Source organism: Trifolium pratense, linkage group LG1 (assembly GCF_020283565.1).
Source record: "Trifolium pratense cultivar HEN17-A07 linkage group LG1, ARS_RC_1.1, whole genome shotgun sequence".
NCBI classification, from domain to species: Eukaryota; Viridiplantae; Streptophyta; class Magnoliopsida; order Fabales; family Fabaceae; genus Trifolium; species Trifolium pratense.
Genome location: NC_060059.1, coordinates 32,164,647 through 32,308,825, shown reverse-complemented (window position 1 = coordinate 32,308,825; position 144,179 = coordinate 32,164,647). Strand labels below are relative to the sequence as shown.

At 31.3% G+C, this 144,179-nt stretch overlaps 16 protein-coding genes and 1 pseudogene across 40 annotated transcripts; 5 read left to right on the top strand and 12 right to left on the bottom strand.

Annotated features, from left to right (window-relative positions):
* Positions 1-6,954: 6,954 nt before the first annotated feature.
* LOC123883887 lies at positions 6,955-8,550 on the bottom strand (annotated as a pseudogene).
* An 18,151-nt stretch (positions 8,551-26,701) lies between these two features.
* LOC123883556 (myosin-7-like) lies at positions 26,702-38,186 on the bottom strand. Its single transcript, XM_045932402.1, has 35 exons — positions 37,627-38,186; positions 37,396-37,538; positions 36,673-36,819; positions 36,456-36,557; positions 36,068-36,125; positions 35,881-35,982; positions 35,569-35,606; positions 35,295-35,421; positions 35,035-35,205; positions 34,811-34,942; positions 34,612-34,721; positions 34,230-34,290; positions 33,754-33,931; positions 33,429-33,634; positions 33,083-33,202; positions 32,542-32,640; positions 32,145-32,384; positions 31,739-31,843; positions 31,540-31,644; positions 31,341-31,445; positions 31,117-31,256; positions 30,917-31,025; positions 30,725-30,745; positions 30,558-30,620; positions 30,298-30,468; positions 30,033-30,167; positions 29,551-29,730; positions 29,108-29,200; positions 28,937-29,007; positions 28,742-28,841; positions 28,575-28,631; positions 28,014-28,070; positions 27,810-27,890; positions 27,648-27,727; positions 26,702-27,181 (listed from the first exon to the last, which is right to left on the bottom strand). Exons 1-35 carry the CDS (start codon positions 37,657-37,659, stop codon positions 27,061-27,063), a joined length of 3,861 nt encoding a protein of 1,286 aa, XP_045788358.1. The 5' UTR covers positions 37,660-38,186; the 3' UTR covers positions 26,702-27,060.
* A 214-nt stretch (positions 38,187-38,400) lies between these two features.
* Positions 38,401-39,177, bottom strand: LOC123883567 (myosin-6-like). The gene is made up of 3 exons (XM_045932414.1): positions 38,981-39,177; positions 38,712-38,770; positions 38,401-38,614 (listed from the first exon to the last, which is right to left on the bottom strand). The coding sequence occupies exons 1-3, from the start codon at positions 39,131-39,133 to the stop codon at positions 38,401-38,403; spliced, it is 426 nt and encodes a 141-aa protein (XP_045788370.1). The 5' UTR covers positions 39,134-39,177.
* A 15,903-nt stretch (positions 39,178-55,080) lies between these two features.
* Positions 55,081-56,884, bottom strand: LOC123883546 (uncharacterized protein At5g23160). Its single transcript, XM_045932392.1, has 2 exons — positions 56,311-56,884; positions 55,081-55,530 (listed from the first exon to the last, which is right to left on the bottom strand). The coding sequence occupies exons 1-2, from the start codon at positions 56,647-56,649 to the stop codon at positions 55,108-55,110; spliced, it is 762 nt and encodes a 253-aa protein (XP_045788348.1). The 5' UTR covers positions 56,650-56,884; the 3' UTR covers positions 55,081-55,107.
* Positions 56,885-69,554: 12,670 nt separating this feature from the next.
* Positions 69,555-71,908, bottom strand: LOC123892523 (cytochrome P450 86B1-like; the record flags this gene model as incomplete). The annotated part of the gene is made up of 2 exons (XM_045942334.1): positions 69,555-69,998; positions 70,649-71,908. Coding segments are annotated over 2 exons (1,665 nt in total), but the record flags the coding sequence as incomplete, so codon positions are not given.
* Positions 71,909-73,655: 1,747 nt separating this feature from the next.
* On the top strand, positions 73,656-78,248 carry LOC123883536. Its single transcript, XM_045932382.1, has 4 exons — positions 73,656-73,890; positions 74,764-74,858; positions 75,078-75,352; positions 77,221-78,248. The coding sequence occupies exons 1-4, from the start codon at positions 73,861-73,863 to the stop codon at positions 78,021-78,023; spliced, it is 1,203 nt and encodes a 400-aa protein (XP_045788338.1). The 5' UTR covers positions 73,656-73,860; the 3' UTR covers positions 78,024-78,248.
* A 1,948-nt stretch (positions 78,249-80,196) lies between these two features.
* Positions 80,197-88,740, top strand: LOC123883530 (abscisic acid 8'-hydroxylase 2-like). Its single transcript, XM_045932371.1, has 8 exons — positions 80,197-80,643; positions 80,956-81,274; positions 81,382-81,531; positions 82,240-82,503; positions 83,022-83,111; positions 84,292-84,477; positions 84,853-84,971; positions 88,310-88,740. Exons 1-8 carry the CDS (start codon positions 80,429-80,431, stop codon positions 88,404-88,406), a joined length of 1,440 nt encoding a protein of 479 aa, XP_045788327.1. The 5' UTR covers positions 80,197-80,428; the 3' UTR covers positions 88,407-88,740.
* Positions 88,741-91,179: 2,439 nt separating this feature from the next.
* LOC123883451 (pentatricopeptide repeat-containing protein At2g35030, mitochondrial-like) lies at positions 91,180-95,950 on the bottom strand. 15 transcript variants are annotated; one of them, XM_045932301.1, is made up of 7 exons: positions 93,847-95,942; positions 93,289-93,420; positions 93,163-93,208; positions 92,831-92,952; positions 92,566-92,626; positions 91,734-91,873; positions 91,180-91,468 (listed from the first exon to the last, which is right to left on the bottom strand). In XM_045932301.1, the coding sequence occupies exon 1, from the start codon at positions 95,795-95,797 to the stop codon at positions 93,908-93,910; it is 1,890 nt and encodes a 629-aa protein (XP_045788257.1). In that variant the 5' UTR covers positions 95,798-95,942; the 3' UTR covers positions 91,180-91,468; positions 91,734-91,873; positions 92,566-92,626; positions 92,831-92,952; positions 93,163-93,208; positions 93,289-93,420; positions 93,847-93,907. The 15 variants fall into 15 exon arrangements, with proteins under 15 accessions (XP_045788257.1, XP_045788300.1, XP_045788216.1 ...); XM_045932344.1 differs by having other exon boundaries at positions 91,701-91,873; positions 92,535-92,626; positions 93,163-93,420; positions 93,847-95,948; XM_045932260.1 differs by having other exon boundaries at positions 92,535-92,626; positions 93,163-93,420.
* Positions 95,951-98,495: 2,545 nt separating this feature from the next.
* On the bottom strand, positions 98,496-99,634 carry LOC123883441. The gene has a single exon (XM_045932248.1). The coding sequence runs from the start codon at positions 99,544-99,546 to the stop codon at positions 98,845-98,847; it is 702 nt and encodes a 233-aa protein (XP_045788204.1). The 5' UTR covers positions 99,547-99,634; the 3' UTR covers positions 98,496-98,844.
* Positions 99,635-100,643: 1,009 nt separating this feature from the next.
* LOC123883433 (nicotinamidase 2) lies at positions 100,644-103,032 on the bottom strand. Its single transcript, XM_045932238.1, has 2 exons — positions 102,647-103,032; positions 100,644-101,076 (listed from the first exon to the last, which is right to left on the bottom strand). Exons 1-2 carry the CDS (start codon positions 102,963-102,965, stop codon positions 100,769-100,771), a joined length of 627 nt encoding a protein of 208 aa, XP_045788194.1. The 5' UTR covers positions 102,966-103,032; the 3' UTR covers positions 100,644-100,768.
* Positions 103,033-104,547: 1,515 nt separating this feature from the next.
* LOC123883429 (chaperone protein dnaJ C76, chloroplastic) lies at positions 104,548-107,403 on the bottom strand. Its single transcript, XM_045932237.1, has 4 exons — positions 106,930-107,403; positions 106,269-106,525; positions 106,006-106,186; positions 104,548-105,320 (listed from the first exon to the last, which is right to left on the bottom strand). The coding sequence occupies exons 1-4, from the start codon at positions 107,326-107,328 to the stop codon at positions 104,721-104,723; spliced, it is 1,437 nt and encodes a 478-aa protein (XP_045788193.1). The 5' UTR covers positions 107,329-107,403; the 3' UTR covers positions 104,548-104,720.
* A 1,674-nt stretch (positions 107,404-109,077) lies between these two features.
* On the top strand, positions 109,078-112,249 carry LOC123892513 (lysine-specific demethylase JMJ706-like). Its single transcript, XM_045942323.1, has 9 exons — positions 109,078-109,243; positions 109,355-109,511; positions 109,609-109,828; positions 109,957-110,010; positions 110,102-110,181; positions 110,424-110,701; positions 111,185-111,580; positions 111,677-111,769; positions 111,981-112,249. Exons 1-9 carry the CDS (start codon positions 109,078-109,080, stop codon positions 112,247-112,249), a joined length of 1,713 nt encoding a protein of 570 aa, XP_045798279.1.
* Positions 112,250-113,783: 1,534 nt separating this feature from the next.
* On the bottom strand, positions 113,784-118,382 carry LOC123883375 (protein MOS2). 10 transcript variants are annotated; one of them, XM_045932194.1, is made up of 5 exons: positions 116,696-118,382; positions 115,953-116,084; positions 115,171-115,335; positions 114,915-114,976; positions 113,784-114,690 (listed from the first exon to the last, which is right to left on the bottom strand). In XM_045932194.1, the coding sequence occupies exon 1, from the start codon at positions 118,166-118,168 to the stop codon at positions 116,750-116,752; it is 1,419 nt and encodes a 472-aa protein (XP_045788150.1). In that variant the 5' UTR covers positions 118,169-118,382; the 3' UTR covers positions 113,784-114,690; positions 114,915-114,976; positions 115,171-115,335; positions 115,953-116,084; positions 116,696-116,749. The 10 variants fall into 10 exon arrangements, with proteins under 10 accessions (XP_045788150.1, XP_045788172.1, XP_045788134.1 ...); XM_045932216.1 differs by having other exon boundaries at positions 113,784-114,492; XM_045932178.1 differs by having other exon boundaries at positions 114,915-115,335.
* A 3,577-nt stretch (positions 118,383-121,959) lies between these two features.
* LOC123892508 (MADS-box protein FBP24) lies at positions 121,960-125,502 on the top strand. Its single transcript, XM_045942311.1, has 6 exons — positions 121,960-122,147; positions 124,108-124,195; positions 124,377-124,541; positions 124,854-124,895; positions 125,045-125,086; positions 125,308-125,502. Exons 1-6 carry the CDS (start codon positions 121,960-121,962, stop codon positions 125,500-125,502), a joined length of 720 nt encoding a protein of 239 aa, XP_045798267.1.
* Positions 125,503-126,870: 1,368 nt separating this feature from the next.
* LOC123883367 lies at positions 126,871-129,261 on the bottom strand. The gene is made up of 2 exons (XM_045932145.1): positions 128,912-129,261; positions 126,871-128,229 (listed from the first exon to the last, which is right to left on the bottom strand). Exons 1-2 carry the CDS (start codon positions 129,077-129,079, stop codon positions 127,321-127,323), a joined length of 1,077 nt encoding a protein of 358 aa, XP_045788101.1. The 5' UTR covers positions 129,080-129,261; the 3' UTR covers positions 126,871-127,320.
* Positions 129,262-135,828: 6,567 nt separating this feature from the next.
* LOC123883357 (UPF0481 protein At3g47200-like) lies at positions 135,829-138,631 on the top strand. The gene is made up of 2 exons (XM_045932135.1): positions 135,829-136,093; positions 137,150-138,631. Exon 2 carries the CDS (start codon positions 137,150-137,152, stop codon positions 138,530-138,532), a length of 1,383 nt encoding a protein of 460 aa, XP_045788091.1. The 5' UTR covers positions 135,829-136,093; the 3' UTR covers positions 138,533-138,631.
* A 771-nt stretch (positions 138,632-139,402) lies between these two features.
* LOC123883344 lies at positions 139,403-140,513 on the bottom strand. Of its 2 annotated transcripts, none has more exons than XM_045932115.1 (2): positions 140,348-140,513; positions 139,403-139,998 (listed from the first exon to the last, which is right to left on the bottom strand). In XM_045932115.1, exons 1-2 carry the CDS (start codon positions 140,439-140,441, stop codon positions 139,508-139,510), a joined length of 585 nt encoding a protein of 194 aa, XP_045788071.1. In that variant the 5' UTR covers positions 140,442-140,513; the 3' UTR covers positions 139,403-139,507. The 2 variants fall into 2 exon arrangements, with proteins under 2 accessions (XP_045788071.1, XP_045788080.1); XM_045932124.1 differs by having other exon boundaries at positions 139,403-139,896.
* Between the last annotated feature and the right edge of the window lie 3,666 nt (positions 140,514-144,179).

Sequence of the window (144,179 nt, the reverse complement as noted above, 5' to 3'; positions counted from 1 at the left end):
TATTAATGTTTACTTGTTTTTACTTAGTCTTGTCCATTTGATGACTAGGTCAAAAATCCCACTACTTTATAGTAAATCAAATGTATCATTCGCGCGCAACTGTAGAGATTAATCTCTTCGAGGTAACTGAGATCTATTTAAGGGGTTGACCTCTCTCAACAACGCTTCACCAAACGCATCGGCCGAGAATCGAAATCAGAACTAAATGGTTAATGAACCCAATTATCTACCACTTGTGTCACACATGGTAAAAATCCCACTACTTTAGTTTCAAAAATAATATTTCCTATTTTCATACCTTGAAATATTAGATCTTAATTTTCACATGTGACTAATTTTTTACGGTTGCTTGTTTTAGGTACAAGTTATTGTTTTAGCTAAAAGTGAATGTATATTGATACAAATTGATACATCAAAATTACGTACCCTCTTTTTTATATAATATTTTATGTTTTCGATAAATTATTATAAGTTTTTTCATTTGCATTCTAGATTTTTCAGACTATTTCACATACATTACTTTTCTATATAAGTTGTTTTCTATTATGTTTCTTGGTAAACTATTCTTAGTATTTTCATCTGTATGCTGAGTTTTCAGACTACTTCACAAACATCAAAATTACATTTTTTTTTCTACATAAATTGTTCTCTATTCTGGTTCCTGGTAAACTAGTATGAGTTTTCATCTGTGAGTTTCAGACTATTTCACATACATCAAAATTACATCTCTTTTCTATATAAACATTATTGGTGAACTATTTTGACATGTTATATATAAATTGTTCTCTATTCTGAGTTTTTTCTCTAATTATCCGTATTCTAAGTTTTTAGACTATTTCATACATCAAAATTAACATACCCTCTTTTTTTATGTAAGCTATTCACCATTCTGGGTTATGATAAACTATTCTCTATTATGAGTTCTGATAAAATATTCTCAGTTTTTAGCCTCAGCAACAACAAAAACTACAAAGAAATAATGAGTCACACCACCACAAATATTCATAGTGGTTGATTTCATAAGTCCTAATTTGTGGTGGTGTGACTCATTGTTTCTTTGTAGTTTTTGTTGTTGCTGAGGCTAAAAACTGATAATAGTTTATCAGAACTCAGAATAGAGAATAATTTAGTAGAACCCATAATAGTGAATAACTTACATAAAAAAAGAGGGTATGTTGATTTTGATGTATTAAATAGTCTGAAAACTTAGAATACAGATGATTAGAGGAAAAACTTAGAATAAAGAACAATTTATATAGAACAGGTCAAAATAGTTCACCTGGAAAGTTTATATAGAAAATAGATGTAATTTTGATGTACGTGAAATAGTCTGAAAACTCACAGCTGAAAACTCATACTAGTTTACCAGGAATCAGAATAGAGAACAATTTATGTAGAAAAGAGAATGTAATTTTGATGTTTGTGAAGTAGTCTGAAAACTCAACATACAGATGAAAACACTGAGAATAGTTTACCAAGAACCAGAATAGTAAACAACTTATATAGAAAATCGATGTATGTGAAATAGTCTGAAAAATCTAGAATGCAAATGAAAAACTCATAATAATTTATCGAAAACATAAAATATTATATAGAAAAGAGGGTATATAATTTTGATGTATCAACTTGTATCAACATACTTTCACTTTAAACTAAGCTACTAGAATTAGAGTATACTAGGGGTGCCAACCTAGTTGAGATTTCTTCTATATTTTTTGATATCATTATGCTCTTAATTCAGTTAAAAAATAACATAATAAGGTTTTATGATGAATTTAAGAGTAATTATTTAATTTTAAGAAAAATAATAATTATTTTATCATATATATTGTCCGGATAATTTTTGTATTATTTAAGAAGAAGAAAAGTTGAACAAGCTAATTACACTTTTTTTTTTTGTGATTTCAACATATAATTCCAGTAAGATTGTTATGTTACAAAAATATGATAATGATTTTACCTAACCGATAGAAACAAAGTATACATGGACCAAAAATGGTGTTAAATAGAGCTATTGCAATATTACTTTCTTTCAAGAAAAAAATATTTCTTTCATTCTTCGAATAACCCATAAAGGTACCCAAATAAAAATAATAGTTTGTAGTTTGGTAGTAGATTTTAGGCTTAATTGCATACTGTAGTCCCTTACGTTTATTTTAGGTTTTAATTTGATCTCTTATGTTTAAAAAGTTTCAAGTTGGTCCCTTATGTTATTGATCTCAACATAAGTTCGTCATTTTCGCTAAATTTTGAGTTAATTTTTTCCAATCTTTTGTTAAATTTTGAGTTAATTTCTTCTAAATGGAGTGTCCGGGGTTCAAACTTCGGCCCCTGCATGTATCCTTTAACAATTGAGATAAGTTAATGTGGACCGATAATAATCAATTTAATTATATTATTTTATTTTCTTCCTATTTATTATTTATAGATTCAATACGATGAAAATGACAGTTCTTTGAATTTGCATGAACCATGTGCACATGATTGTTATGTGAGTCTATACATGTATGAATACATTAAAGAAATCATTGTTGAGTCGACAAGTGTAGAAGGCTGCGGAGGACAGGAGTGTTACGGAACTGTCATGGTATTTATGCAAACAATTTCTTACGATGATTTCCCTTTACAAAACCATCATAGGTTTGAACCCGATATTCATAAACTCAATTATGTATTAATTGGGCCATAATTTCATTCAGAATCGTCGTAGTCATCATCATCAAGTATAGATTGCACTAGCCTCTAAATCATATAAAAGTTGAACTTTGACTATCCAAATTCTTCGGTCAGATTGCTTTCAACGGAGGTACCTTTGTTCGGGAGCAGCTTCACCATTACTGTGATCGGGGTAGCCCGAAATGGCAACTTTATGGCTCGGAGGAAGTGAATCCACTCTTTTCTGACGCAACGGACCAGATTCTCTCGGGCTTAGAAATCGGTTCGACCGTATCCGAGCATGAAGATTGGATTGATTACCTGAGATCAAATCCTACAACCCTATATGAGCTTTTTAAGGGGTATAAAATATCTAGAGAGTATGAAACTATCAACGCCAGGCAGAATTTTAACTTTAATCGAACAAGGTCCATCGTATTTAGTTAAACTCTCCTCATCTGGCAAATATAGATTGAGGATAAATATTGAAGAGTCTTCTAAGGGTCTGTTTGGTAAAAATAAGCTATAAGCTAGCTGATAACTGATAAGCTAGCTGATAGCTGAAAAGCTAGCTTATAGCTGATAGCTGATAGCTGATAAGCTAGCTGATAGCTGAAAAGCTAGCTTATAGCTGATAGCTGAAAAGCTAGCTTATTGAAATTAAAGTGTTTGGTAAAATTAACTTTTAAAGTGATTATTAAATATAAAATTACATAATTGATAGTGGGTAGTTTATTTTTTAGAGTGGGTAGTTATTAAATTAAAGGGTAAAAATGGAATAAAGTGTAAAAAACTATAAGCTATAAGCTCAAATGCTACTTGAAATAGCATCTGAAAAAAAGTTATAAGCTAGTACAAAAAACTTGTTACCAAACACCTCTTATTTTTTGAAACAAGCTTATAAGCTCATACAATAAGCTATAAGCTAGCTTATTTATGTTACCAAACACACCCTAAGTTGGTATTCGAAGATTTTAAATTTTGACTCTGGTTGAATTTGGATAGCAGGGTTGGTATATTCAGGGACGACCCAAGCATAAGGCCAGTCCAAGAAAATTTCTCATCCCACTACCCACTTTCTCACCACACCCTTGGAAATTCCATTTTTGCCCTTGGTCACAAAATTTGGAACGCGTTTTCCGAATTTTTTTAGTTCAAATTTGGAAAAAATTCGGAAAACACATTGCAAAGTTGTTTTTGAAGGCAAAAAAATTCGGAAAACGCGTTCTGAATTTTTTGACCAAGGACAAAAATGGAATTTCCAGGAGTGTGGTGAAAAAATGAGTAGGTGGGATGAGAAATTTTCCCAGTCCAAGCCCTAAGGTGTAGTAAAAAACCCATATTTTTTAAAGTTCATTAGACCTCAAAATTATTTTACTTTTTATATTTTATATATAGGCCTCATGTACAAAAATACAAAAATCGAAAAAGGAAGTATGTAGCTCAGTTGACTCAAACAGATGTGTTCGAGGCACTTTTTTTTTTTTTGAAGAAGCTAAATTAGCCCACCCAAATTGGTGTGTTCGAGGCACTGAATCAGCAAAAGTGGTTAATTTTTTCTTATTTAAGTTTACTTGTAATTTTTTGGTTTTTTGGAGGCCATGACTTTTATTTTATTATGAAAAAAAAGCAATGCTGTTAAACTTATGCAATAACATATAAAATAAAGTGCAAGGTTTGTTTGTCCCCGAGCTTAGCTCAGTTAATTGAGACATCGCACTATATATATTTATTGTTATCTTTTTCAATATTTTTTTTATATATATTTGAAAAACTAAAGTTTTTTTTTTTTTTTAAAAAAGAAAGTTTGTTCTTTTTTATACGATAGGAAAATTTGTTGCTTCCTTGTTATATTTAGATTTAAACAAAGTTTGTTACCTATAATAATGGTTCATTGAAACTAACAATGGATTGTTATGAGAGAAACAATTTTTTTTTAATAACAATAAATTTATTTGAAAAAGTGCAAAAAAAAAAAATGAATTTATTGGTGAATTTAGATGAGGGTATAATAGGAAGATGAAGTGCAAAAATCCACTTTATTAATTTGGTGTTATCATTCTAACCGGACACTTATACGAAAACGAGTATAATATAATTTTTTTTATGACTATAAGAAATAAAACAGAAAGGCATGTTGAATTCAATTTACAACATAAATTATTTTAAATTATTTTTCTCGAGATATATTTATCAAATAAAATAAATTTGATAAATAATGTGACATAATCTAGGATGAATTAAAAGAATTAATTCTGTTAATAACCATCCTATTTTACCAAATTAATAACCACCTATTTTACCAAGCCATCTTAATTTCCACTCCAATTGACTTTCCACCCACTTACCCATTTCCTACGTACTTCTGCATTACATCACTTGGAAAAAACTATGATATTGAACACTATGTGGAGTGAACCCCACTCAAAAAACTATGATAATAAGAAATAATTTTAACTTTTGAATATAAACTGGTACTAGCTAGAAATACATACAAATAGAAGAAAAACAAAAACAGACATACAAATTCAAAAAAACAAAATAAGACTTCATCACCTCATTCACGAGGAGACCCGATTTCTCCCGAAGAGAAGAAAAGATCAACCACATGGGAAACAAATACCAAGGGGCCTCCAACAAATCAGGATCATCGAGCTCCACAACACAATAAAATTCTAATGGTTCTAACACAAAATATGGTACTGCGCCTTCCCCCATTCATAAAAGGAACGGGGATGCCGAAATTTTTACCGATAAACCATTTCTAAGCTGTAAATTTCACCCTATCCATCATATAATCAACGGAAAAAATTCTATCATAAAAGATTACATCGTTTGGCCTATTTTTTTTAGTAATATTATATTTTTAACCGGATTAGTAAGCTTTTAAAACTTCATGGAGCTTTATATTTATTTATTTTTGTATATCTCGTACCCAATTGCTGACTCCTATAGTCCTATATCTTATGAAATTTTCAATGTTACCATTGTAAGTTTTCAACCCATTTTTCTATTTTTTTGAATGAAAAATATGTTCCAAATAATTATGTAACCAACATCAGCATCAACATTTATATGACATTACTCCCTCCGTCTCACAAAGTTGACTGCATCAAGCATGTCAATGCATAAGTTTGACGATTGATATTTTTAATCGTATAATATAAAAATTATAAAATTATGATTTTGAAAATACTCATCGAGATAAATCCAATAACATCTTATATGTTAATATTTGTTTTTATTTATTAGTAGTAAAATAGGGTTAAAATAAGATATATAAATAGTGTATATAGTTAAAATGACTCACTCATTTTAGGACGGAGGAAATATCTTTTATGTATATGTCCTTCTCTTAGAACATCGATTCTACAAATAGTAATTGTCGACACTGCTACACCTTAATTTTTCAACTACACATAAATATGACACTACCTTTTCTAGTATACATCAGGCTTTATCCCTCCTTCAATTATATACAAAAATAGTAATATTCTTCAATTTCATCCGTCTTTATCCCTCCTTCAACATTGACGTCTGAACATTAAGTTCATCACCAAACATTAAGTTGAACTAAATTATGTAGTCTAATTAAGACATTTTTGATGCAATAGAAAGAAACAACAACGAAATAACTAAATTAACTTCGGGGGAAGGAGTTGGGCATTGCCTCCAAGAAATCATGTCTCCTTTCAATCCTGCTCCATATTTAGCTAACCAGTCTGCACAACTATTAATTACCTTCCCTCAAGGAATGATGGAAAGATAAGAGCCAAGGATAATCAATGAACTTCTTGATGATGTCAATAACAGGTGCGTAAAGGTGAGTTGTAGGAACTCCATCTTGAATAAAATTCAAAGTCGATTAAGACATTGAGTTCAAGTGATTAATTTGCTCCTCTTATAACTAATAATCATTTCATAAGAACCGAAGTTCAATTCTTAGTTGAAACAATTTTTTGTCGGGTTTTACTTACCTCGCTGCCGAACTTTGATTTCACTTCATGTTAATATTTTATCTTCATAATCAATGACAAACTTTTATCGATATTCTTGAATAACAAGTTAAACTTATAATATTTGTATTTCTTTATTTTCTATTCGCACCAAAAAACTGATTCGTAAATTAAGTGGCTTTTCTTTGCAAATTACTAACTTTGCATAGCAATTGTTAGTATTAGCTGAAAAATGATTCTTTCACTATTATTATAATATGGTGTTATTATTATGGAGATGTTTATATCTATTTATTTTCTAGAAAAGAAAAATTTATTAAAAGGATCAAGGTTAAACACAAGATGCAAAGACAAGATCATCATTATTTAAGGGCATATTACAAAGTCATGTTTAATCTATATCAATCATATCTTTTATTGACTTTGATCTTCAAGCCATGATCCATGCGAAGAGCAATAGAAACTTTTGGAGCTATAGAGTGACCTTCCACAACATGTATGCGAAACTTCCATAAAATAGAAATTGCAACCATTTTCATTTCAACAAAGCTAATATCTTTCCCAAGACAACTTCTTGTACCAGCATTGAATGCAATGAACTTGTAAGATGGTACGTGTTTAATTTGTCCTCTATCTGATATCTATCTCTTCGGCTTAAATTCCAGATAATCTTCTCCCCATATTTGTTCTGTTCTTCCCATTGCATACAAATTAAGAGTATATTAACTTTGTATTTGGCTTAACATGGTCTCCACTATGAAGTTTATCCGATTTGATTGCACATTTGTGTGAAATGCTAGAGGAGGAAAAAGCCTTAAGGCTTCACTTATAGCTCTATGAAGGTAAACTAGCTTATCAAGAACTTCTACACTGAAATTAGTGATTAAGTTCTCCCCTTGTGTTAAACAATTATCTCTAATCTCTTCAATAATTTTAGCTTCTACGATAGGATGAATTGAAACAAGCCAAAAGAACCAACTGAGACCAGAACTAATTGTTCCATTTCCTTCAATTAAAAGATTGACGGCGGTGTCTTGAATATACCTGGTAAAGTTTTCCCCCTTTTCTGATCCTTCCTTCATTAGGTCCTTTAACAAGCAAGAATGACTTTTGGAATATAGTGCCTGAATGAACAATATCATATCCTCAAGCACAGAAATAGCTTTTACATAAGCAATTTCTGATAAGTGGTTAAAGTTGTAAGGAAGGCACTTAGGATCAAATCCAAACAAAGAAGTGCAAGTAGTATCAAAGGTGAACCTTTCAAGAATATATTGTAAGCCAAGTACCTGTACTCCTTTGGATGCTTGATCAAGAAATGGTAATAAGCAATTCTGTAGCTTATTTTGAATGATTTGTTGGAGGAATATCTCAAAGATTTTGTTTTTGAGCAATGAATGAAGTAGTGTCCTTTCGTGCTTCCATTCATTGGAATCCAAATTGAAAATACCAACACCAAGAAGTTCAAAAATCTCATGGAAATCAGACCCTTTTCCATAGTTTGTGAAATTCTTGCTAGTGATGTGGTGCACATTCATGGGATCACTAGTGAGGATAACGTTGGCAATGTTTGTGAACCAAGGTCCTTTAAACTGAAAAGTTCCTCAATGATGTTTCAAAACACAGGCTGCATAATCATGAATATTGGATTGATTATGCAAAACTGATGGTAGCATGCCAATTATTGGCCAATTTGGTACAAGTGCATTTTTTGCTGTGTTTCCATATATTGTAGAATATGATGAAAAAAATGGCAACAAATATTGTAATATAGTGAAACGTGATCATTGTACTTAGAGTGAAAGTAAAATTCAAGAACAGGAGATGAGTGATCAATTGTAATTGCAATTGTAGAATATCCTGCAGAAAAGGAGATGAGTGATATATATAATGAAGAAGAGGAGATGAGTGATCAATTCTTGGAGTACAACTGGATTTTAATTCAAATTGAATGTAGGTATGTGTGTATCTAAATATACACACATATACATAGAGTCTTCAAGCATGAAGAAAAATACCCCTCTATGTATATGTGTGTATATTTAGATACACACATACCTACATTCAATTTGAATTAAAATCCAGTTGTACTCCAAGAATTGATCACTCATCTCCTCTTCTTCATTATATATATCACTCATCTCCTTTTCTGCAGTATATTCTACAATTGCAATTACAATTGATCACTCATCTCCTGTTCTTGAATTTTACTTTCACTCTAAGTACAATGATCATGTTTCACTATATATATTACAATATTTGTTGCCATTTTTTTCATCATATTGAAGAAAAATACCCCTCTATGGTGGTTGATTTGATGATTTCTAATTTGTGGTGGTTTGACTCATTGTGCCTTTGTAGTTTTTGTTGTTGATGATGCTAAAAATTGAGAATAGTTTATCAGAACTCAGAATAGAGAACGGTTTATCAAAACCAAGAACAGTGAATAACTTATATAAAAAAAGAGGGTATGTAAATTTTGATGTATGAAATAATCTAAAAACTTAGAATACAGATGATTAAAGAAAAAACTCAGAATAGAGAACAATTTATATAGAATAGCTCAGAAGAGTTCACTAGGAAAGTTTATACAGAAAAGAGATGTAATTTTGATGTATGTGAAATAGTCTGAAAACTCACAGCTGAAAACTCATACTAGTTTATCACGAACCAGAATAGAAAACAGTTTATATAGAAAAGAGAATGTAATTTTGATGTTTGTGAAGTGAAGTAGTCTGAAAACTCAGCATACAGATGAAAAAACTAAGAATATAGTTTACCAAGAAACAAAATAGAGAACACTTTATATAGAAAAATGATGCATATGAAATAGTCAGAAAAATCTAGAATTCAAATGAAAAAACTAATAATAATTTATTAGGAACATAAAATATTATATAAAAAAAAGGATATATAATTTTGATGTATCAATTTGTATCAACATACATTCACTTTGAGCTAAAATAGTAACTTGTAACTAAAACAATATTTCTCTCCTTCTTTGAATAACCTTTTGTTAATAATTTGAGAAAGAAAATGCAGATGAATGAGAGTTGTTTTAATTTTGATTGAATAATGAAAATGACAGTTCTTTGAATTTGCATGAACCATGTGCAGATGATTGTTATGTGAGTCTATACATGCATGAATATATACATTAAAAAAATCATTGTTGAGTTTTCATGCATAAACATATAGTATTCAATGTAATTAAGAGTCTGATTCTTTGATAGCAATTAATCTGATCCTTGGAATGGCTGCAACAAAGATCATCATGTGCAAGATTTTAAATTGCAGTTGCGGTCGTCGATGCGGTAACGGTTGCCGTTGTTGCGAATGTGTCCATTGCGCTTGTTGTAACGCGCGGCGTGAAATCATTTTGAAATTTCACAAGCTATATAAAATAAAACTACTATGTAACTACACTATCTACCATTGCATAGTCTTAGTTTATTCCATAAACACTAATTTGAATATTCTTAAAATACACTATTGAGATATTGTTAAAAGTAAGATTTTTCATTAGATTTGACATAAATTAGAATTTACAGTTCATAAATTTTATTTCTTGGTGAGAAAATTTGAACGAACATCGCCAAAAACTTCTGATGCGGCTCTTCTGATGCGGTTACGATGCGGCCGTACACGTGAATTAAGATCACACCGCAATTGCGGTGCGATGCAGATGCGGAGGCTACCACATCAACAATATTCGGCCGCAATTGCGGATACGAACCGCAATTTAAAACCTTGATCACGTGTGCCAATTACAAATGCATGCATGCATGCTGCTTTGCGTTTTATTAGTGAAGTGATTTGGAAACAGTGTTATGGAGGTGATAGCAATCAGTCATGAAATGAATGCTTAAACATTAGGTACAACAAATTAAAAAGCTACTAACAAGTCCCTGAAATTACCATAGATACTTAATGGGTTTACATAAAATTATTTATTGCACGAGTTTACATTTGTGCAGGGAGAAAGAAGAGTGTTTTCATGATTCAATGTTTAAAAAATTTGTGAATGGTGTATTAACTATTAAGTATCTATGGTAATTTTAGGGACACACTACATGATCATTGATGCTTATAAAAATTTAAGTGTCATTGTAAGCAAAAGATATGATGTTTGAAATTGTACCCTTAAATTCTCACTCCCTTGAGATTTATCGGAGATATAGTTGGAATTCGATTTTCTAATGTAACTACGTCACACAATTACAGTTCTGGAGTGGGATGGGTAGCTCAACTGGTTAAGCTAGTTGAGTTAAGAGATAAGGAGTTGGAGGACCGGAGTTCAAGTCTTGACAAGAAGAAAAACTAACATTTGTAATATACTAACAATTTGCTTTTAAAAAAAATACAATTACAGTTCTCAATCGTCATATCTAAATAGACCATTGAGATAATTCCATGTAAGTAATTTAGACTGTCCAATCACAAATCAACAACCTGAATTATTACCTCGTGAAACTGCATGAATATTGGACTGTAGAGTCACATCACATGAGTTGCCAATATAAGATGAATGGTTATGAGATACTAATGGTGAATGATGTAGAGTCACATCACATAGGTTGTCAATATAAGATGAATGATTATGAGAAACTAATGGTGAATGAAGCATCACAGCAGCTGAACTACATCAATGAAGCCTTAGATAAATTCAATGGCTCATATACGGATCAATAATTTTAGGACAATAACCCAACAACCAATAAGAATAAATTATATAAGTAAATTTATAACTAGCTTTTATTCAAATTTTACCTCACATTCATATGACTTGTTTTATTTGATGGTTGCATAAATACATTTAAATTATCGAGAAATAATGTTAAAAAATAAAATTCATTATATTTCTTAATTAATCTCATGTGCTAAAGTTTCTAAAGTTTCTTATATTTTGAGGCAGATATATATATTATGTGCGTCATCGCAAATAATATGTGTGAAATGATAACATCTAACATCAATTGATCAATTGATGTGAGCTGAATCGTAAGGCATCTCATATATCAAACATCAATGTAAATAACATCATGTAGATGTGATAATTTAACCATATACGAAACATTATTTAATCCAATTAATATAAGAGCCATTGGATTGATCTGATGGCTTCATTGATGCATTTCACCTGCTGTGATGTTTCATTCACCATTAGTATCTCATAACCATTTATCTTATGGCAACCCATGTGATGTGACTCTATAGTCTATAGTCCACTATTTATGCAATTTTTGTAAATCGGAAATACACGTAATGCAAGATGATTGATCACTTTCAATATGAAACATCAAAATTAACCGGCTATGCTTTGCAGATTAGTATTCTAAAAAGACACTTAAGGAACATAGTAGTAATAAATAGTCTATTAATCACAAACATAATAATAATAATAATAATAATAATAATAATAATAATAATAATAATAATAATAATAATAATAATAGTCTATTTGATTTGGTTCAATTTTGACAATTTTTTTCTTAAGAAATTCAAACCAATCCAATAAAAAATGTGTTGGTTTGGTTTGATCGAATTGATATTTTAAAAAATTTATATTAAAAATTATTATTTTTTTAAAAAAAGCTATACTATTAAATAAGCACATTGGCTATAATAAAGATTAATATTTCTTCCGTTCCTTTTAAGTGTTATTTGACTGCGGATTTAATATTTCTATTTAACAATTATTTTGGTATTTTAAGGGTACGATTTGTCAATTATACTCTTTTTACAACATTTGTAAAAAAATATTTCTTTCCTTCTTCGAATAACCTTCACTTTCAGCTAAAATAGTAACTTGTAACTAAAACAATATTTCTCTCCTTCTTTGAATAACCTTTTGTTAATAATTTGAGGAAGAAAATGCAGATGAATGAGAGTTGTTTTAATTTTGATTGAATAATGAAAATGACAGTTCTTTGAATTTGCATGAACCATGTGCAGATGATTGTTATGTGAGTCTATACATGCATGAATATATACATTAAAAAAATCATTGTTGAGTTGACAGGTGTAACTGGCTGCGGAGGACAGGAGTGTTACAGAACTGTGTCATGGTGGTTTCCTTGCTGCTTTCTCTGCTAAAATGGGATCAGTTTCATGCATAAACATATAGTATTCAATGTAATTAAGAGTCTGATTCTTTGATAGCAATTAATCTGATCCTTGGAATGGCTGCAACAAAGATCATCATGTGCAAGGTTTTAAATTGCAGTTGCGGTCGTCGATGCGGTAACGGTTGCCGCCGTTGTTGCGAATATGTCCATTGCGCTTGTTGTAACGCGCGGCGTGAAATCATTTTGAAATTTCACAAGCTATATAAAATAAAACTACTATGTAACTACACTATCTACCATTGCATAGTCTTAGTTTATTCCATAAACACTAATTTGAATATTCTTAAAATACACTATTGAGATATTGTTAAAAGTAAGATTTTTCATTAGATTTGACATAAATTAGAATTTACAGTTCATAAATTTTATTTCTTGGTGAGAAAATTTGAACGAACATCGCCAAAAACTTCTGATGCGGCTCTTCTGATGCGGTTACGATGCGGCCGTACACGTGAATTAAGATCACACCGCAATTGCGGTGCGATGCAGATGCGGAGGCTACCACATCAACAATATTCGGCCGCAATTGCGGATACGAACCGCAATTTAAAACCTTGATCACGTGTGCCAATTACAAATGCATGCATGCATGCTGCTTTGCGTTTTATTAGTGAAGTGATTTGGAAACAGTGTTATGGAGGTGATAGCAATCAGTCATGAAATGAATGCTTAAACATTAGGTACAACAAATTAAAAAGCTACTAACAAGTCCCTGAAATTACCATAGATACTTAATGGGTTTACATAAAATTATTTATTGCACGAGTTTACATTTGTGCAGGGAGAAAGAAGAGTGTTTTCATGATTCAATGTTTAAAAAATTTGTGAATGGTGTATTAACTATTAAGTATCTATGGTAATTTTAGGGACACACTACATGATCATTGATGCTTATAAAAATTTAAGTGTCATTGTAAGCAAAAGATATGATGTTTGAAATTGTACCCTTAAATTCTCACTCCCTTGAGATTTATCGGAGATATAGTTGGAATTCGATTTTCTAATGTAACTACGTCACACAATTACAGTTCTGGAGTGGGATGGGTAGCTCAACTGGTTAAGCTAGTTGAGTTAAGAGATAAGGAGTTGGAGGACCGGAGTTCAAGTCTTGACAAGAAGAAAAACTAACATTTGTAATATACTAACAATTTGCTTTTAAAAAAAATACAATTACAGTTCTCAATCGTCATATCTAAATAGACCATTGAGATAATTCCATGTAAGTAATTTAGACTGTCCAATCACAAATCAACAACCTGAATTATTACCTCGTGAAACTGCATGAATATTGGACTGTAGAGTCACATCACATGAGTTGCCAATATAAGATGAATGGTTATGAGATACTAATGGTGAATGATGTAGAGTCACATCACATAGGTTGTCAATATAAGATGAATGATTATGAGAAACTAATGGTGAATGAAGCATCACAGCAGCTGAACTACATCAATGAAGCCTTAGATAAATTCAATGGCTCATATACGGATCAATAATTTTAGGACAATAACCCAACAACCAATAAGAATAAATTATATAAGTAAATTTATAACTAGCTTTTATTCAAATTTTACCTCACATTCATATGACTTGTTTTATTTGATGGTTGCATAAATACATTTAAATTATCGAGAAATAATGTTAAAAAATAAAATTCATTATATTTCTTAATTAATCTCATGTGCTAAAGTTTCTAAAGTTTCTTATATTTTGAGGCAGATATATATATTATGTGCGTCATCGCAAATAATATGTGTGAAATGATAACATCTAACATCAATTGATCAATTGATGTGAGCTGAATCGTAAGGCATCTCATATATATCAAACATCAATGTAAATAACATCATGTAGATGTGATAATTTAACCATATACGAAACATTATTTAATCCAATTAATATAAGAGCCATTGGATTGATCTGATGGCTTCATTGATGCATTTCACCTGCTGTGATGTTTCATTCACCATTAGTATCTCATAACCATTTATCTTATGGCAACCCATGTGATGTGACTCTATAGTCTATAGTCCACTATTTATGCAATTTTTGTAAATCGGAAATACACGTAATGCAAGATGATTGATCACTTTCAATATGAAACATCAAAATTAACCGGCTATGCTTTGCAGATTAGTATTCTAAAAAGACACTTAAGGAACATAGTAGTAATAAATAGTCTATTAATCACAAACATAATAATAATAATAATAATAATAATAATAATAATAATAATAATAATAATAGTCTATTTGATTTGGTTCAATTTTGACAATTTTTTTCTTAAGAAATTCAAACCAATCCAATAAAAAATGTGTTGGTTTGGTTTGATCGAATTGATATTTTAAAAAATTTATATTAAAAATTATTATTTTTTTAAAAAAAGCTATACTATTAAATAAGCACATTGGCTATAATAAAGATTAATATTTCTTCCGTTCCTTTTAAGTGTTATTTGACTGCGGATTTAATATTTCTATTTAACAATTATTTTGGTATTTTAAGGGTACGATTTGTCAATTATACTCTTTTTACAACATTTGTAAAAAAATATTTCTTTCCTTCTTCGAATAACCTTCACTTTCAGCTAAAATAGTAACTTGTAACTAAAACAATATTTCTCTCCTTCTTTGAATAACCTTTTGTTAATAATTTGAGGAAGAAAATGCAGATGAATGAGAGTTGTTTTAATTTTGATTGAATAATGAAAATGACAGTTCTTTGAATTTGCATGAACCATGTGCAGATGATTGTTATGTGAGTCTATACATGCATGAATATATACATTAAAAAAATCATTGTTGAGTTGACAGGTGTAACTGGCTGCGGAGGACAGGAGTGTTACAGAACTGTGTCATGGTGGTTTCCTTGCTGCTTTCTCTGCTAAAATGGGATCAGTTTCATGCATAAACATATAGTATTCAATGTAATTAAGAGTCTGATTCTTTGATAGCAATTAATCTGATCCTTGGAATGGCTGCAACAAAGATCATCATGTGCAAGGTTTTAAATTGCAGTTGCGGTCGTCGATGCGGTAACGGTTGCCGCCGTTGTTGCGAATATGTCCATTGCGCTTGTTGTAACGCGCGGCGTGAAATCATTTTGAAATTTCACAAGCTATATAAAATAAAACTACTATGTAACTACACTATCTACCATTGCATAGTCTTAGTTTATTCCATAAACACTAATTTGAATATTCTTAAAATACACTATTGAGATATTGTTAAAAGTAAGATTTTTCATTAGATTTGACATAAATTAGAATTTACAGTTCATAAATTTTATTTCTTGGTGAGAAAATTTGAACGAACATCGCCAAAAACTTCTGATGCGGCTCTTCTGATGCGGTTACGATGCGGCCGTACACGTGAATTAAGATCACACCGCAATTGCGGTGCGATGCAGATGCGGAGGCTACCACATCAACAATATTCGGCCGCAATTGCGGATACGAACCGCAATTTAAAACCTTGATCACGTGTGCCAATTACAAATGCATGCATGCATGCTGCTTTGCGTTTTATTAGTGAAGTGATTTGGAAACAGTGTTATGGAGGTGATAGCAATCAGTCATGAAATGAATGCTTAAACATTAGGTACAACAAATTAAAAAGCTACTAACAAGTCCCTGAAATTACCATAGATACTTAATGGGTTTACATAAAATTATTTATTGCACGAGTTTACATTTGTGCAGGGAGAAAGAAGAGTGTTTTCATGATTCAATGTTTAAAAAATTTGTGAATGGTGTATTAACTATTAAGTATCTATGGTAATTTTAGGGACACACTACATGATCATTGATGCTTATAAAAATTTAAGTGTCATTGTAAGCAAAAGATATGATGTTTGAAATTGTACCCTTAAATTCTCACTCCCTTGAGATTTATCGGAGATATAGTTGGAATTCGATTTTCTAATGTAACTACGTCACACAATTACAGTTCTGGAGTGGGATGGGTAGCTCAACTGGTTAAGCTAGTTGAGTTAAGAGATAAGGAGTTGGAGGACCGGAGTTCAAGTCTTGACAAGAAGAAAAACTAACATTTGTAATATACTAACAATTTGCTTTTAAAAAAAATACAATTACAGTTCTCAATCGTCATATCTAAATAGACCATTGAGATAATTCCATGTAAGTAATTTAGACTGTCCAATCACAAATCAACAACCTGAATTATTACCTCGTGAAACTGCATGAATATTGGACTGTAGAGTCACATCACATGAGTTGCCAATATAAGATGAATGGTTATGAGATACTAATGGTGAATGATGTAGAGTCACATCACATAGGTTGTCAATATAAGATGAATGATTATGAGAAACTAATGGTGAATGAAGCATCACAGCAGCTGAACTACATCAATGAAGCCTTAGATAAATTCAATGGCTCATATACGGATCAATAATTTTAGGACAATAACCCAACAACCAATAAGAATAAATTATATAAGTAAATTTATAACTAGCTTTTATTCAAATTTTACCTCACATTCATATGACTTGTTTTATTTGATGGTTGCATAAATACATTTAAATTATCGAGAAATAATGTTAAAAAATAAAATTCATTATATTTCTTAATTAATCTCATGTGCTAAAGTTTCTAAAGTTTCTTATATTTTGAGGCAGATATATATATTATGTGCGTCATCGCAAATAATATGTGTGAAATGATAACATCTAACATCAATTGATCAATTGATGTGAGCTGAATCGTAAGGCATCTCATATATCAAACATCAATGTAAATAACATCATGTAGATGTGATAATTTAACCATATACGAAACATTATTTAATCCAATTAATATAAGAGCCATTGGATTGATCTGATGGCTTCATTGATGCATTTCACCTGCTGTGATGTTTCATTCACCATTAGTATCTCATAACCATTTATCTTATGGCAACCCATGTGATGTGACTCTATAGTCTATAGTCCACTATTTATGCAATTTTTGTAAATCGGAAATACACGTAATGCAAGATGATTGATCACTTTCAATATGAAACATCAAAATTAACCGGCTATGCTTTGCAGATTAGTATTCTAAAAAGACACTTAAGGAACATAGTAGTAATAAATAGTCTATTAATCACAAACATAATAATAATAATAATAATAATAATAATAATAATAATAATAATAATAATAATAATAATAATAATAATAATAGTCTATTTGATTTGGTTCAATTTTGACAATTTTTTTCTTAAGAAATTCAAACCAATCCAATAAAAAATGTGTTGGTTTGGTTTGATCGAATTGATATTTTAAAAAATTTATATTAAAAATTATTATTTTTTTAAAAAAAGCTATACTATTAAATAAGCACATTGGCTATAATAAAGATTAATATTTCTTCCGTTCCTTTTAAGTGTTATTTGACTGCGGATTTAATATTTCTATTTAACAATTATTTTGGTATTTTAAGGGTACGATTTGTCAATTATACTCTTTTTACAACATTTGTAAAAAAATATTTCTTTCCTTCTTCGAATAACCTTCACTTTCAGCTAAAATAGTAACTTGTAACTAAAACAATATTTCTCTCCTTCTTTGAATAACCTTTTGTTAATAATTTGAGGAAGAAAATGCAGATGAATGAGAGTTGTTTTAATTTTGATTGAATAATGAAAATGACAGTTCTTTGAATTTGCATGAACCATGTGCAGATGATTGTTATGTGAGTCTATACATGCATGAATATATACATTAAAAAAATCATTGTTGAGTTGACAGGTGTAACTGGCTGCGGAGGACAGGAGTGTTACAGAACTGTGTCATGGTGGTTTCCTTGCTGCTTTCTCTGCTAAAATGGGATCAGTTTCATGCATAAACATATAGTATTCAATGTAATTAAGAGTCTGATTCTTTGATAGCAATTAATCTGATCCTTGGAATGGCTGCAACAAAGATCATCATGTGCAAGGTTTTAAATTGCAGTTGCGGTCGTCGATGCGGTAACGGTTGCCGCCGTTGTTGCGAATATGTCCATTGCGCTTGTTGTAACGCGCGGCGTGAAATCATTTTGAAATTTCACAAGCTATATAAAATAAAACTACTATGTAACTACACTATCTACCATTGCATAGTCTTAGTTTATTCCATAAACACTAATTTGAATATTCTTAAAATACACTATTGAGATATTGTTAAAAGTAAGATTTTTCATTAGATTTGACATAAATTAGAATTTACAGTTCATAAATTTTATTTCTTGGTGAGAAAATTTGAACGAACATCGCCAAAAACTTCTGATGCGGCTCTTCTGATGCGGTTACGATGCGGCCGTACACGTGAATTAAGATCACACCGCAATTGCGGTGCGATGCAGATGCGGAGGCTACCACATCAACAATATTCGGCCGCAATTGCGGATACGAACCGCAATTTAAAACCTTGATCACGTGTGCCAATTACAAATGCATGCATGCATGCTGCTTTGCGTTTTATTAGTGAAGTGATTTGGAAACAGTGTTATGGAGGTGATAGCAATCAGTCATGAAATGAATGCTTAAACATTAGGTACAACAAATTAAAAAGCTACTAACAAGTCCCTGAAATTACCATAGATACTTAATGGGTTTACATAAAATTATTTATTGCACGAGTTTACATTTGTGCAGGGAGAAAGAAGAGTGTTTTCATGATTCAATGTTTAAAAAATTTGTGAATGGTGTATTAACTATTAAGTATCTATGGTAATTTTAGGGACACACTACATGATCATTGATGCTTATAAAAATTTAAGTGTCATTGTAAGCAAAAGATATGATGTTTGAAATTGTACCCTTAAATTCTCACTCCCTTGAGATTTATCGGAGATATAGTTGGAATTCGATTTTCTAATGTAACTACGTCACACAATTACAGTTCTGGAGTGGGATGGGTAGCTCAACTGGTTAAGCTAGTTGAGTTAAGAGATAAGGAGTTGGAGGACCGGAGTTCAAGTCTTGACAAGAAGAAAAACTAACATTTGTAATATACTAACAATTTGCTTTTAAAAAAAATACAATTACAGTTCTCAATCGTCATATCTAAATAGACCATTGAGATAATTCCATGTAAGTAATTTAGACTGTCCAATCACAAATCAACAACCTGAATTATTACCTCGTGAAACTGCATGAATATTGGACTGTAGAGTCACATCACATGAGTTGCCAATATAAGATGAATGGTTATGAGATACTAATGGTGAATGATGTAGAGTCACATCACATAGGTTGTCAATATAAGATGAATGATTATGAGAAACTAATGGTGAATGAAGCATCACAGCAGCTGAACTACATCAATGAAGCCTTAGATAAATTCAATGGCTCATATACGGATCAATAATTTTAGGACAATAACCCAACAACCAATAAGAATAAATTATATAAGTAAATTTATAACTAGCTTTTATTCAAATTTTACCTCACATTCATATGACTTGTTTTATTTGATGGTTGCATAAATACATTTAAATTATCGAGAAATAATGTTAAAAAATAAAATTCATTATATTTCTTAATTAATCTCATGTGCTAAAGTTTCTAAAGTTTCTTATATTTTGAGGCAGATATATATATTATGTGCGTCATCGCAAATAATATGTGTGAAATGATAACATCTAACATCAATTGATCAATTGATGTGAGCTGAATCGTAAGGCATCTCATATATCAAACATCAATGTAAATAACATCATGTAGATGTGATAATTTAACCATATACGAAACATTATTTAATCCAATTAATATAAGAGCCATTGGATTGATCTGATGGCTTCATTGATGCATTTCACCTGCTGTGATGTTTCATTCACCATTAGTATCTCATAACCAATTATCTTATGGCAACCCATGTGATGTGACTCTATAGTCTATAGTCCACTATTTATGCAATTTTTGTAAATCGGAAATACACGTAATGCAAGATGATTGATCACTTTCAATATGAAACATCAAAATTAACCGGCTATGCTTTGCAGATTAGTATTCTAAAAAGACACTTAAGGAACATAGTAGTAATAAATAGTCTATTAATCACAAACATAATAATAATAATAATAATAATAATAATAATAATAATAATAATAATAATAATAATAGTCTATTTGATTTGGTTCAATTTTGACAATTTTTTTCTTAAGAAATTCAAACCAATCCAATAAAAAATGTGTTGGTTTGGTTTGATCGAATTGATATTTTAAAAAATTTATATTAAAAATTATTATTTTTTTAAAAAAAGCTATACTATTAAATAAGCACATTGGCTATAATAAAGATTAATATTTCTTCCGTTCCTTTTAAGTGTTATTTGACTGCGGATTTAATATTTCTATTTAACAATTATTTTGGTATTTTAAGGGTACGATTTGTCAATTATACTCTTTTTACAACATTTGTAAAAAAATATTTCTTTCCTTCTTCGAATAACCTTCACTTTCAGCTAAAATAGTAACTTGTAACTAAAACAATATTTCTCTCCTTCTTTGAATAACCTTTTGTTAATAATTTGAGGAAGAAAATGCAGATGAATGAGAGTTGTTTTAATTTTGATTGAATAATGAAAATGACAGTTCTTTGAATTTGCATGAACCATGTGCAGATGATTGTTATGTGAGTCTATACATGCATGAATATATACATTAAAAAAATCATTGTTGAGTTGACAGGTGTAACTGGCTGCGGAGGACAGGAGTGTTACAGAACTGTGTCATGGTGGTTTCCTTGCTGCTTTCTCTGCTAAAATGGGATCAGTTTCATGCATAAACATATAGTATTCAATGTAATTAAGAGTCTGATTCTTTGATAGCAATTAATCTGATCCTTGGAATGGCTGCAACAAAGATCATCATGTGCAAGGTTTTAAATTGCAGTTGCGGTCGTCGATGCGGTAACGGTTGCCGCCGTTGTTGCGAATATGTCCATTGCGCTTGTTGTAACGCGCGGCGTGAAATCATTTTGAAATTTCACAAGCTATATAAAATAAAACTACTATGTAACTACACTATCTACCATTGCATAGTCTTAGTTTATTCCATAAACACTAATTTGAATATTCTTAAAATACACTATTGAGATATTGTTAAAAGTAAGATTTTTCATTAGATTTGACATAAATTAGAATTTACAGTTCATAAATTTTATTTCTTGGTGAGAAAATTTGAACGAACATCGCCAAAAACTTCTGATGCGGCTCTTCTGATGCGGTTACGATGCGGCCGTACACGTGAATTAAGATCACACCGCAATTGCGGTGCGATGCAGATGCGGAGGCTACCACATCAACAATATTCGGCCGCAATTGCGGATACGAACCGCAATTTAAAACCTTGATCACGTGTGCCAATTACAAATGCATGCATGCATGCTGCTTTGCGTTTTATTAGTGAAGTGATTTGGAAACAGTGTTATGGAGGTGATAGCAATCAGTCATGAAATGAATGCTTAAACATTAGGTACAACAAATTAAAAAGCTACTAACAAGTCCCTGAAATTACCATAGATACTTAATGGGTTTACATAAAATTATTTATTGCACGAGTTTACATTTGTGCAGGGAGAAAGAAGAGTGTTTTCATGATTCAATGTTTAAAAAATTTGTGAATGGTGTATTAACTATTAAGTATCTATGGTAATTTTAGGGACACACTACATGATCATTGATGCTTATAAAAATTTAAGTGTCATTGTAAGCAAAAGATATGATGTTTGAAATTGTACCCTTAAATTCTCACTCCCTTGAGATTTATCGGAGATATAGTTGGAATTCGATTTTCTAATGTAACTACGTCACACAATTACAGTTCTGGAGTGGGATGGGTAGCTCAACTGGTTAAGCTAGTTGAGTTAAGAGATAAGGAGTTGGAGGACCGGAGTTCAAGTCTTGACAAGAAGAAAAACTAACATTTGTAATATACTAACAATTTGCTTTTAAAAAAAATACAATTACAGTTCTCAATCGTCATATCTAAATAGACCATTGAGATAATTCCATGTAAGTAATTTAGACTGTCCAATCACAAATCAACAACCTGAATTATTACCTCGTGAAACTGCATGAATATTGGACTGTAGAGTCACATCACATGAGTTGCCAATATAAGATGAATGGTTATGAGATACTAATGGTGAATGATGTAGAGTCACATCACATAGGTTGTCAATATAAGATGAATGATTATGAGAAACTAATGGTGAATGAAGCATCACAGCAGCTGAACTACATCAATGAAGCCTTAGATAAATTCAATGGCTCATATACGGATCAATAATTTTAGGACAATAACCCAACAACCAATAAGAATAAATTATATAAGTAAATTTATAACTAGCTTTTATTCAAATTTTACCTCACATTCATATGACTTGTTTTATTTGATGGTTGCATAAATACATTTAAATTATCGAGAAATAATGTTAAAAAATAAAATTCATTATATTTCTTAATTAATCTCATGTGCTAAAGTTTCTAAAGTTTCTTATATTTTGAGGCAGATATATATATTATGTGCGTCATCGCAAATAATATGTGTGAAATGATAACATCTAACATCAATTGATCAATTGATGTGAGCTGAATCGTAAGGCATCTCATATATCAAACATCAATGTAAATAACATCATGTAGATGTGATAATTTAACCATATACGAAACATTATTTAATCCAATTAATATAAGAGCCATTGGATTGATCTGATGGCTTCATTGATGCATTTCACCTGCTGTGATGTTTCATTCACCATTAGTATCTCATAACCAATTATCTTATGGCAACCCATGTGATGTGACTCTATAGTCTATAGTCCACTATTTATGCAATTTTTGTAAATCGGAAATACACGTAATGCAAGATGATTGATCACTTTCAATATGAAACATCAAAATTAACCGGCTATGCTTTGCAGATTAGTATTCTAAAAAGACACTTAAGGAACATAGTAGTAATAAATAGTCTATTAATCACAAACATAATAATAATAATAATAATAATAATAATAATAATAATAATAATAATAATAATAATAATAATAATAATAATAATAATAATAGTCTATTTGATTTGGTTCAATTTTGACAATTTTTTTCTTAAGAAATTCAAACCAATCCAATAAAAAATGTGTTGGTTTGGTTTGATCGAATTGATATTTTAAAAAATTTATATTAAAAATTATTATTTTTTTAAAAAAAGCTATACTATTAAATAAGCACATTGGCTATAATAAAGATTAATATTTCTTCCGTTCCTTTTAAGTGTTATTTGACTGCGGATTTAATATTTCTATTTAACAATTATTTTGGTATTTTAAGGGTACGATTTGTCAATTATACTCTTTTTACAACATTTGTAAAAAAATATTTCTTTCCTTCTTCGAATAACCTTCACTTTCAGCTAAAATAGTAACTTGTAACTAAAACAATATTTCTCTCCTTCTTTGAATAACCTTTTGTTAATAATTTGAGGAAGAAAATGCAGATGAATGAGAGTTGTTTTAATTTTGATTGAATAATGAAAATGACAGTTCTTTGAATTTGCATGAACCATGTGCAGATGATTGTTATGTGAGTCTATACATGCATGAATATATACATTAAAAAAATCATTGTTGAGTTGACAGGTGTAACTGGCTGCGGAGGACAGGAGTGTTACAGAACTGTGTCATGGTGGTTTCCTTGCTGCTTTCTCTGCTAAAATGGGATCAGTTTCATGCATAAACATATAGTATTCAATGTAATTAAGAGTCTGATTCTTTGATAGCAATTAATCTGATCCTTGGAATGGCTGCAACAAAGATCATCATGTGCAAGGTTTTAAATTGCAGTTGCGGTCGTCGATGCGGTAACGGTTGCCGCCGTTGTTGCGAATATGTCCATTGCGCTTGCTGTAACGCGCGGCGTGAAATCATTTTGAAATTTCACAAGCTATATAAAATAAAACTACTATGTAACTACATTATCTACCATTGCATAGTCTTAGTTTATTCCATAAACACTAATTTGAATATTCTTAAAATACACTATTGAGATATTGTTAAAAGTAAGATTTTCATTAGATTTGACACAAATTAGAATTTGAAGTTCATAAATTTTATTTTTTGGTGAGAAAATTTGAACGAACATCGCCAAAAACTTCTGATTCGACTTCTGATGCGGTTACGATGTGGCCGTACACGTGAATTAAGATCACACCGCAATTATGGTGTGATGCAAATGCGGAGGCTACCGCATCAACTATTGCGGCCGCAATTGCGGATACGGACCGCAATTTAAAACCTTGATCATGTGTGCCAATTACAAATGCATGCATGCATGCTGCTTTGCGTTTTATTAGTGAAGTGATTTGGAAACAGTGTTATGGAGGTGATAACAATTAGTCAAGAAATGAATCCTTAACCATTAGATACAACAAATTAAAAAGCTACTAACAAGTCCCTGAAATTACCATAGATACTTAATGAGTTTACATAAAATTATTATTGCACGAGTTTACATTTGTGCAGGGAGAAAGAAGAGTGTTTTCATGATTCAATGTTTAAAAGATTTGTGAATGGTGTATTAACTATTAAGTATCTATGGTAATTTTAGGGACACATTACATGATCATTGATGCTTATAGAAATTTAAGTGTCATTGTAATCAATATAATGTTTAAGCAAAAGATATGATGTTTGAAATTGTACCCTTGAATTCTCACTCCCTTTGAGATTTATCGAACATATAGTCGGAATTCGATTTTCTAATGTAACTGCGTCACACAATTACAGTTCTGGGGTGGGATAGGTAGCTCAACTGGTTAAGCTAGTTGAGTTAAGAGATATGGAGTTGGAAGTCCAGAGTTCAAGTTTTGGTAAGAAGAAAAACTAACATTTGTAATATAATAACAATTTGCTTATAAAAAAAACACAATTACAGTTCTCAATCGTCAGATCTAAATAGACCATTGAGATAATTCCTTGTAAGTAATTTAGACTGTCCAATCACAAATCAACAACCTAAATTATTACCGCGTGAAATTGCATGATTAGTGGACTGTAGAGTCACATCACATGGGTTGCCAATATAAGATGAATGGTTATGAGATACTAATGGTGAATGATGTAGAGTCACATCACATAGATTGTCAATATAAGATGAATGGTTATGAGAAACTAATGGTGAATGAAGTATCACAGTAGTTAAACCGCATCAATGAAGCCTTAGATAAATTCAATGGCTTGTATACAGATCAATAATTTTAGGCCATTTACCCAACAACCAATAAGAATAAATTATATAAGTAGATTTATATGTAGTATTTATAACTAGCTTTTAATCAAATTTTACCTCACATTCATATGACTTGTTTTATTTTATGGTTGCATAAATACCTCTAAATTATCGAAAAATAATGTAAAAAACATAAAATTCATTATATTTCTTAATTAATCTCATGTGCTAAAGTTTATAAAGTTTCTTATATTTTGAGGCAGATATATATTATGTGCATCACCGCAGATAATATGTGTGAAATGACGGTTCTTTGAATTTGCATGAACCATGTGCAGATGATTGTTATGTGAGTCTATACATGCATGAATATATACATTAAAGAAATCATTGTTGAGTCGACAGGTGTAACTGGCTGCAGAGGACAGGAGTGTTACTTTAACAATCGTTTTGGTATTTTAAGGGTACAATTTGTCAATTATACATTTTTTTACAACATTTGTTTATGGTGTATTATAAAAGAAATAATAAGATATACATGCACTAATTAATATCTTTCTTTTAGCTTCCTTACTCAAAAAAAACAAAAAAAAATTCTAGTTGTTTTGTTCATTTATCATATCTCATCACTGATTTTTTTTTACAGCTCTCTTTGATTTAAATTTTAACAAACTATGTCTCAAAATATCTTATTTTTAGCATTATATGATTCAATGAACTTATGGATAGCATCAATACATTGGAATTGGAATAATAATTGAAAAACCTTAAAAGGTAATATTACAAAGGATAATGCCATTACATACATGGCCAATTTTCACCATAGCATCAACAACAATCTATGGGATCAATTCCTATCATTTTTTTACAAATGTTACTTTTGTTCCCTCTTACTAATACAAAAAATTTGTGCCCCAAGTGAACATCCATATAAGATAATCTAATGAAATTAGAGGTCAAAATAAAATATTAAACAAAGAATTATGAAACCTACCCTGCCCTTTTGCTATCATATAACCAATATAAATATGGATGCCACTGAAAAATAAAGAAGAAAAAAACATAGGGAGTGTGTGGATTTACATCATGGTGATTAATCAGCTGAATTATGATTAACTATAATCATGTAAAAATTGGAAGTTTGCACTCTCAAGTAGTTCTGCAGGTGGTTTTATTTTTGGAACTGTCTTATCTATATTTGTATGAGAAATCTCTTCAACAATAATAGGAACACTGCATTTCAAAACAATGAAAGATGAAAATTTCAGTTAGCAATTAAAATAAGGTGGATTCTAGGATATGGAAGTGTCTCGTATGGTCTACGTGGGCTGATGCTTGAAAATTGTTCAAAATTCTAACGACCGATGTCACTCTCCATAATTAGAACTCATGGTATTACCTGTCCTCACATCTGAGACACTAACCAAATCGGTGTAGTTTTGGCAAAACGAAAAGGAAAACGGATATTAATGTCTAAAAACTCGAATTGTATATGTTCTCTCATGTTTTTGTTGAACAAGTCGCTGTCTCGGCCATAAGAAAGTGGAAGACTCTAAAACTTTTAGTTAAAGGTGGTGATGTTGGGTGTCGTAAAAGCTTTGAACGATTTTTCAGTATCGGTTCATCGCAGACCACATGTGACACTTGCGTTGAAGGTTATGTATTGTGTATGCATTTATATGTATGACACGAAGTTTACCTTGAATTGTCTTCTAATAAGAAGGATTTGTCATCATCAGCTACATCATCTGTCATTAGAAGCTTTAATCTAGTAGTGACCTGCAAAATATATAATAAAATAATTAAATATTCAGAGGAAAAAGAGATTTTGATTTTTGCTTTTATTATTTCTGCAACTTACATCACTTGATACACTTTTGGTATTGTCATTTTCATCCAAGAATAGTGTACATATTCTATAAAGCTGTTGAGAACTCAGCACCTGAATTCAGCATATGTAGATGTTAGAGAAACATTATACAAACTTGTTATGTATAGTATATTGAATGTAACAGGTTAATGTATTCAAGATGCGAATCTTTCCTCGTTAGAGGAAAATACTTACAGGGCAGATGTCATTTGTAAGATCATCATAGGATAGTTCATCCTTCTTTTCAGAAACCTGGAGAAATAATTGCAACCAAATTAAGATGAGAAAGAAACACGTGCTCGAGGATAATTAAGATTTCGTGCTCTTGTGCGGATCTTGAGAAAAAAATATGAAAAACAGAAGTGTGGAAATTCAGCCACGTGTCATTATGGTGAAGACTTTCTTAGACCAAACTCTTTATCGTATCCAGATCAATACTTTAAAATCTGAACCGAGTCAGACAATTCAACTGATTTAATCGTGAACTGACACTGTGTACGATTTGTTTATTTGAATGGTTTGACTGCGGTTTTGTCTCAAATTGAGCGGTTTAAAACAGTTGAACATGATTAGGATGTCTTGCCAGTTCGATATTCAGTTCGATTTTTTAAAACATTGATCCAGAGTGAGACACCAACGGAGAAAGAAAAATATGACGAAAAAAAGCCGAACAAAAAAATAATAGGAACATCACTGATCATGGTATGATATCTATCTATAAAGAATAATAGTTTACAGAAGAAGTGATAGGCATACCATGAATCTAACTGCTTGTTTTGAATGGTTGAGTTCATCCAAAGATGTGCCAGCATACTGCAACAAAAACAGTTATTTGTTAAATAAAAACTAAATCATTGTTTCACATAATGCATTTGAGTTCATTACACTTATGCAAGTTAGAAAAGTGTGAAGATATTATATACCTCTTCGGTTACTTCATTACACCATTGTTCTAGTTCAGCTAACCCTGATTTTACGTATTCTCCATTGTTGAGTGTGCAACATTCTTTATGCAATATAAGGCTGGAGAAATATATAATTCCCAACTCACAAGTCAACCTTGATGCTTAAAGTAAAAATTTTCGCATAAAAGAGAACAAATGAAACAAAGCACTTACCTGTTAAAGATTTCTGCGTTGATGTATTGAAAAGTCTGATTAAATACCTTTTGAATTAGAACGGGAGGCACCTGAGACAAAACACAAAGAAAAAGGGTTTGCTCTATAACTTTATAACAAAGAAAAGGATGTAATGATACTGGTCCAATGCATTATCAAACTTTCACATACATAATTTTCTTTCAAAACATTGAGAAATTTATTAAGGCATTCAGTAATGTCATGCCATGAACCAGTTGGTTGGCTGTTGCTGTCTTTGGGATCCTGAAATCATAAAATAAGATGTAAGTGGAATAAGCGTAACGAGTAATAAAACTAACACAGTCAACAAGACATAGATGCAGGAGACATATGTAGCCAACCATGAAAATCTAAAAGTGTTCAAGTTCAACCAGATATGTGGTTTTTACCCTTATATTCTATATCACCTCATTGCGATGCTCACCTCTTGGAAGTTAATTACTTTGAATTTCATAAACATGACGACAAAATTATTGGTAAAATATAAACCAAATTAGAGCATGAAGTATGACAGTACAGCTAAGAAAAAGTATCATAACTCAACCTATGGTTACTATTACTAGCATATATTTTGCTCCACATTGCTATCATACCTTGATGCAAGAAGAAAGCAGAGGGGAGAATTCTTTCTTCATATTTTCTCGAACAATTCCATATATCTTTTCTACATAAGCTGCAAGTTGTTGCTTGAACAGCAAAGCTGGATACTTTGCATCAACTTGTTGCACTACATCAAATGCACCACCGGAAAGACTATTGGATGAGCGGAAACCCTGAGAAACAACATTGTATTTCATATTTGAGTTTAATGTCATTATATGTAACTGTAATCATTGATTACAATTTGAGGCAAACATCATTAATTAGTATTATTATGATGGACACCATACCATATTTTTTTCAACAATAATCACACATGAGTTTAAGGCATCCAATTAATATCGAATGCATGAATTATGATTAATACTGTTAAAGGAAAACATATTTTATCCCTTTTAAGCTGACACAAAAATTACATAGTATAATCAGATAGGTATAAGTTACCAAAAATACATAGTATAATTAAACTTAGCACCTGTGTCATCCTCCCGAAAAACCCTGTTGGAGTGGGTGGTTTTCGTGCTGGTACTCTTAGACATCGTTGCAGGTGGAAAAACAAAGCAGATGTATTCGAGAGCCAATAAGCCATACAATTGTTATTATCCTGATCCTGAAAAAATGTTGCATGTAATACCATGTAAGACCTTATGAAAGTGAGCACAGAGAATCTAAGGACACAATGTTGATATACTTTGATCTCTAACAAGGATGAAAAATAGTTTGAGTAAACAGCAAGTTACCTCTATTGCAGAACCAATAAGCTGAATAAGACGATCAAATATACTTGTCTTTTCTGCTTCAAACGATTTCCAATGTAGTAAACAGTTATAAAGGGTAAATGCTGCAACAGGTTTCCCTTCACAGAATCCAAGATCTTTTGTCACACATTTGAAAAGAAGCTCTACACTTTCCTACACACAAACAAAGCAACAAAAGGATAAAGTATATAAAAATGTGAGTTAAATATATTGAAAATAAGAATTGTTCTGCTAGAGAATACTTGATGTCTCTCCATATGAGATCTCCTCACAGTTTCTGTTGAATTAAGTGTTTTTACTGGTGCCTGTAGAAAATAAACTTTTCTTCAAAACCATGACAAAAGAATAGGCGAAAACTTTTTTTTTCTTCTGTTGATAAATACAAAAAATTATATAATTTATTTATTACCTGTTGACCATTTTCCAAAGGCTGTAGTAGCAAGAGGAAAAAAAGAAATTAATGAAAGTCTCAATTAAAAAATGAATAATAATATAATTGAGGATAATTAAAAAAATATCAATCAAAAGTAAGTTGTGGAAGTTATGAATAGTAAGATAAGAGTATCAACAGCCTTTTAAGAAACAATGTTTTTATATTTACCGGAATTGCGGCTACTTTGTCAGTCATTCTCTGAGATGTTGAACTCAACAGCGCTTGCTTCCGAAAAATTTGATTCTCAGATTCCAAATCAGAAAATTTTTCTTCAAGCCTGTTGTAACAATGATAATATACAAAACCAATTAAAAATATGCATTTTAATGCAATCTTGCAATAGCATACTCAAAAGCTGTTATACGAACTTCTGCAATTTTGTCTTTAGCTCAATCATCTTTGATTCTGTCTCTATAATTTGATTCATGCGGTCCTCGCTTTGCCGGCTACATTCTTCATATTTCTTCTCTGTCTCATCAACTTTCTGTTCCAATGATTTAACCTGATCCTGAAAAGTGTCAGAAGTGATAATAATTACCGATATTATACAAACCAAGAAAAGTAAATTTCAAACACTTGACATGATTTATACCTTAAGATGTTCTTTATCTTCTGTAAGCTTACTAATCACTTCATTCTCAGTAAAATGGGCAGGAATCTGGTCTTTAGTTTTCTCTTCCAATGAACTAACAAGCTCCTGTAAAGCACCGAAAGTAACAATTATTTTGGCTACCGTGACACATCTCGATGCATAAATGATAACTTTTCCAAACATTTTATGTAATGCTTACCTTGAGTTTTTCATTTTCTTCAGTAAGCTTATTAATCGCTTCATTGTCAGTAACATTATCAGGAAGCTCCAGTTTAGTTTTCTTTTCCATTGAATTAACAAGGTCCTGCAAAGCACCAGAAGTAACAATAATTTTGCATAATATGCCACATATCGATGCATAAATGATAAATTTTCCAAACATTTTATGTAATGCATACCTTGAGTTGTCCATTTTCTTCAGCAAGCTTATTAATCACTTCATTGTCAGTAAGATTATCAGGAATCTCCAGTTTAGTTTTCTTTTCCATTGAATTAACAAGCTCCTGCAATGCACCAAAAGTAACAAAAGTTTTGCATAATATGGAACAGCTTGAGCTTGTAGTCACAATCAGACACATAGTCGGCACATCTGTGACTGTTGGATTGAGACTGGACTTGATGCCAATTTCTTTTTTTTTTTTTAAAAAAATCTAAAAGAGAGCTTGAAATTTGGACTGTCTGATCTCGACTAACAGCCACCGGTGTGCTAACTGCGTTAATGTGTGGGATTATTGAAAACAGGCAATCGAAATTCTGACACAGCCAGAGCCATACATGTTCGAAAACTTTCTTTGTAATGCTTACCTTGAGTTTTTCATTCTCTGCAGTAAGCTTATTTATCAATTCGCTGTCAGCAACATTATTTTCATTTTCATGTATAGTTGGTGTTTGCTCAGCTACTTTCTTCGCAGCCTCACATTCCTGAGTGAGTTTCGTTTTAGTTTCTTCGAATTCCTGAGTGAGTTTTGTTTTAGTTTCTTCGAACCGAATCTCCATCTCTTCCAAAGCATGTTGTAATTTTTCATTTTCCTGTGTCTTGGCTTCCTCAATATCACAATCAACCAAAACAGTTAGAATGTCAGTAAAATAATACAATCAAAACAATACTTTTAGAGGTAAAAGAACCAAATTGGCACTATTATACTTGAGGAACTGAATTTCATACTTAAGCATTTTCATTTACTAAGAATAGATCAATTACCCTCATTCTCTTCTCTGATTCTAGAGTCGAAATTAGTTCCTCAACTTGCTTTTCTAGATTTTGTTTCGCGGCTTCTAGGGCCTTGGATTCCTTAGCAGCCTGCAGAAATTTAAAATTTAAATATTTTGAAGAATGAAAACAAACAACAGAAGATGATAAAATTTACATTTACGAAACATATTGCACTGCAAATTGAAGCGAAAAAATAACACTTTTCGTGAAACCATTTTCACACATACATTTCGTTATTAGTTAGTTTAACTGGTCTACTGCACGAGATGTTATGAAAATTGAATTTTAAAAGAATTATTCTATCTAAAATCAAGCAGAACATTAGTAATGATATAAGGAATTTTTCCAAAACTTGAAAGGGAAAAAAGTCAAATAATACTAACATTCGCTACAAGTAACACCTTTAATATCTAAACTAAAAATTAAAAAAGCTCAAGAACATTAGTTACTTCTGAAATAAAGAAAAAGCCAGAAGCATGTTTATGTAGGAAGCATTAAGAAAAGTAAACAAGAGGAGAAGAGGAAATACCATTCTAAGCTTCCGAAGTTCTCGTCGTGCTCTTGTTCGCCTCCACGAACATTGTACTGCAATTGTTGCTCTCTTTAGCCTTTTGTAATAAGTCCGAGCTCGATGACATCTGTATCGACCCTATGATTGGAAAAAATATCATTAATATAAGCATACTTTATGCACAACAATTCACCAAATATCATATGACATGAATATATTGTGGCTTCTATAAATAATGAAGCTTATTAAGGAAGGGAAACAAAATGCTCAAATTTTCATTGAGACATCTAATTAGCAAAACGGGTGAATAAAATGGAAGATTGTAGTCCTCTTTAATTGTGAAGAAAATGCCGACCTATCATACCTGAATTTTAATTGCAGCTTTTGTCCGCCTCCTGAATCTAAGTTCATTTCTAGCAGCCATCCCTCGCATGCCGGTTTGAATACAAATAGCTCTAGCATAGGTAGTTTTATAAGCACTTCTCGAAAGATACATGCGGCATTGTTTCTGAATTATCAAAGAGGCAGCCTCTCTTCTCATGCGTTCGTAACAAAGTCTTGCAAGTTGTCCTATGTTAAATTCATAACATATGTATAACTAAATGATTTAGAAAATGTATAATCAAATTATTGATACACAGTAGTGAACAACTATAAACAGTCATATAAAGGATTCACATAGTTGATACCTCTAACAGCCCTTTGTACTTGTGTGGCAGAGAATCGCATTAATTTGTACTTTTTCTCACAAATATACGTGCGAGCTTTTTTCTGAATAACGATTGCAGATCTTCCTAGGACCTCAGCACGGCATGCATCTAGTTCTGCCATTTGACCTGCCCTCAAAAACACTTTTGTCTTTCCAACCTGTAACAATCAGAAGTTCAGCAAGAGTGTTTTTACTTTCTTTTTAAGAATCTCATATCTAACAATCATACTAGTACATAAGAGTAAACACTATTAGTATTGTGGTGTTACTTAAATCAATGAAAAAGTAAAAAAATAAAATAATCCAAACAACATTTTATTTGAATCTATATTTTCATACAAAACATGTTAGAAAGAAGTTAGCATTAGCATCATCATCTAAGATTCATGCCACCGGCTAGAAAAAAAATGCTATAAATGAGATTAACATAAATTCCAGGATGAGATGAATTAGTACCTGATAACCTTTAAGATTTGCTTTATCTAGAAGCATCTTGCAAGCAGTCATCTCATCAGGGCTGCAGATAGATATAGTTACAGTTAGAATATTAGAAAATATCTTATAATGCTAATACCTTTATATTATATTATAGTACTTAGATATTATTATGATTTTTCTTCAAACTTACCTATTTATTTAGGATTTCGAGTCTTATATTACTTTTAAATCAAGTTACTATCAAGCTAGTATAAAAGATGTTCATGCTTTGATTAGTTTTCTTCTCTTTTTATCTAAAATCTCATAACTTCAAAAGTTATTATAAACTGTTTTCAAATATCGCAGAATTACATTCATCTATATGACCAAAAAAGAAAACAAAGAAAGGGGATAAAAATACCATGATTTTAACCCCTTAGGGTCCAATATAGTAAACCGCTGAACAAATTCATCGAACGTCTTTCTAGTTGGATATCCAGCACAACTTATCCTAATTGCCTCCATTACACCCTGTACATGGCATCCACAAAGTTTAAAGTCACTTCACAACAAGACTCTCGTCATATTAGAGAACAAGGCTAAAACGGCATTTAACTCACTCCACATCGAAGCTGCTGCAACACATCGTTGTTCTCGAATATCCCTGGTTTAAGAAGATTATTTGGCTTTACGCAACGAATGTAGTGTGGCTCAGTGGCATTCAATGTTTCAAGCAAAGATTGCAGTTGTTGCTTCATAACACAAACATTGAGAATAAAAAAGATCAATAGTTATATACAAGACTTATAATTTGAAATTATGTACATGTCCAAATAAAAGAGACCTTAAACTGAGTGGCTATGGATGAGAATTTCGTTGATTTCATAGTTTCCTCAGGTAAAGGTGGGAAAAGTCCTGAAACAAAAGGGCAATTGGAAGCACTGAGCAGCGCAGCATGCTCAGGAACAACATAGTCTTTGTTTTTATCAAGGAATAGGTCGGTTTGATAAGTGACCTGAAATTGAAAATCATCATATATACTAAGCTTTTTAACTTCATATTTGATGGTTGATAACTGTGTAAAATAAAACACAGTTCACTTACATCACCGGCATAGTGATTGATTGTGAAACCAGTTCGCGACAACTTTGGCTTGCTGAAGCGTTTATTGCTACTAAGTGTTTGATATAGCTTTTCAGCAAATGTTTCGTGCGTTGATCTTGGAAACATACTACAAAGAATAAGCAGGACCATATATAAAAGAATGACTATAAAAGAATGTTATTGCTCAAAGTAAATAAATGCACGTGCTGACGTCACTTTACTTAATACACAAGCCATTCCATATATAATTGAATCATTATCATTTAATACATACCAGGCCTCATCGAGAAGAGCAATAACACCACCAGGTTTCTGAAGGTATAAACAAAGATCAATTAGAAATGAAAGATAGAAAATAACAGGTGAAGTTATATTATAGAGTTCAAACATACATGAAGTTATATGTACAAGCTAGCAATTTACTTATATTTTGTATTTATATGATGCTAAGAGTATTTGTATGGATCATAGTTTCGAGAAAAAAGGGCATCACTAAAATGTAATGTGATAATTTATTATAGTACAATGATATGGCAAACTGATAACTTTCCTAAAATGAAAAAATGCATGATAGGGTAAGTTGCACCTTCTCAATAAGATCAAGAACATCTTGATTATCAACGAACTCGATATAACTCCAATCAATCTCCTCCTTTGTATATTCCTCTTGCTCCATTTTGAAGACATGCTGCATAATGAAATAATGAAATGTTTAGAAATTGTTTACCATATAATGGTATTCTACAAAGATGTAGATAGTAAAAGAATCAGACCTGGTTGAAATGTTGCTGTAACTTCTCATTTGTCAAGTTGATACAAAATTGCTCGAAACTGATCAGGAACGTGAAATGTTACATAGTAGAGTTCGAAAAGTTAGTAACTGTTGGAACAACAATCCTGGTTCAAAAAGTAAGCAGATACGAAAAAGGGAAAAACAACACGCGAGATTTGATCAGAGTTTGGCCAATTGTGCCTACGTCTCTGACTTCAGAGTGGCAGTAGTACCTTTCTCTTATTCAAGTTTAGGGTTTACAGATTACAACTTGTGTTTAAATACTATAGTCCAGTTCATATGAAAAACCAAAATACTTTAAGAATCCATCTCATAAACCTTTTCATGAAATTTCGATATAAAAACTAGGCAAAAGGGTGGTTAAGAACCTGTTTGTCTTGAAACTCTCAAATCCGTATATATCTAGAACGCCAATTAAGCTCTTTGAATTTGCATCTTGACCAATAGAGTTGTTAATCTTGTCCACAATCCTGGATCAACAAATGTTTTCATCAATTGAATTAGATTAGCCAATGCAAATTAAAATGAATTTTTATAACAATATATAAACTAATTTACATTTTTCATAAACTTCACATGAATTACCAGTCAAAAAGTCTTGAATAAACTATTTTAGCCAATGCATCTCTACTTAGAGCTGCAGAGTCTGGATCAAGACATTTTGTTATCGTATCACCACGAGTCACCATAACTCGTTTGCAAAATGAATCTTCAAGGGACTTTTCATCACACCTACCATAAAAAAATAAATATCAAGATCACAAACTTGAATATTAGTGTGCCTTTAGTTTGCGGTGGTGAAACTTGATTTTCAATGAGCCGATTTTGTAAAATTGACTTTGATTAAAAGTGAGTTGAATGTTAAGTGACTTATGTTTAGATGCATTCTTATAAAAGTGATTTTTATCAATTCATGTTGTTTGAATAGTTTAGATCAAAATTGCAAAAAGTTAGAATCAATTCAACTTCAATGTGAAAGCTACAAATAGTTGCTTCAACTTAGAATTGATTATGGAACCAAAATTGCTTCTCACTGATCAAACTTGAGATACAATCTCTGTACCACAAATATTTATGATCAAAAGCGTGTCTCACACGTGTCAGTGTCATGATCTATGAAGCATGGACACTCGTCAGATTAGGCCTGTCCTGTGTCGGACACATCTCAGTGTCGTCTGACACTGACACGGCACCGACACTTATGGTTACAATGAATTATGTTATTTTTTCAAATTATTATCAGTGTCGACGTGTCAGTATCGAATATGATAACAATGTACGTTCATAGGATACAACAAATTAACTTACATCAAAAGTTCAGCTGCAGTTTTCAAATGGAAATAAGATTTATCGTCCTTAGGTTTAGAGGAATCCGTCCCTTCATCCATTGCTTTAACAAATTCAATATTTCCTAAATGAAGTACAGCGGCTACTGTTCGAAATATAGCTTCCTGATGATAAGAGAAATTCTTGTAACAATGAATGAAAAAGGATAATTTATTTAATAGAATAACTATTTAATTAATTATGAAAATGTACCTGTTCATCATTGCTGATTCCAACAACATCCATCGCTCTTCTAGTTGCAAGATACTCCTTAGAATCATCCAATGCATCCAATTCAAAGCAATTTGATTGATTAAGGTAATGAAAGCTTCTTGGATTTCCCAATTTGAACCTATCAACATCCTATAAATCGAAAATTTGATGAGTTTAGAGTAATTACTCTTTTGGTATAGGCTTGAAGATTGCACACAAGGTGTTTGTTGAAATGTCACAATGAGTTCTGTTATGTTAGTTTTGAGCTCAACATGTTTCTATTGCATTGATATATTGATATTAATACTCCCTCCAGCGATATTTTATAACCGAAAATTCACTTTTTAGATTAATCGAATAACTGATGTATCTGGCCTATATTGATGTATCTGGACTATATAGATACATCAGTTGTTTAATGAATCTGAAAACTTGACTTTTGCTTATAAATGTGGCCGGAGTAGTATGCTTGTAAGTAGATATTATTTGTTGAGAATGCGTGGTTTCTTGTTTGTTTGAGCTTGTATAAGTTCATATAAAGAGGCTTGCTTTTAAGGTGTTTCAAGGTTTAATTTAGTATGTACATAGATGTGTATGTAACATGTGCTTAATTTTAATTTGTGGAAGTTTTTTATTTTCAGAAGTGATTTTAAAACTTGAGAGTTTGGTAAACGTGATTCCAAATTATGGAGCTTGATGCTATAAAGGTTAGTAAATAGTTCGCACCCTTGACCCAGGATCCTAGATATGCCACTGTAAGTAATGGTTTTATGATCAACTTTGTGCAAGCAACTTGTATCCATAATAAAGGTAGAAATCATTGTGTACCTCTTGTGGTGCAGCACAAAGCATATAAAAACAATGATAGTTTCTCTCAGGATCAGAAACTTGACAAACACGTGATCGTTCCAGCAAATAAGTTCTGATAGCAGCTCCTGAAATTCTCCCCTTTTGATCAAACTGAATCTCCACAAACTTACCAAAACGACTGAAATTATATACTATGTAAGCTTAGGACAGACTTTAATACAATTAAGAGAAAGAATGATATGTTAGAGATTACAAAGATTATAAAAAATTAATACCTTGAATTATTATTCCTAACAGTCTTTGCATTCCCAAATGCTTCTAAAACAGGATTGGACTGCATAAGCACACGTGATTAGCAGAATGAGTAATAATAACATCTAAAATTAACTTCTTTAAGCATAATGTAGCACCGACACAGACACCAACACATGTGATTACATCCAGTCACTTTCGTTTTCTTAAATTATTATCTGTGTTTACATGTCAGTGTCGTGTCCGGTGGTAGTGTCTGTGATAGTGCTCGATAGATATTTAGTTTTCTTACCTCTAGAACTTGTTGCTCCACAGACCTTCCCTCAGTTGCTGCTCTCCCTCCTAAATAGGCAAGATAATGCATAAGCATCTTTGTACTTTCTGTTTTACCAGCTCCACTTTCTCCACTAACCAAAATAGCTTGGCTTCTTTCTTCATTTATCATCTTCCTGCATACATTTATCTCTTTTGGTCATTGCAATCACATCTTATTCATAATGTTGTATCATTTGTAATGAGTTTTGGATGTTAACCAAAGCTCTAGGTGATGGATTATAAAGAAAAACTATTGAATGTTGCAAACTCCATCTTGCAGATGGATTATAAAGAAAAAATTTCAGAGTAGAAGTAACATTATCTATCAACTATTATATCATTCTAGCTTGTAGACTGACACGTCTGTCTGCTTTTTTCAGTCAAAGTAATAGAAGTACAAAATATTATGCCATTAGAAGGAAAATGAACTAGACAAAAACTTGATATCTTCTTTATATATAGAATAGGCATGGCACTTTTATAGTCAAAATTGATATTTCAACTTCATTTATTTTTGGGTAAAGTAGTGTTTACCCCCTGTAATGATAGCGAATTTTCCCCCTGTAATATATTTTTTTCCAATTACCCCCTGTAATGTCAAGATTCCGTCCTATTAGCCCCTCATGGAATATGTTGTCTTAATATTCCTCATAAATGATGACATTGCATACTTCCTGAGGGGGGTAAACCAAAATCGCTAACATTACAGGGGGCAAAAGGACAAAATCTTAAGCCAACATATTCATTGAGGGGCTAAAAGGACATAATCTTGACATTACAGGGGGTAATCGGAAAAAAAATACTACAGGGGTTAAACTAAAATTCGCTAACATTACACGGGGTAAACACTATTTAACCCTTTATTTTTCATTGAACTATATAACTATTATGATCCTAAATGAAAGAATAGTTGAAATTGATGACCAAGTGAGAAAAAACTGGGAGCAGCAACAAGATACCTATATGCATAACCTGCAATTGCAAAAGGATGTGGACTCTGCTCACCAAAAGCCGCACCTTTATACTTTGCCATTGTCTCATGTGCATATAAATGAGGTAACCTTTGAAAAGGGTTCACTGCTATCAATATGTTTCCTGTGTATGTCTTCATGCAAAACAGCATCACCAAAAGTTAAGTCTTTATCACAAGAATTGTAGGTGTAATGCAGAAAACACAAAACAGTAGTGTGATCTTACATATATTTCATTGATACTATAACGAATTTGTAAATTTTGAAGTACACCCGGTTCATGCAGATATGCAAGTCTTGTCATATCTTCCACGCCCTCAGTTGGAAATTCAGGATCTTTTGGATAGATATTAGCTGATTTGCTAACAACCTGCAATACCAATATAAAAATATTTAAGTTTGATGTTAACGGCAGAAACTACGGAACTCTGCCATATACACAGATATCAAACACAACATTGATACTGACGAATAGGTTTGTTATAGTTAGTTAAGAAGTTGTTAGTTACGAAGTTAGTTAATGGGTGTGTTGTGAGCTATGAAACACATACATTCTTCAAATTAGGCGTGTCCGGATGTCAGATACCTGTCGGTGTCAAATGATTACATTGATAGTATCTTGTTTCTACAATTTCCTTTTTTTAGTTTAGTGTCATAATCTCATGGTGTGAGTGAGGTAATATAACTCTAATTAAGTTATAATGGTGAGGCTTATATAAAGAAATTTCTTGCTAAGTTTTGAGCTAAACTATAATATTCCTTGTAGAAAAAGTTTCCATGAATCAAAGAGTTAACCACCATATATCAAGAGTTACTTTTAACTTATCCAGCTCAAATTTAGAATCTAGACAAAATAATGTTATATACACAAAATCTAGTGTGGCTCATTTCTATACACAGATGAAAATTGTAAATAGTTAAGAAACATTCAAGCTAAGGATATACATATAGATTCCAGGAGACTAACCTTTGTTCCTGATTCATTGCTAATGGTGATCTCTTGAGCTTTAGATTCAAGAATTTCTCCCGCTATCCAAGCTACATCAGGGTCCTCAACCCAAACATGAGATCCAACAAAAAAATTGAGTTGAGCAGTCTGTTATTCAAAAAAGGAAATTACTAAATTAGTGCCTCTATCATCACAATAGAACCTTTTTTTTTAGGTTATATTGGCATCATTAGAATCAATTGCTTACATGCATAATGAGACTTTTCTCTCAAATTACAAGGGTTAATCATAAAAACAATACTATAATAATTTCATTTTAATGATCCAAGTTTAACAAGTGTGCTTTTTCACATTTTTTTCTAATTATTATTTTAAAAAATCCAATAGTGCAACTATGTAGACTAATAGAAAAACATCGCACGAAATTTCAAAATGATTTCAGAAGGATCTTAGACACTTTCACGATATTGATTTCAGATGCATTAAGACTAAATCTATTTGGTAGAGTTGGTAACACGACTCTTCCTCTGGAAAGGAACCTGCATTTGATTCTTAGAGTTGATCATGTTGATAGAGTTGCTAACTTAAGAATTAGTCTCATAGCGAGTCCAAATGACCTAAGTTGTGGGAATACGTTGTGGCGTCTACTAGGTGTCAAGGAGCCTAATTACAGAAGAAAAAAAAAATCTGCCCCAAATTGTTCAAGATTAATGTACCCTTAGATTTGGCCAAGCTATGAACTCCAAAATAAAGCACTTGGCACCTAGGAATTTCAACCTATTCCAAAACTAAAACCAATTTGGAGAAAAGCTTCTAAGACAAACTTGCACACACTAAAGAATTCACAAAGTGAATTAAGCACTTCTTATTTAACACAAAGCCAAACCTAATTAAATAAAGAGCATAAAATGATCAAAAGTAATACTATATGAAGATAAATTAAAGACATTATATAATTACCATTGTTAAATGAAATACTATGCACCCAAATCAGCTGCTCAAACCTGAAATTGCATCATCTTAATCTACCAACCAACTTGGAATATTCAATCTCCAAGTTTTCTTTGTTAAACTCAATCAATTAATCTCCAAGCTTAAATAATGTGCAACAAGTAATTTTCTTAGCTAATAATAGCTTCTTAGTCTCTTAACTAAAAGAAACTTGCTAACAATGTTGGAAGATAAATGTGAAAATTATACGAGTCGCCGCGGGAAAATGTTGTTGCAGAAAGAGGCTTCACATAATCTCACACAAGAAGAATAATTTCCAACCTTATGCTAAACCCCTCCTCTGCAACTATCCCCTGAATTATTTCCTTCCTTGTTTATTTCAAGGGCACAATAGTAATCTTCTTCTTGTTCTTCTTTGTATGTTCTCCAACAATGAATGTGTTATAACATGATAACATGATACATTACTATTGACATGGTCATGTTCATGTGTCACTCAACCATTCCATGCAAACCCTTATGTTGATATCCAAAATCTTCATGATCATGATGAAATAACATTTCTTGATAATATGAAATTCTTAAAACATCATGGCTTGTCTTGTCTTGTTGATGATCCTATGATGATGATGAATGAATTCCAAAAGAACAAAATGTAGGAAAAAAAATATCAAAATTTTCACCTTTGTTTCAATAAAAAAAATCCAGCCTCCATCATCATTCATGAATGATCCCAGTATGGTAGTTTTTTAACCATTGAATTGAATCTGAATTTTTTTTATGGAATTTTGTTTTGTTTATTTATTTTTTTCAGAATTTAATGGTTTAGAAAATGTCACTTTTTTTTTACTAGTATTGTATTGGTGCAATGGTGGCACGTTAGTTAACAAATGTGATACCCGTATTCAAGGAAAAACCGGAGATTCAACTAAAGTTTCTGACGTGCTTAAATCTACACTCTTTTCTATTTTTATGCTTATTTTTCTAGTAATTCTTTTGACAAAATGTGTGCTATTGTATTGATTATTATTATTTGTAAGAAATATGTAATAGGTAACGATTTAATTGATATGCACCGACGGTGTAAAATAATTTTATACTGTCAACCAATATCAACCATGTTTTCCGTCACATCACTCCACTTCACCCCACTTTCTTGACATGACATGGCAAAATGGTGGTTATTTATTGGACGATCGTGCAAAACTATTTTACACCGTCGGTGCATATCAATTAAAATCATATATATATATATATATATATATATAATATATGAGATGACATTATATTGGGCCTGTTTTTTCAGATTTTTCACAAAAAAAAAATTATTTTTTTCAAAAAATAATCTATTTTTTTATCTTACTTGTGTTTGTTTCAGCTTTTTTCAAAAATTATTTTAGTAAATAAATCATTTTTTTCATCAAAATGGGAATATATTTTCAATACCTTTTATCAAAATTCAATTTTTTTATCACTCATCGGGCCTGTTTGTTTAAACTTTAAAAAAATTAATTTTTTTTGAAAAAAATCTAGAGATTTTTTTGTAGAGATTTTGAAGAAAATCTAAAGCTATTTTTCGTTTGTTTACAATCACAAAAATTTATTTTTTTAGAAAATGATTATAAAAAAAATCATTTTTTTAATAAAATGATTTTTGAAATTTTTTGAAACAAACACAAGTAAAATAAAAAAAAGTGATTTTTTTTTTAAAAAAAAATCTGAAACAAACGAGCCCATCATCCCTCACCATCTTAAAAAAAATAAATTTTTATGATTGTAAACAAACGGAAAATAGCTTTAGATTTTCTTTAAAATATCTACAAAAAGAATTTCTAACCTTTTTTTTTTAAGCTGAAACAAACAGACTAATTATTTAGTCAAATCAAAGTGATATAATTCATATTAGATTTTTGATTAAGGATATGATAAATCTACATGAGAGAAGAGAAAAACAAAAAAGAAAAAAGAGATTACTCCCTAGTAAACACTACTCCCCCGGCATCATCGGAGAGCGGACATAACAACTCATGAGAAGGTGTATCAATCTTCACCAACAAAGAGGTAGACATAGCGCCCATCTTCGCCATAACATCAGCACACGCATTCCCTTCACGAAGGGTGTGATTAATCACCACATCTCACTCATTAGCAAGCAACTTACGTATACTATGGATGTCGTTAGGAAAATGGTGATGAATTGATACTCCATCGCGAATTAAATTCACAGACTACATCGAGCCAGAGAAGCAAATCACCTTCCGGTACCCACTCTCCCAATAGAGTTGTAATCCATGAAATATATGGCCATAATCTATGTATGGGCCTATTTGTTTCAGCTTTAAAAAAATGAATTTTTTCTTTGTATGTTTGAAAAAAGATTTTCTAAAACTGATTTTCAAAATATTACAAGTTTTTTTTATATTTGTTTTTTCTAAATTCAAACACCAATTTTGACATCATATAACATAAACACACATTATTGAAGATAACAAAATAGTCAAAATAACAATTTTTTGAAAAAGTTGTATTTCAAAAATGATTTTTATGAAAATCTATTTGAAATAGCTTCAAAATAAATGATTTTTCAAAATTTTGATATCCAAAAAAAGTTTCAATAAAATGATCAAATACCTAAAATAACATTTTAAAAATAACTATTCAAACCAAATTTTCATTTGAAGCTTTTATAAAAAAATTGTTTGTAAATTTTTTTTTTCTCAAAATTATGTAACAATACAAAAATCTATTTTGAAAAATTCTATAACAAACATGCCCATAATTACCATGAAAAATATTGTACAGACACTTTAAAGATTATTTTTTATTTTTATGACGAGTAAAAAAAGAAAAAAGAAATGTAGTCACCTCTTCATGAAATTAGACATGTGACTCTAGTGTGACTCTAGTGTGGATAGAGCCGAAAGATGAGGAACTACTCTTCAAATAGGTTGAGATTTATATTAAATGCGAGTTAAGTTCTACATTAATATTGAAAGAAGTAAGGGGGAAAATATTTTTCAATTATTATTTAGTTTGAAAAATAAATTAGAATCATATTCAAAGAGTAAAAATGAAAGTTTAAGGATTTTGAGAACAACATTGAGTATCACTTTTTTTTTTTTTCCTTTTTTTTGTTAAGTAGTTTAGTGGTTAAAAATTTCACTCTTAAGGTGGATAAATAGGATAATCGGGGTTCGAACTCCAATCCCTGCATATAGTATAATGTAATAAGCTAAGCTCACGGAACACCATGAAGTGTCACTTTTTAATGGATATAACTACTTTCATTATTTAGATATGCTTTAAGTCCAATTAAAAAAGATAAATTTAACTTTTATGAATATCAAATTGGGGTCAAAGTCAGCTCCTTAATTATGTATATTTATAGAAACTACAAAATCATTTATCAATGAAAATTTATGTTTTTTTTATATGAATCAGATATTTTTTGCATATAAGTTCAGAGAGATTAAGTTTTCGAGTCGGATTTTCCTTCAAAAAAAAAAAAAAGGTTTTTGAGTCGGATAAAACCATAATGAATGAGAAAGCTCTCCCTAAAAACTTAACACTATTGCAATACAAACCCAAAACTTCTACTTAAATTGGAAGAGATCTTTTGTGTAAGCTTCTACTATTGCATCAAGTGCTCTTGGATAATTCAAGACTTCTTTGATTATGTGTTGGTTTTAAGTTTTTAAATAGTACTTTATTAATCAATTTTAATTTGACAACCCTTTTTAAGATTTTTTTTTTAGAAGTATTTTGTAATCCCTTTTTTAAAACTATTTTAAAGATGAGAAAATGAAAAAACTTTTGTTTTCCTAATATGTTTAATTTGAAAGCTAAACAACTGAAAAATTATGTGATACATATACATTCTCTTTTAGAGGGTTAGAAACACACTTTCTAACGTATACATTCCAATACATACTTTTTTATTTGTTGAAATTTATATAAATATCACGAAATTTATATGGAACCCACTTAATTTAGCAAAGAATGTGTCGGTATCTGTGTTATTAGAAGAAAATGTGTTCATATAGTATTAATTGTTCTTTATAGAATAAGGATAATTGCAGGCGAATCTTCCAAATTTTGTTCGCTGAATTTTTCTTGAGTGTTGTTCAATTCGATTCTTGTGCTATACGTACATCATATTTTTTGTCAACCTTAATTAAAAGACGCATATGCTTAGTGTCGATTCTCAAATAATATGAGACTTTTTGGTATAGATTAATAGTCCTTACTCCTTAGTCGAGACTAAAGAGCTCAAGTTGTCCCTTGTGTGTGGCATAGGCTCTTCCTACATAAGACGTAATGTTCCAAACACAAGTCTATGTACACTAAAGAAAATGACTTAAAAAAATGCGAGGGCTTAGGCGAACTTGTAGATAATGGGATACTTGTCAATATTGAAAGTATATCCAATTTAGACGAGCACCAAAATTGCAAAGAGGCGTCCAAAGATCCCAAAACATCGCATTATAGTACATGAGGCGTTTCCACTAATTTGGATTTTCTGTAGTCAAATAGAACACACATTATACTGTCAGGATAATATGGGTCTTATGATCTTGATCAAATGATTCAGGAAAAAGATATATTATTTCTAGTGTTGGAGTAAGCCCTAAGAGCCAATCTATTTTCATAGTATTTGCTTTAGGAGTTTGAATATAAATATGGCATTTCTTTATTATATTTGTAAGGTTGCAAAATAATGAAGTCCCTAGAATAGAAAGTCCGTTTAATAATTAAGTGTGACTTAATCATGAGATAAACATAAGGACACTATTCTTAAAGTATCCGTAGTCGAGCTTTAAGGTAAAGGGGATAACCTTAAAGCATAAAGACTATTATGAAGATAGACTGATGATCACATATCATGGATCATGGGATAAGGAGTTATCAAGTCTTGACGTAGGTATAAATATTAGGAGTAATATTTATACTGGATTGACCCGCTATGAGAGTACTACATGCAAAGTTATGCAAAGTGTCATAAGTTACTCTCATGGTGATAATGGTGTAAACCGCCCTTAGACCTGAAACCACTTTGTACCCTAGATGTGGAGTCAAGTACTTTGTTGCTGATCTAACGTTGTCCGTAACAGGATAACCATAAAGGCAGTTGATGGGTACTTCACAAAGCATGCTGAGGGACAGTAGTGACGTAGATGGAATTTGCCAATCCTGCATAACAGGATAAATGTCATGGGCCCAATATTGAACTGGACAAAGATGACACCAAGTATGTTTTGTGTTCAATATAGACATAAAGGGCAAAGGGGTAATTATACACACTGATATTATCACAAGAGGTTATGTTTAGATCACATGTTAATTTCTCGTAACTTGAGTAGCAGTGATGTGTTGCTAGATACCGCTCACTGTTTATTGTAATAAATAGTGATTTATTATAATTGTCAATGTTACGGAAACCTACAGGGTCACACACATAAGAACAATCTAGTGAGATTGGAACACCGTAAGGTACGGTGCACCTTGGAGAAATAAGGAAATATGATAAGGGTATTATGGTAATTAAAATGAGCATTACATCATATGGTATGATGTAGCAAGAAGGGGGTGCAAATATGTACTAGACATATTTACATGAGAATGGCGCCCACTATAGCCCATTTAGTTAAAAGGGCTTTAGTGTAATTTTGCCATGGCAAGTGGTTCTATAAATAGAACCCTTGTGGTAAGGAGAAATAGTTACACACTTTTGTTACTCATTCTCATGAGCCTTTGTTCTCTCATCTCTTGAGAAACCCTAATCACCTTTCTAGAGTTTTTGTGAAAAACCCTAATCCTTATTTTGTGCCTCCTTTCTCCTAACCCTTCAAACCATTGGAGCTAGCACTCCATTGAAGGTTGTTGTTCGTGTGGACTGGCTAGAGGCGTTATACCTTTAACGCTTGTGATCAAATTCGTTGGTGACTTGGTGGTGACCTTGTTCGTGACGGTTCGAGGTTCTTGTTCGTGACCTTGTTCGTGATTCGAAGTGTTCGATAGCCGTTCGTGATTTAAAGGAAGTTTTCGAACCAAAAGGTAAAACTCTAAACACAATTCATGACCATTCGTAAGGATCACAAAAGGAAAATTTTAAAATTCCGCTGCTTTTATCGTATCAATTTTCCTTCAGTGGTATCAGAGCCACTTACGAAACCATGAATTGATGTTTGTTTAAATTCATGAATTCAGTTTTAATATGATTAAAACAGTTAATAAAAGATTAAAATCGAGTAATTAAAATTTGACGGTTGTTTGTGTATAAATTGGATGATTAACATTGAAACGGCTCCGGAATCCGACACTTGTATGGTGGAGCATGCGATATGTTGATTGTCCTAAGGTTACACGAACAAGAACGGTCAATACTTACATGTGATGTAAGTTTTGTGTATGAATTGGGTAATTAACATTGAAACGGCTTCGGAATCCGACACTTGTATGGTGAAGCATGCGATATGTTAATTGTCCTAAGGTTACACAATAAAGAACGGCCATAAACTTATATATGATATAAGTAACCGTAATGCCAAATGGTGTATGTGATATACCGTTAGTAATTTCGTTAAAATTATTATGAAAGTTATTCAATTAAAGCGAGCCGTGTTCATTTGTTTCGGAATCCGACATTTGTATGGTGAAACAATGACATGTTGATCAATTGGATTGAATTTGGTCATAAGGAATTTTGACGGCATGAAAGGGTTGCACAAATGTTGTGTCATTAAAATTAGGATTTGCAAAACGTATCAAGTGTTGATGCGAAAAGTAGATGATAAATATATTTAATTTTGAAATCGTTTCAAAATTCTAGAAATATCTTTTAAAATTGTTTTAAAAGATAATATCATCAATTTTGGAAATATTTTATTCAAAAGGGTTTTGATTAAATAATTTTCCATATTTGACAAATATATTTAATTATGAAATCGTTTCAAATCTCTAGAAATATCTTTTAAAATTGTTTTAAAAGATAATATTACCAATTTTGGAAATATTTTATTCAAAAGGGTTTTGATTAAATAATTTTCATATTTGGAGAATTGTCAAAAGATTTAATTCTACTTTAAAATAATGTTATTTATTTTAGCAAATTTTGATTCGAAATATTTAATTGTGAATTAAATATTTGAATCAAACTTACCTGATTTTATCAATCGCCGGATTTAATTAATTATGAGACTTTAATAATAATAAAGTTTGTTTGTTATTATTATATTTGATGATCGGTTATGGCCTTAGTTTATTTATTTTATTGCATTTGGTTTTTAAATACGGCCTGCGTGTCGTGCCTTATCTCTATTCTCTATCTTCTCTTCTCATCCACTCCCTCGTATGTAAAACGAGTATTCTTTTATATTATTATGTAATATTATGAAGAAGAAGAACAATGGAGGTCAACCTTGGAGATCATGCTTGGAGAAGTATAGATCGTTTTAGGTTAGATTAGGTTCTCTCATTGGCTTGGGAGAACAAATGCGCTATGGGCCATAATTGTTTCATTTTATTTATTTATGTATGTTGATGCATGTGAGTGACGATTTATATGATAAATAAGCCGGTGAGATCAAATTAAATAAAAGCCCTCAAAGGAATTTATATTAAGTTTGATTGCTTTCCAACAAATAGCGCCCTTCAAGATCAATATCGATCAATGTAGGTTTTGCCAACGCGAAGTGCATTGTCAATATTGATAAGTTGCGGTGAGGTAATTTATTTATCCGATCGCTATTTAATGGGTCTAACTTAACTAAAGAAAATATAATAAGATTATATGACTTTAGAAGCAAGTATTGGGTTATTCCATGTGATGGATTAGAATAAGTGTTATTCACCCAATAGAAAGGATATGAGAGTTGTATGAGATACAATTGGAAAGGAGTTTCCTACCTAAATAACTAAGTTTTGTGTAATCAGCCCAACGCTGACTTAAAACGAAGTGAAATATGGATCTCATTCTCACTAGAAAATCTTCCAACGGGATTTTCCGAATCAAATGATGAGGGTCATTTGTTTTGAGTAAAATAGTGGGAGCGTATTTAATTAAAGACCAAATTAAATATGATTTAGTCATAATATCTTACATATCTTTGTAATTAGAATTTCGAAATACAATACATATTAAGTTGTCCTTATGAAGGACAAGATTTTCAGAAAGGAGTTTCTGTATTGGTACAAATTGAGAATTGTTCTCAAATGCAAGAAAACTATAAGTCTTGAACTATAAACTGTGAACAACCTACCATAACTAGATTGGAAAAGGGATACTTGTTAGAAGCATCAAGTTGACGTCTAGATATAGAATATATAATAAATGATGTGATCATTTAATCTCAAGAAAGATCCTTTTGAAAGAACTTTAGAGTATGATAAATTTCTCAATGGATCAAAAAGTTGGTCATAGGATCAATCTAACAAATTATAATGGAATAGATATAGACAAAATTGTTTTGAATATCTACCGGAATTTGTTGAGTTGAATGAGAATTAATTTGCACTATCAAAGATTTGAGATATAATATAAATAAGATTTATATTCCTCTTATTTGAATAGTACAAAATGGTTGTCAAAGTAGAACGGCTATGGTTAGACCATTAAATAAAAATGACGTAAATAGTTCTTGGAAGAGTCAAACCAAAAGTATGAAGTGAGACTTCAATAATGCACATATTGTTATAGAAAGTCAAAATTTCTATTTCTACATCAAAAGTATATGATACAAGATGTTGAATCTCAATTTTTCGAAAATAGAGATGCTTAAAGAATTAGAACATTGGCTATAATTTTAAGTCAACCCATATCTAGAATGAAAATTGTTTCATTGATAATGAGAGCTTATGCAATGACTTAAAATCGAGTTTGAAATGGAACACAATAATTGTTATTGAATTCCATCTAGTAATAGAAGTAGCAATTGTATATCTTGTATTGACAATATATGAATTGTAGCCTTAAATGTTAAGACAAGTAATGGTCCTATCATTTAAGCAAAGTTTTCTATACTATTACTCCAAGTCAAGTAATGGACTAGGGTTCCATGGTCTTGATAGGGTTATCTATAACAATCGTGATAAGAGCCAAATATGATTTGGACCTTAAATATATCAAGAGCATTGTTGTTTAGTACAAATATTCGATGTGTCAATAAAATAACGCATGACCTATTTGAACAATATACATGAGATGTATGTCGACCACTAAACATATTTTGTATATTGAGTTTATTTTACTTCATTAACATTGATGATTAAAATCATTAGATGTTGGTAGGTGTATGACACCAATTAGAAATCTTTGAATTTGTCAAAGAAATTCAACAATGAAGAAAATAGAACTCGACAAAAGTATTTAAGTTATATCAGTAAATACTTAATTAAAAGACTATAATAACTATTTTATCACATCATGTTTGACATGATTTAAGGATAGTTTAATTATATATTGACTCTTTCTATAAATCTCTTTACTTATAATTAATCTTCACCCACAATTAGTTCCCTTTTAAAATGATCATAAAGACACCATATGCGATATGGAGGTAAGAGTACCAAGTTTGTCTTTATGAGAATTTTGGATTAAAATTTATTAGATAAATCTAATTCCAAATGAATGAATGAATAAGTGGAAATATCCTAAAGAAAGGGATATTGGTCCTATATCACTCTTAAGGACAAAAGGTTGTTTTGTTGCTAAGTTTGAAACATTCCTCTAGTGGGAGTGTGTCTCTAAAAGAGACAGTGGGAGTGATATAGAACTTGAATAAATTCAAGTACCACAAAACATATTTATTTAAAAGGGAATGCAAACCGGTTCCTCAAGGTTGTTGAAGAACCATTGTTTTAAAGTTGCACAAATCCAAGATAAGTCTAACATATCACATATGGCTACAAGGTATGGTTTTATCATGACTCAGCAATGTGATATGATTCTCATGGAAGATGAGTCTTTGACTTTCTAAAAAGGTCGTAAGACGATCTAGATTATGAGAAGTGGCTAAATGCCATGAAATCTCATACAGAATCCATATACACTAACCTTATGTAGATAATGGTTATGTCTTCAAGATGAGTAAGACTCATACGATGAAAGTGAGTATTCTTTTTGAACACTGATATGGATGGTATTAAGAATACCTTATAGTATTTGATTGCTTCTGCTAAATGTTGTACTACATGTTTTGGTAGATGGATAACAAAGTTGCATTCCTTAATTGGAATGACCTCATATATATGCGTTGGACATATACGTAAGGGTTTTGTTGATCCAAATGATGCTAGAAAGGTATATAACTTGTAGCTATCTAATTTTGATTAGATAGAGTTCTCAGAAAATTAAATTATTGTTTGTTCCTTTTATGAAGTTTTATGAAAACAAATTAACAAGGACAAACCTATCTAACTTTGATTAGATCGAATAAATTTGAATATTTGTTCCTTTTGAAAGTTTTGTGGAAAACAAATGAAGGACAAATATAAATCTTGTGCATACAAAGTTTTAGTGGGAGTGATAATATCTGATATCATATTAATCATCAAGACATTTTTCTTATACATGTGAGACATGACTAGGAAAATAACTCTTGATGAAACACTTAGGCAAGAATCCCTAAAGAGTTAGGAATAACCTATGTACCAAAATTGAAATTAGTGTTTGACACTAACTTACCTTCAAGAATATCCCTAAGGACCTTAAAGGAACTAAGGCCTATTTCTTGAAATAGATAGGTATGGGAAGGATCATTGTAAGGAAGTTATAATAAAGGAAGTTTCCATACCAATGTATTGTATATCATGGCTGAATACAAGCATTGAAAGCTATAAGATAAGCTTCGTAATATGTTTGTTTCAGTTAAATAAGTTGAGTATTTAAGATTGGATCGTTTGGCTCATGATTGAGCTAAAGATATGTTTCCGGTGTTACAAGTCACATTAATCACATTAGTGATGGTAATAGTTTAATCTTGCAAGAACACTTGAAAATAGATCTCACCGACGATTCATGAATATACTTAGACACTTATATATTTCGATAGAGATCGAAATAGAACGTTGGAAGATACGTAAGATACCAACATAGGAAATAGTTCCTTATCCACTAACAAAGCCTCTTGCGCAGTTGAAGCGTGATGGGCATACTAAGTCTATAGGTATTAAGAGAAACCTAGATTGGCTTTAGTGCTAGTGGGAGATTGTTGGAGTAAGCCCTAAGAGCCAATCTATTTTCATAGTATTTGCTTTAGGAGTTTGAATATAAATATGGCATTTCTTTATTATATTTGTAAGGTTGCAAAATAATGAAGTCCCTAGAATAGAAAGTCCGTTTAATAATTAAGTGTGACTTAATCATGAGATAAACATAAGGACACTATTCTTAAAGTATCCGTAGTCGAGCTTTAAGGTAAAGGGGATAACCTTAAAGCATAAAGACTATTATGAAGATAGACTGATGATCACATCTCATGGATCATGGGATAAGGAGTTATCAAGTCTTGACGTAGGTATAAATATTAGGAGTAATATTTATACTGGATTGACCCGCTATGAGAGTACTACATGCAAAGTTATGCAAAGTGTCATAAGTTACTCTCATGGTGATAATGGTGTAAACCGCCCTTAGACCTGAAACCACTTTGTACCCTAGATGTGGAGTCAAGTACTTTGTTGCTGATCTAACGTTGTCCGTAACAGGATAACCATAAAGGCAGTTGATGGGTACTTCACAAAGCATGCTGAGGGACAGTAGTGACGTAGATGGAATTTGCCAATCCTGCATAACAGGATAAATGTCATGGGCCCAATATTGAACTGGACAAAGATGACACCAAGTATGTTTTGTGTTCAATATAGACATAAAGGGCAAAGGGGTAATTATACACACTGATATTATCACAAGAGGTTATGTTTAGATCACATGTTAATTTCTCGTAACTTGAGTAGCAGTGATGTGTTGCTAGATACCGCTCACTGTTTATTGTAATAAATAGTGATTTATTATAATTGTCAATGTTACGGAAACCTACAGGGTCACACACATAAGAACAATCTAGTGAGATTGGAACACCGTAAGGTACGGTGCACCTTGGAGAAATAAGGAAATATGATAAGGGTATTATGGTAATTAAAATGAGCATTACATCATATGGTATGATGTAGCAAGAAGGGGGTGCAAATATGTACTAGACATATTTACATGAGAATGGCGCCCACTATAGCCCATTTAGTTAAAAGGGCTTTAGTGTAATTTTGCCATGGCAAGTGGTTCTATAAATAGAACCCTTGTGGTAAGGAGAAATAGTTACACACTTTTGTTACTCATTCTCATGAGCCTTTGTTCTCTCCTCTCTTGAGAAACCCTAATCACCTTTCTAGAGTTTTTGTGAAAAACCCTAATCCTTATTTTGTGCCTCCTTTCTCCTAACCCTTCAAACCATTGGAGCTAGCACTCCATTGAAGGTTGTTGTTCGTGTGGACTGGCTAGAGGCGTTATACCTTTAACGCTTGTGATCAAATTCGTTGGTGACTTGGTGGTGACCTTGTTCGTGACGGTTCGAGGTTCTTGTTCGTGACCTTGTTCGTGATTCGAAGTGTTCGATAGCCGTTCGTGATTTAAAGGAAGTTTTCGAACCAAAAGGTAAAACTCTAAACACAATTCATGACCATTCGTAAGGATCACAAAAGGAAAATTTTAAAATTCCGCTGCTTTTATCGTATCAATTTTCCTTCATCTAGATCTTCATATCAAAATCGAATGATCTCCAATGCCTGAATGTATAACTTTGAATTTTTACCGATATCGACTACAGAGAAATCCACTCTCTTCTCCCCTTACATCCTTAAGTGTCTCGATATCATAAATATATAGTACATAAAAGCCGAGATACGTAAGTCCCAACACGAACAATACCTCAAAAAATAATTTGATATATTTAAGATCTTTCCACACATAAAAACCAAAATAACATATATAAGAAACTATTCTACCATAAATTCATTAATTTACAATTTTTTTTTTGTCATATATATATATATATAATAGTACATATTATTATATACTACTAAATTAGACAAAATTGGAAGCAGCCACCAAAAGACGACATGATCAAATCAAACAACCCACCTACTGACCTACCTTAAACAAAATCACAAGAATAATCTATTTTCTTTTTTCTTTGAACAAAACAACACAAGAAATAGTATTCACATATCATCGATCATATGTTATTTATTATTATTACCTCGATTATTTCTTCCAAGAAGTCCTTCCATAATCACTTTTTTCTTATACTCCTCCGAATCTAAATCCACAACATTCTTTGACTTCATTTTGGCATCAATATCATCATGATCATCAACATCAACAACTACAACACTATTTCTAAAACGTGGTATAAAATACAACCAAGCTGAAGTACATAGAATAGCACAAAATCGACCCCAAAATATCATTATCACTAAGGTAACAACTAGTACGGACATTCCAATTATAGGATCGTACGAATGTTTTCGTGCGTTTTTGTTTGTCGTATGATTTTGCATTGCCGATGATAGCCTCCGTTCTTGTCGTTTTAGTCGTGTTGGAGTAGTTCTAATTATTTGATCTTCTGTAATGTTGTTATTTGTACTTATTGGACCATGCCTTGTCTGAACCAAACATTAACAAACAAATGAAAAAATATTAAAAATATAATTTAAATAATAAATGTACCAAAAATCTGATTTAATAAAAAATATTAAACGAAGATATTTCAAATTCAAGTTAAATGTAATTAAAAAATATTTATTTTGTACGAAAAAAATTATTTTGAACATAAAATACTGTTATTTTTTAAAAAAATGGGTCTCTTTTGTCTTGCAAGATTCAAATGGAAGTTAAATGTAATTAAAAAATATTTATTTTGTACGAAAAAAATTATTTTGAACATAAAATACTGTTATTTTTTAAAAAAACAGGTCTCTTCTGTCTTGCAAGATTCAAATGGAAAACAAACTCTTCCTAAGTATTTTGAACCAAAACAATATATACTTATTGAAGATGAATAAATATGTTGTTTTTCTTAATATTTTTTTGAAATTGATTTTTAAAAAAATTAAAAAAGTTCTTTTTTAGAGGAAATTTAAAAATGTTTTTGGTAGAAAAAACTTTTATTAGACTTAGACAACTAATTATAGAAAGATAAATTATGAATTTAAGACATACATTTAAGAAGGGGCATTAGAGTTTAATTATCTCTCCCACTTTGTTAAATTTAATAATAATGAGTCAAATTTATTACTTCAAGTGTACTAATTGTTACATGAATTTGCAAACATGTTGAGGATATTTTTTTTTAATTATTAATCAAACCATCACGATTAACAAATATTCTTCTATATAATAATCATGAATTTGTTGAGGATGGTGATTATAGAAGAGATACATACCTGGGTGGGTGAGTAATACGGTGTGGCGGGGTGCGGCGGACACGGTTGAGGTAACGGTGGAGGATTGGTTGGTGGAGTTTTAGATTTTTTATGAAGAGTTGATGATAACTTTGACCGAGACTTTGAATAAGCTTTAACTTGAGAAAATGAAGCTTCAAGCGGCACCGTTTTGGACGTTGACTTCATTTTTATTCGAATCCTTCTCCATGAAAACCAACTACTTCTTTTTTCCTTTGAAATATAATTAGATTCTTTAACACTTGTTGAATCATCATTTGATCCAAAACAACATAGGAAAATAGATGTTTTTGATTTTGATGAGGTTTTGGTTTTGGCCATGGAAATTTGTTTAAAGAAGGTTAGAGAGAGATTAACAATATATTATAGTGCTAGCTAGCTAAGAGAGGAATGAGAGATTTTATGAACATGATTATTATTATTATTATTATGAGAATTTGTTAAGGTGGATTTTTGAGACCGGGATTATGAATGGTTTAATTTAGTCCTTGATATGATGGTGATGAAAGCATCTATGATTATAATATTTGAGGAGTAGGGTATGGGAAATTGTATTAATTTTTTTTATATATAGAATGTGGATTTAATTGTTTTGATACATAGTATTGTGGTTTATGGAAGACTTTGGACTTTGTCATGATTTTAGTCAAATCTACTATACACGTTTACACCTTCCTCACGTTATTTCATTTTTCTCTATTTGTAACTTATTCTACACTTTCTCTTCAATTTTCAATATGGTTTGCTTTTTTCATTAGGTACTACTATATGCTAATTAATTTACGTGCATGCCTCGTCGTGATGAACAAGAACAACAACGAGCTAATTAAGGCTCCTAAAAATAAGTACCGGACAAAATAATATATATAGAATAAATTTAAAAGTATTGAATAATGTTTTATCTTGTACAATGTTTTTTTTTTTTGTTGAAAATTTTGTACAATGTTTAATTAGTGGATAAAAGATTATTTTGATATTTTAAAAATTTCGTATTTTTTTTAATGGCAAATATATTATTAGAAAATTTGTACTTGAGTTAAATAAGTTGTTATATGTAATTTTGTCCAGTTCAATATATTTGTCAAATATTAGAAACAATTTTAAAATTGAAGACAATACAACTAGAGTTGTCTTCAGTCTCTAAAACGCAACCTAAAAAAAGATTTTGACGTACACCACATATATATTAACTCAAAATATTAAGGCATTAAAAATATGAGTCACCTTGTGTATCTTTCATATTCTACTTTTTAATAACCAATGTGAGACTAATCAATTATACTTGATCATTAATTAACAATGATATGACCAACAATAAATTGCTTCAAGTGGTAAGTGTCTTGGTCCTCTTAAGGATGTGGTTAGGGGTTCGATTCCTAACGTATGGAGAAAATTCGGTTGGGAAGGGACAACCCAGCTTGTGTGCCCCATAGGTTCCCCGACGAAGATTACTCATCGCTAACGGTGGTGGAAACTTCATACCAATATCATTGTAATAAAAAAAATTATTAACAATGATATGAAATATTAAAAAAAAAAACTTATAAGAAATAAAAAAGATAATTGCATTCTTTAAACCACCATTCATTTATGAGAATAAAATGTTAGATTTTGAATTAATTGAAGAAATTTAAAACAATATTATTAAAATAAAATTAGTTAAAATAAACTTATGTAATTATGAAATAGTGAGAAATTAATGAAAGAACGTATAGGGTCATCAATACTCACATCACATCACAAGGAAAAAGAATTCACATTTTTTTTTTGACAAAAAAAATTCAGTCACATTAATGCAAGGCTATGAGAAAGTGGAAATGTTTTTGTTTATATGTGTATAACAAATTTTTAGTATATGGTTGACATTAGTATATAGTAAGGAGTGAATATTTTTTTTTTTTTTTGACAGGAGTGAATATTTGAATTTGAATTTGAATTGAGGACTTCAAACCAAATATTTACTTATTATTATAAAGTGCATGTGATTTGTGTGCATCGATGGATGATATATATTCAAATATAGTCAGCTCTTAAGTGTACATATTTTATTAATGATGGAGCTCCTTATTCTGTATGAAGAAAACTAATAAGATGCAATCTTTTAAGGAAAAATAAAGGTATCATTACCAACACATGTTGATTCAACAATAGGTTTGGAATTGATATTCATAATCTTTTGTGGGGCCAATTTTATTGTTGGCATAAGAATCTTCTTGAAGAGTGAATTGTAAATCCTTCTATTGCTGAATTTTGAAATTTCGAGCCGCTAAGTTATTTGACAAAAAAAAAATTCATCATGCTAAATTTTCTGAACTCAATTCACTTGTATCATTTGTAATTAGTATAATGCACAAATATGGCATTAAAAGTAATTAATTGCACAATGGATCTTCTTTAGCTCTCTCTTACATTGTTCTTTTTTTTTTTTTTAGAAATAATTACCAACACATGTTGATTCAACAATAGGTTTGGAAAGCCATGGGCTTGAACGACGCCATTGATTGGATTGAAAGGATGGAGGAACATCAAGTAGTTTTTGAGATGGATTCGCAGATCATCGTGAACGCAGTTAGGGACAAGAAAGAAATTAGGAAGAACTGGGGTAGCATAGTGCTGCGATGCATTAAGTTCCTAAAGGACAACCCAAATTCTGATTTGGTTTGGGTGAACCGCAAAGCCAACCGGGTCGCCCATGAAATAGCTAAGTGGGCTGAACATGAGCCCAATAGTGAATGGAATAATTGTGTTCCTATGTGTATTTGGCCTTTAATCCAAAAAGATAAAGGCTTTGTATCTCTTGCTTAGTTTCTTCAATAATAGTTTCTTTCCTTCAAAAAAAAAAAAAAACAATAGGTTTGGAATTGATATTCATAATCTTTTGTGGGGCCATTTTTTATTGTTGGCATAAGAATCTTCTTGAAGAGTGATTTGTAAATACTTCTATCACTGAATTTTGAAATTTCTAGCCGCTACGTTTTTTTTTTTTGGTACATAAAGAGGGCAACAAGCCCAAATAAAGAAAAAAAAAACTACGAAATTAGACGAATATTTCTAGGCATGCAAGTCCTTGAAATGTCATCAAACAAGATACTCTGCAGCTCCCTTGGTGGGGCCTCTAAAACAATGGGAAAAAAGGAATCATTTGTTAGAGTATATGAAACTAACCAATCAGCACATCTGTTGCCTTCTCGCAAGGTATGGTTAACCTGAACATGCCAAGAAAGAGTAATAAGATCTCGGATTAATGGGGCTACTCCCGTTCTAGCCGCTAAGTTATCTGACAAAAAACAATTCATCATACTAAATTTTTTGAACTCAATCCACTTGTATTTTTAATTAAAGAAAATTATATATAACTATGCAAAATCTCTAATTTTTTCATTTGTAATTAGTTTTATATAATGCACAAATATGGCATTAAGAGTAATTAATTGCACAATGGATCTTCTCTAGCTCTCTCTTACACTGTTCTTTTTTCTTTGTAGAATCCACGACTGAGTTAGAAAAAAGAGAATAAATTGAATGAAAAGTGCAGGAGAGGATCCAACTCCACATCATTTTCATCTGCCCGTTGTAGTGTTGATTAATTATTTTTGTCTTTGCTTAGCTTGTTGTTCTTTCTTTTCTTTTGCAATGAGTTTGAGTAACTTGTACTCATTTTCTCAATTATTAATATAATTATTTTTCCAATAAACATAAAAAAGAAAAAGGAGTTGTGCTATTTGGTACAAAAGGATTGAGGCACAAATTGCACGAAGATGTGGATATTGAGTTTTCGAACATGGAATAACTCACATTTTCGTTTTTAAAATGGCTATGTCAATGCGAGTTTCAATAATTTCAAAATATTTAAAAATTAAAGGTATAAAATTAAAACAAAATTGAAAATTCTACAAATCCTTCTATCCACACATGGTTCTAGTACGTAGCCACAAGAAAATGGATATGTTTCGTAATCCAAATACTTGTAACGAGTAAGTTCCTCTTTTTGTCTTTGAAAGTGTCACGAGCCGTCAAAATAGTTCATAAATTAATTAAAAACTTTTTAAAATGTTACTTATGTTAATTAGTTAGTTAAGTTTCCGTCCATTTGTCAAAGTAAACTATCCTTAAGTAAGGTGCAATTTTAAATTAAGTCACCCGTAAGATAAAGGTCATTCTCATTGTTTAAGATCAAGTGGAAAAGGCCTTATATGAGATAACCTAACTAACTTACAATACAAGCAAGTAGTTACTTAACACTAAAACACATTAACAAACTTAATCCTAACAAATCTTCTCCTAAATTGAACTCTACTAATACACAATAAATTCACACTAGCAAGATAATAAAAAACAAGGAGTATGCTAACTCTCCGTCTTTGAGTTGTTGAAGAGCATGGAGTGATGCAGGGACGGATTTAAGGGGTGGCAAGGGTGGGCTTCGGCCCCTCCCTCCCACCTTCAATGGTGTATATATTATATCTTTAAAGTTGTTTTTTATATATGATTATTATTAATTTGTATGTATATTTATAGTGTAAATTAATTCCGATAAATAAATCAGTGTAAAATAATTTTATATCGGTATAATTTGATCCTTATTCATATAAATTAAAATTAAATTTTATGTAATATTTCTTATAAAAAAATGTTCAGCCCCCTATTCGACTAGTTTCTGGATCCATCCCAGTCATGTAGCTAGGCACAAATTTTCTTGCTCAATAACGACATATATACATTGTTTAAATTAAATAAAAGCTTTGAATTGAAACATTCGTTTTGTGTGTTATGATAAGGAAGGAAAGACGAGTCTATCAGCGAAACTTCTTAATTTTGGTTAGTTATGTAAATATATTATTTTAATTATTTTAATGTTAATTAATATTTCTTTTAGTCAATTTTTTTTCCTAATCATTATAATTAGGGTTTTGGCGATCTTCATAAACAAAGTAATTTGACTCAAGTGATTAATAAACTTATTCGAGAACAAATTGTTTGAGAGAATTCAGATGTAAACAATTTTTAACTAATTATTATTCGAGTGAACAGAAGAACATCAAATTTTTTCATACAAGTTATACTATCTTCAAAGACAATTTTCTCGAACTAAAAAAAAATCTAGTTAAATTTTGATGTGACCAAAATAATACTCCTATTGAAATATAAATCTTGTCATCTAAATTTAATTAGTATCCGTGAACTCAGTTTACGTTTAAAGTTTTTCAAGCAACACATCTATATTGTCTAATTATAATGAGGGACGGGTTAAGTTAAATCAAATAACGTTTTTTGTTTCTTCTTAATTAATATTGTTTTTGTCAACTTGAAACACTTTGTTTAATGGCCAAACGTGCCCGTTTGTATGATCCGTGTAACATATATAAATTGTAAACGAAGATTTATTATAAAAGAATATTGGAACAAATGAAGAAGTGATAGTGTATAGTTGGTTTTTAGAAGTTAAAAGACAATATACTTGGTTTTTGGAAGTTATTAAAGAAGAGTTTGAATTTTTAAAAAATTGTTAAGGGTATTTTGGGATTTTTGAAAAAAGGCTACAGCAAAACACAATGTTTTGCCTTTATTATAGGTGTGTGTATATATATATATATATATATATATATATATATATATATATAGTAAATAATTGCTTCAAAAAAAATATATAGTAAATAATTACACATGAACCAAAGGTAAATGGACAACAAGCTGCGCAGCTAAACTTTTCTGTATAGCAAAACCTAATCTTTGAAATTTAAACATAGTGAACTGAGTTTACATACGATTCTCGAATGTAGGCGAACGCCACATGACTTTAGATAACATTTTTAAAACAACATATAAAATTTCATTTTAAGGGTATTTTAGTCACTTTAAGACTGTAATCAATTTTTTAGGGCGTGACTAGAAAAATTGTTATCTTCTAAATGGACAAGGCCATATAGTAAACAATTTAAATTAATTTTTGGTAGGTCAAACAATTAAATTATTATCAGTCTAAGGACAACTTATTTTGAAGGAGAATATTAATATTCATGTTAAGGAAGCAAAAATAGAAATTATTAAATTTTAATTTGTGCATTTTAACTTTTGAAATATTAAATTTCTTGTATCATTAAATGTTGGTTTAAACCCAATACAAAATGAGCGCTAATAGAAGACTTCTTTTTTAAAATTTGTCAATCAATAGTGCAGGCATGTGTGGAACACAGAGGAAGAGTTGTTCTAAAGTTGAGTTAAGACAGCAAGCAAATTTTATCAGAAATCAACATAAGACCCTATTTTGAAACTTGGAAAGCAATGAAGCAAATTTTTGGTTCATTGAAAGTTTAATACCATGAGATAAGAATGACAAAAAAAGCCACTTAGTTTGGTCTAGTGGTAACAGGTTTGGGTAGTATATTATAGATTTTGGGTTCGATCCTAACTCATTATAAAAAAAATGACAAAAAGAAAATGACAATTTTTTTTTAAAAAAATCTGACTGTTGCTGAGGTATTCAATCCATTGGTTTGGAATTAAGTGAATCTCTATTTTGCAAAAGGATTAGAACAGGAAACCCCACCTGCTTCCACCAAAAAGTGTGTAATAAGTTGACAAATTGCACCGCGTGAGATGATCATTTTGGTATGGATGGAGCAGTAGATAAATCCATAAAAAAAAATTGATGATATGGTGAATTTTATATATTATGCTATATTTTTTTTATATAATTCTGATTTTATTTTCAAATTAATATATTATACACACCGTTGTCTAGTTTAATTAATTAATGTGTTTTATTGTCTTGTGGGCTTATCTCACTGATAGGGATATTGCATTATATATGTAGGAGTTGAGGTTCGAACTCTGAATCTCACTTATTCACTTTAAAGACGGAATTTTTAGTCACTAGACTAATTATTTGAAAAGAAAAAAGAAGAAGTGCTCATATTTTATAATGTCTTTGTCCCGATATATAAGATCTCTTTCATAAATGCACAAGAATTAAGAAAAGTAGTTTTTGAATTAAACTTGTCAATCATGTACCTTCCCTTTCTAAAATTACCCTTCAATTATTAAGAGAGAGAAATAGCGATATTTTACTTTTCTTCATTTAATTAGGGATATTTTTGTAAAAAATTAATTAATACACCTTAAACTTAAACTTTGAAAGGGGTCTTATCAAATGGGACAACAAACTTTTAATAAACGATCTTATTCTTATATATTGTTAAGGACAAGGCGGCTGCTATATTTGGAAAAAAAAGCTCCTCAATGAATTAGAACATTCGTTTTGATAAGGAAAAGGCGGCTGCTATATATAGGTGAAGCTTCTTGCGGTTAGTTATAGGAGAAAATTTATATTAAGTACTATACATTCTTTTGGTCATGTTCTTCACTTGAAATTTGATACATCAATATCTTATTTAATTTAAGTGGAGAACAATTTGTTAAAAACTAACACGAAAAAAAATTGTTGATGTATCAATTTTTAAGTGGATAACAGGACAAAAAAATATATCGTACTTGACATAAGTTTTCTCTTTAGTTATTATGCCAAAACATTATTAAATTCTAACGATAATAATTAAACTATTATAATCCTTAGTGTCAAATTTGGACAACAATTAAACCAGGAATAGACTCCTTAATTAAGGCTTGATTACGATAGATAGAGATAAAAAAATTAAAAGAATATAAAATTGTATTGAGTGTACAAGTTTTGCGAAAATCTGGTTGTGATGAGGCATTCAAATATGTAAGGTACGATATATAAAACACTTGCCACCAAAATCAATTGGTCTAAACGGTAAAAAATTTGGTCAGCATGTTGTTAAGAGTTTGATTTTTGTCTCATATATATTTATCGAAAAAATTCGGTTAGAAAGGAAGAATTCATTTTATATATTTTATAGTTTTTTTTTTTTATAGAAATTAATAATTTTTAAAAAAAAATTAATCATTACTAACGATAGTGAAAACTTTGTACTGATATCATAGTTAAAAAGAACTTTGTACTATATCATTGTATAAATCTCTATCTTACCAAACTTTAAAATATAAGATCCTATATTTGTTTGTTTTCATCATTAAAATATTATTAGTACGTAACGCATGAGATCAATATGAATGGATTGAGCATATAAATCAATATTATATGAGTGGTTAATTTGGATGAATCAATCTTATAGTAGTATATATCACTAATCGAAAGAAGAAGAAAATTGTGTCGTGGAAACTTATTTAAAATTTTGCTTAAGTAATTATAACACTTGTGAAAATATATTCTTGGTCACTAAGTAAGGTGGCTTTAAAAATAAAAAATAAAAAGTAAGGTGGCTTTTGACCAAGAGAATTGTTGGAAAACAAGTATACACTTTGTGTTATTGAAGAAGAAGAAAATTTAGAGAGAAAGAAAAGGAGATTTTATTGATTAGAGAATATGAGAAAAGTTATTTACGCACTTGTTCTAACTCCTACTTATAGAAAATAAAAAACAGGTGGTTAACTTGATAAACAAGTAACCAATTAACCAACTATACTAACTAACAAGTTAGTGTAAGAATTAACAACTTAGAGATCAATATATTATATGAAACTAGAACATCGACCCGTGCGGTGCACGAGTCTGATTAGCTGTAAGATATATAATGATTAAATAAGATATGATAATTCCAATAATGTAAGGTATATGAAAAAAGTTGAGTAACATTAAACGATAGTTCAACAATAATTTTGGATAAATATTCATACAAAGAAAATTATGTTAGATTACAGAAGACTTCCATATAGACCACATTCGAAGTCTTAGTCGTATCTTCATCGTCGTCACCGATGATCAATATTTTTAATCATTTTCTAGAAGTAACTCTTGAAATTGCAACATACAACTGATCATGTGAAAACACTAGCGACGGAAGATATATCCCAACATGCTTTAAAGATTGTCTCTGACTCTTATTAATAGTCCTCAAAAGAAATCATTATAGGAAATTGTCTCCATTGAAATTTAAAAGGAATTCTCACATCAGATGGTGTCAGAGAAAATCTAGGTATGAAAACATGATCACCGATATTACTTCCTGAAATAATTTTTCCTTCAAGACAACGTTTTCCCAATCTCGTAATAATAAGTCTTGTTCTATTGCATAATCTTAATTTTTGATTCAAATTCCTTAATAGCATAACTGGAACTCCAACTTTAAGTCTCAACTTGTGATTTGGAAGTCCCGACGTAGAAATCATGTTCAAAAATTCGGGAGTATGAACATCATCCACTGTTTTACCGTCTACATTTTGTATGAGTGGAGTATCATAACTCAAATATGTTTTTTCTACACTAGGAATTAAATCCAACATATAATTATTTATTGTGTCGACTATTGAATTTTTAGGAGCTAGTATAGCCCTATTTTTGAAATATGTTATATCGTTCATGTTTTGTAAAAGTTGGGGATAAGTGCTTTCAACGATAGAAGCAAGAGGATCACCTGAATTTGGAATCAATAAATCTGATGGAATGTCAAGTTCTAAATCATCGTCGTTGTCATCTTCAATTTCTCCATCGCCAACACCCAAAACTCATTCAAAAAACAATTTTCTTTGATCCGGATAGGTTAGGATACATTATTAGCAAAAGAAACAAATGTGAATTAGTGATAACCAACAATCATGTAGCCCATATCGGAAACACTGATATGTTAGACAAGGTCTTCCTTTGCCTGATCACTTGCTCCAGTCTTTGAGGTCTTTGATGGGTAAAACCACAAATGAGCTTACTGTTGTTTTTCTATGTGTGACGGCAAAGGGGACCTAACCAACCTTATATATAAAAAATTTCAACTCTAGTATCACCCATCATGGACCCTAGAGGTTGGGCCTACACTTTGTTTCTACACAAATCAGAATTCATGTTCAAACCCATTATTCTTGATCACAATTATCGGGCTTAAGCATCATCAAATGGATCACAACAACATCAACCCGTTTTTATTAAAATTAAAACCCGCAATTGATTGCAGCCCACAAAATATTAGAAAATATTCCAACATTCTCGCACTTGGGCAAAATCAATTGTGTATATTTAATTTAAAGAAAACAATTTGAAAACGACTCTCGGGTTGATAACATATTTTAACGTGGCCACAATGATCCTAAGATGCAACATCTAATTAAGACTCCATCCAACAAAAGCTAAATGATATTGGATCATAGCGGTAGTTATATCCTTATTGATACAACACCTTCCATAGTCACAAATACCACCAAACTCCGTTGACTAGTCATTCGTGTAGAATGTAGCGAGAAAATGATACGTCTGTGATCAAACAACCATTCTATCATTTTCTTCGTCAGTCCTCAATTTCTCTCAAATGCCTTAAAGTCAAAGAAATTTTATGGTCCATAAGATACCACAAGTCCAAGCTCCCAAATGATGTTGACTACTGCAGTATAATGATCTAATCAACATCGAGCTCTAATATTTTAGACATAATTTCTCTCAAATGCCTCAAAGCCAAAGAAATTACATGGTTCTTAAGATACCATAATGCCTCAGCTCCAAAATAGTGTTGATCACCGGCATAGTGATCCCGACAACACTGAGCTATAACATTTTTAGGTTAAAATCATGAGAATCCATGATTTAAAATTATATATGATTCGCCCATTAATCACCAAATGTATAGTGATTTCTCAAAATTATTTCAAATCCCAGAAACCAAGAATATGATATTATATGTTGTTTTTAGTAGTACTTTAGGTAGTTTTAATAGCAATTGAAGCCCAAAAGCAAGCAAATACCCGGAAAAGTGAAGTTACTTGGCCTAGAAGCAAAAAAAGTGGGAAAAAACAGCAAAAAAGGCCAAAAATGTAATAAAGCAGCGCAACTATCGTACCCACGATGAATCTTGGCGTGGCGCGATGAGAAGGCGGTTAAATTGAAAAAAATCTGCAGCAAATCTATTCCATCGTACCACGATGACTTGTCATCGTGGCACGATGATGTCTTGAAAAGCACGCAGAAAATCCTGAAGAAATCTTCCATCGTACTATGATATGATCCATCGTGGCCACGATGAGGCGAAAATACACGCCATCGTGGCCACGATGAACGCGAAGAAAAAGCTCAAACCCAGCTGAAAAACTATAAATAGAGCCTTCCTCCTTCATTATTATTCATTCCAGAATATTCAGAGACATTGAATATTCACTCTAGAGTTAGGAGAACTCTAAGGAGGAGGCAAGGAGGCTAAGGAACTCCAAGGCCAACTAGGTTCTTTTCTTTCTGTCTTTGTAATTTATTTTTCCTAGGTTAGGTGGAGTCGAGGAACTCCCTTACGAATGCTTGGTTTTGTATTTTGTACAATTTGGGTATTTATTCAATTGTTGTCTGATTGCAAACTCTTTTATTGTCCGGTTTTATATTTATTTTAATACTGATCACATTAGAATAAAATCTAAGGACCTAGTGGATATCGCATAGGAAACAAAGCTAGTAATCCTGAACGAAGGACGGTATGCTAAGGCCAACATGAGACCATTAAATTCAGTATCTGAGGTCTTAGTATAGGATTAGAAAAGAACGATAATTTCTACCTAGGAAGAGTTATAACTAGTTAGAGACACACGTGACGGCTTATGACACATGGATCTACTAAGGTAATAATACCAACGTTTTTAACAAAAAAGTGGAACCTGGGGCGATGAAACTTAAATAGAGTAAGGGTAACCACTAATTAGGCTCTGCACCGTTTGTAATAGAAATAGGAATTGATATTGCTTATAACCTATTTTCAATAGTCTAATTCTTCATAGAGGGAAACAAGGGAATAACCACCAAGCAGACGTAAGAGAGAGATCCGACCACACTTAACCACCTCGTGTGGTCACACACACACAATTTATTTTTTTGTCATTTAATTTCAGTCTTTACTTTCCTGTCATTTATTATTACCCGCAAAGATACCTTTCAAACAAACAAAGCGAAGACAACTATCTATATTCCTAAGCGAAACTAGTAATTTTGACACAATCCCTGTGAAGAACGATAAACTTATCACTTTATTACTTGGTAGCGATTCTGTGCACTTGCAGAACCACCGTCAGTAAACAAGTGGAGGGTTGGTGAGTCACAACAGGAATGGCTTTATTACCTCCTCACATCATTTTCATTTTCCACCTTCCACGAATCAGGTAAAAAATAAAACAATTAATGGAACAAATACGCTCCCTGTGTGAATCGATCATGCTACCAAACAGAATTTACAAGCACGCGTAGCAAAATGGGCAGCGAGAAGCAGAGGCCTAAAATATAAATAGTTAATTTTTTTAGCCCTAACCTTTTTTGAAAAAAAATAAAAAATTTCAGGGCCTAAAGTAAGGGCTCGGGCCGCTTTATGCATGGGTTCCATCCCTGTAATTTGTGCAGGTTTTGATTTTTGTTCCTGTTATTTGTGCGGATTTTATTTTTTTTGTACAAACGTGCGAATTTTAGTTTTAGCCTCTGTAATTTGTGTCAATTTTGTTTTTTGTTCCTGTAATTTGTCAAATCAACGTTATATGGACATGTGTCAGTGGTCCACTCAGCAGATTTTGGCGACGTCGCCGTTTTTGTGTAACATGGTTACATTAAAGACTAAACCAAAGTAATTTGAAATTACAGAGGTAAAATGAAAGTTTTTTTTTTTATAAGTACTAAAACTCAAATTCACGAAGGACCAAAATCACATTTTACCATAGAATCTAGCCTAGAATCTAATATAGTCTAAATTTATCAGCCACATATATAATCTAATATGACTAGTAATTAGTAAATATGCAGCAGAAAAGATTTGGATGTGGAGGATATGCGTGTTCACGTATTGTGTGCTTTATTTATTTTTTTTATGTAAAGTAGATGTTTCTTTGGGAAGAAGAGTTTCTATTTGTTTAGTAAAAAAAAGTCTTTTATTTGTTTTAAAGGGAAATTAAAAATTTATATTCAAAATTTCACAAAAAGAAAGTGGTATAATGAAGAAAAAAAAAAGGTGCACGCTAATTAATAGCTTAACATGATATACACTAAATTTTGTACCATTTTATTTTTACTATGTGGTACTAACTACTAAGTTTCGACCACAAATTAGTAGTGATTAATCTCCTTCCGAGAACCTATGAAACACATAAAGTGAATTCTATTATTTACACTGAATTTTCTTCATACATAAAAGTTATAAGTTATAGATCAAATTTCTGACCACTTGTTTTAAAAAGCGAAGACTCTTACCATTTTAATCAATTCCTTGTAACTAAATTCATATCTAACTAAACTTCAAATATTTACCAATCTCTTCATCACAACGCCTATGAAGATTAACTTTCAATCCATGCTTCATGTAAAGTGTCAATGAAAGCTTAGGAACAATAGGGTGATTCTCAACAACCTTAACATGGTAATGAAATATAATGCTAGCTGCAACATATTTCATTTGATAGTATGCAAAATCTTTGCCTAAACATAATCTTGGTCCTCCATTAAAAGCAGTGAATTTGTATGCAGATTCACTCATGAAATTACCTTCTTTAGTTAACCATCTTTCTGGCTTGTACTCCAAGCAATCTTTTCCCCATATGCTTTCCATTCTTCCCATTGAATATATTGCATATATCACTTTTGTTCCTTTTTTTAGTTCTGTTCCATCTGGGAATGTATCATCTTCTACCACCTAAACAAAAATTTAATATGAGTTTCAATCAACAATTGAAAGTTTAATTCTATGATCATGTTAAGTATTAGGAAAAGGTTGACAAAAGATTTTCCAATCATGGATTAAACTTGAATTCTTTGTTTTTTTAAAAAAAAAACTCAGTATCAGGCCCAATGACCGACTAATCTGGAAGACCAGTCTCACCGTCCACTAGCACGGAGATCACTTGAAGCCAGGGTAAAGCCCCCTATATGGACGACTAAACTTGAATTCTACCAAACACTAATTTTGGTCGCAGACTCCCAATATTGAAATTATTACAAAAATCTTGTCAAGTGTGTCTTCTATTAGTAATTTTTATGGTCTGAAATGAGTAATAGAAGTCGTGTCTGAGTATCAAACTAACTAACGAAAGATAGATTCGAAGAACAAAACTGAGTAATATGAAAGTCGTATTTAAGTTTGTCTATGCAATTTATATATACAATAAAATTAGGGTCTTGCTAAGGGCACATGTTAAGAATCCAAAAGTAGAAATATTCTCTTAAATTTTGTGTAATTAATTTGTGATCAAGTTTAAAAAGTGAATTAGATGCATGAATTTTGATAAAATATTTCCTTTTTTTAATCACAAATCAGCTTTTTCCATAAAATTAAACTGTTATTACCTCCTTATGGTCCATAGGCACAGAAGGATACAATCTAAGAGCTTCTGAAAGAGCAGCATGCAAATAATCCATTTTCTTAATCTCCTCAGGCATGAATCTCAAACAATTATTATCAAATTCTTCCTTCTTAATCTCCTCTCTCTCACTCACAACCCTACAAATCTCTTCTAATATTCTCTCCTCCACTTCATGATTCTGATCAATCAACCAGAAAAACCAGCTTAAAGCAACAGAAGAAGTATCCCTTCCAGCTAATATAAAATTCACACATATATCCCTCAAGAACTTATCTGAATAAGCCATTCCATTCTCATCTTTAAGCCTCATAAACACAGTTAACAAATCCGATTTTCGCGTATCATCATCGTCATCATGTTCATTTTCCAAAGATAGTTCTTTCTTTCTTTCCCTTATAACATTCTCAGCAAATTCATCAACTTTTTGTATTGATTTCTTTAACTTTCTTTCCATACCTAAGTTAAGAAACCTCATAGTTTTCCATACACAAGCCAGCGACGGAAATCGAAGCAAAATAGCTTCTGTTGCATCTTCAAAAGCTGCTGCAAAAGGTATTACAGGTAAATTAGGTTGTAAACAACCAGGATCAACACCAAAAGCAATCATACAAACATTATCAAAAGTTAATCTCAACAAAATATCTTGAAGATCGATCGAAACCGATTTCTTCAAAGATGAATCTAAGACAGGTATGAGCCTATTATTCACAAGCTCAAACAATGACTCAATTGTTAATTTCCTAAACTTTGTTGAATGAAACTCGATACTCGCTGTTTTTCTTTGTTTCTGCCATGTTTCATTATCTACAGCGAAAATACCGTCTCCGAGTAAATCAGAAACTGTGTCTTTAACAAAGTTTCCTTTAGGGAAATTAGTGAACCTTGTTTTGAGAAGATGTTCTACATTTTGCGGTTCCGAGGTTACTACCAAGTTGAGACCAGTGAACCATGGTCCTTTGAATCTAAAGGTTCCATTTTGTTGTATAAGTATATTAGTTAGTCTTTCATACATATTACTGGTTTTGAGTCCAATGAGTAATGCAGGTAGCATTCCAAAGATAGGCCAATTGATTAGGCCATGTTGTTTCTTGGATCGCAAGGAATGAAGGATTATGAAAACTATGGATGCAATAATAATCTCATTGAGTTGAATATTTTTTAAAAGTAAGAGGATGTGAGAAAACAAGTTTAATGTGGTTAAAGACATGTTTGAAGTGTAGAATGAAGATGATGTGAGGTTGAAATTGAAATAGTAGTTTTGGTCATGATATTGGAATGATCATAGGGAATGTGAAAATCCATGAATTAGGGAATGTGGAAATGCATGAATTGAATATGTTATTTGTTGGAGTGGTTTTTGTGTTTCAAACTTCCCTTGTGTTTCAAGGAATATAGATTTATTTGACTCATCACATTTAAATCACATTTCCTTATTCTTTCAAATGCTTGCTTCATATGTCACTAACTATGAATCAATTGTTAATTAAAATGTAACATTACTAAAACTCATTATTAGTGATAATTCATATTTTCCATCATTCATAAACTAATGAACGTCCTTCTGCACAAGCACAGTGCTTATATAGTGCCACATAGATAGCATGACTATTGTTATTTATTTTTTTCTTTCAAATGACCATTGCTATATATTAATATAAAGTGGGGTCAAGTGCGACCTATTTTAGAGTGTATGATGGGTTGTATGAATATTTAGAATATTTAGAATAAATGTGAAATAATATAAAATCTCAAGTGGGTCCCATTTAAAGAACACAAGTGAGTTTGATGGATGTGTGTGCTCTTAAGAGACATGTATCAGATATGCTTTAAGACCATTTACGATGGTGTTGAGTTTGGGTGTTGAATGATTAGAGAGGTATGTTGAAAATGTGTGTTGAATGAGGTGGAGGAGAGAGGTGCGGAAAAAATTCAACATAGTTGAATGTTGAAAGGAGGGACATGTGGCGTTTTGATCGGCTGTCTGAATTTTTATCACATTAATACTTTGTATTCAATTATTTCATTGCAAATTAATTTTTTATTTTTTTACCAAAATTCATGATTTTTTTTTTGTCTATAAATAGAAACTTGGTTCATTTGATTTGGACACAGGAAAAAAAACAAGTTTTTCACTATCTTAATCTTATTACTTATCTTTCTATTAGTGTTTATTTTGAAGTTTTAGTTTTTTTTTAGTGAAATGGATCCCAATAATCATTTCAACAACCAAAATTATTCTAATTATCCCAACAATTATCAAAATCCCAACAATTATTTAAATAAATTTTGTTTTTATTACAAAAAAACAAAAAAATAAATTGTTAAGTGTTTATTATTTCAATTTAATTTTAATCGATAATTGTAATTTTATGTAATCATAAAAAAAAAAATTAAATTTAAATAAGAATATGAAATAAAAAGTAGTGAGGTAGAGTGTTGAATGAAAAACCATCGGAGAGGATAAATGTTGAATGAGTGTTGAATTATTAGGTGGAAGAAAGAGAAAATGATGTGGAGTGTTGGGAATTAAAAAAGTTTGTGTTGAATGTTAAAACCATTGTAAATGGTCTAAATGGGATAGAAACTGACGCCTCAACATGTCACGTGTGTTTAACGTGTTATTTTAAGATTTCTTTAAATAACATCGTCGTTTTAAGGAACCGGGTTGTGGATCCGACCCGAGAGTTGCAGTTGTGCGGAACAGGAATAGAAACGGCAGACGCGCACAATACCACCGCTCTCACGATTTTTTTTAAACCAAAGGTATATCGGCGCACAACTGCGGAGACTAATTCCTCGAGGTAACTGAGATCCAACAAATGCTTCTCCATACGCACTGGCGGGGATCGAACCCAAGACCAAATGGTTAAGGGACCCAAGTATCACCGCTCTCACAATTTTCATAATAATATAAAAAAGATGAATTAAAAAATTGAAAGAAAAAAATTAAATAATTAAGGGTATATAATAATAGAAAGCAAAAAAAAAAAGAGTATTAACATCGTTTGGCATGTAAGAAAAGAAAGGGTGCGTATAAGAAAACAAAAGGTGCAAAAAGTAACAGGCCGCTCGTGGATTCGACAGTCTCACAGCTGCCGCCTTTGCCATCCACTAATAATCAATTATATTTCTTCATTTCACTGAGATTTGATTGATTTTTCAGAACCAAAATCACATACTTTTCAGTTCTATGCTATGGCATCTTTGTTCAACAAATGTCGAGAGGTAATTAATTAATTAATAATAATATCCTTATTTTTATTACATTATTATAATCATTTTAATCACATATATCATTGCATTTTGCATTTTATTTTATTATATTTATACAATAATGAAGAAAAATGTTCTTACATTTTCTCAAGATTATGCAAAAATATGTATAACTGAATATTGTTGTCTAAATTAATTGTCTATTCTAGTGTTCAGTCTAGAATTACCAGAACTAAGTAAAGTCTGGTCAATGGGATTGAATTTGAGTACTACCGAAATGATTCGGCCTTAATTGAGCTGTGTGAACTAATTGCATCCAATCATTTGTATAAATTAGGGTCTGTTTGGATTGACTTATTTGAGTTTTGTGAGACTGTTTGAGTTGAGAGAGGTTATGGAATCAGCTTATGATATGTGTATAAACTGTTTTCAAGTTATTACTATATATGCTCTCTTGGGGAATTACTGAAAACATCTTACAGTTTATATGAAAATAATATGACTTTATTTTATCTTTTGTTATAGCAATTAGCAATAGATTGTATGTAAGGATTTATATGATAAGCGTTTATGTATAAGCGCTTAATTAAGCTGTTTCTCGAAACATGACTTGAATGTTTCTTTAAAACAAAACAGAATATGGAGAAAAAAAACAGACCAATTAGAAAGTTTAATTGCTATGGCTCATATCAATGTAGTTTGTATATTAACTTCTAGCACAGAGGAGTATGGTTCTCAATAGATAAAGTCTAATGTTCATTCCGCTGTTTCATATGGATTTTAAGAATATCAATGTTGTGAAAGGAAGGACTCTATATCTGATTGAATTTGTGCAATGTTAAAATGACCCAAAATTTATTAACGTTGCTCTGAGTTTGTTTTCAGGCTGTGAAAACCCTAGCAAAACGCCCTTCTTTGACTAAGGATCCGAGGCAACTGCAATTTGAAGCTGACATTAACCGCTTGTTTCTTTATTCGAGGTTAGTGGTTTTCTGTTATTTGCATTAACATTTAAACAAAGGTGGAATTTGTTAGGTAAAAATTCAAATTTAATATGCTAGATGTTTAGTGTTAAGATTATGCAGACGAGTTGTTGTTTTAATTTGATGCTTTTTTGGTTTCAAATTTGTTCTGCATGTGATGATTTTCCTTTGTAACATCTCCAATTATTTTGCTCATGCTAAGACTTAAATATCCAGTTATAATCGATTGGGAAAGAGTGCGGAAGAATCAGATGTTGAAAAGATTATTGAAAATTCAAGTAAAACCTCTTATGCTGATCAAGTGACACAAGTGCAAGAAAATGTCCATTCACAAATTAAGACGTTTTGTACATTCATGGATGAAATTCTTCTTCCAAATGAAAAGACAGTGAATGATCCTCTTGGATTATCTCAACAAGCAAGTGTTTTGCCTCGCCGAAGTGGGCTTAGTTTGGCTGTGGGTAAGAGCAGTTCATCCTCTGATAAATCTGGTGAGTTTCCGCGCTTTCTTTTGGTGGCCTTTCGCAATCTTCTTATTTCATGAAACTTTTCTTGTTATCAATAAATACTGTCTCTTAGAATTTAGCCTGTGCATCACTCAACCTCACAAAATTGGCTTGTAAGTTGATGACTGCCCAAGTTTTATAAGCAATACTTAGACCATAATCTAGGCAATGTAGGATGTTGCCTAGGTACGGCTACGGTACCCGATACGGGTGCGGGTACTGGTACGGGATATGGCATTTTGAAAAAATTTAAGGTACGGGTACGTTAATACAGAATATCAAAATAATTATATTTTGAGTGAATTTGTCCACCACCTCAACTATTTTCATCAAAAGCAAGATAAATAATTAATATGTAGTAAAAAATTAAAACATTTTATGCTATTTTTAAACCACCTGCACATTTTTGCCGTATCCACCACCCCGAATCAATCAAATAAAATGGATTTTGATTTGTAAGTACCCAGCGAGTACCATGCAAGTATCCGGTACTGGTGCGTACCCGGTACGGGTACTTCACCATTTTAGAAGTACCCATGCTTCACAAGGACTACAGCCACCCCCTCACACCGACCACAATGAAGGTATTGGAGGCTGCAGCGAAGGCAACCCAAATGCCGTGATTAGGTTCTAAGGCCGGACAGCAGATAAGGTGGAATTTTCAACATTTTCATTTGGAACCCCAAATTTTTGGGTTCCTGTTTTACTTAGAATGTGAGTAGAAAAAACAAAAGGAATTAGCTGTTAACAAAGTGCAATTGTGCCTGTTTTAAGCTGACATATTTGACCCTTCGAGAAGTAACATGTTCTCAAACTCAAACTTCTATATCTTTTCATAATCAAAATATCCTCTTCTTTGGTGCGAGTGATTCATGTTTTAATACGTGCCATTCATAACCAGGGTAGAACCAACTCATTTACTCTATTTGGATTATACTTTGTCTTCTAGATTCTAGGATCAAAAGTCCATGTATAATTTCTCCATTATAATGAGCATATGGCATGCACTTATTAGTGCTTTCCCGATAAGTAATGTCCATATTTATAAAATATGCATCATTTGACATATCAGCTTGTTTTTAACCCAATATATCATTTAATAGTAGCTTAGCTATGAAGCACCGACACAAACACGATATTGATACCGGTAATAATTTAAAAAGGGGAAGTGATTGAATAAAACCATGTGTCATTGTTGTGTTGGATCTCCATAGCAGCTTAGTTATTTTTGTTTGGTTCTCTTCTTTTAGATTCTATGTTGTTAATATCAGATAGCGGCGCGTAGCGCCGACCCTAAAAAATGCTATAGCGGGTAGTGCTATAGCAATATAGCGGCCATGTACAAATTAAACATAAATTCCAACAACATACATGAATACTAAAATATAGAAAAATACACAAAATTAAAAGGACTTTCTTAATAATTATACTAAATATTGTCATTTACCATCAAAGTAGGTTCTAAATAAAGACTAAAATACCCCTCACTTTATGATTTATTTCCAAATTAAGGGTTTTTATAAATTTTTTCCCTCCAAAACACAAAAGCAGCCAAATAGCGCTACCGATCCGCTACGCCACCGCTATTATCCTGCAAATAGTGGCCGCTATTTCCGCTTCTCTAAATAGCCGAAAGCGGCCTTATAGCATAGCGGAGAGGTGGTCTGACGCCACGCTTTAGCGCCGCTATTAACATCATAGTTTAGATTTACAAGGTTACATAAAATAGCCTATTCTAGTAACACCTTTCCTTTGTTTATTTATCTATTTATTTAAAGTTTCATATTATTGGGAAATTTCCTCCTTTCTGCCTGTTCACTGTAGCCGTTGTCATTGATATGCTTTTGGAGCAGCTGGTCCTCAGACAAGAGCATTAAGCCAAGCTGAAGTTTCTCAGAAATTAAAAGATCAACTTGGCTACACACTCAACATTAAACCTTCTCAAATATCTCACAAGGATGCTGGCCGGGGTCTTTTCTTAGATGGCGCTGTGGATGTTGGTTCTGTGGTGGCATTTTACCCTGGTGTGGTATACTCTCCAGCTTATTATCGTTATATTCCAGGGTATCCAAAGGTTGCTGCACAGAACCCGTATTTGATTACAAGATATGATGGGAATGTAATCAATGCGCAGCCTTGGGGTTCTGGCGGCGACAAGAGAGAACTGTGGAATGGTAGAAATGTTGGAGAACTCAAATCTGATATGAAAGTAACCGAAAAAGGTTCAGACAAGATCCGGAAAGTGCTGAATAAGCCTTTAGAACAAAAAGGAGACATCAGTGAAGTAATCGAGCGAAGAAATCCGTTAGCATTAGCTCATTTTGCGAATCACCCTGCAAAAGGGGTACTACCAAATGTTATGATTTGCCCTTACGAATTTCCGTTGACCGAAAACAACATGAGAGTTTACATCCCAAATATATTATTTGGAAATGCAGAAGTGAAAATGAGGAGATTTGGCAGTTTTTGGTTTAAATCTGGTGTGTCGAAGAATAATGGATCAGATGTTCCAACTCTGAAATCTCTTGTTTTAGTAGCTACTAGGGCAATTCAAGACGAGGAACTCCTCCTGAACTATAGGCTGAGCAACACAAAACGGAGACCAGAATGGTATGCTCCAGTTGATGAAGAAGAGGATAAGAGAAGATGGAGCTAGCCAATCCATCATTGACTATAGAAAACGCCACCGTTGTTTTGTCTCATAGAAAGCTGATTTGTGATCTTTATTTGGAATTATTTCTCTTACATAGTAAGATTTTGACGCCTTTCTAGACCTTAGAATCCCAAGTTCAATTGGATTGAATAATGATTAATAACAATGAAAGGTGTGTGTGTGTGTGTGATTATGTTAACATGCATGGAATCAGTTTTATTTTTGCTATATACTAAATTTAGTAGCAGTAACTCGTGCAACACAGTTCCGAAAAGAATCGGTGCAAAATTTTGAAGAATGGCGGAAAAGTGAGGTATAAAATTGATGACGAGTTTGACAAAATAACTGTATGCTACTATGATTTCAACAAAAGTTACACTTCAATGCTTAAGTAAAATCATGATACCAGTGCAATTATCAAACTCGCTGTCAATCTAAACATACACTCAAATTAATTTGATAATGGCACAATTAACCTTCTCCCTAGTCATGCCATCCTTGTCTCTTCACAAGGGTTGGTCATCCTCAATTCATTACTCTGTATCAGTACCACCTTCTATTAGTTTCTTTTGTGGCCTTGTGTTTGCACTTTGCTGTGGACATGGGACAAACCAAGGCCATTCTTCAAATAATTTTTTATTTATAAAAGAGAAAAGTACCAAGTCATATGACATCCTGTAGATTGTGGGATTGGTCTTTGAATTAGGCGGTTTTTAAGTCAGATATCAATTTTTAAGAAAAGGTAAAGTCATATCTTTAATTTTTTAACTTAATTTTAGTTAACACTTTAATTTTTTTAACAACATTTTTTCATATTTAGATATGAATTTCAAGCTTTAAATTTATAATTAATATTTTTATCATTTTTAAATTTATAGTTGAGCTAACTAAATATAAATATTAGCCCATAATAAGAGTCCGTTTGAATTAGCTTATTTTTGAGCTTATGCAAACAACTTATGTATTTTTTATATATTATTATAAGTTTATTAATGTAGTTTATGATAAAATAGCTTATAAAAATACAATTTTCACTAGTGTAAACTTATAAAATATTATAAAATTTAATTTATATTGCATAAACTATTTGCATAAGGTCAAAAATAAGCTAATCTAAACATGCACTAAAGACCAAACCCTCTGATACGAGAGTGGACTCTATCATGTAAGAGTCCCTTCGTAAAATCTTGGCCTTCAAATAAAATATTTAAAAATATATAAAAAAAAAAGTGAATAATACACCGGAGGAATCCATTCCCCTCTAATATCATTAAATTAAAGGCTTAAATGCAGTTTTGGCCCCCCAAGTTTCACAATTGTTTGGTTTTGGCCCCCCACGTTTCGATTGCTTGATTTTAACCCCATAAGTTTCACAATTGCTTGATTTTAGCCCTCCAAGTTTCAATTGCTCGATTTTGGCCCCCAAGTTTACCCTCTTTTGCATTTGCTAGCCCCCCGTCGAATATTTTGATTAAAAATTGGTTATGTGGCATTTTAAAATTAAATAAGTATTTAAAAATAAATAAATAAATTACAAATTGTTTTTCAAAAACTAAATTATAAAATATATTTTTTATTATATGTAGTTTATAAAATAATTTTGTTATATAAAAAAGTAAAAAAAACATTTTATATGAACTATTTTTTAAAAACTTTGTAAACTTTTTTTAAATAAAAAATAATTATTAAACATTTTATTAAAAAAACAATTTTTAATACATTTTTATAAAAGCAAATATTATTATTTTTTTGATTTTTTTATTTAAAACATATTTTTAATTTTTTTAAAAATGTCACATAAGCAATTTTTAGTCAAAAAAAGTCAATGGGGGGCTAGTAAATGCAAAAGGGGTAAATTTGGGGGGCCAAAATCAAGCAATTGAAACTTGGAGTGCTAAAATCAAGCAATTGTGAAACTTAGGGGATTAAAAACAATTGAAATGTGAGGGGACCAAAATCAAGCAATTATGAAACTTGAGGGACCAAAACTGCTTAAATAGTGAATCTTATAATGACTTGACACTAGTGGTCTCTATCATTTTCTATATTTATCTAACAACTATACTTAAATCTTGACAATTTACTAGATCAAATAGCATACATACATGTGCTTATTCCAAAGTTTTTGGTGGCATGACGCATGTCCCTTCTGCCACTATAAAACAATTTCTTCCTAAGCACAGCTCTAACACACCATATATCCTATTCCTCATAAATTAAATTAAACAAACCGACACCCCTTTTAATTTATTTTCACTATACAATATATATATACATCACTATCTACACAAATTTCTACAACATATTCATCACTATCTACTCCAATTCTCATTCATATTTTCCCTCTATAAATAGCTAACAAAACCGCCATCTCTCACATTATTTTGTGCCTTCAACCACTATATACCATGCAACTTTTCACATTACTTACTAAACTCCCCTTCAATATATTGCTCCTCCTTTTTTGTTTTTTTATTCTACTTCCTTTACTTCAATGGTGGAAACACCATAGAATCAAAGACAAATGTTTACCCCCCGGTTCAATGGGTTGGCCTTACTTTGGAGAAACCCTCAAACTCTACACACAAAATCCAAATTCCTTCTTCTCCACAAGGCAGAAAAGGTATACAAAAATTAGCACGTCAACATAATACTAACATTTGTCATTTAAAAAATAATGTCTCTTTCATTTCATGTACTAAAAAATTACACAACAAAATTATTGTATTGTTATCTACCTGATTTTAAGTTGCGGTTACAGTTATACCGCAAATTGTGGTAAAATATGTCTGATGCAGTCAAAATTGCAGTTACGAATGTTGCTATAGAGAATTCAAAATCCTTTATATTGTGGGCGTGCGACGCGATATGTAACATATTTGAAATTGATTTTTTAATATTGTTTGATGATGTTGAATTTATGGAACATATATAGGTATGGAGATATATTCAAGACACACATACTAGGTTGTCCTTGTGTGATGATATCAAGTCCTGAGGCAGCTAGAACAGTGCTTGTAACACAAGCACATCTTTTCAAACCAACATACCCTCCAAGCAAAGAGAAAATGATAGGACCAGAAGCTTTATTCTTTCAACAAGGTGCTTATCATTCCATGCTCAAGAAGCTAGTTCAAGCCTCTTTTTTACCTTCAACAATTAAAAACTCTGTCTCTCATGTGGACCAAATTGTACAAAAATTGATTCCAACTTGGGCTAATAGGACAATCAATACCTTGGAAGAGATGAAAAAGGTTCATTACATTACAATTTTACACATTCAAAATTATTACATTATTTTTTAAAATTGATTGATATGTATAAAGAAATTTTGTTGTTTTGGTTTTTTATATTTATATAGTATGCTTTTGAAGTGGCTGCAAATTCAGCCTTTGGAGAAATAATGGAGATGGAAATGGAAGAAATAAGAGAGTTGTATAGTTGCTTGGTGAAGGGCTATAACTCTTATCCTTTACATATTCCAGGAACTTCCTATTGGAAGGCAATGAAGGTAAGTTAAATTAATTTCCTTGTTTTATATAGTTTGCTTAATCTCATAATAAGATGCATGATTATGTAATTCATGATTAATTATTTATGTTCAACTATACATCAATGTTTTAAAAACTAGATAAGGGATTGAATAGTTAAGAACAATAAGTCATGGTTTAATTGGTTCAATTGGTTAACTATGGTTGAACAGAGGAGAGAATTTGATTCATGGTTTAACTGATTTAATCGGTTCAACTATTTTTAAAATAAAAGAGTTTTAAAATAAAAAAGAGAACGGGAGAATTTTTTATTTTTTTTTTATAATTAAAGCGGTGTTAATAATTATTTTATGACTGTATCGGGTGAGATTTGAACTCTCTACATGTGATTAACCTCTTACTATTTAGGTAGCACTCACAAGTGTAATTACATTTGAACTTGAATAAACCTTGGTTGAATTGCGGTTTGACCAGTTCAACCCGGTTTGATCCGATTCAACCACACTGCAATGTAATTGTCATCAAATCAACCCGGTTTGATCTGATTCAATTACACTACAATGTAACCGATCAAACCAATTGATGAACTTGTCTAGCCGGTTAGTTTAACTAGTAAAATCGGCTTGTTTAGTCGGATTTTTAAAACAATGTTATATATATTAATTATGTTTAAAAGATTTATTTTGGTAGCAAAATGGTTAATTATATGTTAATTATTGATGAAATAGGCTAGGAAGGTATTGAATGAGAGTATAAAGAGGATAATAGAAAGAAGAAAGGAGAGCAGGAATTATGGTGGTGGGTTGTTGGGAATTCTGTTGAGAGGCAGAGGTGATGACAAGAAGAAGATGTATCAACAACAATTGACTGATTCTCAGGTTGCTGATAATCTGATTGGTGTAATCTTTGCTGCACATGACACAACAGCTAGTGTTCTAACATGGGTTCTAAAGTACTTGCATGACAATCTCAATCTCTTGGAAACTGTCACAGTAAGTAAAACAATATTCCCTCTTTTTCTTTTTTATTTTTGGGATATTTTTAATGTGAATTTTTTTTGTACATATCTTATTTGTATATATATATATTGGTATAGTAGTAAGGTGAATAATACTGATAAGTTCATAAATAGTATTTGTTAATTTTTGAACCTATCAGAATTATCCATTTCAGTGGTGTTTGTTAAACTGAATGTTTATTAAACTGAATGTTACGGTCATTATATATATCGTTTGTTTTTCTGCACCATATTTTGATTTGCCTCTTTTTCGATCCAGAATTCCCAACAAATCATGTGTAAAATTATCTTACGCATATATTTAATAATTTGTTGCCACACCATATATCATTTTATGTGTTGTGTTTAAAATTACCCGTTCTCTTATATTTAATTGATGTATGCGTAAAAGAACTTTATAATAAAAAAATTTAGAAATTAAACTCTGTTAATTTTCTTTTGGTACAAACTCTTTCTTAATTTATATGGCTGATTAATTTTTATTTTCTTCAGAAAGAACATGAAGCAATAAGAAACAAACTTGTTAAGGAAAATCGTGGCCTTACATGGGAGGATACCAGGCAGATGCCCTTCACTAGCAGGGTAAAATAATCATTTGTTAATGTATATTGTTTTCAAAGTTTTATCATACTTTTGAGGGATTTTGTCCGTTATGTGTTTTTTCTTAAAAGGACAAAATCACAAGGAAGAAAATATAAAGGACAAAATCCTTAGGAAAAAAAATGTCCAAAATTGTACAATTGTAATTATCTTTAAGAAAATGAAAAGAAAAAAAAACAATTGAAGTGACAAGATTTTTTTTGTCAAGTAATTAAAGAGACACTGACGATCATTTTTAAATTATTATTTTTTAAAAAATAACTTAATACTACAAAATTATAAGATTAAACTTTTACCACTAATTATATTAAACTATTGTAGTAATTCTTATGAGAGAAAATTAAAGTTTAATTAAACTTTTATTTTTTGGAAGCAAATATATAAGTTGATTTCTTGGTCTTTTCAGATGACAAATGTAATGTCCATGAGTTTTATCCACTAAAAAGTTATCCTTGACATTGACCAATACCATATGTTCCTATAATAGAAAAAATTAACATTGACCAATTAGATGTTAAACTAAATATACGAAAATAACTTTGATGCAAGAAAAGAAAAAAAGAATTCACTTTTTGTTTTGTTTTAAAGTAACATTATCCAACCAAGACATTAGGTTTAATTATCCGAATTCAATTTTTGATGAAAACAATTTTTTTCACACTTTACTTACCTCTCAATTTTCGAAAAATCAAAAGGTTAATATAAAAAAAGGAAAATGCTAAAGGGGCACTGGTTAAAGATATAAATATGAAAATTTTATCTCGTAAATTGTACATTCGTTTTAATATGTAAAAAATTATTCTCTCTTATCATTAACTTTATCATTGGTTTCCTTTTTTAATATGTTTAACTAGTGCCCCGACCCCCGGGGACACTTTTTAACATATCCATAAAAAAAAAACATTATCCACTTGAACTAATCTACCATTGGGTCAAAAATAATCGGTTGAGTGTTTATATACGTTCCAATTTAGTTGACAATATTAATATTGTTAGGTTGAATATTTTTACTCAAAAATTTCAGAGTTTAAATAATATTTTTTACTTTATTTATGAAAAAGAACAAAAAAGAGAAAAAGAAGAGTGCATTAATTAATTTCTTTCCCAAGAGACATTAAGAAGGGTTATAATCAAGTAAAATGGGGTTAATATATGTATTCAGGTAATCCAAGAGACATTAAGAAGTGCAAGCATACTATCATTCACATTTAGAGAAGCAGTAAGAGATGTGGAGCTAGAAGGTTACACCATTCCAAAAGGTTGGAAAGTGCTTCCACTTTTTAGAACCATTCATCATTCACCTCATTTCTTCCCTCAACCAGACAAATTTGATCCTTCAAGATTCGAGGTAATAACTATGAATATCCCCTACCTCAATACTCATCTTATCTATTTTCATGTAGCTAAAAATAATCCTTAAAAAAAAACAATGTAGCTAAAAATAAATATTAACACAAGGTTATAGATCAATGGTTAAATTATTCTGTCGTATTTTGTCCCTTTCATTTTCTATGATCTCAATCTTTCCCTAGGTGGCTTAGCTAGGTGATTTATTTATTTTTTCAAATCTTACTAGTATCATGTGCACGTGATTTACATTTGTACCCTAGCACATTAATTCAATTTTATCCTTTTTTTATTGAAACTATATATTAATTCAAATTCAAATATTGTTGGTACCATTAAGACTTTGGGGGTTGACTTAGTTTATGTGATGGTTTAGGTTCCACCTCGACCAAATACATATATGCCATTTGGAAATGGAGTCCACTCTTGTCCAGGTAGTGAGCTGGCCAAGCTTGAAGTTCTTGTCCTCCTTCACCATCTCACCCTTTCATACAGGTAATTTTTATTTTATTTATTACTAAATGTCAATTTTACTTTTTAATGTACAATTAAATATTTCTAAGTTTGATATTTAGTTAATATTATGTATTTTTTGTTCTCTCTGTTGTTTCTGTTGTAGTACTCCTTGTACTACCTTGTGCCTCTTAATAAAATTTTGTAATTAAAAAAAAGGTTAATATTATGTATAGTATTTCCAAAATATTATAATGGTGAAATTTAATGTCACAGTAAATTTAACTCAGTTGGTAACGACAACATATTTTATATGTAGAAGTTGAAGTTTGAACTTTAGACACTCGTTATTCATCTTAAAAAGATGAAATTTTAGCGACTAATCTACTTGACAAAAATAATAGATATTGGTTTCATTTTTAACATCTCCAGTTTTTGTGACAATTCAACTTCTTTATTAGATGAAACTTAAGAGGGTAAGATTAATTAATATACTATATAGTTTTTTTTTTTGAAGGATAATATACTATATAGTTGTCACAATCCGAAAACAAAATCTCAGAGCTTAGACTAGATTAGAGGACAATTAATCCCTTTTGGATTGATCATACAATACAATTAGTATATATTGATATCTTGCATGACCTTTTTACAAAATTAGTTAATTTGTCTCCTAATGCGGAATTAGTAAGTATATTAGAACTATATTTATTGATAATGGTGGTCCTATAATTATGTATAGGTGTTCCTTAAGATGTGGAAGTGGTCCTTGAAGTAGAATGAATATATAGAGTATCTTTAAATTTTATTTTTAAATTTTAATTAGCTATATAAAAAGTGAGTAGAGTAGGGTCCTTATTCCTTAAAACTATTGCACATGTAGTAATTTGTTAAGGTCTTGTTTCCCTTGCAAAATAAATAGACCAAAGTATGAATGTGTATTAGAAAAAAAGGTTAGGTGAAGAGACTAACTAAATATATGTTCACTTATATATCAACCTACAAAACTAACTTGTAGAATAAAAAATTTCTCACTTATAAATATATCTTCAAGTTATTTTACAACTGATATGAAACTTATCCATTCAAGATTAATTGTCCTTTAGTTGAAAAACAAAGCAAACTTGGCCCATAACCACTTAAAACCTCACACTAGTAGGACCTATCAATCATAAATGGGGCCATATTTAGACAAAGTAGATGAGCTTTTTCATTTTCAGAATGGTACAAAGTACAAACTATAAATAAACTTAGTAGTATGGTTTTGTTGATGAATATTTTTAGAGAAATGAACAAATAGACAATAACCATTGTGACTTAAAATATTATAATAAATCAGAAGAAATAGACAATAACCATTGAATGTTGAAAATATACAGATCTTGGAGAATCTGAATTCAAATGTGGATCTCGAAAATGAAAATGTCGATTAGAAACTTTATGCTTAACCCGTTTCGTTGTTTATACTTTCTCAAGTTGGTGTTTTTGTTAAATTTTTAAGTTGGTTTATGCTCAGAGAGATGATGAAGCTGCAGCATCCCAAATAGTGCTTGTCAACCCAAAATCAAGCATCGCTTAGTTAAAATCAACACCTTTTTAATTCTCTCATATTTCTATGTGTTAGAGTTTCAAAATTTGGGTTCTAATGAAAAATGAGGAGGACGGACAAGAGATATATATGGGGGGTTTTCTGGGAAACCAGGAAAGAGAAAGGATGGTGTTAGATTTGATTTGGGTGTGAGAAAAAAATCTAGTGTTGACAAACTACAGTAATACTGTGTTCCTTATTTAATCTAATGGTCAAAAATTAACTTATAAAGTTGTGCATCCATGCACAAATTTAACAATTTGTGCATTGTAAATGCCACCTATAAGTTTGATGTCTGACTCTTGTTTATGAAAAAAATTCAATTGGATGGGAGAATGCATAATGTATTAATGTGTTCCAATAAATTCTTTGGTCATAGCTAAATGCCGGAAAAAACTTTGTACCTATAAACATGATAATAAATTAATAATAATAAGGGCAATGATAATACATATATGTGATATAACAAATTAGAGTTTTGTTATTGGTATTCATATTAAAAAAAAAAAGGACATATTAGTTACAAATTAAAAAATATACAAATGTTGTCAAAAAATAAAATACAAATGTTTTATCTATAAGTGGTTAAATCATACATTGATTATGAATGAGATAAATGTTGAATATATAAAAGAGATGTTTTTTTTTAACGGTTAAATTTTATTAAAAACACAACTGAGCGCAAGACGAGTACGGTCCGTAAAATCAAGTCATACAAAAACTCCTCACAAAGGAAGAATTCCAACAACACCAATGTCAAGCTCTAAACCCGTAAAACCATTCGTTGAGAACCACTAAAACAACATTTTTTTTTGTTTACAATGTTGGCAATAAAGATCGAACATATGACTTATAAACAACCTAGGACCCAAATCCATCACCACTAGACCAAATTTAATGGCTTATAAACAACCACCTAAAATAGCAACAAACAACAACCCCAAAAGTCAAATAGAAACAAATGCATCAAAAAATCATCCCCCGTCCATTCTACTCTAACCTCATCCGAAACAAATGCATTAAAAAACTATCTTCCCTAAACTAACTCCTAAAATACCAAAAATATTTACTAGAGTCCGGCAAATATCCGAGTTGACCGGACTATAGATCCGTCCATGACTATATATAGTTGTCGGTTATTTCTCACTACGCTCCCGCATACTTCCGAACATATTCAAGTATTTAAAATCATTATAGCTAGATTTTAATTTCTACATCTATTTGAATCACAATAAAATAGTCGACACAAATTTGGAACCAAAAAATGAAAGGAATGCTTATGGAAGCAAGACAAACTCTATGATGTTAGTATATAGTCGACACCACACGTACCTCTGCACAATCACACACCACACTATATTTCACCATGTCCTTACCACACAACTTAATTTGTCACACAAGGATAATTTTTTCACGTCTCTTACTAAATAAAATAAAATAAAATAAAATAAAAAAGAGAAGAAAAAGAAAACCTCTATATTTATCATGAGGCAAAACCCTCTATCCTCAAACTATTAATTTTAGCCTTTTATTTTCGATTCAAAACTATTAAGTTTAAAAATTATTGTTTAATTCATTAATTAATGTTTTTTTTTTCAATTGTATATCCTTTAGTTGGAGATAAAAGTTAGAAATCTAAAATTACCATGAAGAATTTAAATGAATATTTAAAAATTTAATTCTTCATTTTAAAGCATTTACATTACCAAATTTTTACTCCCCTTGTCTAAAATCAATGTGTTGCTAAAAATGTCAAATTTGTACTTATCCTAGTTTTGATGGTGTTGTTTAGGTGGGAAGTTGTGGGAAATGGAGATGGAATTCAATATGGCCCTTTTCCTGTGCCAAAACATGGATTACCAGTAAAGATAACTTTGAAGAAGAATTAGATATATTATTCACATAAATTTGGGAATTTTAGACTGTTGTGGAGAGTTCAGAAAATGAAAGCAAAGTGGGGTCATGCAATTTGTAGCAAGGCAGTGTAATCAGTGATTTAATTTTTTTTTTCTAAGTATTTTTTTTTATGTAGAGATTCTTTTCTCATTTATAGGTCTTATGAGACAAAAGTAGCTTCCTTGCATGGGCCATGTATGTGTAACAAACATGTGTCTCTGCAGAAAAAAATTGTATAAATCTCATCCAAAAAAATTGTACAAATACATTTTTTATTTAAAATTGTATAAATAATGTTAATGTGATTTCATTTTCTCAATTGGTTCATATAAGAAGTGTCTCATTTTTACATTTTTCTGTCTCAATAATTGTTACTTTAAAATATCAATGCAACATTATTTATTATTTTATTTTACTAATTTTTTTAATAAAAAATATTTTATTTATGAGTAATAAATATAAAATGATTACACATTAATAAATTAAGCCAAACCAATAAGCTACACTGTTAACTTTTTTTTTGTATGACAAAATCAATCATTTTAAAAACAACATTCATAAAATGAATTTATAAGAGAGACGGTCAATTAACCTAATATCTTAAGACTTAAAGTTTTAGATTGAGTTTTTGAGATTTGACGTCTCCTTTTCTTGTGGTCTTGAGCATTTGACCCGTAAACTTCCCCGGACTTCCTAACACACAAATAATATAAAATCATGTCGATTGTAAAAAAAAAAATTACTGTCGAAACATTCACTAATATACTTTTTTTTATTGACTTTCACTCAACTTAATTATTCCACTAATGAACTATAATTAATAAGAACATTTTAATAAATGATAGAATTTTTTCATTAAAATCAACACAACTAATCATATTTTTAAGAACCACGCACAACTTAACTATAACAATTTTTATAAGATGGAAGTATATCTCATAAGATATCAGTTTAATAATGGTAAGAATTTAATTTTATAACTGAAGAAATTCAGATTTCAGTTGTAAAATGTATGGACCCCTAATAAGTGGCCATTATCAACATCACAAAAAAAAAAAAAAGCATGCGTGGCTAACTTACCATGTTGTAAAAGATTCGTTGAATTTGTAGTTCAAAGACAAAAACTAACAAATTAAAATCTCTCTTGTCCTTCATTTTCATGAGGAGAGAAACTTAGTTTAGTTGAACATGAAATCAATTCTCCACATACAAATTGTATGGACATTATTTTCTGACAAGATAGTATGCTCTGTCTCATATTAACATTTACGATAAGCTATGGAAGATCTATGATTTTCACATAACCTTGGTTGACCCTTTTGCATTTTAAACTATTTTGTGGATATTGAAATAACTTACTATGATATTTAGTCAAATCAAATATCCTTATGAAACATTGACACTGCCTATTACAACAAAAATGCCAGGTTGTAACAAGGCAAAAGAAGGACAATATTTCTTCATTCTGTTACAAGTCTATTTTTGAAACAAAGTCAAATACACATTATATCTCTTTTCATTAAATATCAAACTTTTTAATCAATGAATTTGTTAGTGAAATAAAAATTTATAAATGTATCTACTTAGCCAAATAAAGATATATTTTTTTAGACAATAAATTCATAACATTTCATTAATCAGTAAGTGTTCGATACAAACAAAGATTAATAGTTCATAAAAGTGCTATAAATAATCAAACTAAATAATAAGGCTTTTTTGCGAGTTAGTAGTTTTTAGATAGAAAGTGGGAAAGGCTTATTCTTTTTAAAATTAATAACACTATAAAATGCTTCTGGGAGAGTGTGGGATCTAAACGAATCCAAAAATTAAATTTTTTTTGCCATCCGCTACTTAGATGATGGATATAAGGGGTAGGGTAGGAAAAGAAAATCTCTAATTATTTTTAAGAAACTTTGCTCTTCTGGTCCCCAAAAACCCAATTTTATTCTCAGATCCTTTTGATAGTTACAACCCGAACGCTTCGGAAGTTATCTTCCGAACTCTCCCAATGGGAGCAGAACCATAAATCTTCAATTAGTTATCTTTCGAAAAGCACCCATATAGAGCAGAACCATAAATCTTCAATTAGTTACGTTTTTTTGAGTTTGAAACACCAATTCCAAGAGCTCTTCACTACCAAAACCGGTAACAATTTCTTTCAATAATCTTCCTCCTCGATCCGACATCAAATATTTCACATTGAACACCACAAGTGTTTCCATGACTCCTATTGTTGTTTAAGACTCATTAGGTTTGTAGTTTGAAAATGATAGTAATAAGGTTTTTGTTGTAGTGTTTGTATAATGCGATAGTTATTAGGTTGAATTTGTGAAATATGTAATTGAATTAGTCCTTAGGAATTTCATTGTTGTTTATGTGCATCAAGTTTGGTGCACATAAACAAATAGGAGTCATGCAAACACTTACTTGTGGTGTTCAATGTAAAATATTTGATGTCGGATCGAGAAAGATTAATGGAAGGATTTGATACCAGTTTTGATAATGAAGATTTCTTGGAATTGGTGTTTCAAATAAAAATTAAAAAAACATAATGGATCGAAGATTTTTGGTTCTGCCCTATATGGGTGCATTTCGGAAGATACGGTACCATTGGGAGCGAGTTCGGAATATAACTTCCGAAGCGTTCGGATTGTAACTTCCGAAAGGATCTGAGGTTAAAATTGGGTTTTTGGACGGCCTAGGAGCAATGTGGGGGACCAGAAGAGCAAAACTCCATATTACATAAAAATTATAACACTTAACAAATGATTAAATTAAAACGAACATTATACAATAAATATTTATACAATGAAACACAATAGAAAAGTGAACAAATAGACACATTAGTACCTGTTTTTTCGCTAGTACATGTTCTTAATGACTACAACAATGTATATTCATTTATCCCATGCCCTTGTTTTTCATCCTAAAATAAAATTGGCAGGTCCTTTCCACTTCCCAACTGAGGTATATACATTTGTTGAGAGTAATAAATAAGTGTTCTCATTCTCTGTATGAGCATTTCCATGCACATTACATCCCGCAAGGACTGCACCTGAAACAAACAGCAAATAGAATTTTCAATAACTTATAAACCATAAAGGAGAAATCTGCAAGCAAAAATCAGTAGTAAAATTTTAAATCCAAAGAAGATTGGTGATACTTTATTACATCTAAGTTTCAGAATAAGATTGATGATATTTTATTACATTTGAACTATAAGGAGAGAAACTTTAATTGGAAGTAGAATAAAAACAGAATCAAAGGTAGTAGAACAAAAACAGTACAAGTCAGAGGCAGTAAATTGTTCGGATTGGAACCTGTACTTCTCTGCTCAAGACATCATCTGCATCCAATGCATGTTATGCTCCAAGTTGCTCTATCTTTTAGCACATATATCTACAATGTAGTCCCAACTTGGAATTACCTTAAATCGGAATCACTTGACTTCTTCATGTGACTTCAAAACAAAAGACAACAAAAATGAATTGAACATCATTAGAATCAACAAATTTATAATTGAAATGCGAGGATACAAAACGTTCAGAATATATATCATTATCAAGAAAAAATACATAAGGAAAAACCACAACAAGCAAATTGAATCAAAAGTTATACAGAACATAGATGATGCAAACAAACCTATACTATCCAAGAGAGGAGTGTAAGTAACAAAAACAACAACCTATAGCTTTCTTTCATACTACAATTAGCACAATCAATAAGAAATTTAAATTTTGGACTGCCAAAGTCCCAATCATACGTACCTTTTCCCTTCACATGCAGGTAATATATGCTTTGCAAAGGCAATACTGTTGAAAACCATAGTCTAATACTTCATAACACCAATGATTTTGCACCATTGTCACTAGCAAACACTAGAACTTCCTTGTGAATTATTCAAACTTACTTCACTGTTATTTGGTTTTGATTGTGCTTAAAACTAGTGAGCTACTACTTCTAAACAAGGTTTGGTTCATATAGCTTATTAAAACGGAACAAACTGAAACACTACACAAACAAGTAACAATAATTCAAACAACATACAATCTATCATTAGTCTTTCCTTCACAACTGTTTTACACAATTCCATTACATCAAAACAGAGAATATAAACTTACAAATCAAATCAACTTGGGTTAATTGTCCCACCAGAATTATATACATCACAAATTTTCCATTTGAAAGCCTGCTCCTAAGACAAAGCCTCATTCTATGAGCATAAAAAGGGAAGTCTCAGAAGCATAATAACAGTAGTATTGTTTCATTTTTCATGAAAATTAAATCTAAACAGGTTCAGAGCAGATTTATTATGCCATAAATTCAAACAGGAAAAACATGAGTTCCACAGCCCTAGCAGTTATTTATGTTAAAACAAGCATTGTATGAAAAATAGGAATAAAAGAGTAAGCAGTACCAGAGAACATCAATCAATATAATAAATAACAGTGCTGAAGATACACGAAGATATGTCCATGGTGTGGCAAATGGAGATGCATTCAGCCGCTCCAATTGATCTCTAGCCAGAGCTTGAAACATCTATGCAAAGTATGTATAACATGTGCAAGAACATGTTAGTGATCATTTTGTACATATCAATCTCAACTGAATAGTTTCATTTCCCTAACCTTGAAGAAAAACCTCAACAACAGAAAAAGTATTCAAAGGAAAACATGTAAACAACAACTACAACGTTACAACAATGAGCATTGGGATAGAACACATAGAATTGAAGGCAAACGAACGTACCGGAGGCAGTGAAGCTCAAGAGTTAAAATGACGGGTAGAACGTCCACTGTGACATTGATTCGGAATGTGAGAAGCACAAAGTTGAAGAGTGCAAGCTAAGAGAAGATAATAGATCAAGAGAAGCACCACGATGAGAGAGAAGCGCCGTGAGGAGAGAGAAGCACCGTGAAGCATTCTAGCAAAGATCAAGGTACTTCCTTCAGCATTCTATCAAGATCCCACATAAGTATGCTCAAATTGAGTGAACCTTTTGCAAAACTGCATTACAGATTAGTTACAACTTACAACCAAATTGAACATCAGAAAACAACTACTAAACATTCGTCAACTGAATAAGCACATAAACTATGAGCAACATTAATACATGGTCAAATTGCTGAATACTAAGGACAAATATCCACTAAAACTGTCATTTTAAAAATCCTCTCACATTTTTATCCAAACAATAATAATCCTCTCACTAAAACTGTCATTTTTAAAAATCCTCTCACATTTTTACTTTCCCTCCTTAAAATCCCTCATTCCTGATCACCAGAACAGTAACATATAGATGAAATGAACTACTCTTAACTAATTTAAATAAAAGTTTCCACATGTTAATGAGTTTGATTGGGTGGAGAAAGAGACCAAAGCACACATAATAATCAATTATTACAGTTAGAGAAAATTAAATGTGTTATGTACCAGCGGTAGTAAACTTGCCAGATTCCAACTCCACTGCTATAACCAGCAAGGATTTATACTACTAAATTTCCAGATCAATCAATAAATCATCATCTGGCATGTTCCCAGCCTTCTTCATTTTTGTGTGCAGATCAAGAAGTAAATACCCTAGCATCTCATATTGAGAATGTGATTGATCACCAACTACAAATACTTGCACTGTATTTCCAACTTCAATCCAACTACAACCGGGCTGCTTCTTTAACCCTTTGTCTTTCATTTTTATTCTAATACTGGCAGCTTCTTTCGGCTTCCCTACAGAAGAGTACATATTTGAGAGTAATGAATAGATTCCTGCATTTTCTGGTTCAGTTTCCAAAATTTTATCAGCTACGACCTTCCCAATATCAGTGTTCCCATGCTCACGACATCCAGCTAGTAGTGCACCCCAAACAGATAATGATGCCTCTTTTCCAAGTCCCTCGATGATATTGAAAGCTTCTTTCAGCCTTCCCGCACGACCAAAAAGATCAATCAGACAAGTGTAGTGATCCTCTCTTACTTGTATATATCGGTTTTTCAAAAGCTCATCAAAGTATTTAAGTCCCTCGTCAACTAAACCAGCATGACTACAAGCTGTGAGAAGTCCAACAAAGGTGACATCATTGGCTTGGAAACCTAATTCTTGCATTTTATTAAATAGGCTTATTGCTTCATTGCCATATCCATGGTGTGCATAGGCAGCAATCATACCATTCCAAGATATCAAATCCATGTGCCCGGATAACCCATCGTCAAACATCTTCCTAGCTACATGCAACTCGCCACATTTTGAGTACATATTTATCAGTGCTGATACCACATGTGTGCACTCCTGAAAAACTGTTTTACTAATAATTTGATGGATTTGTTGTCCTTCGACGAGACCTGCCAAGTCACTACAAGCACCTAAAACGGTCACAAAAGTTCCGGTGGCTGGTTTTAATCCATCATTAGCTTGCATTTTGTTAAATATTTTCAATGCTTCTTCACTTAGACCATGTTGTATGTATCCTGTCATCATAGCAGTCCAAGTAATGACATTCTTTTGTGGCATTGCATTAAATAACTTCTCTGCCCTATTCAAGTCCCCATTCTGAATGAAACCCGAGACCATTGTATTCCACGAAGGCATATCCCTCTCAGGCATTCTCTCAAACAACTTTAAAGCCTCGTCCAGCCTTTTATTCTGCGCATAACCCGCAATCATTGCATTCCAAGAAACCACATTGCGAATCGGCATCCTATCAAAAACCTCACGAGCATCATCAATTCTCCCATTCTTCGACAAACCAGCAACCATGGTAGTCCACGAAACCACATCCCTCTCCCCCATCTTATTAAAAAGCCTCAGTGCATCCTCAATTCTCCCAGAATGCGCCAAGGCCGTCATAATCGTATTCCAAGAAACCACATTCCTCTCCGGCATTCTCCTAAACAAATCCAAAGCCTGCTCCGTTCGGCCGTTTCGCGCATACCCATCAATCATTGTATTCCAAGACACAACATTCCTAACCGGCATCTCATAAAACAACCTCTCAGCTTCTTCAATTTGATTAAGCTTAATGTACCCACCAACCATAGCAGTCCAAACAATCACATTTTTCTCCGCATCCATTCTATCAAACAGCTTCCTAGCTTCCTTAATCATACCACACTTGACATACCCACTTATCATTGTAGTCCATAAACAAGTATCCCGTTCAGACATTTCATCAAACACCTTACGTGCTTGGTCAATTTTGCCTTCTTTACATAACTTCGAGATGAAGTAATTGCATTGTTTCATTTCAAAACTAACAGGGACTGTGGATTTGAACCTGATTCTGAGATTGTTTTGAAATGGGTAGCCATGTATGATATAGTTTGAGTATTTGTTGAGCTTGGGAATATGCATCAAAATGAAAGATAAATGATGATATAGCTTCTTCATAATTAAAATTTCAATTCATATTCTATGAATTGTAATGGGTTTGAAAATTTTAATGTGCTGCTGCCAGTAACGGCGGCGGGCGGACAGTCGAACGGAAGTGGCGGGGTGATGGAGCGCCGGCTGAGAGGTAAAATACCGTGCCTTTCTCTTTTCTCTCGCATTTCGTTTTATCAAACATTATTATTTCAAAAACTGCCACGTGGGGTCTTCTCAATCGTTGGATGATCGGACGGGAGATCATGGATGGAAGTTATCGTACCTTTGGCGCGCAAACAGTACAGAATCCAGGTCCCGCTTTTTTTCTTGTTGACAAAATCCTAATCTCGGTTTGTATTTAAACTCTTTAGCAGAGCTACCGTTAACGGTTTATGCAATATAAATTAAATTTTATATTATATTATAAGTTTACACTAGTAAAAATTATATTTTTATAAGCTATTTTAAAAGTTGCGCCAAACGGATCCTAAATTTCATTTTTTAACTTTTTTTTTGTTTTGAAAACTTATTTTTGACCTTTAATTTTCATAAACTTTCGATTTTTTACCCACTAACTTTTACAATAGCATTTTTATCTCACTAACTTTAGTACATTTTGCGAAAGACCAACTTTTCATTGTTCTGTTTTTTACTTTGTTAGCGGTTTTTTTTTTTTTTTGTCAAAAAAAAAAAACTGGGTGTTTCTTTCCTTTTATTTTTGAGGGATTGGGCTTAGCAGTCGAGCCTTTATATTTTGCAGTAATATATTAATTTTTACACCCCACGTTTGCTAATATTGTTACCCCATAAAAAAAAAAATCTGAGGCCTTCAAATTTTAGAGGCCTGCTGCCACAGAGCTTGTTGCACTTGCATCAGGGCTGGGCCTGTTCAGATGTCACATCAACATGTCATTGTTATATGGCCAGTGATTCACATGTTGGGATAGTTCTAATACTGCGTCCTTATCAACTGACCCGACCTGTCATTGATTTTAACCAAGTCAACACGTAGTAGATAGTGATTCAGATACAGGGCCGGTCCCGAGTTTTAAGAGGCCACATGCAAATTTTAAAAGTGACCTCTTATAATAAAAAATAAATACAATTTAAAAAAAAAATCATCATCAATTTTTTTTTTTGAGTAAAATCATCATCAATTTTAAATTGCAAATAACATAGAAAATAATTATCCTTATAATTAACATAAAATTTTAAAAGTGACCTCATATAATTCTTTTTTTTTTCATTCACTTGTTCTGTTTTTTACTTTGTTAGCAGTGTTTTTTTTGTCAAAAAAAAAAACTGGGTGTTTCTTTCCTTTTTTTTTTGAGGGATTGGGCTTAGCAGTCGAGCCTTTATATTTTGCAGTAATATATTAATTTTTACACCCTAAGTTTACTAATATTGTTACCCCATAAAAAAAATCTGAGGCCTTCAAATTTTAGAGGCTCACTGCCATAGAGCTTGTTGCACTTGCATCTGGGCTGGGCCTGTTCAGATGTCACATCAACATGTCATTGTTATATGGGCAGTGATTCACATGCTGGGATAGTTCTAATACTGCGTCCTTATCAACTGACCCGACCTTTCACTGATTTTAACCAAGTCAACACGTAGTAGATAGTGATTCAGATACGGGGCCGATTTCGAGTTTTAAGAGGCCACATGCAAATGTTAAAAGTGACCTCTTATAATAAAAATTAAATACAATTTAAAAAAAAAAATCATCATCAATTTTTTTTGACTAAAATCATCATCAATTTTAAATTGCAAATAACATAGAAAATAATTATCCTTATAATTAACATAAAATTTTAAAAGTGGCCTCTTGCAATTCCTCTTTTTTCATTCACTTGTTCTGTTTTTTACTTTGTTAGCAGTATTATTTTTTTGTTAAAAAATAAAAAAAACTGGGTGTTTCTTCCTTTTATTAGGGATTGGGCTGAGCAGTTGGGCCTTTATATTTTACAGCAATATATATTAATTTTTACACCACACTTTTACTAATATTGTTACCCCATAAAAAAATCTGAGGCCTTCAAATTTTAGAGGCCCACTGCCACAGAGCTTGTTGCACTTGCATTTGGGTCGGGCCTGTTCAGATGTCACATCAACATGTCATTGTTATATGAGAAGTGATTCACATGTTGGGATAGTTCTAATATTGTGTCCTTATCAACTAAACTAAGCTAACGTGAATAAGCCTAAAGGACATTTAATATAAGATGGAGGAAGTAATAGTTTGTTGTATTGGATTCTTAGTAGTGCATTAAAATAATAACTTATGTTGATTAATAACTATAATAGAACATAAAAAATCAATTGATCTAAGTGATAAAAGATTTGAACTGTGGTCAGAAATTATTAAAGCCGATTTTATAAGTTTGAATTAGACCTTATCCAAAATTTTAAAATATTACGGAGTCTCCTTTAAAATTTAATTAACCACCTACTATCAAAAAATTTCATATCAGAAATTTAATTAACCATATTAGAGGCAACATGTTAAACTCTACTAAATATTTTTACTTCATAGCATTATTGGATGGGAAATTTCATTCCAACATATTTGTATTTCACTCCCACATATTGTTTGGAAAAATAAAACATAAAAACAATCAGTATTTTTTTTCCAAATTACATAATAATATAACTAGATAAGAGCAGATTCTCTCCCATCAAATTTACCTCCTATTACATCTCAACCATCCAATTCTTTTCTTGTGGTGTACTGTTTATTCAAATAAAAAATTTTGAAAGGTAGAGATTAAACTGAACCACATCTGATGAAATTTAGACCGGAGAGGATCTTTCTCATAACTAGATGTGATAAATTTTTTTTTTTTTTGACACAAATGTGATAAAATCTTAGTGACATGACAATATTACATTATAATATCAGATTTACAATGTAGTTATTTGAAATAGAGCAAATTAATGGTCAAAAGAATTAAGTAATTAACATGCTTAAGATGACAAGAAAATTGAAGTGTTGTATCTAAAGGGTTTTGAACTAGCTAGCTAGTTAATTAACTAGTTAATTGGTGTTGAGTTATCATTATGACTAATGACTAAACCTCGCAATTGGTAAGTATGTTAAGAAGCAAAACCCTTGTATGGATCAAACGTCTAAACATGCACTCCAACTCAACCTCAAGATCTTCAATTGCTATCCGCACCCCCATTAACCTTTTCTTTGCACTTTGAAGCATCATAGCATCAAAGACATCATCATCACAATTTTGCAAACTCACCCCCACAAGCTTTGATGCAAAAGACCTTTTGCCACCATGTTTTGAATCCAACCATGGTGTTGAAATTAAAGACAACAATGATTCCACAATTGAAATACTTGTCATCCTTACTTCTTTTAAAACATCAACAACCAATTTTAGTTTTTGTTCTTTCATTGGGGTGTGCAAAGTCAGTGTTTTACTTTTCACACCCCTCAACCACTTCAAACATTTTAAAGTCTCTTTCTTTAACTTTTTTCTATAACAATTGTGAGAAGTGATTTTCTCCTCAATTCCCGGCTCACCAATACTCGCCCTACGCAATGTAAATTGAAGTTCTTGAAGATGTTCTTTCACAAACAAAAGAACATCTTTCGACATACCACACACGTCCAATATTCTTAATGACGACTCAGATACATCGTTAACCCATTTTTCTTCTCTTTCATTGACGAGTGCTTGTTGTACAATTGGTGAATGAAGAAGATCATTTGCTGAATTTTGCATGTTTTTAAGTGCATCAAAATCAAGTGGACCCATCTTTAATTTGAAGAAATTGGTTTTGCACTTTTCTTAGAAATTTTTATTGGGCTAGGAAATTGATGTTGATAATTATGGTATAGGTTTGTACTTTGTAGGGTGGTTGAATGGGTTTATATAGTAAGAAAAATTAATTAAGGCTAGAATTTGTTTATACTAAGTAGATCTAAGATTCAGATTAGGAAGCAAGAATGAAGTATCCATTTTGTGTACGGAATTGGCATAATGTTGTAACAGCTATAAGGTACATGTTTGTCTAAAGGAAAGTTCCCTATGGATATGTTAGTGGTTTTTAGGATATTGTTGTTGAATATGAAAGCAATATGATTAACAATATGCATGCATGAGAGGTAATGCACGAGTGCATGACAAATTGTGATTTAATTAATTGGTAAGTGACAAGATATGTTGTTCAAAACAAAACAAAATTGTTTAAGGAATGTTAAAATATAAGATTATGTTTGATTATTAATTAAAAGATTATGCCTATAAAGTATATAATATAAGCATGGATTACTAGCTAACAACTATATGTTGTGTCTTTGTTGTTATGTAAGTTTGTGACATATGATCTGGCGATGCATGCTATCATCCACCGTTTCTTAAGATTTTTCCTTGAAACTTCCTCTAGCTAGAGAGGACAAAACTTGTCGATTTCATAGTTGACTTTATAGTTTATGCAAATCTGAATAACAAAATTGGTTATTTGAAATGTGCAGATTCAGTATATTTTGACTGTTTTCGTTAGATCCAAATTCTAATTCTAAGATGGTATTATTAGTAAATGTAATTTAAGACTTCTTTGTGTTGAATGACTTGAATCTAAAACTGTTTCAGCTAGACATGTAGTGACTTAGTCTTCTAATAGTACTAATTATATGATGTTATGTTTATCCTCACAAGTGTTGGCTTCCCCTGTTGTAGATGGATCACGATGTAGCTGTTGTAAAAGCAGCACACAATTAGTTAATCTCGGTCATTGAAAAGTGATCAAACAGTTATGATTTATTCAGTATAGTTTTAGACAGTTTCGATCTCAGCAGTTCGTTTTTTATCGAACAGTCAAAAACGATTATCGTGTTAACACACTAACGGCGTATAATCACACAATATTATTATTGATAACATTTACATGCCCACACCTAACAAGTAAGTCATATAGTACTACATAAATTCTGTAACAACAAAACACTAGTTTCACACTAGAATTTAGTAACAAGGTTTAATTTTCATTTGATTTAGGGGTAAGGGCTTGTTTGAGCTTGTGACAATCAACAAAGTAAGCAAAACCATAAGCCATGTTTTTCAAAGTAGCCTCATGAAGATCTATATCAGATGTAGCAGTGGCATCAGTGGAGAAGAACACCCTGAATCCTCTAATAAAGGCCTCCCGCGCTGTCGTCTCGCAGCACAAGTTAGTCATTACACCAGTCACTATAACCTCTTCCACACCCATCTCTACCAGCTTCTCTTCCAAACCTGTGTTCCTAAATGCGCTGTATGTACTCTTCTCCACCACCATATCCTCACCTAAAAGTCACATACAGATAACAATGACAAATAATTTTACAACATCAAAATTTCATGCCAAATGTATAAATCTTTGAAATATTTGAATTTAAAAGATAAAATAAAGGGAGATGTATAACTAAACATGTGTGTCACTGTGAAGTCAAAAAAAATTATAGCATGTGAGACGCATCATACTACTAATTACAAAATATTCCGTAAATACAATTCAGTTATTAGATGTTAGCGATATTGATTTGCAGGGATTTAAGTTCCAATTTGAGATTTTTCACTTCTCTACGCTTAAAATTTGTGAGTCTAGTCACTATAGACTAAAAAACAAACTAAACATTATTTTGCTCAATCTAAAATATTTGTCACTCAATTTCTAATTCATAATTTTAATTTCTCATTTTTAAAACATCCAACTGTTTTCTCAGATATATGCATTGTGAGGCTGAACTTTTCATGATAAGGCAAATATAATTGAATAAAGTTAGCTATCAATATAAGTTGTAAAATAAAGGACTTAATTGATAAGTAAATGTATAAACCAATTTAACATTTGATAGAGTTAGTGACCATTTTAAAATATTCATAAAATCAGAAATCTATTTAAAAGTGGTTTACAGAAACATAGGGTCATAAACTAATTTGGTGGCTAATTAAAACTAGGGGTGGGCATGATTCGGTTTTGGAAGAAAACCGAACCGAACTGAACCAAACTGTTTTCAAAATTCATAGTAACTAAACCGAACTGTTAAAGTGGTTGATTTTATGGTTTTGAACCAAACCATAACTAATTTTTCACTAAAAATAACTTAAGCATTAAACCAAACCGAACCGAAACAAACTGATAACTATTAACCAAACCGAACTGTTCCACTTCAGTTTTAAAACCGTTAATACCAAAGTTTTTGGTTTTTTTGCCCACCCCTAATTAAACCTGTGTTTGGTAATACCAAACTTTGAGCTTATGGGTCTGTTTGGTAAAAATAAGCTATAAGCTAGCTGATAGCTGATAAGCTAGCTAATAGCTGAAAAGCTAGCTTATAGCTGATAGCTGAAAAGCTAGCTTATTGAAATTAAAGTGTTTGGTAAAATTAGCTTTTAAAGTGGTTATTAAATATAAAATTACATAATTGATAGTGGGTAGTTTATTTTTTAGGGTGGGTAGTTATTAAATTAAAGGGTAAAAATGGAATAAAGTGTAAAAAGCTATAAGCTATAAGCTCAAATGCTACTTGAAATAGCATCTGAAAAAAAGTTATAAGCTAGTACAAAAAGCTTGTTACCAAACACCTCTAATTTTTTGAAACAAGCTTATAAGCTCGTATAATAAGCTATAAACTAGCTTATTTGTGTTACCAAACATAGCCATGTCTATAGCTTATAAGCTCATTTTGAAAAGAAAAAAAAAAAACTTTTTGTTGACATTTTTTTTCTCATGACCTTATAGCTTATTTTTTCTAGCTTATAACTTATTTTAATAAGCTAATTCATTTAACTTATAGCTTATAGCTTAAAGCTTATGACTTATCAAATTTTCCAATAATAACTCTTTCATTTGTAAGACTGAATTGTTACTCACCTTTACGGTCCAACGCCGTCATAAGCTCCGCCTCTACCGTACCGTCAATGATGAGATCCCCAAACCACCACTCCTGAAGCATACCGTGATCAGAAGAAGATGAGTTATGAGAGTGACGCGTGAATATGACGGGGATAGAAGCGCGTCTACAGAGAGTGATAGTGGTGTTGATGTTGTCAAGAATAGGGGCAGACATGGAAGAGAAGTAATTCTGCATATCGATGACCAACAGTACACATGATTTAGGATTTGGGTTTCTTTGCCTTACCTCGTACTTCGAATACGATGATGCACTCGATTTTTTATTAGAACTAGACATTGATTTTTTCTGTATTTAGAATGGAGATAGATGATTGAGGAGGAAGAACTAATAGCTCTCTCTCACTAATTTCTTTCTTCTAATAATACCACTATGTAAAAAAATATTTTTGTCTTTTTTTTTTTTTTTTTTTTGTAATATTACTACTTTTTGAAGATTATTTTTACGTGACTCACACATTAATTAAGTTCGTCAAAGAGTCAGGTTTGAAGGTATAAGTATTTTGGTTACCTTGATTTTGTCACATTATTTATAAGCATGAATATACTGGTTTATACAATTAAGTTGTATGTTTGTCAGTTTGTTTGCATTCTCCGTTTTCATTTAATTATTCGAAGTATATTATACCGTTAAAAAGTATGGATCAAAAGTTGTGATCGAAAATATTTTGAAGAATCAAAAGTTGTTAAAGTTTTTTATAGAATTAAAACTTACTTTAACCTTTTACAAAAATACAAAATCCTTGTTCTAAAAAAAATCTCTTTTTATAATTTTAAATATATACAAAATAATTTATATTCTCCTAAAAATTTCTAATAGAAAACCTTTAAATTGTTTAGAATAATGCTAACAATACACTAGTTAACCCACACTTTCAAACGCACCCTTTAATCACTTTCTAATGCATTCCTATTGTTGAGAATTTGCCTTCCAATTGATGCAGAAAAGGCAGAAAACTGCTTTTGACATTGCCTGTGGCGCATGAGGCGCCAGTTTTGGGGCATGAGGCGTAGAATGGGGGTAGGTTGGTGGCACTTGCGCATGATGCGCCAATTCCTGCGCCCCATGCGCAGGTTGCGGTATAAATATGCTGCTATGTTGTTGTGTAGCCAGCAAGAGAGAGAAAATGTGAGTTTTTTAAGGGTTATGCTTCCAACATGAAGGCTAGAGTGTTAGAAATGTTTCTCTTAGGTAATCTCTAGGGTTGGGAAGTGATTGTAACACCTTAGACACACTTATTGGTTGAATCTCTTGGTCACGAGGAGAGATTCGGGAAAATGGTAAATTTAGGAGAACTATAAATCTTGTAACTCTATGAATCTCATTGTAATCAAGTATTCTATTGATAGCGGAACATAGAACTCTCTCTCCCCAGAGTGAGTTGGTTTTAACCGAACTGGGTAAACAATTATTCGTGTTCTTTATCTCTTTCATAGTTTTAGCTTTTGTGTTTAATTGTTCATCCATTGTTGATTTGGTTGCTTCAATTCATTTGTCCCACACATCAAAGTATTATTGATATGGTTTTCGGTTTGAATTCACAACACCTATCATTGGTTAAACATCCCACCACATAATTTGAGTTTCATATAATTTTTGTCCAATCTATGTGAATTTTAACCGATCAAAGAGTGTGTCTTAAAAAATATGTTGCTAGCCCTTCTCAATTATTTATGCCATAAAAATGTGTGTTATAAATTTAATGTGAACACATGTGAATTTTAAACTTTGAGGTACTGATTCTCACACTTGAGTTCCAAAATAAGTTTACTCTGAGTTAGGTCGGACGCTATGCCGAGGTTCGAACCCCAACTCTCTCACTTGTGTGTGAGTTTATGATAACTTTGTTATTTTGTCAATGTAACAAAAAAAAATGTATATGCTTTAAGGAAGAACTTATACTTACATCATATATATGTTGTTATATATTCATGTACCTAAACTTTAGGGAGAACTTATAATTACATCATATATTTCTATTCAATATTCCTATATATGCTAGTTACATTTTAATCATCTATAACTATATACTATCTATCTTCTATTTCCAATGTTGGCCACAAATTCTATAACAATCCTTCCAATCACATACCAAGTAGCTGCAACCAATCCATATTGCAACCAAGAACTATTAACAATTTCCAAAGCTAAAGGACCACCCCAATGCTCTTTCAACTCAACTGTAGTTGATGATACTTCATGTAATCTAACTGCAGCCATACCAAACAATGAAGTAACAATTGGTAATCCCCATTTAATTGGACTATTTTCATTCTCATATCTTTCAACATCATTTTTCTTTCTTTGTTTCTTTCCTAATGAAGGATTCTTAACTTGTGTTGGAGTAGTAAAAGTAGTTGAAGAAGGAAGAACGGTAGTCGATGGAGTCCAATATTCGTCGGGATTATTGGAATTTAGAGATGTTTGATTGTTGGTTTTTGAATTATCTTTTAGTTTTCTCTTTGCAGCTGCATCTCTTAGTTTGTGAAGATTTGGTTCTGGTAATAATTTAGGCTCAACTCTTGTCATGCTTTTGTTACCACTTGGATTATGTGGTTGCCAATATAACCAATTGGAAATTGATCTTATTGTTTGAATTGCTGACATTCTTGATTCTCTTTGCAGATCTGTTTCCTGAAAAAAAAGAAAAAAAAAGTGTAATCTTGTTAAATTCATAGTTAAATAATGAGGAATACGAGGTTTGAAGATTAAGCATAAAAGGCGGTTGAGTGTACAAGGCTTCCTAGGTTTGGACATGATTGATATATACATGAATTTGGATTGCTTGAAGTCATAAGTCTCATGCATTCATGCAGTCAGTGACCGTTGAATATATATATATATATATATATATATATATATATATATATATATATATATATATATATATATATATATATATATATATATATATAGATCAGACAGTTCAAATCTCAAGCTCGGTATTTTAGAGTTTAAAAATCAAAAATCAAATTCTATATGCTTTGTGCTAGGTTTGACCTCAAATCTAAGGCCACTCTTGTGCTTAAGTTGTGGGATTGTGAGTGAAGTATCCTCCGTACGCAACTGCGGAGATTAATTCCCTCGAGATACCTGAGGGGCACAAGTATCTACCACTTGTGTCACACTATATTGGTAGACAATCCAAATTTAGATATGCACAGTCTTGCGCTCGCAAGTGGAGAGGCTGGCAGCAACTTTACTGTTGTGCCAAGACTTGCCCTCCACTTTTGAAGATTAAGCAAAATGAAGAAAATTTCTTATAATCATTCTGGTTTTCTTTGTATCCTTCTATCATATAATATATGTCAACCCTAACCTTAGAATATTTGGAAGCTTTTTCCATTGTCTCTTGGAATCTGGTTTGAAACTTCTCCACATCTACAAATATGTTAGAAACACGAGCTCCTGCGGTGTTACTTGCACCTATTCTTACATTGCCACGTGGCTGCTTCGACATTAAGAACTCTAAAGCAGCAAGGTTGGATCTCTCAACAACTCTATAAAAAGCAGAAAAACAGTAGACATGAAACCAAATGCAGAATGGTATGAACATATACACGTGCGCGCACACACACTTACGAAATGCAGTTGACAGGACAAGCTTGTATTGCCTCATCAATTTTGGGTTCAGAATCAGCCCATTGAGAAACAACTCTAGCTCTTCCATAAACTGATTCTATAGCAAAAGTCTTTTCAGCTAACAAAGCACATTTTAAGCATCCGACACATTTGACTTCATCAACAAATATAGCACGCTGCTCGCTTTCAGAACCACGCCATACTGAATATATCGGTCTTCCGGTGAAGCCTTTGAATTCTGTGATCTTTGCATGCTCCTGCATCATGTTTTCTCATACTAAGCAACCAAAGTACCAAACAAATAGGTAACCAATTAAAGACAAAATCTCATAATGTTAGAAAACAACTCTATACTAGAATTAGATAGATACGAAAAACACAAACAGAGAATACACGAAATTTGATCACGGAGTTCAGCCAATTGTGCCTATATCTCTGACTGCAGAGTGGCTATATTACAAAACTAGTACTATCTTTTTTTTGAAGAAGCTAAAACTAGTACTATCTTGTAACCAAAAACTAGAAATTTAAATTGGATACAAAAGATTTAACAAACATAAATCATTAGGACTGTTCAAATCAAAATCGGAATGGATCCAAAAAAACTACAAACCGATCCAAAAAAACTGAAACCTTCAAAATATAAGAGAAATTAATTAACCTTATCATAGGCGAGGCGTGCAAACGGGTCTGAAAGAATAGCATAAGCATCATTAAGAATGATGGCCATGTCATGACCAGAAGGGCCGGCGATATCAGGGTGGCATCGTTTCTGAAGAGATCGATATGCCGTCTTGATCTGTGACTGATCACAAGAACTATCAATTCCTAGAAGATCATACAAGTCAAAATCCAATATGGATGATGAAAAACTTGATGATGATGATGATGCCTTACATGTGAGAGTGGAGAAATTGGATTTAGAAAAACAAAACTTATTATTGTTGTGAAGAATTGAAGTTTTAGGAGTGAAGAAAGATAGACATGTAGATGTAACACTAGCCATGTTTATGAGTTGAGTTTGTGAACAAGGTGAAGCAACAAAAGGATAAGACATCATCGTACCTTAGAGTTTCATATGGATGGTTTATATATATCATGAGATGTCCTACAAACACAACGACCATGCAAAGATATTTTGCTTTTTATTCAACTTTTTCTCTTTTTCAAAAGAAAAGATCTAACTTTTCCAAAAAATGATGTAACGTAGCCAAGATTTTTTTTTTTGGTAGGAAGCCAAAGATATTTTCGTTGGAAATGAATTCCGAATAATTTGGAGTTCAATCAATATGGAAATAAAGGACTCTCTCGGTCATAAAATATAAGTAAAAATAGGTTAATAATGGTCTGTTTGATCTGAAAATGTTAGTACTGAACATGAAATAATAAGGGTCTGATTCTAGTTCAATCAATACGGAAATAATTTTGTGTTGTACGATTTTTGTTGGACAAAATGTTATTTTAATATTTTAGACAACTTGTGCAGAGGACGAAAAGTTGTCCGTGGATCAATGGAAGACACCCCAATTTCTCCGGTATCAGAAACAATTTTAAAATCAAACAAAGTACAAGTGAAGTTGTTATGTCCAGACTCTTATTTTTTAGCAGATCATACACAAACTAAAAGTTAATATATCTTATTTAAATTTTTACTAAATACATCAATTTTTGTTTATATTTTGGGACGCAAGAAATATATTATGTTTCGTAATGGTAACTCGATCGCAACATGAGATATTATTGTAAGAGTTGAGTTCAAACTCCAAATTTCTCGTTTTCTTTTTTACATTGAAATGGTTTCCTTCATTTTGAAAGAGAAAATCACTCTTATGCAGTTAGTTAGGTAGTTACTGCGGTTACTTCTAAGGGCAAAATTGGTACATAATTATATGGTATTGTCTTTTATAGCACCACACGCACTTATCCTTTGATTGTATCATAAAACTTCAAAGACCACACAATTTCACTCATCATGTTCTGTCCCGCAACATGCAAATAAAAGGTAAGAAAAAACTGTTATCATAAATATGAAATATGTTCATAAAAAAATAAAAATCAAATCCTATTCAATCACAATAGTCTACCTAACACCGACACTATTGGTATGCATAATGTCTGACGCGACACAACATTGATAAGTGTGATTACATTCGATTAATTCTATTTTTTAAAAATTATTATCAGTATTGTTGTAAAATAAAAAATATATTATTTATTAGTATTGTGTCTGGTGTCGGTATTAATGGTTCATCTCTTCATTTGTTTTTCACCATAAAACAGAAGTGTTCCTAGAAACTCATAATCAATTCCTTTGTGTAATTGACAATGCAAGAAACTGAGGCAAATATCAAATAGTAAAATCCTATTTTGATACCACTTTAAGTTTTCATAAGTGTAACGTTAAATTAAGGAGTAAAGGAATATTAGTACTACATTCATGCCATTTATTATACAATAATAATCATTTGGAAAGTATTCCAAGATGTAATGGAAATGTATCAGATTATTTACACTAAAGTTGTGGTCCTGTTTCACTATGTATATATGTAGTTAATTTCATGAATATTTACATAATCTTTTATTTAATTTCTCAAATTTTGGTATGTTACTTTCATTGTTGCAGCATGAAATATAACTTTGTACATTTATTACTTTCTATTTTACATTAAAACTGTTACATATTTTAGATTATAGAAAAAGCCTCTAATAGTGAAAATTGGTGTCAATGCAGAAAAATTACATGCTTGTGTTACATAAAAAAGAAAACAAAATGGGAGCAACAAATGTTATCAAATGCAAAAGAAGAAGAATGGTTGATAAAAGTTCAATTACTCGCGAATCGAGTAAACTCGATTCGCCTGATTTAAATTGGACTAACATGATTCCAGAATGTCCAATATATCATCCATCAGAACAAGAATTTGAGCATCCTTTGGTTTATTTACAGAAAATTGCTCCTGAGGCTTCTAAATATGGTATGTGATAACAGATTATAGATCATTTTCTTTTCATCGCCGCGTTGCTGAGGCTTCTAAACTTATGTAACATTTAGTATATGGTTAACAAATATGTTGCCATTTTTTCAGGTATATGTAAAATTGTTTCTCCAATTACTGCTACTAATCATGCTGATTATGTCTTAATGAAAGAGAAAAAGGATTTTAAGTTTGAAACAATTGTACAGCCTCTTCGCCTTTCGAAAGGGAATGAGAAGGATTTGATAACTTTTTCTAAGAGAGGAAGGTAAAAAAAAACGAATATTATGTTTTTCTTAAGTTTTATAATCATTTAAAATGATGAAAAATAAATTAATTGTTATTTTTGATATTGTTTCAAACAGAAAATATACATATCATGAATTTAAAGCTATGGCAAACAAGGCGTTTTCGAATAAATTTTGCAGTTCAGAAGGTCTTTCTTCTTCGGATATCGAAAAAGCGTTCTGGCACGAAATGATACATGGAGAGAAAGGTGCAGTAGAATATGGAGTCAACATTGAGGGAAGTGTATTTTCATGTGATCCTGATGATAAACTTGGAACAAGCAAATTCAATTTGAAGGTTTCTTTTTATACTTACTAAATTCATTCTTAGTGATTCTCAAAATCTTTAACTATTGAGTTTGTATTTGAATTCAATCTATTGACTTTAACTTGTTACACCATTCTTCTGTATTGTATTGATTTCAGAATTTAGCGCGACTGCCGCAGTCTACGTTGCGTTTAGTTGACAGGGGAATTCCAGTAAGGAAGCAATTCTTTGAACTTAATATGAACCAAAAGTCATAATTCTTTTTTTCTTTTTTTTTCCTCTAATTCTCTTTTGAAATTTTAGGGAATAACTGATCCTATGCTTTACATTGGAATGCTGTTTAGTATGTTTGCATGGCATGTAGAAGATCACTATTTGTACAGGTATCTTATCTTAACATAAGCACATACACTCCTCGGATTAGGCATGTCCTGGTGTCGGACACCGACGCGCATCCGACACCGACACTACACTACACTGAAACTTATGATTATGTCATTTTCTCAAATTATTATCGATATCGACGTGTCAGTGTCTGTGTCTATGCTTCGTATTTGCTTCTAATATTGTTTCACATTTGTCATATATAATCATATCTTAATATATAGTAATGTGTTTTTTGCAGCATAAATTATCATCATTCTGGTGCAAATAAAACTTGGTACGGTGTGCCTAGCTATGCAGCCTCTCAATTTGAAAAGACTGTGTTGAATCATGTGTATTGCAACAAAGCCTTGAAAGAACATGGAGAGAATGGTGCATTTCAATTTCTTGCACAAAAAACAAGCATGTTCCCTCCTAATGTCTTGTTACAACAAGATGTGCCGGTTTACAAGGCTGTGCAGAAGCCGGGAGAGTTTGTCATCACCTTTCCTAGATCATATCATGCCGGATTTAGTCATGGTACTCTCTCTCTCTTCATATGTCGGCGTGATTATATTTTTGTTAGGTATAACTCATAGTTTACTGATAAGTAGGCAGGTCACTCGATTAATATAAAGGTACTCGAATAATATAAAGGTACGGTTTAGGAGTAATCTTGTAAACTGGATCATAGTAATTTAAACACAAGTTGTCTCGGCTCAAATGATAGAAAGGTATTGCAGCCGATCTGCAGTGGGGAGACATGGGCACAATTAACTTAACCTCTTGATCAAATCTCCTGTGTTTTCTATTTGTGTTTTTCGCATTTGTTTACTTTTAAGACATCTATTTATTATTCACAGAAAAGACTTTCCCCCAATGACACATGACAGAATTTGACTTCGCACTACATTTTCTCGACAATACTTATGTAGCTTACTTGTTACGCAAGAAATGCTATTCGAATAGTACAAATTCTAAAGATGGAAACTAATTACGTATTCATTCTCTTGTTGATTTTAGGTTTTAATTGTGGAGAAGCAGTAAACTTTGCTATTGGTGATTGGTTTCCGCTCGGGGCTGCAGCTAGCAAACGTTATGCATATCTCAGAATGCTACCTATAATTCCATATGAGGAACTTCTTTGTAAAGAGGCAATGCTGATATATAAGTCTTCAAAAGTCATAAGTTTCAAGAACAAACCTGAAGACAAAGCATCTTATCATGCAATCGTACAATCTTTCTTGCAGCTTATGCAATTTTATAAGACATTGCTATCGCGGTTGAACAGTTCAAGAAATTTAACAACCTCTTCAAATACATTAGGTTCTGTAACATGCAGCATCTGCTATAGGGATTGCTATGTAGCTTACTTGTTGTGCAAGCAATGTTATTCCAATCCAATTTGCCTTTTCCATGGTAAGATCTCACTGTTGTATTTGAGAATTTCGAGAATCGTTACTTCAGTTGCTTGTGTTATTGACAAATAAGATGGCTTGTTATGATTATATTCAGACATTGTGCCGCAAACTTGCTTATGTGGGAGAAAATACACCGTTTTTAAGAGGAATGACTTGTTGGAACTCGAACATGCTGCCAAAAGTTTTCAACGGGAAAATGAATGCATTGATGCGATATTGTTAACAAGTATATTCTCCTATAACATAAATGAATGCATCAAAGATTTCAAGGTATATTCTCCTATGAAATTGATTCACCGTTTTCTTGCATCACAAGCATACTGCATTACTTTATCTTCACTTCAGGTTGCTTAATTTACTTTATACGATTGATTTTAACGTTTGAAATTGAAACTGGAAGCAGAACGATAATTGGCATGAAGGAAAAAGTGCTGGAACTTTTATCTCTATAGGGGCAGCGTCTAAACTGCAAAGAAGAGTTGCGGACAACATCAAGCACAATGTTGAAAAGAAGACAAAGAATTATCGTAGAAACAATCCGCCTCCTTCTGGGATGAGTAACAAAAGACCACGAATCCTTTATAACTCGAGAAAACATGACTCAAAATTGATCATAAAAGTTCCTGCAATATCTTCTCTTTCGGCGACATCTGAAAAATCAAAGTAAAGTATCATCTTATTAGGCAGATGACAAATACTCAGATTGTGATAGATTTATGATCCCTCATTCAATTGTTAAATATAAAAATTGTATGCAATAGATTAGTTTAAAATTCATTAGGAGAATGCACAATAATTTGATGTAAGCATTATATGTAATATTTAATCATATACTTTTTGCATGTAAGGTTTATTGATGATGTTAATCATATTCATATCCACTGTTTCTATTATCCCCTGATGCTATCTTAAGGACCCTTATTACAGCAGCAAAACATCACAGTGAGTGAGGTGATAGTGTAATAAAAGCGTTTAACTCGTTAATCTTGATGGACCGTAATAATGTATAAAATGATTTAGATTTATTTATAAATATTATATATATATATATATATATATATATATATATATATATATATATATATATATATATATATATATATATATATATATATATATGATCTATATGATATAAACATTCAATTCAACTGTCGAATTTGAAAAATATATAGAGAGCAAAACATTATTGACCGGTGTAACGATGTAATCTAATGATGATAAACTATCATTCTTCTCAACATTCATTTTAAGCTTCTATTTAAAGGCTTGTATACAGTTTTAGTCTCCTTATTTTTACAAACTGCAACATCCTCTCATTTTTAATTGCGTAATTTTGATCTACTTCAAATTTTTTAAGCAATTCATAATTTTGACGACAAATTCATGATTTTAACAACAATATGAAAATGTTGCCTAAATTTGACTAAGTGCCCAAAATGAAATTGTTAATATTGTTGATTAAACCTTTGTTAAAGGAAGAGTTCATTCAATTATTATTACACATTAGTAGAATTGATTCTTCTAATAAAGAACCAATTTTAGATATGAATTTCCTCATTCAAACTAGTTCAACAACCTCACTTATTGCTGTATACTTTGCTTTATTAGTCATAAACCTACTATAATAGCTTGTTTGGAACTTTTCCAACTTCTACAACATCATTTACGATAAATGGGGAATTGGTGTGTCATTGTTCTTAGGTACTTGAGGATGATTTTAGACAACTTTCCAATATTTCTCAGAATAAATTGTTTGATATTGGAGTGTACATAAATTGTTTCCATTATACTACACATATGGCACTCTATTCATGTGTTCTCTTCCTTCAAGAGTTTTAAGACAATAATCTCTAATAAGACCAACTCTAGTTCCTTTCTATTACTAGCAAATAGCCCTTAACAGGATTTTTAATATTAGGGTCTTGTTAAAAATATAGGTTTTTTTTTTCTTGCTAAAAATATAGGTTGTTTCTCACAAGTTTTTCATGAACAATAGTTCTAATAATTATTTTCCAAAAAAATGGTTCTAATAGTCAAATCTTTACACCTTACATTTTCGGTACCATCATTACAAATAAAGTATGCCATCCACAAATATCTACATTAAGAAAATAATTATGGTCCCTACCTAACTTCTTTTCCAACTTCTAAAAACCTCTTTGGATCCATAAATGAATTATTACAGCTTGCAAACATTATAATGACCAAATATAGAAAAGTGTTCAACTCCTCTATCTTGTGTCATATACATATTCTTGTTCAACTCACCTTTTTTTTTTTTGAACCAATAACTCACCAATTAGAAAAGTGTTTTCACAACAATTTACCATATTTTCTATTTCTAATCATAGTATGCTTCCATTGCAACTATAATTTGAATGGATTTTACCATCATATTTTGTTCCTTACTTTTTGACAACTTCCTTTGGCAACAAGTATGTCTCAGACATTTCATCTCACAGTGCATAAACATAAAATCATAAATAAAAAACACCACCATCCAATATATATAAACTGCCTATCGGGACCTAAATGCCCAGAACAACTTTGCAACACGCGATCCAAGCTACTCCACAATCCGATTGGTTGCCGCACATACCAGATAGACCAGATCCACCTTACAACATTAGTTTCACACCATGACAGCATTAAAATACAACAGCTCAACACACACAACCAGTGGCATACCTCCCAGGCAGCAGGATATCGCAAAACGACACAAAAACAGCATTATAACTCCTACACTCGGCAGTCCCAGCCACATCTTCTCAGCCAGCATTGCCACATAACATTTCACAATCGATATATCATGGAGTACAACTTACAGCTGGTGCTCAATTCACACCATACAGCCGACCAAAATGCCATCAACTAAATATTGCTCCTCATAATACATCACTAATACTCCCCCTACCAGTTAAAATGCAGAGCAGAGTACTCAATTATAGGCATAAATATCCTGAGCCATAACCTTCAAAATTTACTAGAAAACCCAACCATGAAAAAGGGATTATACAAGGTAATTCCTAGAAAGGAGTCAAGGACTGAAAACAAAGGTCTTGAGTTTAAAATTGTACGGGCTTATTTCCTAAAATCGGGCAATGATACCTGAAAACAGCGTTCACTTCGATTGAAAATTTATAAATTACTGCAACACACAGATCCCAGCACAAAGCTAATTTATACATATACTAATTGTTCATTTCTCTAATTGCTACTAGATATTGCAGAAAACATATCATACAAACAATTGAAACAGCACCACATCAACATTATAAACAACAGTAAAAATAAATGAAACTGAAAGAAAATGCAAAACCGCATATAAAAACCTGCAGAGAAACAATACAGTGTCTTGAAGGCACAGATTTCGGTCACAGTGCCGGAACTTTAACTGTTCATACAAAATTTAAATTATTTAATTAACATGAAATAAAATTAGAAATACTACCAAGTTAAAGAAAGAAAGAAAGAAACCTGCAAAAATAAAAATCCCCCACAGATTGACCTTACCCAAAAGAAAGACCACGATATTCAAAAGGATAAATTAGAGTTTCAAGTGTGAAGTTAGTAAATAGTATAGCATACCTTAAGTCCATCTCAAACCTTTTCATTTCCTCTCTCTGATGGTACCGTGTTATACTGTTTTTTTATCAATACATTAAATGACAAGAAGCTATTGTTTGACCAAACAATCAGAAAAGCCACCGACCAAGTGCGGCTTAAGTGGGTCTGTATCATAGCAGGACAAATCTACAAAAGTAAGAGAAATGACATGAAGAAAACTACTTAAATGAAAAGCCAATTGAACTAAAATTTTAAATGAATCAGTCTCTCTAGTCTATAGAAAAAGACATCACATCCATAGAAGTTTTCAATTATGTCGATCTCTCTAGTCTAGATACAGACATCACCATATCCATACAAGTTTTCAATTATGACTTTTTCATCGGCATGAATCAGAAAAAGGATTCAACGTATTATTTATACTACTAGGGGTTACGAATTCGGTTAGGTTATCTGATTGTTAAAACTGGTTGCAGAATTGAAAATCTATATTTAAAGCAATGCCTGACTCTCAAATCCTCGCTTCTATGGATTGGTAAATTGGAATCTGAACTTTCTCATCTTTCAGAGAAGTTTCAACCCACCAGCCGTGTAAGGAAGCCCTCCGCCACTGCCTGCAAACCATTGCCCAAGCTCTCAAATCCAAAATGTCCACCATTCATCAATGCATTTGCAACCCTATACTGCAAAATTCTCACTTTTTATTATGTTCCACACTGGTTTAACTCTCGTCTTTTTCATTTAGGTTTCTGAGTTAGATAACATTTCTGGCCTCAATGCGAGTTTTTTTTTTTTTTTTTTACCTTCACTCGGATCACAGTCACAACATGTATGGAGGTGGCGGATTCTATTAGGCTTGAAGGAGAACATTCCATAAACACAGCGGAAAAGGGTGGCAATGATGTGGACAGGGGCAAACCGACGATTCTGAATTTCTGATGCGTGAGAGATGGAAAAAAAGAAACAATGAGAAAAACAATAATAAGACCAGTTTTAAGGGAGTGGGAGACTATCTAAGAGTTTTAAAGTCTAATTTGCAAAAATGACAAGAAACATACTCGTTTAGGTTTTTTAAAAATCCATCCATGCACAACCCTACTTCGTAAAGAACCCACTGCGGTCCTCACGGATCAATTAAAATTTAGAATAAACCATAAGTACAATGATAAAGCCATGGCTGCAAAGGTCACGATGAAAGTATGCCCCAATTAAACAAAGATAATACACCCTATAACAAATTTTTGCACAGATTATTGCTATGTAACGAAAACCATCAGTAAAAAATAATAAAGCTACCTATTATTCATTCAGTACAGTTCAATCAATAAAGGGAAACCATCCGTAAACAATAAAATCTATATGTTATTCATTCACTACTGTTTAATCAATAAAGGAAAATCATCTGTCAAAAATAAAAGTTGTAATTTGAAACAGAATATCATGTTTACCATCAACATAGCATTTTCACAATCATAACATCCTTAAAATCACATCAGTGTGTTAAAGAAAACATATAAAATTCATTAGAGATTCCCAAAACACATACTTGTAAATTTGTTTCTTCATATGGAAGTTCTACACTGCAATGGATACAATAGAATCAATGTCCCAATAAGCTTGGGTCCCCAATATACTCTGCCATATGCTCAAGTTTGACACGGAGCATCTCATGGGTATCAGCATCCCTAACTGTACCAATCTCCCTATCCAAATCCCTCTCAACAAGACTCCCAAAGGCACCCTTGTGTTTACCAGACAATACAAGAACAGGTCCACCTCGTCGTGGAATAGCAGTCTCGAGCATATCTTGAGACACCCCTTGAATAATCTCCCTACTCTCATCCATAGATATATCACAAGTAGTAGGCCCAATAACATCCAAAACCTCTCCTTTCTTCAAATAAAATCTCCCCCCTTTGAAACTTCGACTAACCACTCTAACCCGAATATGACTTGTAAGCCAAGAAACCTGTTTCTTCCCCTTATCTTCCTTATCCCCGCCATTAGAATTCACTCTCCTCTCTTCAACCTCATCCCTCCCGCGCTTACTTCTGGACTCTTTTTCCTCGCCACGTTTACTCCTAGACCCTTTTTCCTCATCCCTCCCACGAATATTCAAATCCTTCAACTTTCTCAAACATCTATCTTCCTCAACAGAACCCAATTCAGCAACATCATCTACCTTAACCTCAACTTTATCATCACTCCCTAAAACCTTCAAAACAAGAACATCATCCCCAATTCTACCAACAACACTAGCCTTCAATCCAACATCTCTACCTCTAACAATCCTAACAACTCTCTCCTCCTTCTTCCTCTTCTCACTCTCCAACTTCCCATTCCTTTCACCTTTCTTCGACGTAGGAGGAGGCATATCAGCAACAAAACCTAAACCTTCCTTAGCAGTCCTCCTCTTAACCTCAACAACCTTAATATCCTCCTTGGCATTTTTCCCAATCCCCATTCCTTCTTTCCAGCCATAACCACCCAGAAGTGCTGCACCGAAACCATCAACAGGAACGTCTATGTACTCATCAAAACCATTGTCTGCTGGCAGTCTCTCCATATCCTCCTTGAACTTCTGCAGCATTGAAACCTCGACTGAAGCACGTGGCCTCTGCTCATCAACAACATCGGATTGCTGTTTGTTGTTGCTGCTGTTGTCGGTGGTGGTGGGGCGGAGGTTGAGACCGTAGGATGACTTGTCAGCCGGTTGATCGGAGATTGAAGATGTGTCTTGTTCGAAGGTTAAGGAATGGGAAGAGTGTGAATCGGTGATTGGGAGATCCAGATTCTTCATTTTTTTGTGTGGGCGCCATTGGTTTTCGATTGGGGCAATTAGGGTTTTGGGATTTGGGTTTAGGGTTTGGGATTTTGATGGATCGAATTCAGTGATTAATTGTTTTTGTTGTTGATTTGTGGAAGAATCTTGATCGAAGGTTTGAGAGGGTTTAACGGAATTGTTGGATTTGGATGAAGATTTTGATGTAGGGAGAGAAAATGATAGTTTTTCCTTCATTGTTACGAGTTGTGCGAATACGAATCAACAGAAGAATGGAGAAGAAGAATAAAACGGCGTCGTTTAAGTATGAGGTTAGGGTTTGGTTTGATTCAATAAGCGGAAAAGATGAATAGATGATGATGTTTAGAATCAATTAAATTTGACTAGAATCGCAAATGCGAGCGTTCAAAGGAGGAAGAAGAATGTTTGTGTGTAATGCGTTTTTTGACCCAAACTAAACCATATGCGTTGATTTTTAATTCATTTTAATTTGATGGTCTTCGGGTTTCTTACAATAATAAAGTATTTTTTTTACTTGAATCAACATAGTGTGAGATAAGTACTAGATATTTGGGTTATTTAATCATTTGATCTTAGGTTCGATTTCCGATTAGTGCGTATGGAGAATCATTTGTTGGGAGAGGTCAACCCCTTAAATGGATCTCAGTTATCTCGAGGGGATTAGTCTCTGCAATTGCGCACAGATGATATCTTTGGTTTAAGAAAGAAAAAAAGTATTTTCACCTGAATCATCCCCTAAAATAATTTGACGGATAGACTAAATATGATTGACTTGTTACAAATTGATAAATATAATTTAGGGATGGCAACACGTAGGGTTGGGTGCGGCTTTTACACTTTCCAAACTCACACGCGAGACCATCACCTGAACTCAAACTCAAAGTCTATTTGAGAAAACAAAACTCACACCCACACCTGTTGGGTTTAGGTTTTTCCACCCAATTTCGAACATGCAGCAAAAAACGCAAAATTAATTACCTGTTCAAACCCAACCCGAATTCATTTGTCTTTTCCCTTTTCATGACAAGATCCAACATTCAAATTTATTTTTTTGCAACAAGAAAACCGTAAAATTGTAAATAAAATCATATACAACACATTGAAGTTATGTACCAAAAAATTCATAAAAGTTACACTTATAAGTTATATGTACATAGGAGTAATTAGGTAATTTAACATCTAACCGAGTGTAGTTTCGGGTTTCGGATGCATGTTTTAGTTATCCAAAATTCGTGGTATCGGGTGTCACCCGAACTCATTCAACTCAGGTTTTTGCACATTGACTCGGGGTCGGGTGGGTCCTGCAAGTTCGGACTTACTTGCCATCTCTAAAATATATTTATCTATTCAACCGAGAAGAAAGATCAAATGAGTACAAAGACAAACGAATATGAATTAGGCGAATAATATTTCTCAAGTCTACCAAGATCAAATGAGTGCAATTGTTTCCATCTCCAATATAATTGTTTGAGTAAAAAATAAATATGCTGATTAAGGCAAGGCAAGGACACTGCTGAATTGTGAAGGTGAATTTGGAAACAAAAAGTAAAAGTTGATATCTAATTTATTTACTTTATTTTTATTTTTCTAACTAATGTACATGTTTAATCATATTTTGTTTTTCCTTAAGCATTAGTACTATTTTTTCTTCGAAGCTAACATTTTTTGTGGCCTTGAGAATTTTATACCTTCCAATTAGACTATCAAACAAAGAGAAAAATCCAAGGTGGCTTAGAATTGTATTCTATTTTAATGTGACAAGAAGATCATTGGACAAACACCCATTTTATATATCATTGAGTGTAGGCTTTTTGTTTAGGTGTGTGTATGATTAGTATTCTCTAGGTATATTGTTTTGATGTGGGTTTAATAATCTGTTAATTTACTCTGTTCTACTACTTGCATAACCAAAGTACAACTTGTTTTCTTTGTTTAGAATGTGTGGAATTTTTGTCTAATAAATTTTACTATGTGATTTTATGTTATTTCATATATGCATAAAAGGCCAAGAATTAGAGGTCTATAGTTATAATGCAAATATTTATGTTGTTAATGTAATATTTATATGTTTTTTACTAATGTGATGTATCGATGTATCGATGTACTTTTCTCATTCAAATTCATTATTTTTCATTGTAACTGCTTAAACAAACGAAAATTTCAAATTGTTAGCTCTATTAAGTGATATCTCAATTAATTTTAAAATTCATCAATAAACTAACAAATTTATTTATTACTTTTTTTTAAGGAAATTTATTTATCATTATTGTTCACTAAATAAATATATTTATTTTATTTTATGTAATATATGTCACATAACTTCAAAATGTATGGATGACTGCTCTCTTGTTGGCTGGCACATGTGATGATGGTATACGCAGGCTGGGATTCTTTCTTATTCATTGTCTTTTCAAAAATGAGTAAAAAAAATTCCCTTTATAGCAACTTTAATATTTTTACCTTTTTTCTTCTTTTAGCAAAGTTTAGATGTTAGCAAAAGTGATTAAATTTACATTAGTACCCTTCCCACCAACTTCAAGCAATATATGGTCCCTTTGCTTTCATTTCCATGACCTCATCATCTTCCTCGGACTTGTAATGCAAGTTAGATCAATCTTTCTTAAATTCATTGAAAGTCATGAGAATTGTGGAAGATTTGAATAGATGAAAACTCAAAAATGTTGGATAAATAATATGGTGTTTTATTGTTTCTTGTTATCAAGTTTGATATTGACGCAGAGCTACATACGTTATAAGGAGAAATAGCGCAAAAGAAAAAAGAATATGTATGTAGTCAGATATTGGGTGTCACGTTCCTACGTAATTAGATGAGCAGTGCTTTGTCGTCACGTCATTTTGGCCATTAGAGACTAGTGTATGCCTATACATATTAGAGACTATTGTATGCCTATATATACTTAATACTCTTTGGAGTAATTAAAAAACACGTAATTAAGGGACACAATTATTGTTTACGAAATGGTTGTAATTACTAGTTACTACTAATTAACAATGTATGGCACACACAACAAAAATATGTATACATAAATAAACCATACAAACTATATGTACTTTGAAAAATTCCCTTAGTATGTCACATTGCTCTCATGCATGTTGGAAGTGGCACAGTGATATGATTCTTATTCACTGTCTTATCAAAAACGAGTCAAAGAAATTCCCTTTGTAGCAAGTTTAATCTTTTTCACCTTTTTCTTATTTTAGCAAAGTTTAGATATTAGGTAGCATAGCTTTTGAAAAACTTTTTTGACCATCAAATACGATGAAAAATTATTCAATATCAATCACATGAAATAACACCAATCTCTTCTAATTAATCTCTTTTAGTTTAATTAAGGTTTTGAATTTAATTTTTAATCTATTAAATTTATTTTAAGAAGAGTTTGCAACTCATTACGTCTCACAAGACTCTAATTAATTAATAATTAATTTCTGCAGTTATGCTTAAAAATATCCGATTCACACACAAAAAGTACGATGAAAAATTACATTAATACCCCTTCCCATCAACTTCATGCAAAATCAATATATATGGTCCCTTTGCTTTTATTTCCTTTGATCCCACACATATCTTCCTCGGACCTGCATTTAGAATATTGACCCTATCAATAACTTAAAATGACAATCCTACCCTTACTTGTCCCTCTCAAAGCAAGAAAAAGACATCTGGCAATTTCGTCCTTATTCATAAAGTTGCATATACTCTATTTAATCTCAAATTATTTCATAACATTGTGTCACACACTTCTTTCCAAATCAAAGAGGTAATAAAAACTTCTTCTCCCTCTCTTATTATTCATTTCCTTCTTCTTATCCATCAACATTAATATTCTTGAAATATTAATTTTTCTTACCAAGAAAAAATATGTGGTGTTTTATTTAATTTTATGTATGATCTTAACTCATTTTTTCTTTGTTGTTTTTTATGTGGTAAATTAATTATAGATTAAAGAGAAAAAAAAAAGTGTAGTTAGCTAGGGTTTTGTGAAATGGGTCGTGGAAAGATTGAGATAAAGAGGATTCAAAACACAACAACAAGACAAGTTACATTTTCCAAAAGAAGAAGTGGACTCATCAAGAAAACTCATGAACTTTCAGTGTTATGTGAAGCTAAAATTGGGCTTATCATTTTTTCAAGTACTGGAAAACTCTTTCAATACTGCTCTGAACCCTATAGGTATGTTTTTATATGGCTATATTCTTCATTTTAATTTTATTTATTTATTGTTCTCTTAGATCTCTCTTGCATTTGTGTCATAATGTAAATTTAAGTGATTCTCCAGCTTCAATTAATACTGCATGGTTTTTCTCATATTTATTTTTATTTTTATATATATTTTTTGGGTTAGTTAAGAATTTTGATTTTACTTTTTTTTTTTGATAAAATGATTAATTAATTTTCTCTAGCAGATATTAAAATACAGAATGTGTTTCTTCTAGGGTGATTAATTGATTTTCTCTCCTCAAAATATATATTTTTATTTTTATATTTTGGGGTTAGTCTTAAGAATTTTGATTATTTACTTTTTTTTTTGTTTTGATAAAATGATTAATTACTTTTCTCTAGGAGAAATTAATGTATATTAAACTAGTAGAATGTGTTTCTTCTAGGCTGATTAATTGATTTTTTCACCTCAAAAGTTTTCTCATTTTGTGTGAATGTATGTATGAGAGAGAAATTGATGTTATGATGTACTCCCTCCGTCCCAAATTATAAGGGAAAAAATACCATTTTTTTTGTCCCAAATTATAAGAGAAAAAATCATTTTCAAGAATGTTTTTTCCTTATTTTCATAAAATTAAATGCAAATTGCATTTAATTTCTTCTCTCTCTCATTTTCTCAATAAACAACAACCAATAAAAATTATTTTTACATCTTCCTATGCAACTTATTCCAAGGAAAACCCACAAAATCATACTTCAAATTCTCATGTTTTACTTTTTCTTAATAAGTGTGATTTTTTTATTTTCCCTTATAATTTGGGACGGAGGGAGTACATGTTTATGGAAGTTATTTTGTGGTTTAAATTTTAGAATTTTGTTTGATTGATTTTCTCTCTTCAAAGTTAATATATGGTAGAATGTTCCTTATACTTGAATCGATCCTTAATTTTAGCCCACTTGATCTAGATCTTTCTCATTGTAGTTGATTGTAGATTGTTAGATATATATTTTTATTTTTTATTGTTTTTATAATTTAGAATAATTAATTTCTTTTAATTTCTTTCCTCAAAACTTAATGTTATCTTTCTCATTGTTGTGTGTGTTTGAGTGAGAACTTGATGTTCTGTATATCATGTACATGTCAAAGGGAAATTATTATATATTTTAGGATTACTTTTTAGAATTTTGAATTAAATTTCTTTTCTCTCTTCAAATCTAATGTAGATAATGTGTTTCTTTGAAGTTAGTAATTTGTATAAATATAAATAATATTTTTTCTTATAATAAAAAAATAATTCTTAAACTGAAATCCACTTATATATTATTATAAAGCCATATGTAGAGGATATTTGGTGTTTTCTTCTATGCTATATACAATAGAAAATAATATAATTTAATATAAGTGTATGTATTAGTGTCAGATATCGATGTAAGTCTGATATTAAAATACATCTAATTCAAAAAATCTCCTTTTTCATAGATTATATACTTCCTCCGATCACTAATATATAAAAAAAAATTATATTATCTAAAAAATAAAATTTCTTTTATATTAAAAATTAGGAGAATATGACATATAAGTTATTGGTCACTTTCATTCTAATACTAATGTTGACCAAACTTGAGTGTGTGACTTAGACAGTTAGTTTATTATTCTGATGACACAAGACTACAATTATTTCATGTTATAATTCTTTTTTTCAGACACCATGTGATGGTATGAACTATGGTGATCACATTTCACTTTCATCTTTCCTTATTTCAATCACATAATTAATAATAAAAAATTTCATCTTAGTTTCCTATAAAGATTTTTCTTAAATAAAAATACTAAACCTAGCTATATCTATGTTATACCAATTCTTTGTTCAAATTTATGTCATAAATTTATTTGTTCATAATTTCATATATATACTATATAGTATGTGATCATACTCAATAATCAAGTAGTGTTTTTTTGTTTTCCTTTCAGTATGGAGCAAATCATTGAAAAGTATGAAAGATCTAGTGGTAAACGAGTTATGGTGGAACAGGATGATCATCTGACTAATCACCACAGGGTATGAGCCTCACTCATACTAATTTTTTTTTTAAATGTTAATTGTGAAAAATTAATTAAACCTTCTTATAGTACTATTATTAATTTTATACATAAATTAGAATACCTAATGTAATTTCTTGATATTTTTTTTCGGGTACATTTCTTGCTTATATATATTTATTGATTTATTGTATTTATAGGAAGAAATGCTGAATGAGATAGCAATGTTGAGGCAAGAAAGTCTTAGTATTGAATTGGGAATTCAACGCTATTTAGGAGTTGACATGAAAAATTTCAAGTTTGATGATCTGATAAAACTTGAAGAAGAATTAGAAAATTCTCTTGCAAAAGTTCGAAATCGGCAGGTTAAAATTAATTTTTCTATTTTAGCTATTAATTTTTCTATTTCATCTTCAATATTAATTTCTAAACAATGATTTGTCTTTCCTTTTATTTCAAAATAATAAAAAAATTACCTTTTGTTTTAACTTTTTAATTCAAAATTTCATAATTATTTTTTTGTAATATTCAGAGGAGAGGTGTAAAAATGAAATTATTTTGATTAACTTTTTTATGGAAAACAATATATGTACTAGATTAATTATTTCATCATTAGGGGTAATTGAAAATTAGAGTACTCATTGCTCTCTTTATCTTGTAAATGATTTTGCATGTAGATTGAGCTCTTCCAACAGCAAATCCAGAATCTGCGAATCAAGGTCACACAATTAACACTAATACCAAACTAATCTCTCTTTATTCAGTCACACAATTTCCACTTTTTTAAATAACAAAAAATCCACTTTTATAATTGATTATTCATTAATTGACAAATTATCCATATTTATATATCTTGTGAATAATCCAGGAAAGAATTTTGGAAGAGGAAAACATCAATCTGTCCAACTGGGTAAGGAATCTTAATTTTATATATTGCAGTAAAATAATACAAATGTGGCCGATGCCACTAAAATTGAAGTAGCGATGTCGTTGTAGAGGCCACTAAAAATTTTAAACTATAGTCTACCATTGCAATTACAGTTGCAAACCACAATTTAAAAACGATATATACATTAAACTAATTTTACCGATTAATTAACTAGATAGAATGTTAATTTGAGGATTAATTAGTTTCAGCAGCACATGAGAGTGATGGAATTACACAACCTTGGAGTGGAAGGAAAAAAATCGGTACAAGAACAACAAAATGCAATGGATGAGTTTGCATTCTTTGAGGACCAACCTACAAGTAGCATTCTTCAACTTGCACTTGCTCAGCCAAATCTTCAAGACTATCACAAGTCTAGGGACCCAAATCAGCCATAAAACAATATGGTATTTTTTTTTAATTTTTTTTAAAATGAAATTTGAAAACATTATGGTATATATATTTTCTATTGCATATGTTAATTTCCATATATGTTACAATATATATAGTTAATGACATATATATATGTTGCATTGTGATTTGCAGAGTGACATGCATGAAGTGTTTTGTGGATCAAGCTGCCATATATCAATCAGTCTAGTCTATAATGTTTATTTTGAATTTCAGGTTGAGTGTTGAACATATATTTATAATTAGAAGTATTTAATTATAATATTTATGATATAAATTAAGAGGGAGTATTGTAGATACCTAATATTATTCACTTGTGACTTTAACTTATTGATTACCTATATATGTTAATGTTAATCCTGTCTTAATTATATACAAAAGGCTTGTTTTCATGTATTTTCTTGCTTCTTACAATTTTTTACCAATGCACTATATATTTACTATTTGTGATTTTTTAGTGAGAGTTTGGTTACATTTTCAGCCCAAACTGAGGCATTAGTTTACATAGAAGAAATAAATGGCAATAGCATCTAAAGTAACAAACGGGTTTATGATTTAAAGATTACACCAAAAATAAGCTATTGATATCCTACAAATTCATTTTGGTGTCTATCATTGTTTTAAATTGTGGGTGCGGTTGCATTCGAACCTTTATATTGGGGTATATTGCAAGAAAAGAAGAACGATATATTGCAAGAAAAAAGGCCTCAAAATAGTTTAATTTAGTTTTTTTTCTTTTTGGACACAAAATAGTTCAATTTAGATATATTTAGATTTTCTATTTATTTTTCATACAACTTTGCATAAATTTTATATTTTATAAAACCTCAGAGAGTCACAATTATATCTGTTTTAGGCCTCTATTTTTGTTGGACGACCCTATATAAATATGTGATAAAAGTAATTATTAGGAGAACAAGAAAGAGGTGTCAATTGGTTGAAGTTGGACAAGTTAAATACGGAAGGAACACAGTCCTGGCATAGGATTTTGACATCTATATTATTTTGACTTGGCTATGTTAGGGAAGCAATATTGATAATTAGCAACCAACCATGATACTATAATGGCAAGGATTTTCACTCTTAAATGTTACTTAAGAGTGGTTTTTTGGAGGTCAATTTGGTGTTATATAATCCAAGTTTTATATGGCGTAGTATCTACGCATTGCTAGCAAGAACGATGTTGTTCTTTGTTAGTTGTCAAAAATTTGATTACATATCATTCTATATTGAAATTGTGTTGATAAATGAAATGAGTTAAGATTGTTGTAGTAAAAAAAATTAAGTAATTGCTACAGTAAATAATAAATACGCGCCGGTGAAAAGTCATTTTCATTGTTCATCAATCAATAGAATAAAAATTAAGATACTAATTTTTTTTGCTTGAAAGGCAAATAAATTATATATAAATAAAGAGCTTCAAAGATCAAAAGACAAAGAGTACACTAAAAAAAGAGAACAAAAAGAAACAACCAACAATAAAGAAAGCAAATCTACAAATATAAAAGCCCGAGTAGGAACAACAAAGCAACACCGAAGTAGCAGTACAAACGGAGCAACCAACCACAAGCTAACAACCCATGGGCACCACACCAAAAAGAGAGACATCGGGGTCTTTTTGCATCCTCCTTGGAAGTTTTTTTTAAAGAAGTTAAATTAGCCCACCCAAATTAGCACTAGAGAGAATCGAACCTCAGACCTCAAGAGGAGCACACTCCTAGGTCCCAAGTCAATACCAATGCACCAACCCAAGTGGGTTTCCTCCTTGAAAATTTGAAAGAAAAAATATCAAAAATTGATAAAGGCTATATAGAAGCATGGCGAACCGCCTCTGTGAGCAAAGTCTCCAACTCTTGATGAACTGCGATGGCCCTATTATAGCTGAAGGAAAGTGCCGCGAGAGTTTCCTTAACGGACACTACTCTCGTAAAAACAGCCTTGCTGACTTCCATCCCTTGTGCTAGTTTTGAGGATATCCGATTGATTTCATTTGTATCATCAATTTGTGCTTGCTTAAGTTCAGCCAATTGATGTTCAAGCAAGTCTATCTTATTTGACCTATTTGAAATGTCATGCCTCTTTTGATCCCTTGTCTCGACCAAGGTTTCTGCAGCTGTTTTCGACGCCAAAGCTTCCCGTCGAATTTCATTCATGGAGGTAGTGACATGGTCATGGGTAGGTATCACAGCAAGTAGAGTGGTATTGGCCTCCAAAGAGGTAAAGAATTTTTCAAATGCAATAAAAGCTTCTTGGTTGGCCCCATGAAGTTGAAGACGAAGGGGTCGAAGTTTCTCTACAAGATAGTGCACCCTAATAGTGGTGGTCTGGTCGAAGGAGCTCACATTAGTAGAATTGGAGAATATTTCTTTTATTTCTCTGAAAAGGTTCACAACCCCATGATTGTCGGGAGTGGTTTCAATCGTCGAAGAAGAAGACCCATCAAACACATATGATGGTGTGGGATCCAATAGTTTGAGGATGACATCAAAGGAGGAAGCAACATCATCACCATCTTCGACAATGTTAACAAATCCTCGTGACTTTTCGGTACCAAAAGTAGTATGGGGCTCTTTTACGACATTAATGTCTTGACCCTCAACTTCTAAAGTGATAGCTGCTCCATAAGAAGGATTCTCACTTTCTAAAATGATAGCTGTCGCAGAAGAAGGATCATATGTGGTTTCGTGGTAGGTAACTTGAGTCGATGAGGGACCCTAAAACAAAAGATGAATTCATAATGAATGGTGAGAACCGGTGGACAACATGAACAAAATCCATTATTTAAAGTGTTGTATTATAAAAATAAAAATAAAAAGACGACGCTATATATTCAAAAACTAACGTATAGCATTCATCAAGAGCTGACACTACATTAGCGTCTGTGTCAAACGGACTCTATAGATGATGTTTTATAACACCAATATATATATATATTTGTAGCGTCACCCAACAACCGAAGCTACTGGCGTTTGCCATATATATACATGTTACTAGCATTAGCTTAGCGTCTAATAGGATGGACGCGAAATAGCGTTTGTTGGACGCAACTATCTAGCGTCGAGTATTTAAGTGGCGTCTCGACATTGACGCTAAACCTTGCTAATATTTAAGTGGACGACGCTCCAAACCAATTTTTTTACCTTAAGGTTCGAAAAGGTAACTTTCTTCTATTTCTCTTTCTAATTCAGCTGTAAGAGCTTTATCTTGTAAAGAAAATAAAACTTGAGAATAAAGAATTTTTCAGCACATATCTTATTTGAATATACACTGATACACCGGTGAGATAGATAAATTCTGATACGATAACATATAATATTTATTAATTTTTTAACATATAAAATTATCTATCTCAACAGTATACTGAATTGATAGATTCATCGCAAAAAAGATACTTACTAGATTGATAGGAGAGGAGGTGGTAGTTTGAACGGAGGAATATTTGAGTATGTTGTTTACTCTTGTATGATATGTGTTCACCCCCTTAGTTATGCCATTGCTTTTCACAGCTCTTAGTTGTCCCCCATCCGGAGGAGAAGCATATTGACCATTATTAGGATCCTCCATGTTATTTTGAAGGATTAAGATCCACCTGTTTTGCTGCTTTTTGGTAGAAGAATGGGATTTGTTTTTTGTCTAAGTATGCATGAATTTATGCTGGTTTTATAATACGAGGGTTTTTTTTTTTGTTACAATAATACGAGGGGTTGCTTGTGATAAAAATAAATACACGAATTATATAAAAATATAATAAACAACATGAGGGTTAGTGTCTAGTATGGACGAGGAAACTTCCGTAAATTTCCCTCTCTTTTTTTTTTTTTTTGGTGAATCGTAAATTTCCCTCTCTATTTCTGTTACTTTTATTTCTTTCACACGTTAAGAAAAATTGTAGGTTTTTTTTTATTTATTTTTAATTGCCAACTCATTAATTAATGTGGGTTTTTAATTAAAAAAATAAAAAAAAAAAACTTAAAAGTTGTTATATTTTTATAAACTTACTTAAAAGAAAGTTTTTTTTTTTGACTAAAAGTTGTTATTATATATATATAAAAAAAATTCTTATATATATAATAACTAATAATAGAGTAACAAAAAAAAAAACGAAGATGAAAAAAAAACTAATAATAATAATAGTAACCAAAAAACTAATAATAATAATAATAATAATAATAATAACTAATAATAATAGAGTAACAAAAAAAAAAACTGCAATCACATAGTAACGCAAGAACAGTCGCTTTGCCCTAACCCCAAATTGAAATTGAAAACGAAGAACAATCGCTGCATATGAACGGAACGAAAAAAAAAAGTTTCTTTAAATAAAAAAATTTCTTTAAAAAAAAAAGTTTCTTTAAAAAAAAGATTCTTTAAAAAAAAGTTTTATTTTAAAAAAAAGTTTCTTTAAAAAAAAAGATTTCTTTAAAAAAAAGTTACCGTAAAAAAAAAATTTCTTTAAAAAAAAAAGTTTTTTTAATTATTTTTAATTAAAAAATAAATAATTACTGAGTTGGCAATTAAAAAGTTTATGAGTTTATGAGTCATTTCACTTATAAAGTGTTCAATCTCAACTCTTTTAACTAATGTGAGACTTTTTCTCACACTTGATAAATCTCAACACGCATGACTTTAAATCGGGAAGGGAGCTTCTACGGTACATCAGGATAATTCGAATGTACTGGTACATTAAGTCGTTAAATTGATAAATTAACGATTATTTTTATGAATTAAGTTGATTATTGTATTTTAGAGATAATAATATCACAAGGAAAAATCACAATTTCACTGTTTATAAGCAATTCACTGATTTTTTTAATTTTTCATTAAATGTTACAATATTGACTATTATAAGGAATAAAAATTCAAAAAATATCAAATTTTATATTTTTGACAATTTTGATAAATAATATTTGGTTATTATAATGTTTTAAATAATAAAAAAAATTATTTATTTTAAAAAAAATAATTTACCTATCATTTTAATGACCTGATGTATCGGTACATTAGAAATTATCAAAATACTTTAGAATTTCCCATGAGTCAATGCATGTGGATGATCTAAAGTCTCCTCATTCATACGTATTGGGGAAGATGTTAAAATGCATTTTCATACAAGGACGTAGGTACTGTAGCGGTGGAAACACATTTAATTAGTACAGTAGAGCTTTATTATAAGTTACTAGCATTTAGTGTAAAAAAATGATTGTATTCAACAAACCTTATCCTAAGTTTTAAATTGTAATAATAATAGTAGTGTGAATGGGGAGACTTTAGATCATCCTCATGCATTGACTCATACCTTCAAGAATCAAGATCCTTATTCATACCTTCCAGAATTGCAGCGTTGTACGTTATCGAGTTATTATTTGCTAAGTTTAATTATATGACATAAGTTTTTTTTTTTTAACCAAAATATATATAAGACATAAGTTTAGGTACCGTTTGGCCTAGCTTTTTTTAGGTGTAGAAGCTCTTTTAACCATAAAGCTAGAAATAACAGTTTTTTAACTAAAATTAAAATCGTTTGATAAATCTTACTTTTATTTATAAAAAAACAGTTAAAAGTTGTTATTTTTTTATTATAATAGGGTTAAAAGATATGTTTGGTAATATATTATAATTTTTCCTAAAATATAGAAGTTGTTTTTTTTTTTTTTACTATAGCTTTTCAAAATTGTTGTTTAGCCTAGTTTCTTACTTTTAAGTAAAAAGAAGAGGAAAAAGGTTAGGTCATTCGGTATCTTCCTATAGTATAAATTTAGTTATTCTATAAATTATAGACTATAGTATTGGAAATATGCACTCCAATCGTAATGATATATATGCTCGGTCTTTCCCCACCGTCCCAATATCCAATCGGTACATGTATCTATATCTATAATATATATAATGAGGATACATGAATTTTGATGTGGATTTTTCATAATATCAACAATATTTTTGATTTTTTTTAATAGCAACAAAAAATTTTGTTAACAAATTCACCGTAACATAAGACACATTTTTTTTAGCAAAAATCTTTTATTAACAAACTCACCATAATATAAGTCTTGTCTGACCCGCTAGTATACCATTATTCACATTATAAATTTTCACTCAACTACTCGGTAGCTTATAAAAAAAACTCAACTATTCGGTACATTGCGGATTTGAATTTCCCACAGATACAACAGGGTGTTGTAACTCATGTTAGCCGCCCGATCTCTTATTTAAGGTATCGTATCATCAATTTAATATTATCAATTTAAGTTTTAAAATATAATTTTAAAAAAAAACCGTTTCTTAATAATGAATGACACTCAAAGTAGTATCATTATTGAAGAAATACATATATAAATTGTATAAATATTACATGAGATTATAGAAACTTTTTTGTTACTAATTGAAAATGTTGTTGAAGAAAGTACTTGTTATCGAAAGAGAAAACTTCCCAGCTATAATCGAAAATGACATTTCATTGGGTCGTCGTCATTCATTCATCATCATTTCTCAATAGCATGCATCATGCACATGCAATCTTTCTCATTTTTTAATGGGTAAATAGTGTTATACCCCCTGCAAAATAGCAGAGTTTTGCGTTACCCCCCTGCAAAATATTTTTTTGAGATTACCCCCTGTAATGTCAAGATTCTTTGCGTTACCCCCCTGACTCAACAAGTGGGCATATGACATGGAAGAATCTTGACATGGCATGACACGTGGAAATTAATTTATTTTTTATTTATTTTTAATTGCCAACTCATTAATTAATGTGGGTTTTTAATTAAAAAAATAAAAAAAAAACTTAAAAGTTGTTATATTTTTATAAACTTACTTAAAAGAAAGTTTTTTTTTTTGACTAAAAGTTGTTATTATATATATATAAAAAAAATTCTTATATATATAATAACTAATAATAGAGTAACAAAAAAAAAACGAAGATGAAAAAAAAACTAATAATAATAATAGTAACCAAAAAACTAATAATAATAATAATAATAATAATAACTAATAATAATAGAGTAACAAAAAAAAAACTGCAATCACATAGTAACGCAAGAACAATCGCTTTGCCCTAACCCCAAATTGAAATTGAAAACGAAGAACAATCGCTGCATATGAACGGAACGAAAAAAAAAAGTTTCTTTAAATAAAAAAATTTCTTTAAAAAAAAAAGTTTCTTTAAAAAAAAGATTCTTTAAAAAAAAGTTTTATTTTAAAAAAAAGTTTCTTTAAAAAAAAAAGATTTCTTTAAACAAAAGTTACCGTAAAAAAAAAATTTCTTTAAAAAAAAAGTTTTTTTAATTTTTTTTAATTAAAAAATAAATAATTACTAAGTTGGCAATTAAAAAGTTTATGAGTTTATGAGTCATTTCACTTATAAAGTGTTCAATCTCAACTCTTTTAACTAATGTGAGACTTTTTCTCACACTTGATAAATCTCAACACGCATGACTTTAAATCGGGAAGGGAGCTTCTACGGTACATCAGGATAATTCGAATGTACTGGTACATTAAGTCGTTAAATTGATAAATTAACGATTATTTTTATGAATTAAGTTGATTATTGTATTTTAGAGATAATAATATCACAAGGAAAAATCACAATTTCACTGTTTATAAGCAATTCACTGATTTTTTTAATTTTTCATTAAATGTTACAATATTGACTATTATAAGGAATAAAAATTCAAAAAATATCAAATTTTATATTTTTGACAATTTTGATAAATAATATTTGGTTATTATAATGTTTTAAATAATAAAAAAAATTATTTATTTTAAAAAAAATAATTTACCTATCATTTTAATGACCTGATGTATCGGTACATTAGAAATTATCAAAATACTTTAGAATTTCCCATGAGTCAATGCATGTGGATGATCTAAAGTCTCCTCATTCATACGTATTGGGGAAGATGTTAAAATGCATTTTCATACAAGGACGTAGGTACTGTAGCGGTGGAAACACATTTAATTAGTACAGTAGAGCTTTATTATAAGTTACTAGCATTTAGTGTAAAAAAATGATTGTATTCAACAAACCTTATCCTAAGTTTTAAATTGTAATAATAATAGTAGTGTGAATGGGGAGACTTTAGATCATCCTCATGCATTGACTCATACCTTCAAGAATCAAGATCCTTATTCATACCTTCCAGAATTGCAGCGTTGTACGTTATCGAGTTATTATTTGCAAAGTTTAATTATATGACATAAGTTTTTTTTTTTAACCAAAATATATATATATATATATATATATATATATATATATATATATATATATATATATATATATATGACATAAGTCATTTTTTTTACATAAATTAGACACAGGCAGACGTAAAACGCGCTTGTCTAGCCTGCTAGCAGGGTGTTGTAACTCATGTTAGCCGCCCGATCTCTTATTTAAGGTATTGTATCTATGGGCGGAGCCAGGATTTAAACATAGGGGGACCGAGTCTAAAAGGAAGAATTTTTTTTTTTGGTCAAGCTAAAAGGTATAATTTAGTATATAGAAAAAGTAAATTTTCAAATGCACTACTTCTTCATTATCTCTCTCTTTTCCTCTTAAAAAACGAGGGAATTATTTTTTGTCTAACCAATTTTCAAACTAACAAAAACACAATTTTTTTTTCCGTGAACTTAGCTCAGTTGGTAGGGATATCGTATATATTATGCAGTCAGGTTTCAAACCTCGGACACTCCATTTTTTTTGTTACAACAGACACTCCATTTATTTTTATTAAAAGTGAAATTTCTAGTCACTAGACTACTAGCGAAAAACACAATTTTTCAAATAAATTTAGATAAGACAAATGCAAGCACTTAAGAAACAAGTCTCAACCTAACAATTAACAAATACTAACACAATCTTATGAAAAAATAAAGTTAATCAGGTGCTAATTCTTAAAATAAAAGATGTAGCTCAAAGTGGGATAGAAAAATAAAGTAACAATTTACCAAGACAACAATACAATAAAGAGTATATATATTAAATTTAAATCTGCTACTTTGAAAGAAATTGGAGATGAATGAAATTGGAGAAGAGGACAAAATAAGTGGTCCAAAACTTCTTTAGGGTTTTGCAATTTGGAGATTGGGAGGAGAACAATTAAGTTTTACTTCTCAACTTATTTTATTTTATTCAATTATTATTTCTTGTGTACTTTACAATGTTAATAAAAGGTTTTTTTACCATAAGAAGCAAGGTCCAATAGCTAGATATGTATAATACTATTAGTACTAGTAAAAAAATTATGAAAAAGCCAGAGGGACTACAGCCACCCCTTGTCCCCCATGTACCTCTGCCTTTGATTGTATCATCAATTTAATATTATCAATTTAAGTTTAAAAAAATAATTTTAAAATGAATCGTTTGTTAATAATATATGATATTCAAAGTAGTATCATTATTGAAAAAAATATATATAAATTGCATAAGTATTACATGATATTATAGTCTTACTAATTGAAAATGTTCCTGAAAAAAGTACTTGTTATCGAAAGAGAAAACTTCCCAGCTATAATCGAAAATGACATTTCATTGGGTCGTCGTCATTCATTCATCATCATTTCTCAATAGCATGCATCATGCACATGCAATCTTTCTCATTTGTCCCTTAATTTAATTTCAACTTCAAGTGATAAATGATTTTGTCCTTTATTTTTTTATGTAACTTTTGCCTTTTTTTTTTCTTTTTTTTCTTTCATCCATATTTATGTTCGTGTATGATTTTTCAACCTTCAATTTTATAATTTGTTTTGGAGCATAACGCATAGAGAAAAAAAAAACATCATTTGAGGCTTGAAATCTATATCCATACATGAAGGGAAAAAAAAAAGAGACTAAAATATATCGTAAAAAAAGATTATGGACTAAAATGTTTCCTAAAATTAAAGTAAGGAACTACCGGTATAATTTTGGGTGTTTTAATATGCTAAAAAATAGAGAATTAAACTGTACAACTTTTGTTATACCCATAGAAACTGATTATGGGCCATCAGACAAAAAATAAGTAGTAAGAGACAAAATAAAAACAAAAAATTTTATCTATCACTAAACATATATATATATATATATATATATATATATATATATATATATATATATATATATATATATGACAACTTTTTGTTTATAGCATAACTATAAACAAATACAAAAATATTTATTTTATTTTTAAATATAAAAAATATTATCCATATCTCTCTCCAGTATAATTGTGTCATGTTATGTACTTTATTGTGTTCAGTCATATATTGTTCTATCTAGAACTTATTGTTATGCGAATAAAACTCGACTTTGTCTTATTTCTCGGGCGTAATACTATCGTTAACGTTTATGTTTGTCGTGTGAATCACGAGATTTCGTTATTCAAATCCGATTAACTATATTTAATAAAAACGCTCTCCGTCAACCACAACAACCCTTCCTTCCACCACTTTTCTTCTCATGAAGAAACAGAAATTCATTGGCTTTCTTAATTGAATCTTCTATATATAATTATTCCCATCCTCCTCGCAAAACAAAAAATAGAGCATTATTATCAAAACCACCCTTCTCTTAGTTTTGTTTCCTCAAACAATACCTTTCAAAAGGTGATCTTTTTCTTCTTCTTAGCTTAAGTTAATTTTTATATTTAATTATTTGTTTTCATGCCAAATCATCCTCATTCTATAACTTCAAGTGTAGTAGTGGAATATATATATTTTGTTTTGGAACTTAGTTTGTTACATAAACAAAGACAAGAAATGCTTCTTCCTATGAAGCTAGTTTCTTTAATTAATATAATGTGTGTGAACTTTTACGGAAAGAAACCATGTTTTTGTTGTAGATTTCTAGCTAGCTAGTGATTCTCAAAGTGTTTAGCTTAAGTTAAACACATTCTAATGCATTTGTAATTTGTCTGTAATTCTAGGCTTGTAGGTTGTTTATATCTAACCGTCCCTAAATATAAAACTCATTGAGAAAATTACGGAGATTAAGAATTATAAGTAAGAAAAATTTGAAATCTATCACAAATTTTAGTGGGGAAATTTGAAATCTGTCACAAATTTGCAAGGAAACTGAAATCCATCCCCAATTAGCAATGGAATTCCAAGAATAAATATTGTATTTTTATGCAGTCAATAGTGACAGATGTATTATTGTTGCGACCATTTTATTCCGTCGTTATTTGTGACGGATGATAAATGACCTCGCTAAATATTTGCGGCGTTCAAATTTGTTACGAATTTTTAGTCGTCATTAAATCTGTCACTAAATGTTTTTGTGACGGAAATTTGACACTTTAGCGACGGATTCCTTCCCTCTCTAAATTTAAGTTTTCTTGTATTGAGAGTATATCTATTAAACTCATTTAATGATGGATAAAATTATAAAATGTTTTGGTCAAACATTTGATTGATTCTTCCATCTAATCTAGTTAGTCATTATTTATTCATATAGAGAAGACTTAAAGTTTCCCATTTTTAAATCAATTAAGGGTTGTTGTTGGGCTCGTAGACAACAGTATAATTCTCATCTATATATAAAACACATAATAGCATAGTTGGAATATAAACCGAAATTAATATTTATTCTTTTTATTGTGCACCCTTCCTATTTTTTTTTTATTACAACCTATTCTAAATATAATTTTTTTGAATTAAAAGATGGGATCTGACTCTAGTTGGTTGGTTCACATGGAAGTGATGTTGGGGTCTCTAGATCATATAGAAGTTCAGTCATGCAGCATTTGTAGAGTTTCGGACGAGCTTAGAGGTCTGAAAGAGAAGGCTTACAAGCCAAAGTGTATCTCAATAGGACCTTTACATAGGGGAGCAACGAGTTACCTCGAATTGATGGAAGAGTCTAAATGGCAATATATGCGCGAGTTTCTTGAACGACAAGGAATAATCCGAGAGCAAAACAGAACTTCAGAGGTAAGGTTAAACGAATGTGGCAATGATATTGTCAAATTGGTTGAAATCATTCGCGCAAGCTATGGTGGTAGCATCTTTGACTCGGAATCACCCCAAGAAATCGCCAAAATAATGATATTGGATGGTTGTTTTTTGTTAGAGTTTCTCACTAGACTTGGCAATTACAAATTAAGTTACGATGATCCAATATTTGAAACCAAGGAAAAAGTGTTGTCGATTGTGAACGACATCACAATGCTTGAGAATCAAATACCCTTCATTGTTCTCAAGAAGTTATATAGGAAGGTCTTTCCAGATGGCTCTGAAATTGAGGACGATCATCGAGTTGCTAATATTGTGCGTAAAGCTTTTGATTACCCTTTGGTGAATGCCACGGGCGGTGCTCATATACTTCATTTGATACACTTGTCTACAGTTGATCAAAGCAAACGCGAAGAGGGAAAACGAGCAAATCAACAACTATTTCGATGTGCTTCTAGGCTTCGAGCTGCTGGGATAATTATCTGTCCAAAAAAACAAAACATTAGTAATAACCAGCAGCAGCATACTTTGGCGGATACATTCGACTTTGATATAAATTTCAATATTGAATCGGGGAAGCTGGAAATCCCGGTGTTGTATGTCAAGGAAACAACAGAAGTGAGATGGAGAAATTTGATTGCTTGGGAGCAGAGCAGAATTGGGGTTAAATGCAAATACACATCGTATGCACTTTTCTTCAAAGAATTAATATGTTGTAAACATGACATTGAATTGCTTGAAGAAAAAGGAGTTATAGTAGTACTAAATAAGTGTGTCAAGAGCAAAGAATTGTTAACACTTTTTCGCACCATCTCAAAGGGCGCGGAGCATATGGATTCCAGTTACAGTGAGATTTGTGATAGGTTGAATGTGTACAAGGGGGAAAAAGCCACAAAAGCTTTTGGATTGCGGCTAATCGTTTGGCATCAATGCAAGCGCATTTTTGAGGTGGTCTTGTACTATTGTCAAAATTGGTACAAAATTTTGAGACGCGACCATATACCTACTGTTTGGAAATTTATAGGAGTTGTGGCGGCTATTTTGCTTCTTGTTCTCACCATCATGCAGACTTATTACTCCGCGCGCGGCTAGTTAATTAACTTTAAACAAAGATTTTGTATTGTGTTCAAATTGAATTAGGCTTGTTTTCATGTATTTTCTTGCCTCTTATCATTTTTTACCAAAGTACTATGTGATTCCTCATGTGCCTATATTTACTATTTCTGATTTTTGTCAAACTATAAATTACCATTTCATGAGTTTTTTGTTATAATTTGAGACTTTCATGAGTTTATGATCAATCTGATTAACTGAGACTTTCATCGTGGTTGAGGTGTACGTATATCTCTCTTAGACTGACGTTGATGCTTCTGGTCGTCAACCAATGTATCACAAGAGCATCAATTTTTGAATTTACATTTTTGCCCTTGCGAAAAAGTTCAGAACATATTTCCTGAACTTTTATGCCTATTAAAAATAATATTTAAACTAGAAAAAGTTCCGAAAAAATATTCTGAACTTTTTTTGCAAGGACAAAAATGTAAATTTGGCGGGGGGAGGAATCCCTCAATTTTGTAGGCATAAATACCAACGTTTTAGGGCCAACATCATTTGGGCTTAACATATCACATTTTCAGCCCAAACTAAGGCCTTAATTTGCATAGAAGCAATAATGGCAATACCATCTAATTAACAAAACAGCTTATAATTTACAAATTACAACAAAATTAAGCTATTGATATCCTACAATTCCATTTTGGTGTCGACTATCGTTTTAAATTGTGGGCGCAGTTGCAGATGAACCTTTACATTGCGGTATAATGTAATAAAATAAGGACGATGTAATCGGCACCGAGACTTCAAAATTCTTTATATTGTAGTCAGAAACACAATAAACCTTTATATTGCGGTAAAATGAAGAGAAAAAAATATAAGGACAACGTAGTCAAAATTGCAATTATATTCAGCGCAACTGTAGTAACTTTATATTCTTTATACAACCGCAATTATGGTTGCAGAACACAATTTAAAACACTGATTTTGAAATTACAATTTTTTTTATGCTATTTACAATGGTGTTGACTTTGACACAAATCTCAACTTCTCTGTCACATAAGCCATTGCATAAATTTGACCACATGCCTCTTTGAGAACATGAAGCAAAATTAAAAGAAATATGCCTCCAAAAGCAACAACTCTCAACATGACTCTTTCTTGTGGTGACTTTGCAATCAAATAAACACAATCCAAACTTATTAAAATCCAACTAAACCTTTCCATAAACACTTTAATCATAGACACAAATTTTCCCACATTTTCTCCATAAATTTTACATATAATCCTTAAACAAAGAACACCAACAACAAAAAATGTTGTCATTGACCAACCTTTGTACTTCACTAGTTTACCTCCAACAACCAAAGCTTCTTTCCTACACACACATGTTGCACATTCACCCGAAAATGTCGAAGACATCAACGCATCGAAACCGGTATAATAAGGTAACACAATTGAATCCAAATATATACTTGCATGCAAAATTCCAGAAATTGTTGATGCTGCAAAAAAAGTGTACTTAATATCCTTAAAATTATCACCATCTTCAATATTATCAAAAGATAATGCTGAAATTAGTACCAATAGAAGAATTGCTGGACCAATACAAGAAAGTGGAAAAATTGTATTGATTTGATGACCCTTTGCAAAGATTAAGATTATAAGTGGAAGAGATATAGGACCAGAAGGTAAAAAAAATCTTTTTGATTGACTCAAAAAAATTGTTTTTTTTCTTGAGATAATATTGATTATCACAATTACAAGAGTGAAAAAATAAGAAAATGTTGTGAAAAGAAGGACTAAGATATCAATGAAAAAAGTGTAATTTGGAGGGTAAGTTTTATCACATACATAATGGTAAGGACAATTGATTGTATCCATTGTTTCTTCCATTTGCCAACTTATGCATTTGAAAAATGTGGCATGAATTTCTTCTAGGTCCCATCCAGGTTGGAATGTTGGGTTTTTTTGGAGCCAGATAAGGCTATTCATTATTATATGATTCTATGTGGTGAAATTAAATTTTGATCATATAAATAAGAATCATATGGATATTGTTTGTTGTTGTTGGTTGGGGAATTCAAGTACAAGTTTTGAATTGGATGAAGAAAGACCAACTAATCAATTTTTTTTGTTTATAATATTTTTTAAAAAAAAATTATTTGATTGAGTTTAAGTATTTAATGAGCTTAGTTTATGAAGAATTATTCGAAAATATCCGAGTTTTAGTCCTGACTGAAATAATTATTCACCAGATATTACTTATCTCTTGGACGAATTTTATATTACTATGAACTATTTTTTCTGAAAATCCGAAAGTTAAGACGTATAAAATTTTAATTTTTAAATTTTTTTTCACCATCAGTATCCGGTTTATTGGACGGCCTAATCTGGTTCGGGGTCAGTTCTGATATCAAGTGGTTTCAGCCCCCTCCCGATCATAGTTGCGGGGAATCGAACCGTATTTCTTCTTATAAATTACAACGTCAATCACCACATAACCGGCTAACGGTTGGTATTAATTTTCAATTCTAGATATAAAAATGAATTTGGTGGCATTAAAACAACATACTCCCTCCGGTCCTTATTATAAGAAACAATTTGGAAAAAACACACATACCAAGAAACCTTATCTTTCTTAATAAAAATTCTAAAATTTTACAATCTATTCCAAAATTAACCTTGGTGTATTAATTTATCCTTAGGGAATATATCACTCTAATTAATGCATAACTTTGGAATGGATACAATTTAATAAGGGTAAAAATGGAATTGTAAGAATAAATTTAATGATTGTTTCTTATAAAAAGGACCAAATTTTTTTTCCAAATTGTTTCTTATAAAAAGGACCGGAGGGAGTATTAGCTAAATTTATTTACTTTTTGTTTGCAATTTTATTCTAAGCAAAATTTCTTTCAATGAGGAATTCTGTTTCTGTCTGAAGTATATACTAGGTAGTTGAATGGAAGAAAAATTTCTAAAGCATGTCGTTGGCTTTTTAAGTGAAGAAATGTTGTACTAAGATATAGGCAACGTGATTCCAAAGGGAAAAGGATACTGTTAGGTGAGTGATGGATATATTTTGATTTCATGATGGGGTGCTAATATCAACTATATGTATAATGTAATGTATAGATAAAAATTGGTATGCCAACATCACCACAAATATTGGGGGACGTAACAATGTACTCCTCTGTCCCAAAATAGAAGTAAAAGTTGATTTACAAAAGTGAATTTATTTGCTCCAAATCTTTAACTAAATACATCGAGTTTCTTTGACTCATTTTTGCTTATATTTTGAGACGGAGAGAGTATATTGTTATAACATTTAATTTATGAAATTAAATAAAGGCCTATTCTTCTTATATGCAACAAGATTACCCCTCTTCCCTAAAGCTTCGCAGGGTTCTTTTCTTCCGGCACTTTCTTTCACTACCCGGTTGAGTATATGATGATGTTTTCTCTTCCCCCCTCCCATGAATTTTTTATACCCCCAATATTCTAATTTTGCCCTTGCAGAAAAATTCGGTTCGTAGAAACCGAATTTTTTCTAGTGCAAATTCAGAGTAAATTTCGGTTTTTAGAAGCCGAAATTTGTTTTCAAGGCAAAAAAAAAACTTCGGTTTCTACGAACCGAAGTTTTTTCAAGGGCAAAATTGGAAATTCAAGGGGGATAAAAGATTCATGGGGGTGGGAAGAGAAAACATCGTATATGATAATTGCTTTTTAATATCAATATCATTTGTCCTTAGCATCCAAAGCCTTATTTGAGGGAGGGCAAAGAGGGGACCTCCTAGGTCCATAAAAATAATTAAGTCTAAAATTTGGCCCCAAAATAATTTTTTTAGGGGACTAATAGACCCAACAAAGAATATATACGAAATTATTAGTTTTGTATGTCGCTTCCTATTGCTTCTCGGGGAATATATAATTGTATCAAGTATTAATTATGAATTTTTGTACAATGATATTTGATATGGTTGATAATTTATGAATTTATACATTAATAATACGCAAATCAATGATCAAATTCTCTATGTGTATGTATCTCTTATTCATATCAAGTATCAAATTCTCTGTCAAACTGCCTTCGTATTACTTTTTCATCACTACACGTATGCAAATTCTTTTCTTCTCGTAATCTCGCTGCATCTCAACACACACCTATTGTCTTCCTCTATATTTTTCTCTACAAGATCAGTCATCCCTATTTGTCTCTTATATACATATTGATGTAAACACAATTATTAGTGATTTTGTATGATTGCATTCAGAAATGATGGTAGGAATTGTTTTATACGTAAGAGTCTTTTGATATTAAATAAAAAGTTTAATATTTTTTGAGAATTCAAATTTTTTATACTACAATTATTAATTAGGGCCCAAATTGTAAATACGCCTTAGCCCACCAAAATCTTAGAAACGGCACTACTAGCATCTTAATTAGCATAGAGATTATAGTGACAAATTTCACATCCTTTAGCACCCTAACAAAATAAATAATATACTTTAGTTTTTTTTTTTCAAGTCATATACTTTAGAAATTTATTATTTAAATTTTACATATGTTGTTAAGTTAGAGAGAGTGATGCTTTTTTTAAAAACCAAATGTATTCTCCGTCGCAACTGCAAAGACTAATCTTCTCTCGAGGTAGTTGAGATCTATTTATGGGGTTGACCTCTCTCAATAGATATTTTTTCATACACACAGATCGAACTCATGACCAAATAATTAATGGACTATCAAGTATCTATTACTTGTGTCACACTATATTGGTGAGAGAGAGTGATGCTTTAAGAACTAAATTTATGATTTATTCATTAATTTTCTCATTAAATTAGAGAGATGTCAAATCCAAAACAATTGAGGAAGAACTCACAATATCTAAAAATTGGGGTGAGGCAAGATATTCAAATTATGTATAAAATAAGGGGTCAAGTTTCAAATATTTAAAATATTTTTTATTAGTATTTCTAAAAAATTGAGGGAGTGTACCTTCACCTTTGCATTTTTATCAACCCCTGTATTTTTTTTCTAGTATTTCTATTAATGCCTTATGTATTTATGTTGTTCATCAAGACGGCCATAAATTGGCTTTTTCATGGTATAACAAAAGTTGTTTAAAGACCCGGGGCTTAGGCCCTCCTTATTACCAAAAAAAAAAAAAGTTGTTTAAAGACCTGGTAGGGAGGATCGCGGTTCGATCCTCCACAACTGCGATCGGGAGGGGGCTGGAATCACTTGATGTCAGAACTGACCCCCGAGCCAGATTCAACTGGTGGTGAAAGTCAAAAAAAAATTGTTTAAAGACCATTAAAAAAAATTGTTTAAAAATGCTAATAATAAGTTGGTCTAAATACTAAGGGATTTAAATCTTTAAATAAATTCTAATTTTTGCTTGGAAAAAAAAAATAAGATTGAGATAGATGTTTAAACATGCAAACAATAAGTTGGTAATGCCAAGGGATTGAAACTCTTAAATAACTAATCATGAGTTCGATTTCTAACTCTTGCTTATAAAGAAAATTGAGAGTAGAGAACTCATCTTATAAATTTAGAAATTTTCTCATCCCATCCCTTATGTTTCTTTGCTATCCCATGCGTTTTCATTTATGCCATTGTGAAAAACTTCGGAACGCAGTTTTCGAAAGTTTTTCTAGATCAAATTTAGAAAAAATTCAG

What these genes read in the sequence shown, in the direction of transcription:
- LOC123883441 (XM_045932248.1), bottom strand. Translation starts at nt 99,546, where the DNA reads ATGGGTCCACTTGATTTTGATGCACTTAAAAACATGCAAAATTCAGCA.
- LOC123883530 (XM_045932371.1), top strand. Translation starts at nt 80,429, where the DNA reads ATGCAACTTTTCACATTACTTACTAAACTCCCCTTCAATATATTGCTC. An exon ending in CCTTGGAAGAGATGAAAAAG is followed by an intron (nt 81,275 to 81,381) that starts GTTCATTACATT and finishes ATATTTATATAG; the next exon opens with TATGCTTTTGAAGTGGCTGC. An exon ending in AGATGCCCTTCACTAGCAGG is followed by an intron (nt 83,112 to 84,291) that starts GTAAAATAATCA and finishes ATATGTATTCAG; the next exon opens with GTAATCCAAGAGACATTAAG.
- LOC123883433 (XM_045932238.1), bottom strand. Translation starts at nt 102,965, where the DNA reads ATGTCTAGTTCTAATAAAAAATCGAGTGCATCATCGTATTCGAAGTAC. An exon ending in GACGGCGTTGGACCGTAAAG is followed by an intron (nt 101,077 to 102,646) that starts GTGAGTAACAAT and finishes TGTGACTTTTAG; the next exon opens with GTGAGGATATGGTGGTGGAG.
- LOC123883556 (XM_045932402.1), bottom strand. Translation starts at nt 37,659, where the DNA reads ATGGATGTTGTTGGAATCAGCAATGATGAACAG. An exon ending in ACAAAGTAGCCGCAATTCCG is followed by an intron (nt 30,746 to 30,916) that starts GTAAATATAAAA and finishes TTGCTACTACAG; the next exon opens with CCTTTGGAAAATGGTCAACA. An exon ending in AACAAGCAGTTAGATTCATG is followed by an intron (nt 28,071 to 28,574) that starts GTATGCCTATCA and finishes TTATTTCTCCAG; the next exon opens with GTTTCTGAAAAGAAGGATGA.
- LOC123883567 (XM_045932414.1), bottom strand. Translation starts at nt 39,133, where the DNA reads ATGATAAATGAAGAAAGAAGCCAAGCTATTTTGGTTAGTGGAGAAAGT. An exon ending in TGGAGCAACAAGTTCTAGAG is followed by an intron (nt 38,771 to 38,980) that starts GTAAGAAAACTA and finishes GTGCTTATGCAG; the next exon opens with TCCAATCCTGTTTTAGAAGC. An exon ending in GTTAGGAATAATAATTCAAG is followed by an intron (nt 38,615 to 38,711) that starts GTATTAATTTTT and finishes ATATAATTTCAG; the next exon opens with TCGTTTTGGTAAGTTTGTGG.
- LOC123883451 (XM_045932336.1), bottom strand. Translation starts at nt 95,797, where the DNA reads ATGAAGAAGCTATATCATCATTTATCTTTCATTTTGATGCATATTCCC.
- LOC123883546 (XM_045932392.1), bottom strand. Translation starts at nt 56,649, where the DNA reads ATGGCCAAAACCAAAACCTCATCAAAATCAAAAACATCTATTTTCCTA. An exon ending in CGTATTACTCACCCACCCAG is followed by an intron (nt 55,531 to 56,310) that starts GTATGTATCTCT and finishes TGTTTGGTTCAG; the next exon opens with ACAAGGCATGGTCCAATAAG.
- LOC123883344 (XM_045932115.1), bottom strand. Translation starts at nt 140,441, where the DNA reads ATGGGACCTAGAAGAAATTCATGCCACATTTTTCAAATGCATAAGTTG. An exon ending in TCAATTGTCCTTACCATTAT is followed by an intron (nt 139,999 to 140,347) that starts GTATGTGATAAA and finishes CTTTTTTTGCAG; the next exon opens with CATCAACAATTTCTGGAATT.
- LOC123883367 (XM_045932145.1), bottom strand. Translation starts at nt 129,079, where the DNA reads ATGGAGGATCCTAATAATGGTCAATATGCTTCTCCTCCGGATGGGGGA. An exon ending in CCTCCTCTCCTATCAATCTA is followed by an intron (nt 128,230 to 128,911) that starts GTAAGTATCTTT and finishes CTTTTGTTTTAG; the next exon opens with GGTCCCTCATCGACTCAAGT.
- LOC123883536 (XM_045932382.1), top strand. Translation starts at nt 73,861, where the DNA reads ATGGCATCTTTGTTCAACAAATGTCGAGAG. An exon ending in CGCTTGTTTCTTTATTCGAG is followed by an intron (nt 74,859 to 75,077) that starts GTTAGTGGTTTT and finishes TTAAATATCCAG; the next exon opens with TTATAATCGATTGGGAAAGA. An exon ending in TTCATCCTCTGATAAATCTG is followed by an intron (nt 75,353 to 77,220) that starts GTGAGTTTCCGC and finishes CTTTTGGAGCAG; the next exon opens with CTGGTCCTCAGACAAGAGCA.
- LOC123892513 (XM_045942323.1), top strand. Translation starts at nt 109,078, where the DNA reads ATGGTTGATAAAAGTTCAATTACTCGCGAATCGAGTAAACTCGATTCG. An exon ending in TCCTGAGGCTTCTAAATATG is followed by an intron (nt 109,244 to 109,354) that starts GTATGTGATAAC and finishes CCATTTTTTCAG; the next exon opens with GTATATGTAAAATTGTTTCT. An exon ending in TCCAATTTGCCTTTTCCATG is followed by an intron (nt 111,581 to 111,676) that starts GTAAGATCTCAC and finishes GATTATATTCAG; the next exon opens with ACATTGTGCCGCAAACTTGC.
- LOC123883429 (XM_045932237.1), bottom strand. Translation starts at nt 107,328, where the DNA reads ATGATGTCTTATCCTTTTGTTGCTTCACCTTGTTCACAAACTCAACTC. An exon ending in CACGCCTCGCCTATGATAAG is followed by an intron (nt 106,526 to 106,929) that starts GTTAATTAATTT and finishes AACATGATGCAG; the next exon opens with GAGCATGCAAAGATCACAGA. An exon ending in TGTCCTGTCAACTGCATTTC is followed by an intron (nt 106,187 to 106,268) that starts GTAAGTGTGTGT and finishes TGCTTTTTATAG; the next exon opens with AGTTGTTGAGAGATCCAACC.
- LOC123892508 (XM_045942311.1), top strand. Translation starts at nt 121,960, where the DNA reads ATGGGTCGTGGAAAGATTGAGATAAAGAGGATTCAAAACACAACAACA. An exon ending in TACTGCTCTGAACCCTATAG is followed by an intron (nt 122,148 to 124,107) that starts GTATGTTTTTAT and finishes TTTTCCTTTCAG; the next exon opens with TATGGAGCAAATCATTGAAA. An exon ending in TCCAGAATCTGCGAATCAAG is followed by an intron (nt 124,896 to 125,044) that starts GTCACACAATTA and finishes TGAATAATCCAG; the next exon opens with GAAAGAATTTTGGAAGAGGA.
- LOC123883357 (XM_045932135.1), top strand. Translation starts at nt 137,150, where the DNA reads ATGGGATCTGACTCTAGTTGGTTGGTTCACATGGAAGTGATGTTGGGG.
- LOC123883375 (XM_045932169.1), bottom strand. Translation starts at nt 118,168, where the DNA reads ATGAAGGAAAAACTATCATTTTCTCTCCCTACATCAAAATCTTCATCC.